The sequence below is a fragment of the Arachis stenosperma genome, chromosome 7 (genome assembly GCF_014773155.1).
Source record: "Arachis stenosperma cultivar V10309 chromosome 7, arast.V10309.gnm1.PFL2, whole genome shotgun sequence".
Taxonomy (NCBI): Eukaryota; Viridiplantae; Streptophyta; class Magnoliopsida; order Fabales; family Fabaceae; genus Arachis; species Arachis stenosperma.
Genome location: NC_080383.1, coordinates 90235830 through 90380008, shown reverse-complemented (window position 1 = coordinate 90380008; position 144179 = coordinate 90235830). Strand labels below are relative to the sequence as shown.

Below are 144179 nucleotides of genomic sequence, written 5' to 3'. Positions count from 1 at the left end.
GAGGTGGGATCACCAAATCTTCTCGCAAAAGACATCTCAAAAGAGTCTATCAGGTCGGGGATGAGACACCCGACCTCCCCACTATCTCATTCACGAAAGAAGATGGGCAAGGGATAATCCCCGGGCATGATGACCCCGTGGTGATAACTATGATCCTAGCCAACGCCCATCTCCACAGAACCCTAGTAGACCAAGGAAGCTCGGCGGACATCCTTTTCAAGCCCGCCTTCGACAAACTAGGGTTAGATGAAAAAGAACTGAGAGCTTACCCCGACACTCTATATGGGTTAGGGGATACGCCAATAAAGCCACTGGGATTTTTACCCCTTCACACCACCTTTGGAAAAGGGGAAAAATCAAGGACTCTGAGTATAGACTTTATAGTCATCGATGAAGGGTCAGCCTACAATGCCTTAATTGGCAGAACTACCCTTAATCGACTTGGAGCAGTAGTGTCAACTCCTCACCTCTGCATGAAATTCCCGACTCCAGGAGGAATAGCAACGGTGAGGGGAGACCAAAAATTGGCAAGGAAGTGCTACAACGAAAGCCTGAATCTGAGAGGAAAGGGCAAAGAAGTCCACACCATAGAGTTAGGTGGGACAAGGACAAGAGAAGAGCTACGACCCCAGCCGGGAGGAAAAACCGAGGAGATACAAGTCAGTAAAGAGGAAGGAAAAACGACTTACATAGGAGCCAACCTAGGGGAAACCCTGAAACAAAGGTTGGGTGAACTCCTAAAAGCTAATTCCGACCTCTTCGCCTGGAAGGCTTCCGACATGCCCGGGATTGATCCCGAGCTCATGTCTCATAGGCTCTCGGTTTACCCAGGGTCCCGACCTGTACAGCAAAGGAGACGCAAACTCGGCCCAGAGAGGGCCTCCATAGTAGAAGAGCAAGTACAGGCGCTCCTGGAAGCCGGCTTCATCAGAGAGGTCAAATACCCAACATGGCTAGCCAATGTAGTGCTAGTCAAAAAACAAAACGGTAAATGGAGGATGTGCGTCGACTATACCGACCTGAATAAGGCCTGTCCTAAGGACCCTTATCCCTTACCAAGTATTGATACCCTAGTAGACTCCAGCTCAGGGTACCAATACCTATCATTCATGGACGCCTACTCGGGATATAACCAAATCCCGATGCACGAGCCCGACCAAGAGAAACATCGTTCATCACACCAAAAGCCAACTATTGCTACGTGGTCATGCCATTCGGACTGAAGAATGCAGGAGCCACGTACCAAAGGCTGATGAACAAAGTGTTTTCCCCCCATTTAGGGAGCTTAATGGAGGTATACGTCGACGACATGTTAGTAAAAACCAAGCAAGAAGTCGACCCCTTAACCGACCTCTCACAAGTCTTCAACACTATAAGGTCGCATGGGATGAGACTAAATCCCGCAAAATGCGCCTTCGCAGTAGAAGCAGGGAAATTTCTAGGCTTCATGCTAACACAAAGAGGGATTGAGGCCAATCCCGACAAATGCAAAGCCATCCTAGAAATGAAGAGCCCGACTTGTTTAAGAGAGGTTCAACAGCTCAATGGCCGACTTGCAGCCCTCTCCAGATTTTTGGCAGGATCGGCACTAAAATCCCTTCCATTATTCTCCTTGTTAAGGAAGGGATGCCAGTTTGAATGGACTCCGGAATGTGAGGAGGCGTTCCAAGAGTTCAAAAAATTCTTAAGCCAACCTCCTATCTTAACCCGACCAATACCGGGAAAAGACCTCGTCCTATACCTATCCGTGGCAAACAGGGCTGTCTCCTCAGCCCTGGTCCGAGAAGACGAGGTCGGTCAACACCCGGTCTATTTTACCAGTAAGGTTCTACAAGGCCCTGAGCTAAGGTACCACAAACTAGAGAAGTTTGCCTACTCCTTAGTGATAGCCTCACGAAGACTACGACCTTACTTTCAGGCTCATACAATAAGAGTCCGTACGAACCAACCCATGAAGCAAATCCTCCAAAAGACGGATGTTACAGGGAGAATGGTTCAATGGGCAATAGAACTCTCCGAGTTCGATTTGAAATATGAAACTCGGACAGCAATCAAAGCCCAGTGCCTTGCCGACTTTATTGCAGAGTATGCAGGAGAACAAGAGGAGAAACCGACTACATGGGAACTCTATGTAGACGGATCCTCCAATAAAACAGGGAGCGGCGCAGGCATAATATTGGTAGACGGAAAAGGAACCCAGATAGAGGTCTCCTTAAAATTTGAATTTCCGGCTTCAAACAATCAGGCAGAATACGAAGCCTTGATTGCCGGATTAAAGTTAGCAGAAGAAGTTGGCGCTACAAAGGTGATGATCTACAGTGACTCACAAGTGGTGACTTCCCAAATAAGTGGAGAATATCAGGCGAAGGATCCCAACATGAAGAAATACTTGGAAAAAACCTTGGAACACCTAGGGCACTTTGCGGAAAGCGAGGTCAAGCATATAACTCGGGATCTAAATAGCAGAGCCGACGCCCTATCCAAGTTAGCAAGTACCAAACCTGGAGGGAACAACAGAAGCCTGATTCAAGAAACTCTCCAAGAACCCTCGGTAACAAAAACGGAAGATGAACAAGAGGTACTTGAGGTAGTCGGCCTAAACCTCGGATGGATGAATCCCTTAGTCGAATACCTAAAATTCGACATCCTCCCTAAAGAGGAGAAAGAGGCTAAAAAGATCCGAAGGGAAGCACAACATTATACGTTGGTGAAAAATGTCCTTTACAGAAGAGGGATATCAACACCATTACTGAAGTGCGTACCGACCTCAAGAACCACCGAGGTGTTAGAGGAAGTACATAGTGGAATCTGCGGAAATCATCTCGGAGCAAGATCGTTGGCCAGGAAAGTAATCCGAGCAGGATTCTATTGGCCGACCTTGCGGAAAGATGCTACAGACTTTGTGAAAAAATGCCAGCCATGCCAGATGCATGCGAATTTCCACGTGGCTCCACCAGAAGAGCTCATCAGTATAACTTCCCCCTGGCCTTTCGCAAAATGGGGAATGGACTTGTTAGGTCCTTTTCCCCAAGCACCAGGACAAGTCAAATACTTGATCGTGGGAATAGATTACTTCACAAAGTGGATAGAAGCAGAACCACTAGCCACCATCACAGCCCAAAGAAGTCGCAGGTTCCTCTACAAAAACATTATCACAAGGTATGGAATACCTTATTCCATCACCACTGATAATGGGACCCAGTTCACCGACGCCACCTTCAGAAGTTTGGTTGCCAGCATGAAAATCAAACATCAATTCACCTCGGTAGAACACCCACAAGCCAATGGGCAAGCCGAGGCAGCTAACAAGGTCATACTGGCAGGTTTGAAGAAAAGAATACAGGAAGCAAAGGGAGCTTGGGCCGAAGAGCTCCCCCAAGTGCTATGGGCTTATAGGACGACCCCCCAATCCGCCACAGGAGAAACACCCTTCCGATTAGTCTACGGCGTAGAAGCCATGATTCCTATAGAAATCAGTGAGCAAAGCCCAAGGGTAATTCTTCACGATGAGGTCGGAAATGTACAGGGGCACAAAGAGGAGCTCGACTTGCTCCCCGAAGTCCGAGAGAACGCCCAGATAAGAGAAGCAGCATTAAAGCAAAGAATGGCTACCAGATACAACAAAAAAGTCATTCGAAGAACATTTGCTGTAGACGACTTGGTCCTAATCAGAAACGACATTGGAGTCAACAAGTCGGGGGAAGGAAAGCTCGCCGCAAATTGGAAAGGGCCATACAAATCAAAGAAGTGTTAGGGAAAGGTTACTATAAAGTAACCGACCTGGATGGCACTGAGTTACCCAGGTCGTGGCATGCTTGTAATATGAAAAGGTACTACAGTTAAAAGCGAACTCTACTCCCTGATGTACTCTTTTCCCAGCTTCGTGATTTTTTCCCAAAGAAGGGTTTTTTCTGGAGAGGGGTTTTTAACGAGGCATCATAGTAGAGGCTAAGGGAAAATATACTGTCAAGACCCTTAGTAGCACAAAGGTACCTTCCCGATTAATAAAGATCTTTTTCATTACTATATTTCTCTTAAATATCCTTCTCTATATTTATAAGTCTTTCTACGAAACGCACCGACTTAAGCTCGACAAAGCGTGAAAATCCCATGAACCGACCTAACATGGTCGTCAGGATGAAACGACGAGGTACAAGTCGGTGTAAAGAGGTTATACGAGTTGATCGCATTAAACTCGGGAATTATCCGACTCTTAAGTCGAAAGGAGCCCGAGTAACGCAAACTCGACAGAACTCTGAGTAAAAGGAAACCGAGTTCCGAGTAGATGAAAAGCGCATCACAAAAATAACCTAAGTCATAAAAACTCACTAAAGCAAAAGTTGAGTATAAAGGATAACAAAAGAGATATGAGAACCTGAGAAAGTTTAAAGTTTGCATACAAGCCTTCGCACGGAAAAGGGGGACCAAAAAAACAATGCAAGCCAACAAAAGGTTTATCCGAAAAGATCAAACATACCAAAATATGAAAAAGCATGCGCACGCGCAAAGTAACTTAAACCCTTATCCAAAAAAGGGGCGCCTACTCCGATTAGAAAACCCTTATCCAAAAAAGGGCATTTATTTTGTTTAAAAACCCTTATCCAAAAAAGGGCAACGAACAGAATATTTTGTTTACGGCCTTAAAAGGCCAGAAGGAAATTGTTCGCAAACCACCAGCAAATAAATAGAAGTTTAAAAAAAGGGGGACCCACAGGCCGGGCCCCCATATAGCCACAAAATAAAAAGAAGTCATTTCTTGGACGGAGTAGAGGAATCACCAGGAGGAACACCACCAGGACCGGGAGGAGGAGCTAAAGAGGAAGTCGGAGTGAGGATTGAAGAACTCGGAGCATCTTGGGGACGAGGAGGAGACTCAATAATCCTCTGTCCCCGAGTCTTCAGGTCTGATTCGGAAACGACCTCGGGAACAGGAGGATCAACAATGGCGCCATCAATAACTACTTTGTCAGGATGTAGTGGAGAAAGGTCCAAGTCGGGAGCAATAACTCTGACTTGTTCCAAGAAAATTCTCCAAGACTCCTCGGCACCATCGGCGATAGAGTCCTCCAACTCGGCATAGGCGTTCCGAGAATTCAGCAAATCCTTCCTCACGGCCACAATATCTTGAAATAAGCTGTGGTAGCTGTCTTGCGCCGTCTTCCTCAGATTAGCCTCCAAGGTACATTGGGCCCGTAGCTTACCCTCCTCCTCCTTCAGGTGATCCCTCTCCTTCCTCAACCTATCCCTCTCCTCTTTCAGCTCCTTTTCATGTTTTTCAAAAACGAAGTCTCCCCTCCAACTCCTCAACCCTCGAGGTTGCACCCAAGGAGCTAAGGGGAGCTTTCTCAAAAATGTCCAAAAGCTTGCCGCAAACACCCGCCGTCCTAAAACTCTCCTCAGCCATGGTGGTAAGGTGGTTCCGAACAGAAACATCATCCATATGTATAAAAGGATAGATGTTCTTTCGGACGAATGCCATAGCATCCGCCTTAACCCCACCATCGAAGGAAGAAGAGCCAGACTCTGAAGTCTTGCGCTTCTTCTTCTCGGGTTCGGAGAGAATTTGGGCAGAGGGGGGTGGTCGGGGCAAGCTCGAGGAAGAGAGAACAATAGGTTGAGTAGGAGTGCCAGTGTTCTTAGGAGGAGGAGGTGGAGGGGGAGGAGAGAGACTACCCCGGACCTAGCCCGGGACTTCGCCTTAGCCTCCCGGACCCTTTGGTAGGCCTCCTGAGCATTCTTTTTTGCCATATCTACAAAAGAAAACAAATAACAACCGAGTTACAAGTTGGTAAAATGTAAGTCAACAACTCGTCGGCAAAATGTAAGTCGGCGGAAACAACTCGGAAATAAAGAATGCATGCACTACCTATTTGAGATTGAACGAAGGTCGGTGTACCCTGAAGAATTTTCCTGGTATCCAAGTATGGGGACTTCCCCCACGCTTCTCGGAAAAACCCTACAATGGCCGCCTCCACCTCGTCTAGGTCATCTAGACCAATCTTTTCGCAAGGGGTGGCTGGCAGCCAGTAAAGGGGAAAGCGAGGGGAGGAATGCTCATCCAGAAAAAAGGGGTGGTGACCCTCTACGGCTTGAACCTTCAAGAAGAAATTTTTGAAGTCGTGGAAAGATTCGTCAAAAAGGGTGAAAATCCTCCGACCTTGAATGGCTCGGAAGGATACCCATTGTTGTTTATTGTTTAGCCCACTAAAGGGCTTAGTCATATGGAAAAGATAAAAGAAGATTCTCAAGGAAGTCGGGAAGTCCAGAGCGTGGCTTATAAACTGATAAATCTTCAAAAAACCCCAGGAATTGGGGTGGAGTTGAGTAGGGGCAACCTTACAGTGGTGCAGAACGGATATCTCAAAATCCGAGAAAGGAAGAAAAACACCCAAACGGGTGATCATGCATTCATACATAAAGAAAAAGTGAGGGGTCGCCTCATCAACTCTCCCAAAGCAGACCCGGTCTTCAGGACCCGGGATTATCAATTCATATTTGGGCTCGTCCTCGTCCGAAGTACAGAGCCTATGGTGAGTACGAAGGTGGGTGATAAACTCAGCGTCAACCAACGGTTCCTCCCCAAGGACCGTATCGTCAACCCACTGAGAAAGAATGTCTACAGAGGCCATTTTTTTATAAAGAAGAAAGTGGCAGAAAACCTACAAAAAGGAAAAAGAAAAAGAAAATCAAAAATTACGGCCACTAAAGAAGAGAGATTCGAAACTAGAATCTACAGGTCAACCTATCTACTCGCGAAACATGCAAACATAAAGCATGGCATGAATAAAACAAAACTAACCTTTATCCGAAAATGGAGGTTGGAGAAGAACGGAAGTCTTCGAACACAAGGATACAGTACGAACAAGATAAGGAGAAAGTTTGAAAGATTGCAGAAACGGAAAATGGAAAGAGAGGGAAAGTATTTATAAAAAAGGCTAAGGGGCATAATGGTAAAAACGAGGCAGTCATTAATGAGACTGCACCGTTACCAAAGCCCTCAAATCCCTAAATAATCCCTCAACGGACACGACGCTTGAATTGACGTAACTGTCAGAAACCAAAAGTTGCGAAAATCACGTCGGTTTCCAAGATCCGTGTTCTTTCAAACAAGTCGACTACGAACCCGAGTTAAATACTTGAACCCAAACTTTAAAAGATTTTGGCTCAAGTAGGGGCACTGTTCATACCCTGGCCCAATGTTAAGGGCCCAGGACCAATCGAAAGGCCTGATCCACTAGGTTAAGCCTATCGAAGCACCCACCTCCATCCAAGAGGTCGGTGTTAACCCCGACTTGGTACGAAGAAGTCGGTTGCGAGATTAGCTGGCAGATAAATACTCATTCAAATGAGTAACCGCCCCTGAAATCTCTCCAACCACTTCATAAAGCCATATCTTAACCTCCCTAAGATAATGGGACGGTTATTATCCTAAAGATACGGCACTACTCCAACGGTGGTTATTGGCTCACCACTATAAGTACACTGACACGCCTCAGGTATTCCTAAGTTCCAATACATTCTAAACCTGCTGTACCCCATGCTGACTTAGGCATCGGAGTGTCTTTGCAGGTACCACCCCCCATCTCTTGGAACACACAACTCGGAGGCGGCTCCCAGACGTAAACCAAGTCGGAGACCACACTCCTCCAGCGTTTGGGCCTCAAACAAGTCCAACCACCGTCCGGTTCTAGGTAAGCCCCGGAACAATTACATTCTCGAATCAATTTCGCGTCAATCAAATACTATCTGCCATCCATGAAAAATTGTTCTCAAGCAGAAAAGTATCTCCCACACAATTACATTGATCGAACAACTCTTACCATTCAATTATTTTTGAATAAATGTCGACTAACTTCATCTGTTCAATCATTCACATTTTAATCTAACTTTTTCACTACCAATTTTTTTCAATTTTTCTTTCTTTTCAATTTAACAAAGTTGAGCTTGGGAGCTACCATAATCATAATTCCGATTTATACGTCGGAAGCTCAACCTGTTTAATTAAAAATTTTCACAGGTCAAGCTTGGGGGCTATGATCCGTCCGTTGGCTATAATTCGGCTCAGGTAAAACTAAAATTATAAATTGGAATCAATCTGGTTAAAACTAAATACACACGTGCAGGAGTACGTGGAGAATACGTATTTTGCTCTCTTAACAAACTTATCCTATACAATTAAATAACTACGTGCCAATCCAAATGGCACAGGAATCACTCCGCAAATCTCTCTAAACAAGCTCACTAAGTAATAGCTCCACAATATCAGAGTAATCGTACCACAACAATTCTATAAATACATCCACCTCTAATCTTAGGTACACAACACTATTCATTTTGAGTCATTTGATATTCATCTTATACTCTAACTTGAGCGTTGGAGTCTTTTTGCAAGTCTCAACCTCCTCCGGTGTTCCTTGACGACCGAAGTATAGCTCGGCATATGTGCCCTTAGACAGAAAACTCCATACACACGGAGGAAGGAGTTATATCTCGGCACTAGAAGGAGTTATACCTCGGCTCAGATTACCGGACAGGAACATAATATATATTTTAGAATATATATCTTGTAAAATATGTAAAAAAAATTAGAAAAATAAATATTAAAATTTAAAATATTGCGATTAATTTATAAAAATACAATGATATAATACTTATCGAATATTCTATTTTTTTGCACAATATAAAAAGTTTAATTAAATAAACAATGGAATATAGAATAATATTAAATTAAATAAATAAAAAATATCTTATATAATAAAAATGCAAATGATAAAAATTGAACTTGGATACTTTAAATAAAATATAAAATAATTAAACCAATTGAACTATCTATTTTTTTATGAAAACAACAGTACTAATTTTTTTATGAAAAAATTGAAAGGCTATGCTTATTACAATTTCGTTAGTCGGTTAAGCTGAAGGTTGTGCATTGAAGACTCATTGGCAGTGTGCAGTGTGTGACTGCGTGTTTTTTAAAATTGTGGGAGTACATAAATCGGATTTAAAATTGTGGGAGTACACAAATCGGACCCTCCGATTTGTGTTGAAAAAGTTGAAAAAAATTCAGAGTACACAAATCCCTCCGATTTGTGTTAAAAAAATTGAAAAAACTCAGAGTACACAACTCGGACCATGCGAGTTCTTTGGTCATGAAATTTTGCTTCACAAATCGTATGGTCCGATTTGCAGCTGATGGAATTTGAAATTTGAAACATGGAATTCGGACCCTCCGTCTTGTTTGTTCTGGGTAATTTTTTTTTACATCCGGAGGGATACAACTCGCAGGGTCCGAGTTCTGCTTCCTCTGATCCCACAACAAGGTGAAGCACCCCTCCTCCCCATACTCGAGTCTAACACTTCCTTTGGTTTCATATTCAAATTAAAAACTCTGACTGGGTGTATATATTTAAAGGTTTCGTCTTCCTCTATCATTCTCTCTCTCTCTCACATAGTCACATTTTCTCCTTTTCTTTAAAAAAGAGGCAAATTTTAAAATGGCGTGGTTGGGGTTAGTATTCTTCTTCTTCCTTTTCTATCATATTGTGTTTTTACATTTTTTCACATAGTCACATTTTCTCCTTTTTACATAATTTATTTTTGTTTGCAGCAAAATTACATTATTCTGCAAGATCGTGGCGGCCATTGCTGCTTTTGGTTACAGACCGGTTGAAATGTTCATTAATTACTATGTGTTTGCGGAAGAATCTTCTAACTGGGAAATAGTTTTTTTGTTTTTTCTATACCAATGGCCTCTTGCACTTTTAATTCTTCATATCGTTTACAAGCAAGAACCACATTATGGAGCCTTCGAGTTCATTGCAAACCTGGGTATGCATTCCTGCTTTGTAGTAATGCTCTACAAACCGTTTCAAATTGCCCTTGGGTTTGCAATTAACGCCAATCCTCCCACTCTTTGGGAGGGGGTGTTTGTGTTTGGCATTTGTCCGGTTGTAATTTCTTGGATGTGGTCAACTTATGGATCCCGTCGTCTACCCGGCTGGCAGGATGTGGTAGACATCTTCAACTTCTTCAATCAAAATTGGATTATTGCCGGTTCCATTTTCGGGCCGGTGCAAGAGGCTTTAGTGAATTACTTTTTGAATATTTTTGCTGGTGCTCATAAGAACGTGATGTGGATGCTCCTTCATATATTTTTTTTAGTTGTTGTTGCTAATTTCATAGAATGGTGCCGGCAATCACCACCTATGTCTCGTATTGCTGTTTTTGTTTTTGTGTTAATTGCCTTGCTTGTACAGGGAGCAGTATTTGCATCAAAGGGCTGAATTAATTTCAATTTCATTCTAGATGCAAATATTTTGTAATTCGGTTTATGATGAGTGGACTATTAAGTAATCAAACGTCTAATTGACTTTTCTTTAAAAAATTCATTTGTATGATTCAAATTTAAGATTGGCTAACAAATGAATGATTCTATTTTTAAATTACATGAGAATATTATTTATTTCCAACGTCCAAAGTTAATTGGCAAACTATCATAAGGAAATAAAAATATGGTATCTTTACATATCTTTATATTTGTTCTCCTCAATGATATAATTGCCAACAAAATAAGCATTTTTATCTCTGCTAAAGAAATAAGTGGCAACAAAATTACATTTTAATCACTGCTAATTGAACTTCACCACTGGTATGGTGATTATCTACAATGTTGCCTCCGACATAGTTCCATTACCACTGATGTTGAGATAGTTTTCTTTATCCACTCTCTGCTCTCATTTTAAGGTGCCAATGAGTAGGGGTGGCAAGCGGGGAACCCCGCCCCGCTCCGCATGAGACGGTCCTAGAATTCTAGCCCGCCCCGCCTAACTGCGAGCTGGCGGGCTAAGCCCGCCAAAGCTCCTCTTTTTTTTTTTTTTTTTTTTTACTATTAACTACTAAGTAATATATATAATTTCACAACCATATTAATAAATTTATAATTTCTAATGGCATAAAAAATTATATTTTTTATATTCACAAACATTAAAGTCTTTGTAATTATAAATATCTAATAAATATAATTATAAACCAAATTTTCATTCAAAATATAAGTATAAATATTCTCTCCAAAGCAAAATAAACATAATCCAAAACATAATTATAAATATTGTCTCCAAAATAACATAAACATAATTCAAAACACTCAATTTTTATCTTCATACTCTTGTAAGTTAGGTTGGGAGAAGTTAGGTTTTAGGAAAAAAATTACAAAAATACCCCCTCACTAAAAAAAACCTTAGCCCGGCGGGGAAGCCCGCCCCGCCCTGCCAAAGCCCGCCAAAATCCGCGGTTTAAGCGGTGCGGGTTAGGCGGGCTTTTGCTATTTGGCAGTCCCGATTTTCCAGTCCAGCCCGCTTTTTTTGACGGGTTACGCGGGCCGGCCCGACGAGTTTAGGCCTGTTTGCCACCTCTACCAATGAGTCCCCAGTGTTGTGAGCATCCTGGCCCTAGCCTCCTTCCTCTAAACCAAAATATTCTATAAACTAAAATATAAGTCCAATCATTTAACTACCAACCAAACAGAGTAAATTTTAGAGATATTAGTAACTTAATTAGAAATAGATGTGAATAATTTCTATTGTTAGTTACCACAATGTGTTAGTTTCTTGATACATATTATACTATATATAGTGTGTATCTCTAATGTAAATCTAAATCTCACCATTAATAAAATTCAATTCTAGCTTTCTATCAATTTTTCCTTCGTTTATCCATAGATCATAACAATAAATGAATATCATAATACTTTTCATATCTCTGCTAACAGCATAATTCTAAAGAATATATTCTGTAATTAAACATGTCCAAATATCAATTAACATATGTAGAATGGCGAGTGATTCTCGAAGGATATATTGATTTTGTTGAATTTTTTTAATATCTTATTCACCAAGGCCTTTGTGAGAATCCCAATTATATCTGTCCCAAGCAAACACAGTTAACAACAAAATTAACACATTGACCATTCTCACTAACCACCATTCTCCAATGTAACCATGATCTCATTATAGTTAAAAATTCATTCTCACAAAGGGGTAGAGCCTTTATCATAACTCTCACCAATCACCACAATCACAAAGATCAATAAATAGGACTAATATAATTATGTAGATTTTAAGCATCAACTATATTTTTAAAACAAACAAATAAAAAAACAAAAATAATGAACACCAAAAGAAAGGAAACATTGTTAATTAGATGGTATTTTAAACAAAATAATGAAACTATAGCAGCATTTTTTAGAATAAAAACAATTTGTATATAAACTCCACACATCCACAATAAGGAATGATTTAAAATTGAAGCTGTGATAATTGAAACATATCTATTTACAGACGAAAAAAAACAGCATATTTTCAAGTGAACTTCTCTTGTACTTATTATATTAAAGGTTCACAATTTAATTTAGTATTGAAAGAAAGATATTTAGTTCAGTTGAAAAAAAAGAAGCAGCAAAATGAAAATCATTAGTCACTCCCAAAATCTTCAAGGGCAGTAGCAAATGCCACGTCTCTTTCATATGCCTCTCATAATCCTTTTCTGAAAAGTTTAAAAAATATCAATATTTATTCAGAAAATAAATTTAAAAAATATCAATAAATTTTTAACACCATACTAATATTCTTAAGTTTCATATTAATTCAGATGTGATATCACCCCTTCTACATGCAACCATAGCAAGATAAATTATAAATAATGTGTAACGGCCTGGCCCAACCTACCCCGGGTTGGGCCGACCCGATGAGTACCCGACCCGAGCGGTCGGGCGCATGCGTCTTACCGCGTAACCCGGACACGCGTCCCTGCCAGCTCCTCGCTGCAGCTATGAGGAAGTTTCGAGGAAGGTGGGCCTGTCCTTGCGGGGCCCACCTCTGACACGATATAAATAGGGATGGACCTGCCCTTCCCCCAAGGTACGTCACCTTTACACCTGTCACATCTCCCACCTGCACACCAACTGACTTAAGCGTCTGAGTGTCTTTGCAGGTGGCACCCCCCCTTTTCCCATCTCCTCCTGTGACGAGAGCTCGGCTACTCGGCAAATTCTAGCCCAACACTTCCCAGGTCGACGCGTTGCCACACCCATCATTTGATCACCCGACTCGTCCGGCATCCGACTACCGAACATTGGCGCCGTCTGTGGGGAACGCGCTCGAATGGAGGTCGCACTGGGTCACGGAGACCAAGCTCGAGGAGCTGGAGCGGAGGGGACAGCCTCCGTCGCCTCGCTGAGGGGGCGGCGGAGATCCCCCCGACAACACACAGGACAGCACACGAGGACACGACCTTTCGGGGGAACGGGCGGCGACAGCGCCATAATAATGCAGGAGCTACGCCATAGGGTCCAGAACCTAGAACGACAGTTGGCCGATCGGGAGCGGGACGGACGAACCACCGATCCCAGCTACACCCCATCCCCCGAGAGACAAGAAGAAGACTCCCACCGAAGCCGCCCGCGGCGTACCCCTGCATCCCGAACGGAAGCGGAGAGCACGCGCGAAGAATCACCCATCCCGAGAAGGCGAAACGACACGATCATCTATTCCAGGGGAAGATCAACTCGCCGAGCTGCGCGTGATCGCGAAGACGAGGAAGGGAGAACACGACAACCCGTGATAATGGGCGCCACCCCATTCCACCGATCTATCCTCGAAGTCCGGTTGCCGAAACACTTCGACAAACCAACGGACATGAGGTACGACGGAACCCAAGACCCTCTAGAACACCTCACGGCCTTCGAGGCCAGGATGAATCTGGAGGGGGTAGGGGACGAGGTAAGATGTCGCGCCTTTCTGGTAACCTTAGCGGGACCCGCGATCAGGTGGTTCAACGGCCTTCCACAGGGGTCCATCTACAGCTTCTCGGACATCAGCCGCGCGTTCCTGGCCCAATTTACAACACGAATAGCGAAGGCAAAACACCCGATCAACCTTCTGGGGGTAACCCAGAGACAGGGAGAGCCGACAAGGAGGTACCTGGATCGATTCAACGACGAATGCCTTGAAATCGACGGCTTGACCGATTCGGTGGCCAATCTTTTCTTAACGAACGGCCTCCTCAACGAGAACTTCCGAAAACACCTTACCACGAAACCGGTTTGGACGATGCACGAGATCCAAACGGTAGCCAAAGAGTACATAAACGATGAGGAAGTTAGCAGAATTGTGGCTGCCAACAAATGGCAGTCCGGCTACAATCAACCACGGCAACACGGGAATGGGGACAGGCCAAAGGAGCGAACCAGGGAAGAGGCGCCAAACAAGACGCCGAGAACATTCCCCCGAGTAGGGAAATTCACCAACTACACCCCCCTCGCGCTCCCCATCGTGGAAGTGTACCAACAAATAGCAGAGAAAGGAATCCTGCCGAAGGCCCGACCACTCAAGGACCTCACCGGAGGGAACAAAAACCTCTATTGCGACTACCACAAAGGTTACGGCCACCTGACGCAGGACTGTTTTGACCTAAAGGACGCACTGGAACAAGCAATAAGGGAAGGCAAACTAGCAGCATTCTCCCACCTTATCAGGGAGCCAAGGAGACGTTATCGCGACGAAGACGAGGAAGGCAAAACCCGTTCGGCCAAGCGGCGGCCAGAGCCAGAAGGCGGAGATCACGGCCTCACTGTAATAAATGTAGTGACGGCCAAAAACGCTGCACCCAGATCCAGATCCGCACACAAGAAAGATACAAAGATACTGTCGATCTCCTCCTCGTCGATGCAAAACTCTAAGAAGCCTCCGCTCATCTCCTTCGGCCCGGAAGACCAATGGTTCGACGACGCTCCGGAAAACCCACCCATGGTCATCACGGCCCAGGTAGGAACGGGCCTCGTCAAACGCATCCTCGTTGATACAGGGGCGGACTCGAACATCATGTTCCGTAATGTATTCGACGCGCTAGGGCTCAAGGACGCTGATCTGACGACTCACCAACACGGGGTCATAGGGCTAGGGGATCATTTCATTAAGCCGGATGGAGTGATATCCTTGCCAATCTCATTGGGACAATCCCAGGGTCGAAGGTCGGTGATGGCCGAGTTCGTGATCCTCCGAGACTCGACTGCCTATAACATCATCTTGGGAAGGAAGACGATCAACGACTTCGAGGCCGTAATCAATACAAACCTGCTAGTTATGAAGTTTGTTACCGATGACGGATCTATAGGATCCGTAAGGGGAGACCTCGAGACGGCGGTCGCTTGCGACAATGCCAGCCTCTCCTTAAGAAAGAAGTCCAAAGAGGCGTCCGGCGTGTTCCTGGCCGACCTAGATGCCAGGGTAGACGACAAGCCCAGGCCGGAACCAGAAGGAGATCTAGAGAAGTTCAGGTTTGGTGACGAAGAGGATAGATTCACATTCGTCAACAAGAACCTCCCAAGCGAGCTAAAGGAGCCCTTGGTCGAAATGATAAGAGCCAACAGAGACTTGTTTGCCCGGACACCGGCCGACATGCCGGGCATAGACCCAAGAGTCATGTCGCATCATTTAGCCGTCAAGGCGGAAGCGCGTCCAGTAGCCCAACGTAGGAGGAAAATGTCGGCAGAAAGGGCAGAGGAGGTGGCCAAGCAGACGGCCAGCCTCCTCGAGGCAGGCTTTATACGAGAAGTGGACTACTCGACATGGCTCTCGAACGTAGTCCTGGTGAAAAAGCACAACGGCAAGTGGAGAATGTGCGTAGACTACTCTGACCTCAACAAAGCTTGCCCGAAGGATTGCTTCCCCCTCCCTAACATAGACGCGCTCGTCGATGCCGCGGCGGGATATCGGTATCTGAGCTTTATGGACGCCTACTCCGGTTACAACCAGATACCGATGCACCGTCCTGACGAAGACAAGACGGCGTTTATAACACCAGGGGGGACATACTGCTATAAGGTGATGCCATTCGGCCTAAAAAACGCGGGGGCAACGTACCAGAGGCTGATGAATAGGATATTCCATGACCTCATAGGGAAGACAGTCGAAGTCTACGTGGACGACATCCTTGCGAAGACGACACGACCTGACGATCTCTTAAACGATCTGGCAAGTGTCTTTGCGTCCCTCCGGCGACACGGCATGAGGCTGAACCCCCTCAAGTGTGCTTTCGCCATGGAAGCAGGGAAATTCCTTGGATTCATGATAACCCAGAGAGGGGTGGAAGCCAACCCGGAGAAGTGCCAAGCCATACTCCAAATGAAGAGCCCGGGCGATATAAAGGACGTCCAAAGGTTAGCGGGACGGCTGGCCTCGCTGTCACGGTTACTCGGAGCATCGGCAACAAAGGCCCTACCGTTCTTCAACCTCATGAAGAAAGGAATAGTGTTCGAATGGACACCCGCATGCGAGGAAGCCTTTCAGCACTTTAAGGAAATTCTGGCGGCACCCCCGGTCCTTGGGAAGCCAAAAGATGGGGAACCGTTGTACCTTTATCTCGCTATAACAGGAGAAGCTTTGGCCGCAGTCTTGGTGTTAGAAGAAGGGAGGAAGCAACAACCAGTCTACTTTGTCAGCAGGGCCCTACAAGGGGCAGAATTGAGGTATAACAAATTGGAAAAGCTAGCTCTGGCACTCCTGACCTCTTCGCGGAGGTTAAAGCAGTACTTCCAAAGTCACCAGATTGTCGTAAGAACGGACCAAGGGATCCGACAAGTGCTCCAAAAACCCGATTTGGCGGGAAGAATGATGACCTGGTCCATTGAACTCTCCCAATACGACATACGATACGAACCCCAGCAAGCCATCAAGGCGCAGGCGATGGCGGATTTTTTGGTAGAAGTAGCGGGGGATCCGGCCGAAGACACGAACACACGGTGGAAGCTCCATGTTGACGGAGCCTCCAACCAAGCGTTCGGGGGCGCCGGGATCATCCTGGAGAGCCCAGCCGGGGTCGTGTACGAACAGTCAATTAAGTTCGAGTTCCCCGTCTCGAATAACCAAGCAGAATATGAAGCCCTTATAGGATGATTGGCCTTGGCGACAGAAGTTGGGGCAACGAGGTTAGAGATATGCAGCGATTCGCAGATCGTCACTTCCCAAGTGAACGGGAGCTACCAAGCTAGGGATCCCCTGCTGCAGAAATACCTGGAAAAAGTCAAGGACTTGAGCCGGAAGTTCGAAGAAGTCACGATCCAGCACGTTCCGAGAGAAAGGAACACACGAGCAGATCTCTTGTCGAAGTTGGCCAGCACCAAACCAGGAGAGGGCAACCGATCTCTCATCCAAGGGAAGATGAAAGAGCCGGCGGTCACCCTACACTTCTCAAAGGGTAACCCCTCCTAGCTGGACCCCATCACCGACTTCCTAGAAAACGGCAAGCTCCCCGACAACGAAAAAGACGCCAGGAAGCTAAGAAGGGAAGCTGCCAGATATGCCATCATCCAGGGTCAGCTGTTCAGAAAAGGGTTCAACCACCCCCTGCTGAAGTGTTTGCACCCCGACCAGACGGATTACGTCCTCAAGGAGGTCCATGAGGGGTGTTGCGGCCACCACATAGGAGGCAAGGCCCTAGCGAGGAAGTTAATCCGAGCCGGATATTATTGGCCATCAATGATGACCGACTCCATGGAATTTGTCAGGAAGTGCGTCAAGTGTCAAGAAAACGCCAACTTCCATCGTGCGCCGGCCTCTGAACTCAGCTTGCTAACGTCCTCCCGACCGTTCTCCCAATGGGGAGTCGACCTCTTAGGACCCTTTCCCGTAGGCTCGGGGCAAGTCAAATACCTTATAGTCACTATTGACTACTACACGAAATGGATAGAAGCCGAACCGCTGGCCAGTATATCCTCGTCCAATTGTAGGAAATTCTTGTGGAGACAAGTCATAACGCGGTTTGGTATCCCAGAAGTCATCATCTCGGACAACGGGACACAGTTCACCGACAAGAAATTCACAGAATTCCTCGCCGGCCTGGGCATAAAGCAGAGATTCTCCTCGGTGGAACATCCACAGACAAACGGCCAGGTCGAGTCCACAAATAAAATCATCCTGTTAGGGCTCAAGAAACGGTTGGATGGCAAAAAGGGCGCTTGGGCCGACGAGCTCGCCTCAGTCCTATGGTCCTACCGAACAACAGAGCAGTCCTCCACTAAAGAAACGCCCTTTCGACTAACGTACGGGACAGATGCAGTGATACCAGTAGAGATCGGGGAACCGAGCCCACGACTACTTCTGAAGGGAATAGAGGAAACTGTCGAAAAGGACCTGGTAGAGGAGACCAGGGAAATGGCCCACCTGGCGGAGGCGGCACTAAAACAGAGAATGGCCTTACGTTACAACGCCAAAGCGCTCAGAAGAAAGTTCGAAGAGAACGACCTCGTCTTGAGACGTAACGACATCGGCCCATCCACCCCTGGGGAAGGCAAGCTGGCAGCAAACTGGGAAGGACCGTACCGAATCAAAGAGGTAATCGGAAGAGGAGCGTACAAACTAGAAAGACTCAGCGGCAAAGAGATCCCGAGGACATGGAATGCGGATAACTTGAGAAGGTTTTATTCCTAAGCCATTTCTGTAACAGTACTTCAATATCCTCGATTATAATGATTAAACTTGCTCGATTTTCATACGCCATTTTTGCCTATGTTATCACTAACTTTTTGAGAAGCGAATTTTTGCCTATAACTTCTCGAGCGACCACTATGAAAACAAGGGTACACGGCCCCGGGACTGATCACCCCAGGAGCCCCTCAGGTCAAAAATGCGGTAAACGACTTTAACAAAAAGAACGCCACAAACGGCAAACGCGAGTAAACGAAAGCGAAACGACAGCAAGTAAAACTAGAAATTAAACAAACGGATAAACAATCCCATAAGCCCATTAACGGGCACCAAAAGTCGCAGTACAAGGTTCGACAAAAGAAGAGTTTAATAGTACAAACATTATTTCTTCGGCATACCAACGACCTTCCCATCCTTGATGGTCTTGAAAACACCAATTGCCGACACATCGAAGTCCGGAGAAATAATTTTCACTTGAGCTTTGAGGGCATCTTCGGTCGTGAAAATCGCGTTCTTCCCCTGCTCCCTGACCTCCTTGTGTTTCCGCTTGAACAACTCGGCTTCCTCCCGAGCAGCCTTAGCGGTCGCCATCGCTTCGTCCCGCTCTTTCTCCAGAGCGGACACCCGACCTTGCACGGCACTCAATTGGTTTTTCAAAGTCATCTCCTGCTCCATCAAGCGGGACACAAAGGCATCGGCAGTCTTCAACTTCTCCTCCGCCGAAGTAGCCTTCTTCTGGGCGGCGTCGAGCTTACTCCCCGCTTCAACTAACCGATCCTGAAGTGTTTTAACTTGGGTTTTGTACTTGTTGTTGGCATCAACAGCAGATTCAAGCTTCCGACGAAGCAAGGCCATACCAGAAAGCTCAGATTCAGCCTTTCGGGCTATGGCCGCGCCGCGAAGGAGGGTACGGTACATCCACCGAGCCTGCCCCGAGAGGTCGGTGCCATGGAAGTGATCCTCCGTACCCGGGAGCAGCTAGGTATCTATGAACGTCCCAGCGTCAAAGTTCCTTTCCATGACAGTCAAAACCCTCTCGGGACTGGAATGCGACCTCTGTCTCTTGGGAGTAGGGATGATGGACAACTCTTCCTCCTCCTCCCGACGTGAGGAAGACGAGTGCCCGGGAATCGAAACCTCCGGAGGAATCGGAGTCGCGGAAGTCGGAGTAGCGGCCTTGGCAGACATTTCGACTTCGGGAGGATGCACTTCTGGAGGAGCTTCTGGAGGAGCCGTCGCCTGCCGTTCTCCAGTCTCCTCACCCGCGTCGTCCTGGAGGAAAGTTTGGAACAGGTTATCCATGCCGGTCACCTCGGCAGAAAGTCCCACTGCAGACAACGAGTTAAGAAATGAATTAGTAAAAGGAACAACAGAACATTTAAGCAGACGACGACACGACAAAAGAAACTCACGGATATAATCTCGAGCGGCCTCCCGATTACCCATAAGGAGGTGTGGATTCACATTGTTCCTCCCGAGAACCGCCCACAAGATGTCGGCCACCCGCCGGTCCACGGCCGACATCTTGTTATAAGAGACTTTGATAAAAGGATTAGACCCCGCCCCGAAGCTCCAATACGTCGGGATGAGGCGCTGCTTTTCCAGAGACAACCAAAAGGGATGACGGCCCTTGACCGGGCGGACCTTAAAATACTTATCCTTGAATCCGTGGTAGGAGTCCTCGAACAAACCGAAGATCCTCCGGCCTTGGGCGGACCGAAAGGACATGAAACCTTTCTTGTGTTTCCCCTCCTTCGAAGGGTTTGTTAGACTAAAGAAAAAGAGGAAGACGTCGACAGAGGTCGGCAACTCCAAGTACTCGCACACCATCTCGAAACAGCGAACGGAAGCCCAGCTGTTCGGATGTAATTGAGACGGAGCCACCGAAATTCGATTCAGGAGGTCCATCTGGAAGGAGGAAAAGGGAATGCGAACCCCTACCTGAGTGAACATGGCCTTGTAGAACCAGATCCAATCGGGAACCCGGGGGGCATTAAAGTTAATCTCATAAAGCCGTTCGTTGAGGGGCAGGACGTATACGTCATAGTTCGCCCCTCGTCGGTACCCCCACAGAGGTACTCGGCCTGGCGAAATTCCGTGAGCTCCTCCTCACCCATCTGATTGGGAGAGTTCTTGAGGTCGGAAACCACCCACGCATACGGGTCGTAACCCGCGCGGAGCTAGACGCTCGCTAACACGAGGCATACCTACAGTGGGGGCATCGTGCGGTTAGTCCGTGAGGTCGGAAGCCAGGAAAAACCTAAAGAAACCCCACGTGCCATGACCACAAGGGGGACTAAACAAAACCAAGGCCAGAACAATAGCGCAAAACCCCCATGACACACCACAGATGGTAAAAATAAAACGCAAAGAAAATGCATCCATGAACAACAAAAAACAAACACGAAAAAGATGCCCACAACAAGCATAAACAGACATGCAAGCTACCATTGAAGCAAAAAGGGATGGTTACCTGGGTGATCGAGGAAGTTCGGATAAAAGCGAAAGCGCAACGATGAAAACAACTTCGGATAGTGAAAATGCAGGAAGAAGGAATGGGCAGTGTGATCAGAAAGGCAAGTAGAGGGAAAACAAAACGTAAACTGTTTAAAACCGCCTTGTGGAAGCGCGAAAGGCTGGGGGCAGAACAGTCTTTGCACGCGTGGGTTTTTTCGACCCTTAATGAGCATTTAATGCCCCTCGCGAGAAACAAGGCGACAAAAGAACGCCCCGAATCGCGAACGGATACGAGCAGCACGTCCCCCACACGGACGAACGAATTCACGACGACGAAAGGAGAAATAACTCGCCTCCAACGACCTGAACGGTCGATTAGCGGCGCGTGGGGGCACTGTAACGGCCTGGCCCAACCTACCCCGGGTTGGGCCGACCCGATGAGTACCCGACCCGAGCGGTCGGGCGCATGCGTCTTACCGCGTAACCCGGACACGCGTCCCTGCCAGCTCCTCACTGCAGCTATGAGGAAGTTTCGAGAAAGGTGGGCCTGTCCTTGCGGGGCCCACCTCTGACACGATATAAATAGGGAAGGACCTGCCCTTCCCCCAAGGTACGTCACCTTTACACCTGTCACATCTCCCACCTGCACACCAACTGACTTGAGCGTCTGAGTGTCTTTGCAGGTGGCACCCCCCCTTTTCCCATCTCCTCCTGTGACGAGAGCTCGGCTACTCGGCAGATTCTAGCCCAACACTTCCCAGGTCGACGCGTTGCCACACCCATCATTTGATCACCCGACTCGTCCGGCATCCGACTACCGAACATAATGATACAATGCAATGTGAATTAGCGTGTTACTACACAATCAACTAATATATCATGCAAACATGCACCGGTAGCAATTATTGTTTATTAATTGATTTAAAATTAAAAAAAACAAGATACGAACGGTGACCAAATTATAAGTTAATTTTCATTTAACAAATTTAATCATTTGGAGTTTGGACATTAATTAATACTTTATTCATTCATTTTTTTATCACTTTGCACTAAGAATTTTAATTAGAATCACTAATAAAGAGATATAATTAGTATATTTTTTAATACTTTTATAAACTAAAAGCATAATGATACTTCAACAATAAATTATGAAAAGAAAAATGAGTTACAAATAACAAGGAACTAAGGGAATAATATAGAGCCACACAAACCCAAGAGATAGAAACCTATTGATATTCTAAAAACTTGCCGCAAAAACATTATTTTGTTGCGTAATAGAAATCTATCAATTTCTTTGACTTCTATGTTTCTTTTAGCAATGATAGGATGATTAAATGATTCATTTTTGTTTACTCATTTAGTATTTGATATTTATCATCTCATTATCTTGTTACCCACACTTCATTATATAGTGATTATTTGTAAGTAAATACATAAGAAATGATTTATGCAAACATTTCTTTTTTAATTTTTCTTCTTTTACCTGCAAATGACTTTGGATAGAATTAGGGGTGGAAACAGGCCAGGTTAGGCCAGGCTTTGCTCTTAACAGGCCTGGCCTGTCATATAGTTGATTGGTTTGAGCCTGCCCTGCAGCCTGTTATAGGCTCTTTATAAAGTACTAGGCCTGGTCTGTTATTCAGTTTGGCCTGGCCTGAAGCCTGTTAAAAGGCCTGATAATTTTTTTTTTACAAAAATAAAAATATTATTTAAAAAAATTATTTTTTAATAAAAATAGTTATATATAATATGTCATATATTTAATATTTATAAAAAAATTTAAACTTCTAATATATTTAAAATATACAAAAATATTTATAATAAAATATAATAAATTTAAAATATCTCATAATTTTATTAATAATAAATAATTATTTATATATTTAATTATATTTTAACAGGCCCAAGCAGGCTTGACAGGCCTATAAGGCTAATCAGTAAGTCTGGGCCTGGCCTATTAATGTATTAAGGCTTTTAAAAGAGTCTGGACCTATACCTATTTTATAACAGGCCAAACCAGGCCATGCCAAACACAGGCTAGGCTGTAGGTCCCTGGCAGGTCGTCTGACCTTTTTCCACCCCTAGATAGAATGAAGGAAAGACTATTAATTTGTAGACAAAAAATATACATAGAAAAAAAAGATCAATATCCCATGAAAAATAAAGTCATTCTAATTTCATTATACATGCATATTAAGGAAAAGTTATCAGAAGTACTTCTTCTATGATAGTGACAATATTAAGTCTGTACAATTTATTCAGTGAATATTATAAAACCTTTGATGCCAGAATAATTTCACTTGATTAGTATCATTTGGATTTTCAATAGCCACAGTTTTCAGTATTCTCGCATGAACAAAAGTTCTTTAAAATGATGAGACAGAATGTTCATTTTAGAATTCTGAAAAAAAAGATGTTTACATGCTGGTCACATGCACAGATTAATGTACATGAAAATACTCAGGAATTCGGCAATCATAGGTTAAAAGAACTCTTTCAAGCTTGTTCTCGTGTAAATGGAAATTACTAATGTTAGTTTTTGAAAATTTGGAAGGAAAAATACTTTTTAACCAATCAGTGTTAAAGAACTAATATTAGAAATTGTTCAGGTGAAATTAATAGTATTCTGTAAGGATTTTCACGTGAAAATCTCAACATATAAAGCTACTCATTCATTAAAAAATATGCAGCCACTGTATGTTTAATATGCAGCTCAAATCTCCATCACTTAATAATATTTCTTCTTTTTAATTAGTTAATTATTTGAATATTTATTCAATCCACAATTCAAAATTCGCAGCTAGAATACAATATAAGTAACACCATATCACAGGGTAACGATTATTATACTTAAAATTAAACAATAAATTACCATAATTCAATTACATTTTCAAATTTTAAAGGTAAAGAGCAATACTTGGGAGAATATATCTTGCAAGCTCCTATACACTAAATTGAAACCCATGATCAACAGAAATTATCTGCAAAGTTTATGTGATAAAAAAAAGTGGGTTAAACACAATAAAAAGGAGGATCATTAAAAGAATCTCTTCCTTATAAATTCACTCATTTGCAAAATTCACTCATAAATCCTAAAAGAATCTCTTCCTCGTACAAAAAACGATCACGCAGATAGAAAATACAGAACACAGAATAAAAAGAGCATCTTTTTTCATAAATTGAGAAGTTCTTTTATCTTTTGATTGAAAATCTTAAAAGTTCTTTTCCTTCATCAATAAGTAAGGCACAACTATAACCCATTGACGAACGAATTTTCTATTGGTAAAGAAATTCACAAAAATATATAATCGCATTGTAGGTATAGTTTCTAAACCAATAGAAAATCCTTTCGTACAAAAGTTTTGGTTGTCACAAGTAACAAACCTCTGATAAAATTGATAACCGAAATATTGAAACATCGCGTCGTCTTCTCAAGGAATTGCAGGGAGGTGTTCTTATTATTGGTTATGCAAAGGTATATTTTGGGATTTTCAAAAGGGTTGAACAAGTAATTTAATTGACAAGAAAAATAAATTAATAATTAAGGAAGAACTCTTGGCAAGGTATGAGACTGTAATTCCTATCCTAATTATCCTTATCAGGTGTGTTGAAATCGGGTTTTAATCCCACTTAGTTATTCCTTATTAAATAAAAGAAAGTCAAGTGGACTAATTAAATTGATCCTCAACTCCTAGTTAACTTTCAGAGCGATCCAATTCAATTAGCAATTACCAATTTCAACCACTACTTTATTTCGACAACTCAAGCGTTACCAATTACTCAACCAAAGCCAAGAAGAGAAAATATAAATTAAAACATCAATTGAGAATAATTAATAAAAGAAGTAATAAGTCTGAAATACCTCAAATTATATTAATTAAGAAAATTCTAACATAAAAAGTTCATAAGCCAATCTGGCAACATAAGTCAAACACGAATAAAAGCATTGAGGTAAATAAAAGCATAAAAAGAATCAAAATAAAGAAATATTGAATCTGATATGAAGAACAAATAAATCCTAAATCCTTTAAGAGGAATCCTAATCCTAAGACCTAAGAGAGGAGAGAACCTCTCTCTCTTAAAACTACATCTAATCCTAAAATTGTGAATTAATTCCTTAATTGTTCGCTCTCTATGAATGAATGGATCCAGCCACTTAATAGTCTCCAATCTGTGTTTTTTGGGCTTGGATCCAGAAATCGTTGGGGGCGACTTCTGTAAATTATGCAGATCGCGCACATCACACGTCTGCTTGGGTCACGCAGTCGCGTCATTTGGAGTTTTGCTCTTCCATGTGGCCGCGTCAGTCATGTGCCCGCGTTAGTTGTGTTTCGTGTAGCACGCGTTCGCGTCATGCACGCGTTCGCGCAGATGCCAGTTTGCGTAAGGCACGCGTTCGCGTCGCTGCCAGTTTCTTTAACAACTCCATTTTGTGCTTCTCTTGCTGAGGAGTTGGTGAAAATGACAGAACAGGTGAGTTAGATTCTTGTGTGTGCTACTTACTGCTCCTCTTGCATGTCAGTTGTCATTAACCATGACATGCATCTCCACCCTGCAGTGTGAAAAGTTGCGTGGGGAGGCTGCTGTGTTACCTGGTTTACGATCAGAGCTGGAGGCACTGAGGAGGAGGCACTCTGCTGCGTTGGAGTTGATGGGTGAACGTGATGAAGAGGTATTTTTCTCTCTGCAACTCCCTCTTTCTTCCAGAAAATCTAAGAAATCAAATATAGGAATAATATCAGACAAGCTTGGCTCTGAAAATGATGTTTAATCCGTAGTTATTTATATAGGCATCAGACTTTGTTATATCCTAACTGTCCTATTTCCTTTTCATTACTATTTTTTTTTTTTTGAAATAAAGAATACTATCTAAAAGAAGTTGAATGTGATTAGTTGGAGGAACTTCGTGCGGATATTGTTGACTTGAAAGAAATGTATAGAGAACAAGTCAACCTGCTTGTGAATCAGGTATTTGCTAAATCCAAGTTTTTTGATCAAATAGTATTTCCCCGTACGATTTCATGTTTATTTTCTTTACTAAGTCTTGAGTTTAACTTTGTGGAATAAAAATTTGGATTGAGAAATAATGACATGTAGGTTAAAATTCAACTTGGTAGCAAACATCAATGTTCCATGCACTAATAATAATAATAATAATAATAATAATAATAATAATAATAATAATCTTATTTAGGATGTAACAAGCTAAGCTAAATAATATATAGCATCCAACTCCAAAGTACACAATTAATTAACAGATTTATAATTATTAATTATTTTTCCTCCTCTTGATGACCCTGTTTCCAGCAACATCTTCAATGGTAGGTCCATAAGCCCAATTACAAACCAAATAGTAAACCATATTAACAGCACCCATAATGGCAAGAACCCAATAATACTTGTCATAGTGACCCTTATTAATATTATCAGAAACCCAACTCTGTTTTCCCTCTTTGGAAGTGATGTCATCCACAATGCTGAATATTAGAGAAGCTAACAAGTTTCCTATGGCACTTCCCAAGCTGAACAAGGCTGCAGCAATGCTTGACATGCTTCTTGGAAACTCAGTGTAATAGAATTCAGATTGGCCTATTGCATTGAGTGCTTCTGCAATTCCATTCAAAACATTGTGTGGGATAAGCCACATTGCAGACATGTAGTTTTCAACATTTCTTTTATAGTATACTTAACATTTTCGTTGGGTCTGATCAAATAGTGGTAATTAGTAAAATCAATTGAGCAAAGTCTTATTAATAATAAAAAAACTCAAACAATTGAATTTGTTTAACCCTTTTTAATTTGTTGATTATCATTAGGATAGAAATAATGATATTGCACTATACCTTAATTTATGTTTATAACATGAACTTTATGTTTATGAACTTTATGTTAACATGAATTCTATGTGATAAACAAAATCTTTTATATAATCTTGATTCGATCCGCAGCAAAAGAGTCAAATGAGAACAAGAACAAATCTCTTCACCAGACCGACTAGAAGTCCTATAATATTGGGTAGCCTTTTTATTTTAATCCCAAAACTTTTAGCAAGTCCATTGCCATAATATACACGGTTTGAACTTGTATTAAGTTTGATATTAAAAACAACCAATCCCTAACATATCAAGTAAGCAAAGCAGCCAACAATTTAATATCTCAGAAACAAAAATAAAATACTGTCAATCAAAAGCTTCATATTTATGGGGGAAATGATTCTCAAAATAGCACCCAAACAGTTCAACCTAAACTATGAAAGAAACAAAATTTGGAAACTTGCAATCAAAGAAAGTCCTAAAAACTTCAAGTGGTCTTATCAGCCTTAGCAGCAGTGGCGGCAGCTTGGCCCCTAAGACGACCGGTCCTCCTTGCAGCAATGAGACCGACCTTTTGGCCAGGTGGAGCATCACGCCTAACAGTACTGGCATGACCAATGTGTTGATGGTTACCTCCACCGTGGGGATGCTCAACTGGATTCATAGCAACACCACGAACCTTGGGCCAGCAGTTCCTCTTGACCCTGAATTTGTGGTAAGCATTACCAGCCTTAAGGAGTGGCTTCTCAGTTCTTCCACCACCCGCAACTTGTCCAATCATGGCCCTGCATCCACTTGGCACAATCTTCTTTGAACCAGATGGGAGCTTGATCCTGCAACAAAAATGAAAAACACATATAACCAATTCTAATTGACCGTGCTTTAACTCAGCCTCCAATTAACAAGTCGATTAATGCTACAACTCATACACCAAAATCCATTTCAACCTTTTCAAATAACCATGCTAAAAAAAACATGTGTAGGTAACACAACAAATAGATATGTTAGCATCACCAGGGTTTAACCTAGAATTTTAACATTTATACAAGCATTTCCAAAGTAAATACAACAATAACTGATTTTGAGATATAGCTAAAACCAAACTATCAAATGCACCAACGTGATGCTCGACGTTGCAAATGACAGCTCCTTCGGGGATGGATCTGAGTGGCAAAACATTTCCGACGACGAGTGTGGCCTTCTTCCCGCAGTAGATGAACTGGCCGGTGTAGATACCTTCAGCAGCGACGAACAGCTCCGTCTGCTTCTTGTACCTGAATGGGTGGCGGAAAGTCACCTTGGCGAGTGGAGCACCGCGGCCGGGGTCGTGGATGATGTCGGTGACCACACCCTTGAGGTAACCGTTGCGCTCGCCGAAGTCGAGGCTGCGGAACCTGGCAGCGCCCTTGCGGTGATGGGTGTGGGACTTGAAGACGGATCCAGCACCCTTACGCTGTGCGCGGATGACTCTACCCATGGCGGAGAATCTCTCTCTCTCTCTCACACTCTCTGTATCTGCCGCTAAGGAAGGTGGCAGTAAAGGTGGATTAGGGTTTCTTGTGCGGTTTTTACGTAGAGAAGCGACGCCGTTTTTCCCTTGACCTAATAGGCCTTTTTTTTTTGTACATTAATAGGCCTTTTTCCTTTATTATATGTATGTATAAAGCCCAAGATTGTTAAATGTTATTGAGCTAGACTCTCAAGCCCAAATATTTTGTGAGTAAGCCTAATCATATGCGTGTTTTGTGAGTAAGCCCAAAAATTTTGAATGTCAGCAATGCAATGATGCACTGCATAATTGGGCAGTATGCAAAAATTTATAAAAAAAATATTATTATCAAAATCTGAATGAGAATATTAATTTTTCATTGTTGTTAATTTTACTAGAAGAAAAAGAGTAATTTATATTTTAATTAATTTTATTAATTTTTTTTAAGCGGACTAATCTATCGGCCGTCAATTCGCCATAAAATTGGGGTGGACTAACATTTTAAGTCTACTTTACTTGACGAGACGGGTTAACCGGCTTTGCCATCCCTACTTCTAATAATAAATATGTTTAATTTAAATTATTATTTATTCTAATTTTTTTAAATTTATTAAAATACTTCTAATTAACAAATATGTTTAATTAAGATTATTATCGATTCTAATTTTTTTAAATTTATTAAAATATCTCTAATAATAAATATCTTTAATTGAAATTAACATTATCACAATTAAATTTACAAGATTATCCCTAATAACAAATATCACAATTAAAATTAACACAAAGTACTTATCTAAATTTTTAAAAATCTCATAATTCATAATTCATTTCATAATCTATAGTTAAACTTATATAAAACAAATTTCAACAATTTTAACCATATATATTAAAAAATTTTATTATTATCCAAATTAAAGTTACAAAAAATCTCAAAAATTAAAACTTATTAGCACTAATAAACATGCATGCACAACTCTTATACAAAAATACAAATACATTAATAAAATAAAATCAATATTATAATAGACAGTCTTATATATATAAAAAAAAATAAACACAATTATCAAGTATAATGTCTTTTCCTCCATTAATTTCATATTTTAATTTATGTACAAGTCGATTCTTTCATCTATTCCAAATATCACTCATTTTAGTATAGTGAATTATTCCACTATCTACTCCAAACATATTTTGATCTTCTATTTCATTAATAAATTTCATAACCTATCTATTTTTGTTTTTTTTATATATCAGATCACCAAAATAAATAATTCTTTCAATATTAACATCTCCTACTACTTACCTACTATAATTATTATTTCATTTTCTTTTCTTTTGCTCAATTGTAATATAATCAAAAGCATAGCAAATCATCAAAGTAGCTAATAATGAATAATTATGACATATAAGTTAGCAAACATCAATGTTCCATGCACTACTACTACTAATACTAATAATAATAATATCTTATTCAGGATATAACAAACTAAGTTAAATAATATATAGCATCCAACTCCAAAGCACACAATTAATTAACAGTTTTATAATAATTAATCATTTTTCCTCCTCTTGATGAACCCTGTTTCCAGCAACATCTTCAATGGTAGGTCCATAAGCCCAATTACAAACCAAATAGTAAACCATATTAACAGCACCCATAATGGCAAGAACCCAATAATACTTGTCATAATGACCCTTATTAATATTATCAGAAACCCAACTCTGTTTTCCCTTTCTGGAAGTGATGTCATCCACAATGCTGAATATTAGAGAAGCTAACAAGTTTCCTATGGCACTTCCAAAGCTGAACAAGGCTGCAGCAATGCTTGACATGCTTCTTGGAAACTCAGTGTAATAGAATTCAGATTGGCCTATTGCATTGAATGCTTCTGCAATTCCATTCAAGACATTGTGTGGGATAAGCCACATTGCAGACATGTCCAAAACTGCTTCAGGATTATCAATGTAACCTTCTCTAATTGCTTTCCTCCTTCTAATGTTCTCAACAACTGCTGAAACTACCAAGTCCAAGAAGCAGAAGAACAAGCCAATTCCCATTCTGTTCTTGGCACTTATCCTAACTGGTTTTCCTCTAAGTTTTGATGCCAAGGGAATGATGAGACGGTCATAAACAGCAGCAGTTATGAAAACTGAGATCATAATGAAGACAGAAAAAGAACCTGCTGGGATTTGGAAGCTTGAAGTTATGTGTCTGTTCATGGTTTTAGCTTGTAGCAAAAAGAATGAGCTTTGGCTACTGCTTATTGATAACATGAAACCGCTACTCCATAGGGGAATTACCTTTATTATGGCCTTCAATTCTTCCACTTGCTCTATTGTGCAAACACTCCATGAACTATTATTATTGTTATTAGTGATGATGCAAGCTTTATTCAGAAACCTGAAATACAAAGTTTCACTTCAAGGGTTGGCTATTATTCTTAATTAGGTATGGTTCTTGCATTCATAGTGTAAATTATTAATTGAAATTGGCGAGTCTTTGTTTTTTATAATTTCTTTCTATGTTATGTTAGGTAATTAATGATTTTTTTTAGCAACATGAACAACTACCAATCAAATAAAAATACATTACACATCTAAATTATCTACCTAAATCTTAATATTAGAATAACCATCCGTGCAGCTAGTAAAATAAACATCCGATATATCTATTGTTCACATTGTTTAATATTTTCATTGTCTATCTATATTTTTCCTTTCTTTATAGTATTATATCTATTTAGTATGTTGGTTGCTAATGATAAAATTAGTGACAGATTTAAGGATAAAACGTTTCTTAAAGTTTTTAAAATTTAATTTTTTATTTTGATCTCTAATTTAGTGATCAAATAGAATTTTGTTTTACTCAGTGATTTGGTAAAATTGGTTGCTATTCTAAAAGTTTTATGCAGGAAAGATTTTAGAGATTAATGACAATAAATAAACAGTAGCATTAATTATTAAAATTAATTTAGCAAAGTCATTTTAATTATATAAAAACATAAATAATTTTTTAGTGTTTATTTGGACATCATTATCTTGATAAAAAAATTCAATCAAAAAAATTTTTTTTAGTGCGTTTAACAAATTTTAGTAGTAAAAATAAAAATACTTAAAAATAAAAAATATTTTTTGAGACGCCGTAATTTAAATCTTTTATTAAAAAATCTTTTTTCATTAAAAAAGATATTTTTCATGTAATAAATAAACAAAAAAGTATTTTTATATTGTTATACCCAAACATAATTAATAAATAAAAAGATCTTTTAGAATGAGATATTTAAATATAAAATTATTTTTACTTTTTTATAAAAAATTTTTAAAAAAAAATTAAAAAAATCTTTTTTAGAAGGTCACCCAAAAAAGTCTTTTAACTCTTTTTGATTTCTTGATTATCATTAAGGATGGAAATGATTGCACTAAACCTTAGTTTGTGAGATGGAGCAACAAGGGTTGAGTCCTTGTTATGGTGATAGAGCATTGGATGGTGAGTAGTAGGTGGAAGTTGAAGCTTTCTATTCTTGAATGCAACAACAATGACCTGAGCAAAGCTAGTGAGCAAGCTTTTGTGAGGTTTATGCTTCACATAACGGTGAGAAAGAAGGAAGAAGAAGACGGTTGACAACAACATAAGTGCCGCAGGAACACCAAAACCCAGTTTCCATCCAAACCGGTCTTGAATGTAAACAATTGCAGTTAAGGAGAAAACAACAGAAACTGCTTGTGAAGCAATGTACCAACTTATGAAACTCTCCAACACCCTCTCCTCCTTTTTGTTGTTGTTGTTGTTGTTGAGTTGGTCTGCACCAAATGCTAAGGAGCAGAAGATTCCACCTCCTCCAATGGATATGAGTGCAAAGCAAGTGATTAGGAGTGCAATTTGGGGTGCTGTTGCTGATTCATGGCTCAAAGGTGAGGGTCTTGCCTCTGCTATCATGGCTGTTAACCATAATAGTGCCATCCCCTGTCACCAAATTATTATAAAAAAAATATTATTCGAATAGCTAAAGTAGTTACTAAAATAGGCTATCAATGTATTTGTATATATGTGGGGTTTAATTAATTTTTAATATGCATTTATATTCTAACATGTATTTTATAAGGGAGCCATTCAGATAAAGACGCTGAAAACATCTTTTTATAAAGATGTTTTTTAATAATTAAAATTTAACGCATATAATCGATTAAATCGTATTATTTTTGTTAAAATTAGGCTAGACAAATTGATTTGATCGAAAAAATGGTAAATCAAATCTTGAACTGATCTAAATTAATTTTTTTTATAGAAAATAACTACAATACCCTATTATAAAAAATGACTAAAATATTTTTATTATATATATATATATATATATATATATAAATTTTAAAAATTCTAAATTTTAGTCATTTATTTTTCTATTTAGAATTAGGATTTAGAATTTTTAATATATATATAGAGTATTTTAATTATTTTTTATAATAAGGGCATTGTATTCATTTTTTATAAAAAAATAATATTAATTTAGACCAGTTCAAGATTTAATTCACCATTTTTTTGGTTAAATCAATTTGTCTAGCCTAATTTTGACAATAATATGATTTAATCGATTATATATGTTAAATTTTAATTATTGAAAAACATCTTTAAAAATAGACATTTTATACATCTTTATCTAATTGGCTCCAATTTTATAATGATAGCTGACTTTGGTGACTGATTTTAATGTACATTTAGAATAGTCGAATTATTATATATTAAGTTTAACTTAGCTCGTATAAGTGTGTAACTTTTTTATAATTCATATTCATTGAAATTAACATAGAATCAGAATCAGATCATATAGGGTGAGAGGTTGACTATATCTTTTATTTATGATTTTAATGTAAGGTAAAGGAGATTATATTTGGAAAATATAGAAGTGCAGTATAGATTGTACCAGAAAAGTGATAATTGAACCAAAAGCAATGGCAAGAAAGCGACCCAAATAAGAATCAGCAAGGAAAGCACCAAAGAGAGGAGCAAAATTGGTAGCAGCAAACCAAAAAAACATAATCTTTGTTGCTTTAACCACTCTGAGTCTGTAGTCTCCAATCAAATACAATATCATGTTTGGGGTTAGCCCCACACTTGCCATCTTTGCCAGTGCTTCATTTCCTATAATCCCATAACAAAATTAAAGTAGACCATGCAATTTAATGCAATGCATGCTTCCTAATCCTATATACATATGGCTTATTAATTATTAATACATACCTATAATGAAAGGCATGGTAATGAGTCCACCCTTGCACCTTTGATTATTATTCATGTCTTGCTTTTCTTCTTGTTGTTGCTCATTCATTTCCTCTTCAACCAAAGCACCCTCCATTTCCTTCTCCATCTCTATCTTTGCTTAGTTAGTTGTTCCTCTTGCAAGTGCAACACACACTCACATATTATATATATAAAGAAAACTATATACAAAGCAGTGAAGTAGCTAGAAAATCATTCATGGTTTCATGCACATGTGAAGAAAAAGTAAACAAATTTTGCGTGCGGCAACTGATACTGCAGGAATTCATAAATGATATAGTAGTATATAGTGCAAGAGTGGACTTGTCCAATTTTTCAATAATTTCCGGTGGAAATTTAAACATCACAAAAGTAATTAACAAGAGGAAGCGTAGGGAGTCAATGAGTATCTGTATAATGTGTATAATGAGAGTTTAGGGATATTCGATCTAATAAAATATCAGATGTTTTTTATTTCTGGTATCCAGATGATTATTCTGGATAATATAGATGTATTGTATTTGAAAAATTAGTAATATTTTATTTTGGATGTTCATTTTTTAATGGATTCTCGTTAGAGAAACAATAGACTATTTGTACAATGTGTACAATTGGCTATTGAGTTACAAAATGAAAATCTCCCATACTATCTAGAATAACCATCCGAGTATTAAGAATAATAAACATCTTTCCAAAAACTTAAATTGATTTTGGGTTCACCAAGAATCAAACTCTTGACCTTTCAGATCTAACACTCTAATACCATGTCATGATATCACTTATCCCAAAAGTTTCAGCTAATGAAAAAAGATAATACTAATAATTATATCTCTAATATTTTATAAACCTCCATTATAACTATTGTATAAATATTCTATTAGCTCCTCCTACTTTTCTTTTTTTAATTCATATTAAACTAAATAAATAGTCCATTGTACATATTATACAAATATTCTATTTATTCTCTAGCGAAATTCAATTAACAAAAGTACTTAACATTAATTACTTTAAATAAATAAATAAAAGGTGGCACTAGCCACGGGTTTAGGTGCTATCTCGTGCAGTCATCATGCCTTAGTTTCTTCCTAGGTATTACAAAGTTTATTATTGGACTATATATATAATGTTTATAAGTTGAATTGTTCTCTAAAAACTTACTCCTAGTCGATATTAAACGCCATAAAATATAAAAGATTAAGAGGATGGGGTGTCCCATAATATTGGGATTTATTGGGCAATGGCCAATCATCGTATTCATGTCACTAACACAGTTGACAAGAGACATGTGGCAGATGTTTTTATATATATAATGGGGGCATGATTGTTTCGTGTGACAATTAATGCATTGTCTCTCTAATGACCAATTAATCACTTTATTTTTAGTTTAGAAAATATTCATCATATGATGACAAATAATTACACCACATATTGCTCTTTTTTAAAAAGAAAAAACAAACACCATGTGAATTGTACGGACGATTCTGTTTTAGTAGATATTTTTATGATGATATCTTTACACAAAAATAAAATTATAATTTATTGAATAAATTAATAATTTGATTAAATATGTTTGATTAACTATCTAAAAATTCATAATATTATCTTTATCATATCATATGAATATTTTTCTTCTGTTTTTATTGAAGTATAGGCAAAGTTAGACTTTATTGGGGAACCACTACAAATTATTGTGAATATAAGAATATTTAGATATTTTCTTTGTTATGTGTATATGATACCATATTAAAGTTTCTTTTCTATTATTAGTAAATTATATCAACATCATTTTTTCAATCAACTAATTTAAGTTGGTTAAGCCAATGAGTAATAGCTCAAATAACATAATCTTTCTATATTCAATTAAGAGGTTGCAGGTTTAAGTCTCCTATCTTTTGATAACAAAAAAAAAAAGACTTAAGTTGGTTAAATTAATATTATCTAATTCTTATTTTCTTTCATAAAATACTGTCCTTCCCATTAATTACCTTATTTTATGGCGCATTGCAGAACTGATGAGGTTGTAGGTAACTTTAAATTAAGATAGCATATATTAAATAATTTGTCAGTAGCTAGCTTTAAAAAAAATTAAAAATTATTAATTTTTTTTATTATTTAATTCTTTTAATTTAATAATTTAATAATATAATTTATAAAAAATATTAAACATTGATAGTTAATTGATAATAAAAAATAATAAATTTTTATAATTTTCTGATTCTTCTTTACAAAATTGAAAATAATAGTACGGAATACATCAATAATGTAAATTGAAAGTGTGTAATTTACGATATAATCAACAAATTTAATTTGGAATAACAAATACACTCATTAGCTATTATCTGATGTGCTGGAATTTTTTTAGTGAATAATAGATTATCCCCAGCCACCAAATGTGAGAAAGTGTTCCTTTCAAATAATTAATTACTTTATCAATTCGAAAGTAGTATCAGAGATAGCCAGAAAGAGAAAGCCTATAGTCTAGCTAGCTAGCAATAGCTATAATCATTACAGTATAACTACGTACATTACTTTTTAGGAAGGTTATCAAGTGTACCAGAAACACCGGTGTTCCAGTTGTTTTAACCGTTGATCTGAATTATAAAAATTATATATAATATATATTAATTAAAATCAACAGTTAAAACAATTGGAACACCGATGTTCTCAGATACACCTGATAATTTTTCAATATTTTTATTACTTAATTAGATGAGTCACGTCTTAATTAAATGGAGTTTAAACTTTTAAGTGCTAATCTCTTCGATTGGCTTTGTATAAAATACTACTATTTCATCTCTTTCAAGAGAGTTGGTACATTTTTTATTTCTCCCTTTGAGATGGATGATCAGAACAAATTGTGGTTTCCAACATTTTATAACAATTTTGCATTTCATACCATGAAAAAGGTTAAGCATCTTGCTTTATTTTTTTGGTACACAGAGCATTTTTAATCTAATAGGTTATGGATTAATTTTTTGTGGATCTAAGTTCTATTTAAAAATTTATTATTAACTAATAGATTATTGTATGTATAAAATAAAATTTAAATTTTGATATTTATTTGAACGGACAAATAAACTGACCGCGTAATTAACTCATATTGATTAGCATTTTGCTTTATATAAGTCCAATAATCTCACTTCTCCATAGTGGAGGGTATTATTTATTTTTGGGCTCAACCAACGTAACTTTTTTATGATATGCATGGACCCTAAGGCCCAAGGAAAAGGTCAACAATAACGCCTAAGTTAATGCCAGTTATTAGTTTGATTAAACTTGATTTATAGTTAACCAAAACAAATCATTGATTTATATACTGTCATTTACTATTTCTTTATTGTTGAGGTCAAACAACCAGTAACTAAACTTCTCAGAAATTCAATCAATATTATTGACACAATATTTGAGAAAAGCATGACTTAATCCTAAAACATGACTTATTAATCTATATAACTTGCACATCTCAGAAAATTGTTAGCACTAAAACAAGCAAAGGTAGGCATGCATGTTGTTGAATAAGTTAATTTTGTTTAATAATAAATTCGCTAATGATAGATTTAGGTGTATATTTTTTCATATAAAGTTGTTTAAATTCTCTTGGGGTGAAGTGATGAGGATTACAGTAGATTTAATCAATCTTTTTTCTTCAGTTCCACTAAATGGTGATGTTCCAAAGAAAGTTTGGAGAGGGAAAGATGTCTCTTATAGTCACTTGCGAGTGTTCGGCTGCAGGACTTTTGCTCACATTCCAAGAGATGAAAGGTCTAAACTTGATGGAAAGTCAAAGCAGTGTATCTTTATGGGTTTATGATCACGAAGACTTTAGTTACAGACAATAGGATCCGGTGAGCAAGAAAATAATTAGAAGCCGAGATGTGATTTTTCTTGAAGACCAAACTATTGAAGACCTTGAGAAGACAGATAAGCCAACAATAATTGTTAGACGTTCTGCTGATGATGAACATGGTCCTTCTACTAGACCTCCTATTGATGGGGAAGATGTACAAGTTGATAATGATGGTGATGATTTGCATGATGAACCTATACCTCAACTTGAGGTGTCGGATGTCGAAGTTCCACCTGAACCACCAGTTGAGCCTCTACTAGAGAGCATCATCCTTCTCAGAAATACTCTCCTCATGAATATGTGATGAACACTCAGACTGGGGAGTCAGAGAGCTATCAGAAAGCTATGTCTGATGAGCATAAGGAAGATTGGTTGAAGGCCATGCAAGAAGAAATGAAATTCTTGCATGAGAATCATGCGTTTGAATTGGTGAAGTTGTCGAAGAGAGCATTCAAGAATAAATGGGTGTTCAAATTGAAAGCGGATGAAAATATCTCACAGCCAAGGTACAAAGCTCGATTGGTTGTGAAAGGTTTTGAGCAAAAGAAATGTATTGATTTTGAAGAGATTTTCTCTCCAGTTGTGAAGATGTCTTCAATTCGAGTTGTGCTTGGATTGGCGGCTAGCTTGAATTTAGCGGTTGAGCAGTTTGATGTGAAGACTACATTCCTTCACGGTAACATAGATAAAGAAATTTATATGGAGAAACCAGAGAGTTTCGAGGTTAAAGGAAAGGAGTATTTTATATGCAAGTTGAAGAAGAGCTTATATGGGCTAAAGTAAGCGCCAAGACAGTAGTACATGAAGTTTAATTCCTTTATGGAAGGTCATGGGTATAATAAGACTTCTTCTGATTATTGTGTATATGTTAAGAAATTCTCTTGTGGTGATTTTATCATTTTCTTGATTTATGTTGATGACATGTTGATTGTTAGTCATGACACTAAAAAAATTGAAAGTCTTAAGAAAGACTTGAACAGATACTATGAAGGATTTGGGTCTTGCAAAGAAAATCCTTGGCATGAGTATCACTCGTGATAGGAAGAATGGAAAACTATGGTTGTCACAGCAAAAGTATATTGAGAAGGTTTTAGAGAGGTTTAGCATGAGTAACTCCAAACCTGTTAGTACTCCACTTGCTAGTCATTTCAAGCTAAGTTCGCAGCAATATCCTACAAGTGAGAAAGAGAAAGCAGAAATGAAGAAGATTTCATATGCGTCTGCAGTTGGCAGTTTGATGTATGTTATGATTTGCATTAGGCCGGATATTGCTCATGCCATTGGAGTTGTTAGTCGATTTCTTTCTAATCCTGGCAAGGAACATTGGCAAGCAGTGAAGTGAATTCTCAAATACCTTAATGGTACTTCCAGAGTTTGTTTATGCTTTGGGAGTGGCCAACCTGTGTTGGATGGTTATACAAATGCGAATATGACTGGGGATCTTGATTCAAGAAAGTTTACTTCTGGTTATATGATGACATTTACAGGGGGAGCTGTGTCGTGGTAATCTCGACTTCAGAAATGTGTTGCTTTGTCTACTACAGAGGCAGAATACATTGCTATTGTTGAAGCTTCTAAGAAATTTTTGTGGATGAAGAAATTTCTACAACAATTAGACATCAATCAAGAGAATTTTGTGTTATTTTGTGACAGTCAGAGTGTTATCCATCTCAGTAAGAATCCGACGTTTCATTCCAGATCAAAGCACATAGAGGTCAGGTATCATTGGATACGTCAAGCGCTTGAGATGAAGTCATATGCACTTGAGAAGATCCATACTGATGATAATGGATCAGATATGATTACTAAGAGTTTATCTGCAGTGAAGTTTGATTCTTGCAAAGAGAAGGCGAATTTAGTGGAGCAGTCTATCCCGACTTAAGTTGGTGAAGGAGAGATTTGTTGGTGAGTCCCCAACTAAGTGAGGCCCACATAATAAAAAAAAGAAATAAATAAAGAAAGAAAGTGGCTTTAAGCCACGGAGAGAGAAAGAGAGTTAAGCTTCTTTCGTTTTGAAAGAAAGAAAGACAAACGAAGCAGCGCCATTCGTTGAGGAGAAGAAGAAATTTGGGGGAAAAAAGCAAGCCATTTTTTATCCGATTGAACCGGTAAACTTACTCTATTTCTTATCAAATTTTAGTATGATATTCCTGGTGTAGAGATGAATTAGGATATAACTTGCTAGTTGTTTTACCTTCTCTTTTGCCTGATTTGAGATACCCACTTTGTGAAGAGTTTATGTTGATTCCATCAGTTTTGATGATGTATTTTGTTGATTGTTGAGATACCCTAGTGTCACTAGGAAGACTGTTTGTGTACCCATTATTCTGATAGTGGAAGATTTTACTAGACTAAGTCCCGTGGGTTTTTGTCCCTCTTTTGGGGGGTTTTTCCACCTTGAAATTATTGTGTGTGATTATTTAATTTCTGCCATTATATTTACTGCTTGGAATATCTTTGGTATTACCTATTTAATCGCATAGGTTGTGGGAAAGTTATTTTTAGTGCTTCCGTTGTTAGACAGGTTATTGTTTGAACCTGTGTTGGGAACAGGAACAAGGGAATTTGTTAGAACTCACCAAATCATGAAGCAGCTTCTGATTGCATGAAGAAAGCTGACGACGAGACTCGAAGCAAGAAGATGACGAGTCACAGGACCTGCTGCTTCTGACACCGGCGACGAAGAGTGCAACGAAGATGCACGACTGTGTGCAAGACAATGACAATACAGAGAGCAACGACGACGACCAGTCTCGAAGACGAGAAGAGAAACGACGACCTTGATTATAAGACCGAAGACGAGAGAGAGCTCGAGTGCGAGCCACAGTGAGAGATGAGAGAGATCGAGTTTGAGAAGATGAAGAACGATGAAAGAATAATTTTGATTTTTTTGGTTTTCTCGATATGTTTTTGTTTCGTTGTTTAAATTATTTGAAAATATAAAATTAAGGTTAGTTGAATTTTAAAATTTAATTTATTTAAAAGGATATTTTTATCTAATAGAATAAAATAAAGATGTTTAAGATTTTTTATAAAATTAAATAAAATTTTTTATTTAATTAAAAGGGTGTTTTAATAAAAATAGTGATATAATATATATTTTTTTAATTAAGAATCACAAACATGGTTGAATTTACACACGCTATCGATATAATTCTTGCATTGAGTGCATGTATGTTTGCTTTGTTTACAGGTTTTTCTTTTGGTTTGCTTGCTTTTTTAGTGAAGCATAACAAGATGACATATATATGCTGTGGCCTCTCTACAACTACTACTACAACCATGCATATATATGTCCAAAGAAAACGATATTTTATTTGCAGCAACGTAACTGATTGCATTGCTCGTGGTAGGGGTGTGGATGGTCCGACCCGATCCAAAAATTCAGCCTGGTTTCGAACACTTTAAGGGTTAATTTGGTGTGATTTCATCGAGTTTAGGATCGGGTAAGGGTCTTAAAAATAGACACTGTCATTATTTCGGGTCGGGTCCGGGCCATAGTTCGGATCACTCGAAATTGGTCCAGTATTTTGTATTATTAGTGATGGATGATGGTTATTATTATGTGGAATTTAAGTATTGTAAACCTTAATATTTTGTGTTATTAGTCATTATATATAAGACTATAAGTTAATGTTTTATATTTAAAATGCATAAGACTTTAGACTAATGTATAATATTGTGTTATTTGTATTGATTTAAATATTTGGTGTTATTAGACAATATTAGTATTGATTATGGTTATGCTTTAATTTTAGAGAAGAGTTGGTTCTTGTTATATTTTTCTAAGTGAATTTTATCATGTCAAATAATGGTTGGAGTCTTGGAAATTTGGATATTTTTACATGCTAACTTACAAAAAGGTATCAAGGTAATATAATGTTAACGGTCCGGTTTTCACCCGGTATAATTATGGCCCGAAAGGGTATAAGTTTTATCGGGTTTAGAATCGAGTTCGGATCTCAAAAATAGATTCGGTACATATTTCGAATCGGATCTATATCACATTAAACCCGATTTTATTCGACCCATGCACGCCCCTAGCTCGTGGAAGTTATAAGATTTCTCATGTAAATGGGCTTCTTTTTATATTTATCCGCTCTCTCGAATTGTGGGTTAAATTATTTAGGTTCATGGAGACATTTTTATAATATTTTAATTTTTTTTTCTTCTCTTTCATATCTTAGTATCCGTTTTTTACTGTATGATTTTTTACTATTGAGACGTGAGAAACCAATTTTCGAGTTATGCTGTATTAGCTATCAAATAAGTTTGTCTTTTAATGTATGGCTTTATTTGAATACTTAAATATTACACTCTTAATGCATCCAAAATTATTGTGGCATTGTCTTTTTCGACTTATGGCCCTTCACAAACCATCAAATTTTAAACCCAAATAAATTTATTGTAGCTATATACACCATGAATTGTAATAATTACTGTCATTTTAATTGATAACTAAATAATAATGTCAGTTCCATTTGTGTTTTAAATACATGCGTTTTAATTGGCAAATAAATGACAACCTCTTAGGAATTATTAAGTTACTGTGTCATAGCCGTATTCATTTTTTTTTTCCTTTGGATCATAGGATTATTTAGTTTTTAGAAACATATTTTGGATGAAAAATTATTAGTGTCTCATGTCAAAATGATTTTTTGTTATGGACCATCTTATGCCTTTCTTCCTATAGCTCCCCAAAACAAATTTTTTAAATAAATCTTTAATACAACATCTAAGACATAACACTCAACATTTTTTACAGCCAAAATACTTATGGAACACGTACGTGTGAAGTCATCAGCACTCTTACTAATTAACACATACAAATCATTATAACAATTAAACTAGTTATTAAATCAGATCGCACACCAACGATTGAACTACTTCCTGATCTACTGAAAATTAAAAACCAAAATATTGATTAACAACTAAAAAAATGTGAATATCATTTATTATTACCATCATTGTTTAATTTGCCATGCATGCATTAGATTGGAAAAAATACGTACATACATAAAAAATAAAACGAATTTTTTATTTTTATAAATTAAATAAATGTAATAATTACTAAAATAAATAATTTTATAAACAAGTTAAGGGAGGGATATTTATTTCGGTAAATATTTTTAAAATTATTTATTTTAATAATTATTATATTTATTTAATTTATAAAAATAAAAAATCCCATCAAAAACAAAAACAAAACAAAAAAAGAAAATTAAAATTGTTTCATCTAGAATGGTTTTACCATGATCGATCCAGCAGCAGAATGAAGAAGATATGAGATCAGATTGAACATCACAACTTCAAAATTTATACTGTTCGATATCTCAGAGACAAGAAATGTAATCCTTGAGCATCTTCCAGCGATTCATGATAGTCATTGTGATTGTTCTTTCCAATGGAAAGCCTAATTCCGTACATTTAAAACTTAAAAGAGAATTAGACAAAAAATTATTTCCACCCTAACCCTTGCACCATTCACCAATGTATTTTTCTCTGCAACAATCTCACCGCAAAAGGATTAAGAGAGAGGCAAAAATAAGTTATTTTTATTATTAAAGAGAATGAAAAATCTCTTTAAAAATATTTGTTTAGTTATTACACTTTATATACTATGTATTATTTATGTATTTTTATTAAAAAAATTATAACAAATAAACCTACATTTACTATTACTATTGATAAAAAAATAATTTACCTAACCCTTTGTGTTGTCGGAAGATGATCGTGGAGATTAGGGATCGAAATTTTGAGGGAAAGTTGAGGTCGATGAACTTACGAAGGAGAATAAACGTTTTGTGACAATAGCAGAGAGAATTGGAGAAGTATGGTGCCAGGTGCTTCTTGATGTATGATCTTGCTTCCAGCATCTAGTCTACAAGATTGAAGACAAACTTCTGAGAATTGATCTTCTTTTCGAGTTCCTGCGGTGCTCCCTTCAGGATAACATGCGGCTGCTTTTTGAGATGTAGATACAGCGATGGTTCTTGGATTTCTGCCGAGTTTAGCAATGTTTATTTAGTGTTTATTTTTAGAAACAAGACACAGAAACATGAACAACTAATATTTAAAAAATGTTTAGAGACAAAAACATGGACACTAAACATTATCTTCAGAATAGTTTTTTATATTATTTTATCTACTCTTATAACGATGGACACAGACTTTTTTATGAAATTTTATTTTATCCAAAGATATTTTTTAATTATTTTACTTTTAGCCTTTCTTATTTTTCTTAATTTGAACTCCTTTTTATTTTCTCTTTTTATCTGTACTTCTTATGTTATCTTATTACTTCAATATTATTTTTATGTTGTTGATTTATAGACCAATTCTTCTTCTAATCTCATGTACTCCTACGTACTCTCATTCTCTATTAAATTAGTTTATACTTGATGCGAAAAATTTGATATCATATACTTATTTTAGTCTTATCCATGTGTATCTAAACATAATACTAAATATTACATTAGTGTTTTGTACATCGTATTTAAACACAATATACAAAGAATAATTTTTAATGCCTCTGTTTTATTATCTTTATCTCAGTGTCTTATTCTATCATATCTTCAAAAACAAACGCAGTCTTTGTGACGGTGTCGAACAAGTATGATAGGATGTGATCTTTGATGCATGTGATCTTGCTTCCAGTATCCAGTCTATAAGATTGGAAACGAATTTCTGTGTGTATTTGAATTAGAGTTTGCAAACTAGAATTTATATAAAATTAATTTTACAAATTTGATTTTGACAAAAAGTGAGTTAGTGTTAATGTTTGATAATTTTATATTAAAATGGATTATAATAAAATAAATGTTGCTTAGATTACATTATTTAAAATTACATTTAGATAAAAATTACTAAAAAAACATAAATTTATATCATTTAAAATTATATTATTTTAACACTCTTTAATTATAATTTATTTGAAAAAAATTTAAATTTATGTATTAAAATTTAGTACTCTTTTGATTATAATTTGTTAATACTCCTCTTTAGTACTCTTCTTTATACTGTTTGGATTATATTTCCATGCTTCATGCAACGTACTGCTACCATTTGTGTATATATACTAAAAAAACAATGAAGCATAAAGTGTTTATTTGGGTACATTGATTTATATAAAAACAATAGAAGGTGCAAAAATAATTTCCTTGGTTAAACAACTTTTCAAACCTTCTCTTTTGCTACCCAAAAGAATCCTTCATTTTTTAACCATTCAAAGTGCTCTTAATGAGGTATGGATGGGAGTAGTTTTAATTTTTTATTTTCCCCTTAAAAAGAATAAACATAATTGAGCTCCTTTAAAAGTATGATTTTAAATCAAATAAACTCCACACACAATTAATTAACATTATTTCAGAGTGTGCCCATGACCATACAAATAATAAAAGGTAATTACCAGCCACCACTCCATTGGCTTTAAATTCCAAAGTGGGATTAATTAAGATTGATGATGCAAGATACAGCGTCAGGATGATGAAATCATAGGAGCGTGAAGAGATGAGGCATGGAAGTACTTGAGTATTTTAATTTAATCGTAAAAAGTGGTCCAAATTATACATTATTCTTATTGAGAGTGATGATCATGGGCCATATGAATACCCGTTATATCATCTTTTAAGCTTTAATTTTTAGATGAATATAAATAAATAGTAGATTATAGCTACACTATGCATTGTTCATATATATACATATAGCATGAATTTTGTATGCTTTAATTTCTATTCTTTCATATTTTCGTCTTCATCGGTTGCTCTTGTGTTCCACTACTCTAATATATATTTGAAGATTAGAATGAAAAAGAAAAATAAAACTATCATCATTGAATAACAAATTAAACAAATATATAATGAACTCAATATGCAATTATTGAATTCCTAACTAGATTAGAGAGATTACTCCATTGCTAGTTTTATATATTCCGATCCCGTAACAATAATAATAATCATGAACGACATATATGTAGCATCTTGAGCAATCAACCTTTTCTTTTCCGACTAAGTTTCCATTTTGGTCGCTGAGATTCACATGATTATCCATTTTTGTCTTCGAAATTTAAAATTATCTATACTGGTCCTCCAGATTCAAAGTCTCAGCATCAATGTGGTCTCTTGACTCTTTCCGGCGATGATTAGACAAACGGAATGTTGATATGGCATCTTTCCTGCCACGCTGGATGATGAGTAAACGCCGTTGTTTACCCTTGGCATCCACACAAGTCAGAAATATCGTCGCTTTATATATGAAGGGAGAAGAAATGATGGAGACCCAAAATAAAGTATTCTTTTTCTTCTCTACCTCCACTATTTTTCATTTCTGACTTGTTTAGACGCCAAGGGTAAATAATGTCGTTTACTAATAATCAAGTGTAGTGCTATATCAACATTCCATTTGTCTAATTATCGTCGAAAAGAGTCGAGGGACCATATTGGTGCCCAAACTTGAATTTGGAGGATTAATATAGGTAATTTTGAATTTCGGAAACCAAATTGAGTAATGGCGTGAATTTCAGAGAGCAAAATGGGTATTTAGTCTTTCTTTTCCACAAGGATTCCAAATTAAAAGAGATTAAAATCCGGTGGCAAATGGTGATGGCCAGTAATCGGCAGCATGATGATTATCTTGAGTTCCAACATGTTGGGTGCATGATATTGGAACCAAGCACAAGCCTCTACTCTTCAAGTCCTTTTCTTGATTCTTACTATCTTCTCCATCCTGTTTGACTATTATCTAATCAAACTCTTGCAAGTCATGAAATAGGTGAAAACTCAGGTGCAGTTGACTTCATGTGAAGTTGATAGTTAAGAGTCGTTAGATGAAAATTTAGTCAAATCAGTCAAATCATCTAACGACTCTCAGCTATCAATTTTACGTGAAGTCGACTGCACCTGAGTTTCCACCTATGAAATATATCCAAACATGATGGGTACTTACAATTACAGAGTGTGGATTATTGGTGTTGTCCAAATAAGGAGAGGTCAGTGCCTGAATTTGAGAGTGAAGGAATCCTATATATCCAATTGCTTCCAATAGAACGGAAGCTGTGTCAGTCTGCAAATTCATTATTAACACATATCGTCAGAAAATCACTCGTCTCAAAAGTAAGTTTAACTTGATAGAAAGAGATAACATGAATAGTTATATCTTTAATACATATATTGAGGTTGGATGGTTCTGGAATGGATGTATGTATGTGTTATGTGTACCTTTCCAAATGGAGAAACAAGTTGATGAAGGGATGTGATTCTATCACCAAGCTTCTCCTTTCTCACCTTGATGAGATGTTGTTGGCTTGAAACCCTACCTTTCTTGTTCTTGTTCTTGTTAGTGCTAATTCTACTACTATTACACTACACATACATGATACATTCCATTCATTATTCATTTGCATTTGGATGATGTATGTCAAAATGTAATAAATTAAATTACCAACCTTGTAGGATACTGCTGGTGGTGATGGTGGTAGCTTCTTGCTATAAGTGAAATCTAGCATGTTCATGTTCATGTTCATGTTGATGTGTGAATAGTCATCTTCCCCAGTGCTGCAAACAAGATACTGATGATGATGATGATGATGTTGAGGGATATTCCACCAGTTAGGGTTAGGGTTCCCACCCATCATTTGCTGCAATTCAATGAAATACTAGTTACTAGTTACTCATCATCTTGGATCACTTCAACAAACTCAATAATTATTACTTGCTTTCTCTTTCTTTCTTTCTTTTTTTATTGTTCCTGCTTTTGCTTTTTCATAAAGTAGCACGCAAAAGCTGCTGCCCACTCTATGTCTTTTAATTAAATAAATATTTTTCGAGAAAATACATGTTGCTAAAAAAACCCACATGCATGACCATGAATGTATAGTTATTTTTGTTTTATACTTTAATATATATCATTCAATGAATCTGATTCTACACTCACCAAAAGTGACAAGTCATCGTGCATGATGCACATTTAATTCTAAGTATCAAGTGTAGAAATATCTTATCCATTAATATTCATAGTGAAATATACATCTCAATAACCATTTAAGAATAAAAAGAAATTGTTGGGGCAACACTCCTAAACTATATATTCCAATTTTTTGTTCTCTTGTGTCTCATATCACATTATATACCATTGCATATCTTAATAACTAGAGATATCTAGATTATTTCTTGTTAACGTGCCACATTAATAATTTTGATATGCATTGCAAAGTATTCCATGTGGTATGATATTAGACGCACATGACCCAGTTAGTTAGATAGTAGAGAGTAGCGAACAAAAATCCAAAAGGGGGAAAACAAAATGGGTGAGATGCAACAAAAAGAAAATTACATTTCCAAACGCCAAAAAAAGAATAATAGTAGCACATGGTTGTGTATGTTTATAAGTACTTTTTGGTTCCGAGTGCATACTTTTGTCTATGTGGTCTTTATGCCTTTATTTAGACCTCACCAAATAACCTTCAAATTGATGTGTAATATAACTGAGACATACACCCAAAACCATGAATGGAAGTAAACGATTCTCTCTTTCTATAAATAATATGTTTAGTTTGAGTTCGTAAGAATCTTAATTAAACAGCAAGCAAAAGGATTAAATGTTACTAATTCAACACATAAGCCGCAAGCTATGACTTATATATATGACTATTGGTCTTCTAATCAAGAATATTCATCAGAAAGTTTGGTCTCTCACCGACAGCCTTGAAGCTAAGTGATATCTACCAATCCCTTTTTATTTGTTTAATGCATGATGCATGGAAACAACAAAAACATAAAGAAAAAGAAAGATTAAAAAGGGTTTGGACCGAATTTGGCAGGATGAATTTTAAAGCTATCAGCATGTAGATAACAATAATTCGAAGGCAAAAGCAATCTTTTTTTCAACTGTTGAGTCAAACAAGGCACTCAAATTAAGCTTGGCAGGTGGCTTATAGACATTTTACATGGAATGAAAATGACTACTTTGTCCCCTTTTTTTTTTCCTTACGGTTTTTTGTTTTCTTTTTATCAAGGAAGCACCATAGGCGCTTTACAATTTTTTTTTCTCTTTTTATTAACGGGGCTTGGACTCAAGGGTAAAAAAAGAAAAAACCAAAAAAAAATATGTATAGCTTCCCATTGATATTGCTAATTGCTATTGAGTGATGAGTGATCCTTGTGCAAGTGATGTGAAAGCATAAATAAACTCGGAAGACCACTGGTTTATTGCACTATATGTATGATGACATTGCTGGAAGGGCTCATACACCCCATTCAACCCATGACAATATGATACTAATAAGGAATATGATTCCTTTTGCAAATAAATGTGAATTAATAATGGAGAAAACAGAAGAAGAAAAAGAAAAAAGAATACAGCCACAATTTCAGGCAGTATTTTATATTGCTAATTCTGTATGGAGATATCGGAAGCCTTCTCCCTTTCTCATAATATCATCATTCCGTTGGGGCACCACCATGCCGCTGCATCGCACTAACTGGCTCACTGCACCTCGAACACCTATATGATGGAGCAGCAGCCCATCGCGTCCGAAGACAGTAGTAACAGTATCTGCCACAAAAATAATTATGCTTAGCACTTTTCCTATGATAATAAACTGCTGAATTTGAAGGGTGTCTATAATGATATGAAAAAGATAAAACTTTCCACAACCATAAGTTCGATTAAATTAATGTCCTTAACTAAGACATTTTAGAGATTCATTCACCTATGCTGACAAGGAATTGCAACAAAAGGAATGGTTGGAGTAGCCCGGCAAATGGGACATAGTGTGTCGTCCTCAGCTGAACTTGAAGATTTGTCCTTAGAAAATGGTCGAAAGAGATTTCTAACAGACGATGAGTTAAGTAGAGGAAGAAGCAGCAACAACATTTCCTGCCATCAGAGCATGGCATAAACACCAAAGCGTTGACAAATGAGGAACAAGACAGGCTCACAAATTGATTTCTAGCAAATCCAGAAGCATTTAAAAATAAAAAAGAAAAAACCCTGTGCATTATTAATTTATTATGCACGAAATATAGTATAAGTACTTTGTATAAGTTTCCATCTTGTAGTCCGTAAAGACTGACCCTTGAGCCGTATGTTAACTTACAATATCATGAAATCTACCCAATTGACAATTGATTTTTGTTGTGCTATAAAAAAACCAAAGGTATGCAGCAACAATTTTTGGAACCGGGAATAATTACATGATAAATTGTAAGTAAATTCATAGGATTTTCCATATCACAAAACAATAAATACTTTGTGACATTAATTTATTTCATAATAGACTTGTCCAAAATCTTCAACTCAGAGTTAACATCACACCTCAAAAACAGAACAAAGACTGGACATTTAACTTGTGAAAACTTTCTAATATTCTTAAGAAAGCAGAGTTATATCATGAAAAATTGGAAAGTAGAAATCGGCACCCCTTTGATTGATCTAGAATGGTCCAATCAGCTAGCAATCCACATCTTTCACATTAATTTGTCTCAGTTCTCAAATAGAAATCAAAAGGAAAAATTGCATTTATGATTTTTAACATGCAATATCCAACCAAAAATGGAGAATAAAATTGAAGGAGAGAAGAAAAGGTACCGAGAATTCATTCCAAACTAGTTGTCGGTTCATATACTCAAAGCTAACTGCGCGATTCATATTCGGGCTCCCATATACAAGCCTTGCTCGTAAGGCTCTTTCAATAAGATTTCTATACCTGCTTCACAATAACACACAATAAGATAAGATGCAGATTACTCGTCAACTCATCCTATGGGACGCAATTGTCCAGTTCTTGAAATAATTACCTTCCAGTACAAAGAAAAATCAACAAGTTTCCAAATGAAGCAGCTCTATAAATTCCTTCTACGCGTTGTAGCAAGATCCATATACGCTGTGCTAATGACCTCTGAAAAAAACAAAACATAAATTAGATTCATTCCATACACCTCCATCTGCAGGTTTACAGAACAAGATTGCAGTGAGGCCACAAAAAGACCACAAAACACAAAAAATCTATACCTGCTCAGTATCACCCCATCTTCGAAAAGCAGAGAAAGATTGTAGACGAGCCCAAATATACTGACCACCAACAGTGGCAATACAATACCAAAGTTTCTGAGCTACAGTAAGTCCTGGTCCCTCCAAACCAGTTCTAACTGTGAACAAAAGTATCATAAAATCAGCATTATAAGAAGTTTTCCAGGATGAACATCTTATCAGAGCAAATTGAGCATAATATCAGGGTAAATGCACACAAATGAAAGTACATGTTACCTTTTTGTCTGGATTCGGTTGCGCGCTCATTCCTGTACCTGAGATTCATGAGAGCAATCCCTGGAGTAGGCTTATCTACCCAAATTGAGAAGCGCCAAATAAGGAACTCAAGGAAAGCATCAAGCTCGGCCTCATACTGAAATAACATTCCTGGCTAATCCCAAGCAACGACAAAAACAACAAAGGAATGAAGAAAACTCTGAAATACGTTACAAGAAGCTCGAACATTTGCAGCAAAAAATGAAGTAAAAAGGAAAGGCAAAAGCTTACCTTCATTAAAGAGAAGACTTTAACAAGCTGCTCTTTCAACATGGCGGACATTTCCACATCCAATCTTGCAGCATCAACCTGGTTAACTCTCGATATCGTAATCGGAATCGTAGACTGCAGCAAAAATCAGCGCGATTACGAATTGAAGAAGAAAAGTTGAGATTGATAAGGGCGAAAGCAAACCCTAACGAATTGAAAGGGAGCTGAGAGCTAACCTGAGGAGAGTGGGAGAGAGAGGGCCAGAGAGGGAGAAAGGAATTGTATGTGTGAATCCAAGCATCTTGTGGCGGTGCTGATGATGATTCTGTTGGAGCAGTGGTTCCAGTGACGGCAGTGCCGCCACTCGAGGACGGTGGCTCTCTGTCCATTCACCGCACCGAATAGTAACAGATAGATATATGATTATGATTATGTATATCCAATCGAAGCTAACAGTGTTAACAAGAAGTTGAAGATTTGAGGAATATAGGATTACGATTCATTCTTCACCTCTCTCAACTCTACTTTCTACTTTCTAGCTGCTTCCGTTCCGTTGCTTCAACCAACACAGAACGGTTATCAAAACCGATTCCCCAACTTGCTACTTGCTTCAACCAAAGCAGCTCAAGAAAGGTCCTTTTGGTCTTTTTCTTCTGAGAAAAAGTATACAAAAAATAAAACGTCGACAGCAGGATTCGAACCTGCGCAGGCAAAGCCCAACAGATTTCGAGTCTGTCTCCTTAACCACTCGAACATATCGACCATTTGTTTTTCATGTTTCGTACATTGAATTTTAATGTAAATAAATTAGTGTTTGCTTCAAACCCTGTGTAGCCCAATTGTAGTGTGTAAGAAAAGCCCATAGTTTTCAGTTGCTGCCGAAGATTACTGGGCTTACCATGTCCAATACAAGCTAAAATCATAGAATAACACTTCATACAAGAAAAAACAAAAAAAGAAAAAAGCTTGAAAAATGTCTCTACTACTGTGCCACCTAATCAAGTAATTGAAAAATGTCCATGTGATATTCTGCAGATCTATTGGTTCATTCCTCCCATTAATTAGTTGCCACCATTACCCAAAACACTAAAGGTCATGTTATTTTTCCATTTACTGGGCTGCTGGGGTGTGCTGGAATTACACACATGTCAAAGTTTCCATTCTCAATTTACTATTTGCTATGATTAGATTAACATCATTACCTTTAAATTCAATGATTGTGTAAATGGCATAATTTTGCTACTATACAGTAAGATAAGAAATTAAGTAAAAAAGGATGATAATAAGATAATGTAGTGTCCATAAGGTGAGGCATGTACACATAATAATTGCAACTTTTGAAAGGCTTTTGGGCATGAAAAGATTCCAAACGTACACACATAAGTTCCACTCAGAAATAGGGTTGTCGCTGTAAATATATATATATAGCACTCTACTTAGGAGGCTGCTGGCAGGGAAATTAAGAGTGTAGTGCGTTTGGTTGGTGGAGAGAAAGAAAGAGAGTGACATGAATGAATGAATGAATGATTATAGAGTTGAACTTGTTTACAAGTTATCACTGGTGGTGTGATGGCTAAAAGCGCAGTATTCGGGTCTTCCATCCATTAACCATGACTAAAGTCTATACCGCATATTCTTTAATTTGTACCAAAACACATGGATTCTACTTTGAAAAAATAAATCAAGAAAAGTAGTTAAAGGGAACACAACACATACAAGATACAACATTAAGGTAGCGTTTGGTAGAGAGACAAAGATAGAAAGATTAAGAGACAGAGATTTAAATAAATCTTAGTATTCTGTTTTGTACAAAGTAAAAGACAAAAATTGAAACGAATGAAATTTTAATTTAATTTGTACAAAGAGTAAAATTGAAATTAATTAATTGAAATGAAGGTATTTTAGGTGTAAAATGTTATTAAAATTTTAGTCTCTATCTCTAAAAATTTTAGTCTCCTGTGTCTCCACTTTTTGAATGTGCTGAAATACTAAAATTTTGGAGTACTAATCTCTGAACTAACAAACATGATACCATGATATTGAGTCTCAGTCTCCCAATCTCTGTCTCAATACCTCAAAACAAATGCTATTAGACCTAATAGTACTGAACAATTATTTATATCATTTTATTTTTTGCTTAATAAGAATATATACATGAACATCTTATATGAAGTTTTATATATGATTCATTAAGATCCTAATTAATTTGTTAGTGATTTGAAGTATCATATATAGTAGGTTTCTTAAAACTTTTAAACACGCGCGCCTACCTCGTGAGATTTTGGAAATAATGCACCACTATACCACAAACTAATAGCATACATGATTATGGTTTATGAATCTTCTTCATCGATCATGTATAGTGCTCAAAGCTATAACTTTATGTAATATAAAAAAGCTGCTTATTATTTCACATTGTTATTCGATCGGTTAATTGAATATATATTATCAAAATGATGCTTTGTGATGACTAAGTCGTGAGATATCTAAATTTCTTGGGCATATATAAAAAGAAAAAGTATAATTAAACAATTTTTAATTAATTAATTTTAAATAATTATAATTAATAATTAATAATTTTATATTTTTTAAATAATTATTAATTAATAATAATTAATTAGTATAGAATACAGTTAAAAATATTTGTTAATTTATTATTGGCTAGACCTCTGTTAGTTACTTAGCAAAATTGATATAAAAACTAGAGGTGTTCATGAATCGAATTCGATCCGCATATTTGCGATGTTTATCCAAATTCAATTCGAAAATTACGGATATGGATTCGATCCGCAAGGCTATCGGATTGGATCCGATCAGATCAGCACAATAATCGGATCGGATTACGAATTTTGTGTAGAAATCCATATATTCGCGTATCTGCAAAAATAAAAAAATAAATAAGTAAATATTTATTTTATATTTTATTTCAACTAATAATTATTATATATGTTGTATTATTTTAATTTTTATTATTTAATACAGATCAAATCGAAATTTTGATCATATACGATTCGATCTTCACCCCTAATAAAAACTGTTGAGGGTCAATTATTTGGCATGGTTTAGTCTAAATCTCTTTGGTCGCTATCACCTTACAATTATATTCTATCTACTTGTTTTTTCTGCTTCATGAATTAGCCCACAAATTAAATAACCAGACAAGGAAATATCAAGAATAATATTAATGCATGCGGGTGCGAGGTGTGATCACCAAAACTATATATAGAGCTGCATGTTAATATAGATATTAAAATTAATGATGTGCATAAATTAGCTTTTTTGACGTGTTCAACATTACATTTCTCTTAAATGCTATTTTTATAGTATAAAATATAATTTTTTATCTTTTACTTATTTTTTTTTTATCAATTGTTTCTAATACAATAATTAAAAAAATAGAAGAAGTAGTGCATATGATGCTGTTTAAAAATTAAAGTTGGAGTGGGCACACAAGAATTTATGTTTTTATATCTACCATAAAATTCTTTTTTAATTTGTTGAATCTACTTATCCACGTATATATAAAGAGATCCATGGAAGTAAAAGTGAAGTAGCTGATAAATTTGAGAATGCATGGTGAGATAAGTAGATACGTGAACAAGCTAAAGTATGTATGTAGGAGAAACAAGAAAATTCATAGGCTTATATATTTTGCATGCTGTATTTAACAAGTCAACTAAGATTTTCTCGAATTATATTATTAATAATTTAATTAATATTTAATTTAATTTGGCTGAAGTTTTAAGGAATAAATAAAGATCTTTTTTGTTTTGTGAAGATCAAAAGAATTTTCTATTTTCATAATTTGAAAATATATGAAACTACTAGTTATAAGAGGGTGAAAATTCAGGTATAGTCGACTTCACGTGAAGTTGATAGCTGAGAGTCGTTAGATAGATAAAAATTTAGTCAAATCATTTAAATTATCTAACGATTCTCAAGTATTAATTTCACGTAAAGTCGACTACAACTGAATTTCTATCTTATAAGAGACCAAAATATTCACTGCCTTAACAATCAAAGAACATAGAGAATCCTCTTTTTGAGTGAAAGAGAGTTGCATTTGACATTGTTTATGCACATAACATTCTCACTGTAGCAATGGTGGACGGCAAAAGGGTCCCATTACCCTTCACACTTGGCTTGAAAAAAAAACACTTAAAATAATTAATTATATTAAGTATATATTAAAATTAATTATTAATATAAAATATATATTAAAAATTAAAATATAAATATATATTAAAAAATAAATTTAATTATATATATTTATAAATAAATATATTAATAATTAATTTTAACGAACGATTTTAATATATAAATAATATTTTTAAAACAGAAAATAAACTCTCTAATAAGGTAAGTGGATTAGAGAATCACATACTATATCACCAAAGGAGCAGAGGAAAAAAACATCACAATAGATAGATAATAGTGAATCTTTCACTGGAATAGCCCCACTATTTTTCTTTTCTTATTCTTGGTATACCATTGTGGATCTTATTTCTTATATATGTCAATTATAGTGCCACTTGGAATGCTCCTTACCATAGTCAATTAAAACGGCTATGTGGTTTCTTTTTCCTTCTTTATTCTTTTTTTTTCCATATAATTTTCATCTTTAGGTTAATTATTCTAATGATGATATTATATAATCTCAAAATATTGTCATTTAATTTTGTATTGGAAAAAAAAGTAAAAAGTGAAAGAAGAAAAGTGAAGAAAAGAATTGCCATGACTACTATGAATACTTTTTTCAAGGCTAATTAATTAACTTGCCGGCCACTACCACACTTTGTTCACCTTTCAAGAGTTTAGAGCACAGATTAAAGAGTAAATAGGAAAATTCATTTATGAAAAGATCATTAATATTGATCTTTAAAAAAATTTAAGATAATTATATTAATTTTTTTATAATATTCGTCTTTGTTGGAGTGTTAATTGACTTATAATATAATAAATTATAAAATTATATCGAATTAATCTTAAATTAAAAAAGATTTTAAGACATTAAAATTTTTTCAATTTAAAATTAATTTAATATAATTTTATAAATTTATCCTATTAAAACCTATAAAATTTTCAGGTGATGAATGTTATAGTAATTTTACCTATCATATTAATAAATTCTAACATTATCATCAGTAACGGAAGTCATGAAAAGTTTAACGCAATTAATTTAAAATTTTTGAAGGATGAATTTAGTAATAAATTTTTTAAAAATTAATTTAAAAAATGAATAATTTTTTAGAGATCAATTTGATCATTTACTCACAGATTAAACATAATTTTTAACAAAATAAAAAATTAATGTGCTTAAATAATGTAAGTAAAACATATATAAATATATTAACTTTAAAATGTATAAAAAAATAATATTAATGGATAGTTATTTTAAAACATAAGGACTATTATCTATCTATCATTATCCATGTCATTATTAGACATTAATTTTTCTTTCTTTACTCAGAAACTTGTAAACTTGCTGTAATTAGTTTTAGAAACTATGGGGATTATTAAAGATGAAATAGTTTCAATAATAAATTGCTCAATTATCACTCAAAACTCAAAAGTAGTAGAAATTAAAAGATGTATATCGAGGCAGTTTCAGAAAACATGATAATTAATGGTTGCCGAAAAAGCAAGGAGTACCGACACAATGAACATTATACATAGCAATAATTAATGCTACTTATTAACAATGAACATTGAAAAATAAAATAAAATGAAGTGATTGCGGCCGAAATTGAATTTTGACTTTGGATAGTTAATTAGTTTATTACCAATTCTAATTGTAGCAAAATTATCTCATCTAAAGTTATGGCATAAATAGAAAGTCTGATGTTTGCTTTGTTTGGCCAAATAATTTTAAATAGTTTTGATAAGTATCAATAATACTAAAAAAACAAAAAATTTGTTAAAATTTGTCTTATTTAATATTTATTAATTATTGTAATAATTAATAAATATTAAATAAGATAAATTATGACTATTTTTAATTAATTTTTTTTTGTTATCAAATATTTCGGTTTGAGTAGTGTGCATTGTGCACATACTAAGAAGAATGTTGGAAATTTATGAAAGTAGTTTCCGCTCTCAACTATGCTGGTAACGAGTCGTTTTGTTATTTAATTTGCTAATTAAAGTCATAAGATTATGAAAGGGCTATGGTAGTTCAATGAGCAGTCTTAACTGCTTTTATTATGATAGTGATGTTACATGTACTCTTGTTTGTATCAAACTATATATATGTTGTTGACTAATGAAAAAAATGGATAACAATATTTTCTTATTAAATTTTATCATGACTTTGAAGCTAGCTAGCTGAATTTACATGATTTAGGGCACACAGTTTTTGACGTTCAGTCATATATACATGCATATATAACAAATAATATAAGTATGTAGTAGTATAAAGCTGGATCTATTAGTATTAATTACTTGTGTTTTGCATCAAATAAAGCTAAGTATATGTTAGGCCAAATGTTATATGAAAAAGTACGAAGAGTCAATGAAATATTTATACAATATGTATAATGGAGGTTTATGAAATATTAAAGATATAATTATTAGTGTTACTTTTTCTCATCAGTTAAAGCTTTTGGGATGAGTGATATCATGACATGATATTAAAGTGCTAAATTCAAAAGGTCAAGAATTCGATTCTTAGTGAACTCCAAAATCAGTTTAATTTTTTGGGAAGATATTTATTATCCATAGTACTCGAATGGTTATTCTAGATAGTATAAAAGATTCATATATATAGTGATTGGTAAATGTTTGTAAATTTATTTTTATTATAATTATATTTATTATATATTTTTTTTACGGTATCATTCTGTTGAAAAGAGACTAATAATAAATTACTATATATATACATATAAGACAAAATTTAAATTTTTAATACTTATTTAAACAAATAATTAAACTAACAACTCGATCAATCTAAATCGATTATTTTTATCGTATAATCTGATAACCGAATAATGCATATTAATTATTCTGATGTAATTAATTGTAAGGTGATAATAATAAGAAGCTAGAAGTGGTAATAAGGTTTGGGAAAATTAAGTGTGAATTAGTAATTATATTAACGAGGGACGTAGTGATGAATGAATGAACTTAACATATAGCCTTTTTGATTAGTTATTAGGTCATGACATACATTATGATGATGCATGTATATATATAAATTAAAAGGGGAGGATTTAATTAGTTGAGGTATTTGATGAATAAAATTAAAGTGTGCCAGCGAAGTTCTAAGAACACTTTAGAGAAGGCGTGGGGAGCAATAAGGGACAGGATGGTCCATGCATGTTAAAGTCACTAAGTTGTTATTGTCATCATAATCTATCCTCAAAATCCATCATTCCACCTAAAAACAAAACCTCATTAAAGATTTCTCTGATTGCAACCCAGCAACCATGACCCACCCTTTCTTTTTTTATCATATCACCACCCTCATTACATATTTATATATATCATTTATCATCCTCCAAGTTAATAATAATATATAAAAGTTATTTTCTTCGCTAACATATTCATCTAACGTTTAACTAAGTATGAGGAAGGGAAGGGGGGGGGGGGGGGGGGGAGATCAGAGCTAGCAATATATAATTTTTACAAATTTTTGTTCATTGTTTTTAAAGAAATTAAATCACAACATATATATTTCAAATTGTCGTGCATGCTTATATATCACACATTTTTCCTACGTTAAACTTGAAGAAATTAAAGAAGGACGGCTAACAATATAAGTTAAATTGATTAAATGATTAATTTATTTATTCAATTAAATAAATAATGAGAATTCGAATATTAGTTTATATATGTAATAATTTATTCATCGAGAACAAATTTTTAAATAGAATTTAGATGTACTTAAATACTAATTCACCAGATTAAAAATAATTACTATCTATAAAGCACGGATACTTTGCTAAGTTACTGTATCTGCGTATCGGATACATTTCGGACATATGCTCACCAACCGTGTCTTAATAAAAAATAAAAAATTATTTTCTGGACACGTTTGGACACACTTAAATACCATCACATATCAACGTGTTCAGTCTTATTCTTAACATATATTAAAACAAAAAATATTTTAAATACTTGATATAATTAAAATAAAATATTAAAAATAATAAAAAAATTAATTTATATTTTAATATTAATAAAATATCAAAATATTATTACGATTTATTTAAAAAATATTTTATATTTATATGTATACGTATCCCCGTATCATATAAGATTTTAAAATTTGTGTGTCGGTGTTGAGTATCGTGTTGTGTCTCATATTATTGTCAATGCATCTTAGAGTACCATGAATCCATGATATACGTGTTATGACATATAATTTTGCTACCAACAGTATTTCTGCCAACTTCTGCCAACTTTTGTTTATGATTATGTTTAATGGAAGTGTCTTTGTAAATGTGTCTAATAAAAATATATTTTTTACGGCTGTATCTAATAAAAATGTCTTTATATATCTATTTTTTAAATGTGTCTTCTTATACATGTATTTAAAATATAATAATTAATTATTATTGACAATAAGTTGACAGATAATATATTGGTACCTATAGTTTTTGTATGACATGTTATACAACTAGTTAATAATTACTCCGTCTTATATGTATATGAAGGTAAAATGGTGGAACTAACTACCATATATATGCATGGATACATAGGTGGGGACAGAAGTGATTGCAATGCATTGTACCAAGGCCGTTATTGAATTAATGTAAGGAAAATAACATTAAAAAAGAGTTATGAAAAATAATTGATGGGTAAGGAAATAAATGGTGTGATAATAATGTAACAGTAAGATACAGCTGCCTGTGTCTGTGTTTCTCCGCCGTCGCGTACCTAAAATTGCACAAACAAGTTAGGTTTGGAATACAAAGATAGATAAGATATATGTATGAAGTATGAACCACACTAGCTACTATCTAATCTACTACACTATGTGCTGTGTTTTGTGTCTGCATGTATGTCAGTATCAGCATCAATTTTGGACAAGATCATTAATCCCATACTTCTTGCTTTTTCAACTACCAACGATTTTCCAATCATGCCTTAGCTTGCTTCCTTAATTATTTTCCCTTAAATATATGCAAATACCCACATACACTAACTTTTACACTATCTTAGCTTAGCTTCTTCTTTAAAGTTATATAAATTATTCCTCATAAAAGTTTTAATGATTAAATAAAAATATATAGAAGTGGTTTTTGAATTCAAAACGTTAATAATGTATCGCACTACTAGCTACCGGTATATTTTATTATCTTGTATTGAAATTAAAATTTACTTTTACTTTTCAAATATACGTGAATAATAATAATAATAATAATTGTCAATGCAAACTCAGCTCGTTCCTTGAGGTAGCTAGTAGGATTTCTCTAAAAGAAAGCCAACACAGTTATTAAAATTTGACCAGTATTTAACTAAAAAAAAAAAGTGAATAATTTTACGTCATTGAATATAATCTTACATCATTAAAAATACTAGTAATAATTAATTGATGATTACAAATTATAAAAAGTATTGGCTTCCTAACACTTCTCCTTTTATAATAACTAAAATTACGTACAATTTTAACAAATTTGTTAATTCATGCAAAATATCTTGTTAGCTATAAATCTTAACGGAAAATGAGAATGAAAAAGAAAAGAAAATCTCTATTGACGTAACTGTCTGATAAATAATTAAAACGAGGGAGTATGAGAGAATTGAAACTAAGACTATGAATAATATTAACCGTAACACTAAGAATACAACAAATAACTCGTTTAAATGGTAAACAAGATAAAATGATTGTTTGATCGCTATTAAATTGATAAAAAAATATATTTTTAATGAAATTTTTTTGTAGTGTATTTAAAATATTTCTAATAATAAAAATAAAAGAATTAAAAAAATAAAAAATATTTTTTATGAAAAGTTACAATTTACATTTTTTTGAAAAGATTTTTTTAAAAATATTTTTCACATAATAAATAAATAAATAATACTTTTATCTTATTTTACTCAAACATAATTGATATAAATAAAAAAAATTATATAAAATATTCAAACATTTAATCACTTTTATTTTTGTAAAAAAATTTTAAAAAAATATTATTAATTTTTTTTAAAATCACACCCAAACAAATCCAAAAAAGATAGAAAAGATGGGGATGATAGATATATAATTTATGAAAAATGAAATATGTGCAATGATGAGATATTTGTTTGCATAAATTAAATGAGTAATTAAATCTGAAATAACACAAGTCCGTGAGAGTGAGAGGAACACCGTTTTGTCCCCTAACGAAGAGAAAGAGTGTCCTACACACCGTTGGATGAGAGTGTTTTCTTTTCCAACTTTTGGAGGCTTCACAATTTTAATTATTATGATTCGATACGTTTTGATACGGGCGTGCCATTCAAATGGATTCACTGCACCGTCACTCCCAGTTATTATTCCTTGACTTTTCATTTTTGCATTTTGGCACTTTGTCTTCTTACTTTACTACTAAATACACTCATGTTAGGACATGTTAATCTTAAAGTGGAACACTGCTTAAAAGGTTGCCGGGGAACCTCTTATGCTGCTATTCCCTCGTACTAAGTTCCTCCATATATATTATTATATTAATATTAATGTAATGTAATGTATCTTAGTACCTTTAATGATACAACTGTTCACTACCTATACTAAAATTATAATACTTACCTATATATATAATTATATACACTACCCAATCATGATTCATATAACAAGCTAAGCTTGTTTCCAGCAAAAAACACTTGTGAATTCAGGCAATAATATACATACATGATACATCATATATCATATGTTTTTCATCTCAATAAAATTATTTTACTTAATGGTTAACCAATTTTAATTTGTGTGATTAATTAATATATAATTGTGCGTATTTTTTGATTTATTAAGTATTTATATAAATACTTCAAATTACATCGACAACAATGTATATAATTTTTTTTTTACTAAAGATAAGAGACTCGAACCCGCAACCTCTTAATTGAATATGGAGAGACTATGCCATTTGAGTTATTATTCATTGGCCAACAATGTATATAATTTAAAATAATAAAGATGGGAATGTGCATGATTGTTTTATATGATTGAACATGAATGGGAACACTTTAATTTGCTTTCCATAAAAATAATATATGTGATTTTATTTTTAAGATAATAATATTTTGAATACTAAAAAGTGGCAATTATTAAATGGTTTTTTTCTATTTAAATAAAAAAAAAAATTTACGTTTCTAGAAAATTCAACTTAGATTTCTCTGTTTTAATTTTGCAGACTATACCTACAAAGTTGTTCTATATGCTAATTAATAATACATAAAATCATAAATATTTTGCTATATATGTATACAAAATAAAAAAATTAATACGTATTTTTATTTAAATAAAAAAGCTTTTACTAAAGTTAGTTTTCTATAGTGCCTACTTTCAATTAGTGTAGAATCTATATCATAATTTTATATCATAATTTTAGACTGTGGTGTATATGATATATATATACTTTCATTAAGATGTAGACAAATATTGATTTTCATACATGCATATCAAAGTTAGTTTTCTTTTCTTTGTTAAAAAATTGAATTAGTGATTTAATTAATATCACCAAAATTATAATTAACAAAGGCAAGGCTCAAGAAGGTTCTTTTTTCCACATTAACAAAGGCACAGTTCTTCATTCATATGAATATAACACCATAATAATAACTTCTGTTCAAGCACACTTCAATTCTCTCTCTCTCTCTCTCTCTCTGGTGTATATTATTTAGTGACACAAAACATATACTAAGTTTTCACCCTTGTTGCATAGCTTTGATTCTTTGAGTGTTGCCATATTTTGATGTCTACACCTTTGGAACATGATTACATAGGCTTAGCAGAGAAGAAGAAGATACCTTCATCATCATCTTCTTCTTCTTCTGAAGATGGAAAGACCTTCAAGGAGACTGAGTTAAGGCTTGGCCTACCAGGTTCTGAGTCTCCAGAGAGAAAACCACTTTCTGGGGTCTCTCTCTCTCTATTTGGGAACCTCAATAACAACAACAATGTCATGAACCACCATGTCCATGTGGCTGGTGCTAAGAGAGGCTTTTCTGATGCCATTGATGCTAAATGGGCTTTCTCTGATGCTCATGGATCTGACTCTGACTTGGGAAAACCTTCTGCTTTGTTTTCACCAAGAGGATCAGGGAATGTTGTTGGAAAGCCTCCATTGGACCCCAAAACCATTAGCACCCAGCAAGGAAATTCCATTAACACCCCTGCTTCTGCTTCACAATCCATCAAAGAGTCCAAGCCTCTTCAGGAAAAGAACCCTCAACTTCCTGCTACTAATGAACATGCTAGTGCTCCTGCTTCTAAGTAAGTCAACTTGGTGCAGATTTCATGTTTTGGTTGCTTGATTAAACTGAAAGATGTATGATTCATGAAAACTAGTCTGATTGGCTGTTACAATGTTGTTCTCTTCTCAAACAATTTAAAATTATAATGCCAAATTAAAATGCTACTATGATATTATGTTTTATGCACTATGTTGAATGTATTTCTGATAATCTTAGTATGATTGAAAAAGAATTGTTCATAGTTAGTGTGATTGTTAGTTAAATTTGTGTGTTTCAGTGTGATATAGTTTGTGTATGTTCTTCTCTGCATGGAAATTCAAATCTGGAGGCTGTTGATATATCAAAATTTCCAATTTTTTCAACAGGGCACAGGTTGTGGGGTGGCCACCAATTCGATCGTTTCGAAAGAACACCATGGCCTCTAATTTGACAAAGAACAATGATGAAGCTGAAGGGAAACCGGGATTTGGTTGTTTGTATGTGAAGGTAAGCATGGATGGTGCTCCTTATCTAAGAAAGGTTGATCTCAAAACCTACAGCAACTATAAGGAACTTTCTTCAGCTCTTGAGAAGATGTTTAGCTGCTTCACCATTGGTATTTTCTTCAACTACTTTTTTTTTGTTCCTTTTCTTTATAAGCAATTTTTTTCTTTAGTTTGAGTTGCAACTTCTCTAATGGAAAATTAGGTCAGTGCAACTCTCCTGGGCTGCCTGGAAAAGATGGATTAAGTGAGAGCTCTTTGAGGGATCTTCTCCATGGCTCTGAATATGTTCTTACTTATGAAGACAAGGATGGAGATTGGATGCTTGTGGGAGATGTTCCTTGGGAGTATGTTATTTCTATTTTTGTTACAAATTTTATATAAATCTTTTAATCATATTACTGTAAACAAGTTTAATTATTCTACTATAGCATGTTTGATTATTCTGATAATCAACTATTTAGTTGGGGAAAAATTGTGAATTTGTATGTATAAATATGTGGCATTTTTGCTTCACATGTTATTCTTTTAAAGATCATATCCAATTTTAATAAACAAATTCTTTGTTGATGCAGGATGTTCACTGACTCATGCAGGAGACTGAGGATCATGAAAGGGTCTGAGGCAATTGGACTAGGTACATCTTACACTAAACATGTTGGATTATTAGATTAAGATTCAAGATTGCTTAAAGATTCTGTTGTGATTTGTATTGGTTGCAGCTCCAAGAGCAGTGGAAAAATCAAAGAGCCAAAACTAGTGCAGAAATTGTTGAACCATACTGAAGTATTTGTTTAAAAAAATTTATAGTTATAGTAAAATGTTTACAAAGGAGTTTGAATTTATGATGGTTCTGTTGCTGATAAGAAACACTGCTGCTACTATATGTAATTCAGTGTCTCAGTTTTTGTGCATTTATTATAGCCTGACAAGTTTTCTTCCACCACCAGTAGAATTCAACTGGAGACTTCCAGATCATATATAAACAAATATATATATTTTGTTTGTTCTCTATATTTTGTGTAACTTTGGATTCCTGTTGCTGTATAAAAAGAATTGCTTGTTGTGCTATTTCTTTTATGCTGGCATATTGTATTAGATACTCAATACACTCTTACATCTTTGCTTTGGAATGTTGTTAGCTTTGCAAAATTATCCCATTATTTTAGATTTCAAGAACACACTATGTTTATCCACATAGTTGTTTACTTCACTCTCATGATCAATACCAAACGAACCCAATCTTTAGGTGTTTTTTAAAAGCAAAGTAATCAATATTTCACAAAACGTTTAACAGAAAATAAGAAAAGCTCCTCCTAAGAAACTAGAAAGTGAAATTTCTTATTAAAGGTTTTTTTTTAACTTTTAAGGAAAAATATTAAGGTTATTATTAATGGGAGTACTTTTTTTTTTAAAATAAAACTGAAGTTTTTATTTAATGAATGCATTGAAAATTAAACTCTTTTTATATAAACTTTTTCGGTTGATAACCTTAACATGTGTCCATACATGTTAAAGTGTTAAACAACCCTAAATAAAATGGCTTGTGATTTTAATTTATTAATTAATTTAAAATTGTTACTGATTGAGTTCGTCACTTTAGAATCTAATTTAGTTTGGTTGTGATATTTTTTCCAAAGTAAATCTTCCCGAAGATTTGTTACATCTAGGTAAAAGTAACTTCTCAAAATTGGTTACCAATTTTTCAATTATTAAAGCAAAAATTAATTGTTTATGTCTTTTCCATCGTATTTAAGTAGATACTAACAGAAACAATGGACTAAATTTCCAAAGTGGTCCTTTAGATTCACAACTTTCACCATTTTGGTTTCTCAAATTTAAAATTATCTATACTGGTTTCGAGATTTAGTTGTGGGCATCATATTGGTCCCTGAATCATTTCTAGTATTGAATCAGTGAACTAAGTATTAAATTGGCTCAGGCTTGTCATGCTGGACATAACTAAATGGCGTCATTTTGTTTTGACACTTAAACAAAGCAAAAACAAGAAGATGAAAAATAGCTTAAACGATGTGCAAATCATTATATCTCCATTCATTCATTTTTTAAAACAATTTTATTTTTGCCTTATTTAAGAGCTAAAACCAAAAAATACTATTTAGCCATGTGTCTAACGTTGCAAGTCAAAACTAACTCAGCATTCCGTTCATTGACTCAACACTAAACCAAGATGGTGCCTGGAGCTAGATCTCGAAAACCAGTATAGTAAATTTTGAATCTAAGAAACTAAAATAGTGAGAATCTTAGGAACCACTGTAGAAATTTAGTCTCCATGCCAGTCGTTAATGTTATATCTCTGACTTGAGAAAATAAGAAATGAACGGCACATATGTACAAAAATTTGCATTAGCTACTAGCTAGACCATTTCAAATTAGCAAACAGAACTCGTGGTCTTGAGTTACATTAACAAGAACAAGTAAATAAACCAAATTAGGAAGAATTGAGCAGTGAGCAAAGGTGACTAGCTTGAATTTCAAATAAAGAGGAAAATAAGAATAAAAGAACACTACATTTTAAGCCAAATCAGGCTGAAGCAACAATTCGTACATAATACAGGTACAAAACTTTCATCTACTACATCCATACCCCCGTCTAAGCAAATCTAAATGACTATTTAGATATCTGTAGATAAACCATCTGAGTGTATCCATTAAATACAGAGTTGTCAAATTTGGACAAACCAAGCCTTTGGAACAAGCCATATCGCCCATCTTCAACGATAGGACTAGACACACGAGCAGGATCAAACCTTGTTTGATGGGTTAGGGAAGGCCCGGCAACAGGAGGGAGTTCCCAGTAAACATCGAGAATAGATTCAATATACCGGCTGTTCTGGAAATGTTGTTCGTATGATATTGGCTTGTTGCTGTGATTGAAGTTATCACGCATGTAGCCTCTAACTCCCCACCATGCTTCATCTGGCCCACACAGTTCTTCAATATCAACTGCTTTCTCCCAGAATTTCTTCCTTCTCGATCTGACCCTAGCTTCGTCACTGTCTTTAAAGCAGCTGTGTCCACCGCCTGACATAAACAAAGGAACAAGTTCAGTAAGTTTTCTAGTATTGAGATAACCACTTCTGATTTTGAATAGAGAATTCAATGATGAAATTTATGCAACTTTCCACAATTTTCTCTCCAGCTTCAAATCCCTCAATTCATATAGTAACCCATGCCATAACACAGTCCTCAAGTCAAATATTTTTTTTAGTTTGGCCAAAAGGTATTATGGATCTATAAATGAGATCAAATACCAACCACGCTTATGCCAGTATATGTATATTGTAATGTAATTAAATTCACTAGAATATACTGACAGGAAAAGAAATTTCATTAGAATATCATAATACACTAGGAAGGCGAGATATTACACACCACTTATATAAGCTTGATCACATATCTGCCTCAATGAATAATGGTCACCAGTTCCAGTGTCATAATTGTCCTCAAACACAAGATGTCGGAATCCAGCTTTCAAGGCTTGCTCAACTCTGCTCATTAACATTTATAAAATAACAATAATAATAAGCAACAGAAGTTTCATCAGAACAATCAACTATTGAACCAAGAATGTCAAAGATTTTGGAAGTAACCTTTTCAATTCATTCTGATGGTCATCGAAAAATATAAGCACGTGACTAAGGTCAGTAATCCCATGTTTCTTCATCACTTTGGGCCAGTCAACACTTCCAAAATCAACAAAGTCCTTTCCAGCATAATATGTGCAGTTTCCATCAACATAGGCAGGTCCCTTTTTCAGATACTTTTCTGGATGCCTAGGTGAAAGAGAAATAATTGGTCTGTCTGGCATAGCCTGCCGCAAAACCCAAGTTGAATGTCCCTTGAAAGCACCACTCTCAATCATCAGTTCTGGTTGCAACCATCGGGTCATAAACCAAAGCCCAAAGCTGTGGTCAAAACCCATCCCATACATGTTGTTTTTGATTGGCCGAGTTTCATATATAGGCACAAATTCTTCTAAAGCTCTAAGCAGATCTTTCGATGTCCATTCTACTGTTTTACCAAGTTTCGATCTGCCTTTACCAAGGATGAGACTATAAGCATCCAGCAAAAACAAAGTGTACGACTAAATGATTTCAAAGTGTATATTCAAACTTCAACAATGTTTTCCTTCTGACTTAAGGCAAAAAGAGGGACATAAAATGTCATAAAATCAACATCTAATTCTCAGCTCCAAAATCTCATGACGGTTGCTTTATTGAGCTCATTTATAGCATATCAAAATAATAATACTAATTAGAATTGCCGCTATCTTTGAACTGTGAGCTTGTTTAATATAAAGAATTTAATGAAGTGAATAATGCGAAATCCATAAACAACTAATTAAGGAATGTAGCTCAAATCAGGATCAGGATCCGGAAATAATTAAATGAATCACATTTTAACAGTTCAGTTTGATCTTCCAGAAACAATCTAGCTAGCATTTTTAATTGCGCACTCTCGATCCAAACCAAAACCGAATCAAGACAAAATTACAAACCCTAAGATAAAAAAGAAGTGAGATCAGATCAGACGATAGAAACTTACACCAGGGCACGCCGAGAGTTCCGAAATCGGAAGCGAGGCCGTCGAGGCCGAAGAATCCGGCGCGAGAGACGGGGTTGTAGGACGAGATGCAGACGAAGCCGCGCGAAGTGAAGAGCAACGAGGACGCAGCGAAGACCACGAGCAGCAGGAACACGGCGGCGCAAAGCCAGTAGGAGGTGGAGGAGGAGGAGGAGGCGGATGCGGTGGTTCCGAGGAGGCGGGAGATGTAATTGGAAGCCCTGTTGGTGGCGCGGAAGAGGATGTTGTTGTTCTTCTTGGTCTTGGATTCGTCAGCGTTGGCAGCGGAGGCGGAAGATTCGTCGTCGTCGGCGAAGAGAGTGCCGCGGCGGGAGGAGAGTGCCCTCTCCAACATGTTTGTACCGAAATGGTGATGGCGGTGTGTCGGAGTTGTGCTCTGTGGCGATGACGATGCTGATGACATTCTTTATTTCTTGTATTTATATTTATTTCTTTTTTTTTTCCTTCTAATTTCTATTATTATTATTATTATTATTATTATTATTATTATTATTATTATTATTATTCTCTTTGTTTTTGTTGTTCTTCACATGATTCCCATCACATCACATCACGTACCATTCTCTCTTTTAGTCTTTTCAGTTACTAACTAGATGAACTTCTTAATCTCCTAACTTATAAAGTTTTACTAGTAGTATATATTTGTATTTAATGTTTCTACCAAAATATCAAAATACTTCATCCTGGATACTAATAAATGTTTTATTTAAAGTAAATATAATAAATTAGTCACGAATTAAAAGAAAAAAAAAAGCAAAACAAAAAAGAAAGAAAGCATAATATCAAGTGGAATACAACTTAGAAAAGAATATAAGAATGCTGAATTCATGGCTAGGGAGGTCCTTGGAAATTGAATAGAAGAAAAAAATGGTTAATATGAGATCATGAGTACTTATTCCTTATTTGACAAGAAAGGGACTATAGCGGTTCTCATGAAGGCAAGCATATACTATTCCACACACTTTCCAATTTCCTCATATTTGCATATTCTTTAAACGCGTTTAATAATATAATAATAATATAACTTAAATGTGCATCGATTAAATTTGAAGGATGCCAATTACAGAATCACTACTCTGCAATGGTGTGTCTTGGAGCTGTGTTTGGGTGCAAGCGCTCCAACTCAATTGTAGGGTATCTTCTATCAGCCTTGGTTTCCATATCAATTCTTTGTGTTTTGCGTTTGCTATGTTATGGCCTTTACCGCTTTCTAAAGAGGAGAGAAACAAATACTCATCATCATGTTGCTGCACATCCAAACGATGCCTTACATATGCAGTCACAGAACACAAGGCTTGGCCAAATAGAATAGTGTAGTGTGTTGTATGTGTTTGCATTATGATTCAATTTATTTCACTTTCATTTTTATGTTTGTATTATGGTGAAAACTCAGGTCCAGTCGACTTCACGTGAAGTTGATAACTAAGAGCTGTTAGATGATTTGACTGATTTGACTAAATTTTCACGTGAAGTGGACTGCACATGACTTTTCACCGAATTATTGTTGGTCTGTTTTGATGTCAAGTGTTCAAACTTGAAAGCTCATTCAATAATAGATCATTCCTTCTCATTTACACTGTCTATTCCATTAAACTTGATCACTTTCTATTTAGTTTAACAAAGATACAATAAAACTACCATAACTCCAAGGAAACAAGTGGTTACAATAGATTAGTGCTGATTGAAGTCTCTGTTAGAGTTCAAAATACTTAGCAGCAGAATGTGAAGAGCAGTGATTATGATTAGTATCGAGATTCTTGGAATGAGTGACACGCCAAAGCTTCAAGACACCATCAAGGCTACCAGTGCAAACAGTGCAAGTATCTTCAATGTTATCATCAACCAACCTTCCTCCAATGAAAGCAGTTACACACCGAATTGGGCCTCTATGGCCAACAAGAACGGCTAAACAAGTGTGTTGGCCATCTTGCTCCCTAGCCCAAACCCTGCTTGTTGAATCAGCTGAACCACTAACCATGAACTTAGCCACACTAGCCAAGCACATAACTGCATGAGTGTGGCCTTGGATTGAACCACCATATTGCAATTGCCCTGCAAACCAACCCTTTAGCCAGTAGTGTATGTAGCCGTCCGTGCAGCCGCCGTACAAGATGGCGCCGTCCGGGGTAAGCGTCAAGGCTTTTACAGGAGAATGCTTGGCGTGCAAGGTAACTGTCAGGGAATGGGGCTGGTCGTGGCTGCAGAAGTTGCGCCGCCAAACTCGGACCGTGGCGTCGTCGGAGGCAGTGTAGAGAACTCCATCATCAGCTACAATGATGGCATTGATTGGCTCCGGGTGAGCTTTGATTGTCTCTATGCACTTCAAGTCAGAGATTCGCCATACTTTGACTGTTTTGTCTAGGGAAGCAGTGTATAGAATGTCCTCTGCTGTGTTAATCGCCATTGATGTGATTAGCCCCTTATGCTTCATCTGATAATTGCATTTAATTAGTGTTTAGTAGTTAAAATAAGGGTCGAAACTCAGGTGTAGTCGACTTTACGTGAAGTTGATAACTGAGAGTTGATAGATGATTTGACTAATTTGACTAAATTTTCATCTACCTATTAACTTCAAAGTCGACTGCACTTGAGTTTTCACCTAATATAAGACATAAATATAAAAGCTCTGATACTATGATATGAAATTATTTCATAGCTGATAGAAGGAGACACATGAATGATTATATATACTTACTGTCTTGTCTTTGCCGGCGATGTAGCTGCGGACATAGCCAACAGTCTTAGGTATGGAAGCCAAACGAACATGCTTCAAAACCTTATCCCAAGTTCTTCTCCATACTCTAATCTTGCCATCAGCATAAGCTGCATAAACCGTGTCGTTGGACACCTCAAGAGCCACCACCCTGCAAGCCTTGGTCCTCAGTTGGCCGTACTCGGTGAACTCAGGGAGCTTCCACAACCTGACAAGGTTGGATTCGGAGCCGGTGTAGACCAGGCCGTTGGAGGAGAGGGCGATGGAGAGGATCTGTCCATCGTTTCTGAGGACAGAGGAGGCGCAGTGGTATGTGGTTTGAGGGTCACAATGGTGAGAGAGCTTTGTAGGGGAAGAAGAAGGAGTATAGTTCTGATGATGACGATGATGGAGAGGAGAGGAAACCGGAGAGGTTTGGAGGCTGCGCGAAAGCGTAGGACATGAGAGGCGAGGAGGGGATTGAAGTAGCTTTGTGAGAGGGTTTTCTTTTGTGGAGAGGCTTCTCAAGAAGTTGCTGTTCTGAGTTGTGGATCTAAAGTCAAAAGATGGTGTGGGATCAGGTGAGTTGGAAGAGTCCATTGATTCATTGATCTTTCTTTGTGTTCCTTCAGTGATGTGTAGAGTAGTGATGGCAGCTATGAATATTATGGTTTTATGGTTTATGAATGAAGTAGGTGGAATGAAATAGGAGTGGTGGTGGTAGATTTCCTATAACTTGTGTTTATTGCAGAGTTTGATGGACGTTCTGAGTATTAAAGGAGAAAAGAACAAGCTAAGGAGTATTGTTATATTTATATCAGTTACTATTGCTTATGTACAAATAACATTCAATTTTTTTGGAGCTATCAAATTGATAATTGTTTAAGGGCAAGGTTAGATAATTGTAGACGAAATTGATCTCAACTGTTTCCTGAATTTGCCCAACAGGCATTAATTTATAAGTTCCATTGGAGGAATGACTTAAAGTATGAATCAGTAAATGGCTCACCAAATTGTTTGGAATTAAAGATGGTGGCAGGTGCATAAACTGATGCTAATAATAAATGGCAGTAGATTTTAGGAACCAATAACTTGGGACTTTTATTTTTCTTCTATTCATTGTTCCTGTTACTAAATGTAGGCACAATTGTAATATATTTTAGTCATTAATTTTAGGCATTCATACACATTTATTTGGTTTACTTGTCTCTGTCATTATTAATTAAATTTCATTTCAGTCCTATTAAATTTCATTTCAATAGGAGAATCGGAACACATACAGCATGATAACTTTTCACTCACATCACAATGTTTATATACACCTAATGAAGTAAAAAAAAAATTATAGCAATAATCATTTTAGATGCCCTGGATTTTTGTTCCAAGACAAGTAGGAGGGATCCCCAAGAGGCCTGCACATAAGTTTGGAATGGAAAATAAGTTTGAAATTCAGAAGTTAAGTAAATAAAAATGATAGCATTTTGTTTATATTACCTTGGCTTGATGACATAGAGTAGTATGAATACTATAGCGCAGAGCAAGGATACCCCACCAACAAAAAGGTATGCCATGCCTAAGAAGGGATTCTTTCCACCAATCCAAGTTGCAGTTGATAGAATGAGCCTCTTATTCCCGCCAAACTCATATGTGTTATAATTGTTCTCTATCACTATTTCTACACTATCATTCACTTCCAGGTTAGTCTCAATCTTCCCATACAGTTTTCTGAAAGATGGCAGTGCTGCCGTTCTCATCCAAACAATCAGATCCTCTTGTTGATTCAACTGGTACATATTAATTCATGCATAAAATCAAATAGTTTAAAAAGTTTAAGATGACTATTTTACACTGTCAGTGTATCAAAAGAAAAAGATCAAGTAGATATAACAGTACAGGTATGTTTTCATCGAGTTTCGCGCCTCCAACTAGACCTCCTAGTTGAAAATTCTTGGGATAAACCTTGGAGCCAAATTTGTGGGATCTATCACTCCCCCATGATATGTCTTTCTTGTTGACGGTCAAACTCTTGGTGTTGACCCAAAACTTGTAAGTGTCATTGAAGAGAGACCAAGCAATGAGGCCGCATGGAACAATTGGCATGCTACCATTGGTTTTGTCTTGTGGATAACAATTTGTTGTGTCTCCTTCAGATGCTGGATTCACTAGCTGCTTGTCATTTCTACTCTTCACATACCTTCGATGGTTCTGGTAGTAATTATCAAGCTGGTAATAGATGAAGATAGGCCCTTGCATTTTGCGTTCGACGGTCCATGATGTCGTGCATGTCTTGTTTGTCATGTCGTTTTTGATAAATGCCACCGCGTTTTGAGCATGGATCTCGTTAAGGCATTTGTCGTCGTATCTGATTGCAGCTTCTTCCACCTGCATGCATTCGTACACCAAAATCAATCACTAAAATTAGCCACTAATGTATCTGTGTATAAATATATGTGTAGTTATTTTATAGACGAGTGCAGTAGTTTTTGTGATTTGTAGCCATCAAGTAGTTATTAATGATGTTTTTAATGGCGTGAGATTTTATCTAATAGTGTGAGATTATTTACTTTTCTTTTGCACGTCAGAATTTAATAAAGTTGTTAGTCCCTAAACTTTTCTTATCTTATATTGATGGCTGATTTTGGTAAATACGTAGCATAGTCGGTGAATTAAAGAGAGAGATATGTATATATTACGCTTTCTGATGAAAACAATGAAGCAAGACCGACGGGGATGAAAACGATTCCTACGACAGTGAATGTGGAAATGACCTGGGAATTGAAAAAGAATAAAGATGATGAATGATTGCATTATTGTTGGTAGAATTATAATATAATATATATACCTACCCAACCAGGTGTTAGGATTGGTTTCCATGCAGGAAGTTCTTGCTGTGAGAACTTTGAATCTAGCAATTAAAAAGTAATTAATAAGAGAGAAATAAAAGAGTGTGGAAAGAAAGGAGAAGAAGGAAGAAAGAAACTGACATTTGGGTTTCTTAGAATACTTCTTGGGCGTGGGAGCAGAGTGTGGTTCCATCATTGTTGCTGCAGAATAATAAGTTTGTTAATGGAGGAGACTTGTGTTGTCTGCCTACGTAAAAGAAGTTATCAAGTTCGGAGAACCGCAGAATGATTCCAACCATCTTACCACCGCAACTGCCGCTCCTCCCTCCCTATATCTCCCTTAGCTCCACTTTATAAATAATAAGATAAATTCAATGATTTTTTTGGTGACGATAAATTCAATGATTGAGAATGAATTAACTTGTACTTATTTTTTGTAGGTAATCTTCTGTTTGGATTTTTTAAAAATATTTCACAAAAAATAACTGATATTTATATTATATTTATAGAATTATTTAAGATAATTAATGAAATATAGCTCAAATGCTATTTGTTCTCCTTTCCTCTGTAAATGTCTCTATTTTTAGCCTCTCTTGATGTACGAAAAAGAAAAAAAAATTATCCATTTATTATTTTGAATAATCCTACATTTGTTATAGTTTTATATATTTACTAATTCAAGAGATGGATTAATACAATAATAATGCTTAATGCTTTAGCCTCTCTTGATTGTGTTCATTATTTTTTTGATTCGATTTACTCATGTACAGTTAATAATGGCTGAATGTTTAATTCATTAAGTATGTAAATGATTATCCTAATGTTAAAGTTTAGGAGATAATTTCGGAGTGGAATATTTTTTTATTTTATTGGGTCAATTTTAGAACTTATTCACATTGTTTACAAAAATCATTATCTACTTAACAAAACTGAATTTAAAAACATACTAAGGTCAAACCTTTGTACCACATTCAAGTAACTATATTCAAGCAAAATTAGACCAACTCTAAACTAATTAGTTAGAACATCTCCAATGCTAGTTTTAATTTCAATTTCATTTTGAACATTTGTATGACTATTTGTCATAAATAATGATTTAAAATTAGAAATGAAACTTGTCCCTTTAATGCTTAGTTTCAATTCAAGTAGAATTTTATATTTTTTTAATTATTTTTAACATAATTATATGAATAGCAAAATTTTATTAGTTCTCTATTAAGGTAATACTGCATTTCATCAATCAACTCCAATAAAAATTTTAATTCTAAATCAATTTTTTTGAAAATATAAAAAATGATACTCTAAAAACACCCCATTGGAGATGCTCTTCCAAAAGCATTTCTTTCACTCAACGGAAATATACCATTTCCTTGTTAGAAGACACTAACTTCATGACATGCAAGCCCGCATTTGTTCCTATAGATGCCAACATCAAACTGAGTGCCAGAGAAGGAGATCCAATTCCAGATGTTTCAGCATATAGAAGATTGATAGGAAGATTATTACGAATAAAAGATTAAAAATTAATTTGATGACTAAAATTTGTTAAGAATTATAACATACAACTAAATATTTGTAAATAACAAATTTCTTTTCAGTCTTTCCAAATTAAAGTACAGAGGGAGAGTACTAAAACTGTACCTCCTTGGATTTGGATATAAAACTAAACAACGAACTCTTTTTATTTATACAATGTTGGACTTGAAATTTGAAAGCATGTATTCTAATTTCTATTCTATCTCTTTCGGAAATTGAAGAGTTTCACAGAAACTTGAGCACAGCAAAAGCAACAACCAGAGTTGCAGCAACTCCAACAAAATCATCTCTCTATAACCAAAGTATCTCCTCAGAAACTCTTCCACTGTCTCATTTGACTCAATTCTACTTGTTATGTCTCCAAATTGAGATGCAACCAATCCATATAAGGTCCAAGCCACTGGACATGCCCAATAGTACCATCTCCACCACACAGCACTGCTCTGCCATAAAAAAAGAACACCATTAGTATGTACATAATTTCCTAACATGGAATTATTCATTGCATTTTGTACTTGTCTAGGGACAACAAATCCCGAGAAGAGATTCCAAATTGCGTAGAATGCACTAGCCACAATTGAAGCAACATGTTGGTTATGGCCACAGCCATCATGCCATAGAAGGTGAAGTACATGAAGAAGATATACCAAAAGAATTTGCAATCAAATCCAATCATTGCATAAACTATGAGGCCATATGTTACAGCTTGTGCAAGAATATATGGTAGCTCTATTAGAACCTAGAGTGAAACAAAATGGATCAGGTTACATTAATTAGTACTCTTAACTCTGAAACTATAACTTCCCAAAAGATTAATCAAATTACCTGTGAAAATACATGGGAAGGCCGAATACATTCCGGCCGCCCTTTCTCTATAAAAGACGGTTCCTTCCATGGCAACCACTGGCTGAACAGAAGAATCATTCTGGACCCCAAGTTGAAGAGAACAGCATTGTACATTGAACCTATAGCATTAAACAGATCCTGTTTTCTTGTCCTACAAGTTAACTCAAAGGGGATCAGATTTCTTGTCCTACAAATTTCTTGACCTTAATTCAGAATATTTAATCAAGATAGTAACTCACGTTTTGGATCCAAGATCCCAGAACATGGTTCCAAACATCAAAGCTACAAATTTAGTGAACAAATATCTCAGCAGTATATGGAGGATTGCGCCAGTATGACCAATGTTGTTTCCACAAACAAGCCATACATTGGATGAAAAATGGTTGTGCATATTGAGTAGGAAAGCTAAGTTCCTTGGAACCAGGAGCAGGCTTGCTCAATTCTGCTACAAGATCTTTATTTCTCCTAAGGTGTAGGCAAACATTTTTTCAGCATAAGAACACAGCTTTTATAATAACTAAGAAATATCAAAGTTGTTTAGTAGAAAAATGAGTAAGATTACAAAGAAGATTACCTATAAAGTTCTGAATTTTTATATATATCAGAAAAGTCAACATTTAAATCCATTTCTCGTGCTGGAGTTGTGATTTCCAACATCCAAGTTGCAGGGTTACATCCATCTCTGATTTTATTGACCCCTTTAACAGACTAATTAAAAGTAGAAACTATAAGCAGTTATATAATTGTCTTTTTCTTTATGATCTTTGAGCTTTTTGAGACACATTATACCTCAAAGTAGTTGATGAGTTGGTAAGAATGACGGCCTAATGGGTCGACATAAATTTCTTGCCCTCCACGCTTTAATAGGAAAAGCTGCAAGAAAAATTGAAAAATGTAGCATCTTGTTTTAATGAAAAAAGCTCATATGTCTCTGGCTCTGGTTGCAATAAGGCTATAAATGCAGTTCACTTTAGAATATGAACAATTTGTCTAAGGCATTTCATGATTTGAACAGTTGTGGAGCTGTCTAGCCCAGTAGATATGCCATCCATGAACAAAGCTTTCGCCGGACCAATCAACATCTTCCCTGCAAATAATGCACATAAAAGTTGAAACAGAATTACACACAAAATTGATGGACTAAGAGTTTGATCACTACCTGTGGTAACACGCTTTCTTTGTCTTCCGGATATACCGCGCAACATTTCATCCCCTACTAGAGTATCAGCACATATTTCTAAATCCAAGATCTGTAAATCACAAATTAGATAAATAGTAGAAACCATAAAGACAGTATTTGCGTTTGTGATGATGCAATATTGTGAGAAATCAGAACTCAGAACTACTTGAAGTTGAAGATGTCACCTTTAGTATATATTCCTGGCCTTCAGATGCTGTTGCCTAGTATTATTAGAAAGCCAATAAGATCAAAAGGCTGTGTATCAATCAAAATTAACAGTCCTTTCTCCAATATGAACATCATTCTGGCTCATGTATGCTGCAGTTCTTTGAGGTACAAACTCATTCATTTCATGGCCATTATAGGTAACCCTGCCACTAACCTGCAACATATTTATCAGCAAAATTGCAGTGATTTGATTAGATTATATGATTGATGCATACATGAAAGAAGCACTTTAACCTTAAGTTCATCACAATCACAGTATTTAATTTACTTGGATGAAGCACTGTTTTCTTTTTGTTTTAGTGAAAGCAAGATTAGAAGATTAGTGAATACAAAATGCTTGTTTGTCAGCATGTTATAGACTTATAGCTATATGTTTGACAAGTGTTTATTTCCAATGAATGAGAAGTATTGTAGGAGAGTTCTTCGGTGGTGAAAGTATAATATGGATCTTGAAGGACCAGATAAAAAAATTGAATTTACTTTAAAAAAATAGACCGAATTGTAAATAACATTTTGTAGCAAAAGAAGAATAGAGAAAATTGATATTTATTCCAAACTTGTACACCACACATGTCAAATTCTCCATCTCCCTCCCTGCACAATTTTTAAAACTCCAGTCACCGAAACGAATTATATGTATTAAACTATTAATCACATCTTCCCATAATTATAATTATATTTTCTTTCTTTTTTTTTAAATAATTAAATTTTTTATATATTTTTTAATTTAATTTTAATATAATATCAGATTAAATATTTTATACATATATTTAATTATGTATTATAATTAAAATATTTTTTCATATTTTGTCTTTAAATTTAATTATTTTACTGTATTTTTTTTATCCAGAATCTCTATTTTTAAAATAAAAACTTATTTAAACATCTCATAGATATAAATTATTTGTTAATAAGTATTCTAATCATTTTAGATAAAAAATAAATTGTGACAAAAAATAAGATTTTTTTTATTTTTTAATTATATTTGAATGTGAGTTTTAAAAAAAGACTTAAAAAATGGAAAACAACTTAACTATTATAAAAAGTAAACAAAAATACTTTTATTAATCATAAAGTATTTACTTTTTTAATTTAAGGTAATTTTTAAATTACTTATTATTAAGGTAATTTTTTATTATATACAATAATTACGCATTAAATATTGATTTAATATAATTATAATAAAGATATGTTTTTAAATTAGTACAATTATATATTATTCATTAAATATTAACTAATAATATAATTATAATAAAGATATTTTTATAAAATAATTTGGAATAGAGAAAATTGTATTTATTTTGGAGGCAAAACAAAATCACGAGGGATCGACACGTCACCTTTATTAGTTGGGGGAAAACCCAATTTTAGTATATTAAGTAAAAGTAAATATGAAAGAAAGATTTTGTGAATGGATATTTTTTTGTTTAATGTTTTTTTAGTACAACTCTGATAAAAACGAGTAAAAATAAATTAAAATTAGACATTATCTTATATTTTTTATAAATGGTTTGAATATTTTTTTTACTAGTCAAGGAGAATTATTTATTCTTTCAAATATAAGTCGAAGAAAATATATATAGGAATTACATGACGAAATTGATCAAATTAATCATTATATAAAACTTTCTTGCTTTTTTTTTTAGTTGCTCATGATATTTCATAATCCGATAGGTTAAGAACTAATCTGTCATAAATCTGAGTTCTATTTAAAAATTTATCGCTAAACAATGGGTTGCTGCATACATAAAACGGAATTTAAACCCCTAACACTTAATTTTACTTTTTATACCTTAAAAAATACAATTATCTTTAACATTATAGTATTTATATCATCATACTAGGTTGGAATTCTAACAGAAAATTTGAAAAATGAAAAACAACTTGACCATTACTAAGGCATGCTATTTCTTATTATATATTACGCTTTTTTTTAAACTATATTACATAATCATATATTATATTTTTAATTAAAATATATCATTTAAAATATTTTATTATTATTTAATTTTTATTTTTATTTTATTTTATATTCACTTTTTTAAATTAATTATTTTTTAATTGTATAAAATTATTAAAATAAACATTAAATTTTATTGAACATCTATAAATTAAAAAAGTAAATACTTTATGATTAATAAAAATATTTTTGTTTACTTTTTATAGTAGTTAAATTGTTTTCCATTTTTTAAATTTCTTTTTTGAAACTCACATTTAAATATAATTAAAAAATTAAAGAAAAAGATCTTATTTTTTGTCACAATTTATTTTTTATAAAAAAATTATTAAAATACGTATTAACAAATAATTTATATTTATAAGACGTTTAATTAAGCTTTTATTTTAAAAATAGAGACTCTAAATAAAATAATAGAATAAAATAATCAAACTTAAAGACAAAATATAAAAAAATATTTTAATTATAATACATAATTAAATATATGTATAAAATATTTAATCTGATATTATATTAAAATTAAATTAAAAAATTTAATTATTTTAAAAAGAAAGAAAGAAAATTTAAGAGAAGTCGTGATTAATACATATAGTTCGTTTAAGTGACTGGAGTTTTAAAAATTGTGCAGGGAAGGAGAAGTGTGGAGGCTTGGAATAAGTGTTAATTTTTCTTATTCTTCTTTTACAACAAATGCAATTTACAAATTGGTCTCTCTTTTTTAAAGCAAATTCAATTTTTTTACCTAGTCCTTCAAGATCCATATTATATTTTCTCCACCATAGACAAAGCCAGTATTGTATTCAACAATTCTCTCCTTGGTTCTATATTCAGACAAGATGCTTTCGTTGAGCGGGAACTTCCTTTCAAAAAAAATTTTTGAATTTCAAATTTATTCTTTAAATATCTTTTTTGCCTCCATTTTGTTTGTTTCTCCATTCAATTCTCAGCCCATAGATCACAAGTCACAACCGAAGCAGAGAATCGGTCCGTCTCACTCACACTCGCTCGCTATATTTCGAACACCGATTTTTTGCATACATTTCAGTCAGTGCTGGGCGTGTCGCTCGGCAACACCGTGTCGGGTTCGGTGGTCCTGATCGTGACGACCTTAGTGGCACTGATCTCTTCTTCTGGAAGAAATCGTCGGATCCGAGCAGGAAGGTGAGACCGGTAGTACTCAAAGGATGTTACAGGTAAGCATAATGGAAGCTGCTTTTTTTTTTTTTTTGTACCGTTAACTGATGTGCTACAGCTCTGATTTGAGGGTTTCTCCTCTGAACAATACTTTGATCTGTTTGTATATGTATAATGCTTTGCTGTAAACATAGCCTTTCAGCTCTCTTCTTCTAACAAGTGACAACCAACAATGGCAGCGTCTTCTTCTAGCACCTTCTACACCAACCTCAAGTTTTGCACCAAATCCAACAACAGCAACTTGAACTGAAGGTACACTTTGTTATTTTCTCTTTGCTAAAGATATGAAACTATTGAATTTAATTACCTATTTTCTGAAATTTCTGAAGTTGAAATCTTTTTACCATTTTGAAGGGAACTCATGTTGACAAGCAATGAAATAGCAACCGTTGGTGCTATCTTCAATTTTAGGTAACCCCTTCTCTATGTTCTTTTTCCCCCTCTTTATCATTATCACCATTGAAAGTTGTTCAATTTTTTTATATTATAATTATTTTCATGCAAATTTGGAATATCTTAATTTAATATATTTTTTCTTATTGCATATTTGTGCAGTGAAAAAAAAACTTGATTATCTTGGAATGCAAAAAAATTCTGCATCTTTAGCTTTGTGTCCAGCAACTAAGAATTGTATATCAACGTCTGTGAATGTCACTGTCAATTTTTTTGGTGGATATATATTTACAAATATAAGACTATAAATAATTTTACTTGCCTCTGATGTGTTTTGCTAAAACTATAACCAGGATTCACATTATTATCTCAAATTGCTTGGGTTGTTGACATCCATGTTGCAATTGGGGATTTAGATATATATATTTTTCTTTTAGCAACGATAGTGATTACAAGTAGAAGACAGTTACTTAGAAGTTTGTCAGGCTTCTCTTATTGATAGGGTCTTAAGGTGGGATGTCAAGGTTCGGAGTTGGAGAGGAAGGGGAAGGAAATTGGGCAGCTCATCAAGGAGGCATTTTATTTTATTTTATTTGACTACCAATAAAATATAAGTGAAGATAGGTAGGTAATCAGAAGTTCTATAATTCCAATGGAATGATAGGTGGAATTCAAAATGAATTGAAATGTTCAATGAATGTTGGCATTGTTGTTTTGTCTAGCTGGAGTTGGATACTAACATTTTTTTTTGGTTTCTTATGGAGAGTAATTGGGCACTTTCTACTGACATAAAACTCTGTTTATCCTTTTGGCTTTAATGCTTATGTTGTCTAGATTTAATTTTTGGGTGGCCGAATTGTGCCACTGTCAAAGCTTTTTCCTTGCTTTTATGACAAACAAAATTTGAAATTTGAAATTAGTTGAGCGTAAAATTTCCCAAAAAAAAATTTTGAATCCATCATTTGAATTTTTCTTGCTCTCATTCCTTCATTTTGTTTCTCTCATTCCACCGGGTGCTTCTACGCGATGAAGGTGGTGGGCACGAATGCGGCGCGATGAAACTAAAGTATATATTCTAAGTATATGAGTCTGGGCCAGATTGTTGCTATGCTGTGTCGGATAGGGCATCCTCTTTGCTCGAAGAGGAAGCCAGGTCGTCCTCCGAAGGCTGCTCCTGCTGGTGGTCCGGCTGCTGTTGCTGTGGCGGCAGCTGAAGCTTCAAGTGGTGACTCCTGTTCATTGCTGTCTCTGATCCTGCCGCTGCTGTGACTGCATTGCGGCCTGCACTCATGGTTCTATCTGCCATTCATCATAACCAGGTCAGTCACGTAAGTTATGAAGTTTTTAATCTGTATTTGAGTTGGTTTTGTTCCCCCATTTTCCCCCTTTATTCTTTGTTATTCCAGAAGTTGTTGCATTGGCCTTTGTTTCTTCTTGGTTTTTTAAAATTTAAACATGATTTTCCATTTGTTTAAATTTCTGATTTTATGTTTTGATAATTTGTGTTTAGTTATTTTTGAATTAAGGTAAGGTCGTGTGTCGTTTATTTTGATTTGAGGAAAAGAATTTGATTTTGGAAATTTTCTATGGTGATTTATTGGGCTTCTTTGCTTTGATTTATGCCTTTGTTTGCTCTAATTTTATATATGGTTTGTTTCTTTCTTACATATGCTGTGAGCCTTCTATACAACTTCTCAATACAAATTTGAGGAACCATTTTGCTCTTTCTTTTAAAAAATTTAGAAACAATTTCATTCTTCATTTAAAATATTGAGAAAAGGATAATCCCATTTCCCTTCCCAGAATTGTTAACAGTAAAAGTCCCTTTTTTTCTTTTAGTTTTTTTTTACCAATTAATTCTTATGGTAATTACTTCTGACAATAGTATTACTGATATTCCGTTATAGATAATCACATGATTTATGATTTTGGTTAACAAGGAAATCAAGAAAAAAAAAAAGTTGCTTTTGACAATAATGTTTGCTCTTATTTTGTATTATGGTTTGTTTATTTCCTGTTGATTGTGGGTTGAAGGATTTTGACACTTCGGTTTTTGCTGATCAAACTCACCGATAGTCTGATTAATGTTATACGAAGGAAGAGAATAAAGCAATCTTTTCTCTTCCATGGTTCCTTTGAAAAATATCCTTTGATTTATTCTCATTTTTCTTTATTGATAGTTGTAAACATTCAAGCATTTGTTCTGTCTATATATATGGGAGTCTATGTCTTGCAAGTCAAGTTATTACAACTTTGTTTCAATGTTTCATATTTCATATTACTTGTTCTTACACTTAGATATTGATACATTGTGTTGTGTCACCTGTTTTATTCGCTATAAGGAAAACCACAAGAGTTAATGAACTTGAAAATTTTGATAATCAACGAAAATAAGAAAAGATTTGGTAGGTAAGATAATCCTGGTTTGGCTATTTTGGTTTTCTGATAGGTTGCTTTGTTTACTATTTGGCAAAATTCAGTCAGAGTTAATCCTACTACTTAATTAGAAATGACTTAATCCTACTACTTAATTATAACAGAATTCATATGCAAAACACTAAGGAATAAACCATGCAAAAAAGCAGAAAAAAAAAAAACTACAATTACTTCATAGGAGTAAATTCACTTCCAGAGAGAAGTGATGACCTTCTTAAGTTCATTCCAGGATTCATGCTTGTTCTTTCCAATGGAAAGTTTGAGCCCCTGGATATGGAAGAGAGTGAGACCAAAAATAACTTCAACTGTCACCCTTGCTTCATTCACTAATCTCTCTGGAACAATCTCAGTGCAGAGTATGAAACCAATAACTGAAATAGCGGTACAGAAATCCATCGCCAAGTCTTCATCGATTTTCACCTTCTTCTCCTCCTCTTCCTTCTTCTTCTTCTTCTTCTTCTTCCTCTTTTTCTTCTGCTGCTCCTGCTCCTGCTTCTTCTTTGATATGATGTTGGTAGTTGCTTCCATCACAAGAACCAATTTTTCAGTAACATCATTATCATTTTCCAATTTCTTGATCTTCACAAAGAATTTCTCCAACATCTCTTCCTCATTGTTTTCTGACAGAAGGAACATGTAACGAGCCACTAGTTTGGACAGTTCAATGCCAGAGAGAACGGCTCTGTCCCGGATGCATGCAAATCCAACAGTTGCATCCGGTCTCTTCACATAGTCATCCAGAAACATTTTCTTGTTAGAAGAACTAGAAGAAGGAGGTATTAGTTGTTGTTGTTGTTCTTTTTCTTCTTCTAAATCCTGCTTCATATTACCGAGAATTCCCTCGGCAGATTTCAGAATCCACTTGAAAATGGTTGAGCTTATGTCTCCTTCTCCTACGTGTTGTAGTTCCGGGTGGAATATCTTCGAGGATAGGGAGTCTGATCTTAACGGGAGGTTAAGGTCGATGACCTTACGGAGCAGGACCAGAGATTTATGACAGTTTGATAGGGAAGCAGAGAAGAATGGCGTGACGTGATCTCTGAGGAATGAATTTGCTTTGCCCTTCCATTGGTTAAACTCCTCAATGAGCTTCTGGGGAGTTTGTGACGATTCTTCAATTTCTTTGATTTCTAATAATGATTCTTCTAGTTTTTTTTTCCCTTTTTTTCTCCTTTTTGCTTCTTCTTGTTCTTCAGGATTCACCACGTAGTTCTCCAGCTTCAGGAGTTCATCATTCAAGCTGTTCAGCTTCATTTCCAGTTCCTCCATGATTTGATTTCCACGTTCAGCCATTAGTTGTTAGTAGTGGTTGTTGGTGGTGGTTATAGAAACTAACCTCCCTGCAAAAACCAGTCGAATATATCACAAAAAAAAAAATGCAGGTAATCCAAAAGAAAGAATCATTGAAGATGAAACTTGCAGAACAAGAAAAAGGAGGATACCATAGTGAACGAAGCACGAAGCAGAGAAGTAGAAAACTGAGAGAACAACTGAAAAGAGAAAAATGAGATGTGTGTGTGAATGAAGTGAGTCTTATTATACACCACAATTCAGCACACTCTACTACCTAAGAATAACCAACTTTAACAGATTAAACCATAGGTTCTGTACGACAGTCTGAAATAGAGGAACCAACAAACCCGTACCCTTGGATACTTTTGTCATGTAGTGAAGCCTGAAGGACAAAAATAACCCTTGGAATGAATATGAAAGGTCGCTCCGCTTTTGCGTCTTCTTAGAATGCTTCATTTTTATTTGAATTTCAGTCTTCAACTATCATATATACCTGCATCCATATATGTAATTATGTATACACTTGTTATCCTAATAAATATTTTTTCATTCAGAAAAAATGAGAAAATTTTGGAAGACGACAAAATGTATTAGCTCACTAACAATATTTGCAAAACTCCAGATTGAAGAAATAAACCGTTGCATGTTTACATGCATAGTCCAAACTTCATGTCCATATATATTTCATCCGCAAAATTTAGACCGTGTGTAATTTTTTTATTATATCTGAATGGTTGAAAGTATTGAATATCATATTCCAAAAAGAACACAGGCATATCAAATCTTTTTTCTTTTTGGTTGTGTTGCAGCAGTGCAGACTGCAGAGCAGAGGTATATTCATCAACCTTTATTTATATCAACATTTGTATCAGACAAAGTTTCTTTTTTCAGTTACAGGGAAAATTATTAATTCTTGATTTCTTTAAAAAAAATTAATTGAAAAAGGTTCTTGTTATCTTGATATTAAGTTTAATAAAAATACCAAAGAAACTCACTCCCTTTTCAAATATAGTTCTATTTCTTTTCTTCAATAGTTAATCACAAAATATCTCGGTAGTTTAATCTTTATTCTTTAATATATTAAATTTAATCTATCTTTTTTAAAGTTTGTTTTTCAGTTTAAGCCTTGATTTAAGTCTTAAATGTAGACACTCCTAGACACTGTTTTTCTGACTTTCTGCATTTGGAGGTACTGACGTTTGTTGTCGACTTGTCGTGCTTAATTTTTTTGGGTATACGACGTTAAATTTTTTTTTTTTTTTTAATGAAAAAAGAAGAGCTTTATTTGCAAGAAGCAGCAAAGTAATAGAATTTTCCTTGCAAAACTATTATGTGCTAGATTTTACATATACCTTTTAAGAGGCCAATGCATTATGTCCAATTGACATCATTTAAAATTATAGTTAAAAATACCAGAGAGTAAGAGTATATTGATTTATTTTTTTATTTTTGGAAAGGAACAACAGACTCTGCTTCTTATTTTGTGCCACCCTATTTTTGGTCAATTTATGGGCTATATAACCCATTTAGAATAACAAAACCCAATGCAATCTACCCAAAATGGAATTTTTTGCAAGTTAGGCCTTGATAATTCTGTTACCAAATGACCCAATACCTATGCCCAAAAACCAGCTATTTTACCCAAAAAAAAAAGAAGAAAGAATGAAGAGAGAGATTAGTTCTCACCAAAATCAAAATGAAATAACCCGTAGGATTAATGTAGTGTAGTTTCTCAAGTCCAAAAAAGTAATGTAGTGTAATTTCTCTTTTGGGCTTTACGCCCAGTTGATTAATCGAAAAAAAGACTATCAAAATGAAATAGAATTGGTAGACAGAATTTACCAAGGAAGAAAGAAATAAGAGAAATTATTAATGGATGATATTCATTATTGAACAAGATGAACGTGTGTTTCAGGGAAAAGAAACGCAAGTGTGTTAGAATAGCAAATTTTCTTCTCTTGGTTCTCACTTGAGTCATGACATTAAAAAATTCCTAATTTTCTGCATTTGCATGATCTGCATATGCCTAAACACACGTAGCTGAATTATTATTATTTGGTAGAAGATATTCTCTGTCTTAGCACCGTTTGCATCTCAGCTTTATCTAATATTAAATGGTTAATTAGTTTGTGAAATGTATTACTGCCAACTGAGCTTGCACTTGCATAGTTGCATGTAGTTTTATGTTATTAACAAAAACATTGTGGATTCAGAATTAACAGGAAAATCAAGTCTCTTCTTATATGGAAGATTGAAATGATTATTCATCAGAACACACTATATCTTTCATTTATAAAGTTAAACTGATAATACAGAACCAAAATCTTATTCATATGCTTGTACATTTATGAAAGCATCTCCAAATTTGCACAAGAAGGTGGGAAATAATAATTGCTCCTAAAAGCAAAGTGCTATGAACTACCATAGATACAAATATAACAAGTGTCTTGAAAGGGAAAAAAAAGAGAAGGGAAAAGAAAGAATAATAAAGAATTCTTCAAGTGTCTCTATCTCTTTTGGAAGTTAAAGGCCTTGATTGCAGAAGCAAAGATAAATCAAAAAAGCACAGCAATTCCAGCAACCACAACAGCAGCATATCCTATGAAGTCATGCTTGATCCCAAAATAACGTGTATGAACTGCTCAACATTCTTGCCGCCTTCACCATCCATAAGAGTTGTTATATCTCCAAACTGTGATCCAATCTATCCATAAAAGGTCCATGCAACTGGGCAACCCCAATAGTACCACCTCCACCATATAGGCATGCTCTGTCATAACATAACAAAAAACAAGTTCAGAAAAATGTTCACAAATATAACTTTTTAGTTTTGTTCACCAATTCAAAGTTGTTAATACTTACAGGTCTTGGGACGACAAATCCTGAAGAGAGGTTCCAAATTACATAGAATGCGGCAGCCACAATGGCAGCAACATGGTGGTTTGGTGTGACAGAAACAGCCACCATTCCATAGAAGGTGAAGTAGCACAATGTGAAGTACATGAAGAATAGATACGAGAAGAACTTCTCAACTGTTCAGTCAAATTGGATCATGGCATAAACTATGACGCCATAGGTCACGGCTTGCGCAAAGATGTAAGGTAACTCAACTAGTATCTGTGCAATTGCATTGGGTAAGGCAGAGTACATTCCAGCGGCTCTTTCTCTATAGAATACTGTTCTTTCAACTGCTACCACTGGCTGCACCGATGAAGCATTCTGTATTCCAAGGAACAGAACCGCACTATACATTGAACCAACTGCGTTGAACAAGTCTTGCCGTTTCTTGCTGTCAGCAATCACAAGGATTATTAGCTCAAGTGTTCAACAGGGTGGCAAAGAAAAGGAGTAAAATTAAAATGGGATGTGTGTTAGTATTGCTTACGTTTTGCCTCCAAGGTCCCTGACCATTGTTCCAAACATCAAGGCTATGAAAGTAGTGAAGAAGAACCTCACGGCAGTATATGGTGGATTGCGCCAATAAGACAAATGCTGTTTCCATAAGCAACCTTGGCATTGGACCAAGAATGACTGAGAGTATTGAGTTGGGAAATGAAGATCCTTTGAACCAGGAGCAGGCTGTCCCAGCTCTTGTATAAGTTGCTTGTTTCTCCTGAGAAAGCCATGTAAAATAGTCTAAGCATTTTGGAGTTCAAGAATATTATAAGCATAGATAGACCCTTGGCCATATGCATTATTAGCTTACCTATATAGATCAGAGTTTTTGTATAAATCTGTAAAATCAACACCCAAACTGAGTTCTTGTGTAGTTGTAACTTTCACTTGAAAAGAAAATTTTTAAATATTATTCCTTAATTGTTTCTCTTAGAGTGTGATTACATACAGAATATAAAGATTATTTACAACCTAATTAAGAAAAGAAAATAATAGGTAATAAAAGTTATTCAAAACAAATTTGCACCAAATTTGTTCTAATATAAACAAATTTGTACTAATTATAGAATAATTACAATACTCCCCCTCAAGCTGGTGAATGTATATCTATCATTCCCAACTTGCAAGTAAGGTCTTTTAAGTGCTCTGTGAGAAATTCCTTAGTGAACATATCTGCCAATTGGAGTTTTGAAGGGATGTACTTGGTGGCTATAAGACCATTGTCCAATTTCTCCTTAATGAAATGTCAATCTATTTCTACATGCTTTGCTCGGTCATGTTGAACTGGATTGTGTGCAATACTAATGGCAGACTTATTATCACAAAGCCGGTTCCATAGGAGCTTCATACTTTACTTTGAGGTCGTCGAGTATGGTCTTCATCCATAATAATTCGCAAATCCCTTGGACCATGGCTCTAAATTTCGTCTCTGCACTTGATCTTGCAACTACATTTTGCTTCTTGCTCCTCCATGCCACCAAGTTTCCACCCAAGAATATGCAATATCCTGAGGTAAATCTCCTATCAATAATTGATCCAGCGTAGTCAGTATCAGTATATACTTTCATGGATAAAATTCCTTCCTTTTTGAATAGCAATCCTTTTCCTGGAGAGGCTTTCAAGTACTAAATAATCCTGTTTACAGTTTACAAATGTCTCTCTCTTGGATCATGCATGAATTGACTAACCACACAAACTGCATAGGCTATGTCAGGCCTAGTGTGTGATAAGTAGATGAGTTTTCCCACAAGCCTCTGGTACTATCCCTTCTCCACTTTTGGGCTTTCCTCATCATTTCCAATTCTATGATTTTGCTCTATGGGCACTCCAGTGATCTTACAATCTAACTTACCAATCTCTTTGAGGAGATCTAGGATATATTTTCTTTGGGAAAGAAAGATGCCTTGTCTAGAGTAAGCAACCTCTATCCCAAGGAAGTACTTTAGCCTCTATCCCAAGGAAGTACTTTAGCTTGCCAAGATCCTTCATCTCAAACTGAGTGGCTAAATTTTCTTTCAAAGTCTGTTTTTCTAACTCATCATCACCTGCAATAATCATATCATCTACATAGACTAAGAGTAGAGTGAGTTTGCCTTCCTGTGAATGTTTTATAAACAGAGTATGATCACCTTGGCTTTGTCGAAACCTTAAAGATATCATAGCTTGAGTAAATCTTCCAAACCAGGCACAAGGTGATTGTTTAAGACCATACAAAGCCTTTTTTAGTCTGCACACCTTATTTCCTTCACTAGTGATACCATATCCTAGTGGGATCTCCATGTATACTTCTTCTTCCAGACTTCCATGCAAGAAGGAATTTTTAACATCAAATTGATGCATCTCCCAACCAAAGTGTGCTGTAAAGGAGAGGTCAATCCTGACGGTATTCATTTTTGCCACCGAAGCAAATGTCTCCTCGTAATCGATCCCATAGGTTTGGTATTTATACCTATCCAGTGTGCCATTAGATTGATATTTAACTGTGTATATCCACCTACAACCCACTGCTTTCTTGTCCGTTGGTCTCTCTACAATCTCCCAAGTCTCGTTCCTTTCTAATGCACCCATTTCTTCATTCATAGCTCGAACCTAATTCTCATCTTTTAAGGCTTCTTGTACAAATGTAGAGATTCTGACAGAATCAATAGCTGAAAGAAAATTCTGGTGCTGTACAGAAATAATTTTAGTGGACACAAATTTGGAAATAGGATATTTGGCACATGATCTTTTTTCTTTTCTCATGGCAATAAGTAAATCATCAAGGTTAGTTGCACAAGTGGTATTTAAGGTGTCAAGAGTCTCAAGAGTATGAGGTCTTACCTAGGGTTCAGACGAATGAAGTTGCTATGTGACCAGGACGGGTTCTTGCTGCCTTCGCTGATATTGTTTTTCAAAAAACCTGTCCTCATTATTCTTCTCATTATTCTTTTCTAGTAGTGATACTGATTCAGGGTCTTTGTTATCCTCCGGAGAAGTGAAATTCTGCAACAAGGGAAAATGTGACGACTCAAGGAACTCAGCTTCTGGAATACTCTCCCCTTGAAGCTGAGAACTAGGAAAAAAGGACTTGGACTCATGAAATGTGACATCCTTGGAGATATAGAATCTACGACTTTGAGGATGATAACATTTGTATCCCTTTTTGTTTGAAGCATAACCTATAAAGCAGGGGCGGAGCTAGATGAAATATTAGAGGGGGGCCAAAAATATTTACACAATAAAATAAGACTAAAATAAAATTTTAAGGGGGGGCTAAACTGAAATTTACATATAATTTACATGTAAAAAATTAAAATTAGGGGGGCCATTGCCCCCCTTTCTATGTATGTAGCCCCGCCCCTGCTATAAAGACACATTTGATTACCCGAGGATCCAACTTATCCCGATGAGAACTATGAATATGAACAAAAATAGGACAGCCAAAGATACGATTTTGAAGACTACTCATAATAAGGATAGAGGGGTAAATTTTGGTCAGAAATTGAACAGGACTAACACCGTCTAGGACCTTAGATGGTAATCTATTAATCAAATAAGTGGCCGTTAGGACAGCTTCCCCCCAGTAAGACTTAGGAACAGACATTTGGAAGAGTAATGCTCGAGTAACCTCAAGAAGATGACGATTTTTCCTTTCTGCTACCCCATTCTGTTGAGGGGTGTCTACACAGGTCAATTCATGAATAACTCCATTATCCTTAAGGAACTTGGAAAAATTTTGGTTCACATATTCTTTGTCATTATCAGAGCGTAATCGCTTAATCAAGCTTCCAAATTGTATTCGAACCATTTAGTAAAAATTTTCAAACAAGTGAAAAATTTTAGATTTATCTTTCATGAGAAAGATCCAGGTAACTCGAGTACAATCATCAATAAAAGAAACAAACCACTTTGCACCAAAAATATTACTAATAGCTGAAGGTCCCCACACATCAGAATGAACAAGATCAAAAGGTTTAAAACTTTTATTATTACTGGGAGAAAAAGTAGCCCGATGGTGTTTAGCTAATTGACAAACATCACATTGAAAAGACTTGACAGACACTTTTGTAAATGAAAAAGGAAATAAAGACTCTAGGGTACTAAACGAAGGATGACCAAGACGTTTATGCTGAAGCCATATCTGAGAGTTTGCCCAAGATGGTATGTTTGTCTGATGATTTAAATTAAGTGCTTTTTGTGTGGTACTCTTTTCATGCGGTAAGTAGTATAACCCGTCCTACTCTTTAGCAGTTCCAATCATCCTCCCCCGTGGCAAGATCCTGAAATACACAAAAAGTTGCAGCACAATTTAAGTCTTTGGTAACCTTATGAAAGACAAGAGGTTAGTAGATAATTTTGGAACATGAGCACATTTTTTAAATAGATAGAAGGTTGAAGGTGGATGTTACCATATCCAGTAATAGGAATATGGGACCGTTAGCAACAGTGATTTGTTTGTGACCAGATGAATTAGTGTAAGATGAAAAAGAAAGGGAATGAGGTGTCATATGATTTGTAGCACCAGAGTCTACAATCCAGGTACTCTCAGTGCTAAGAGCATTAAAGGATAAGAAGCTAGAATTCTTACTAGTCATGGTTAAAGCACAAGGGCTAGATGTCTTACTAAGTGAGTCCATAAGACCACGTAAACAGTCTAATTCTTCTTTGTTAAGGGCTGGGGCCTCCTTTGCAGCTTGTGAGATAGTTGGGTCTTCTACACTTTCAGAGTCAGACAATGTGTGGTTAGCACGTCTTTGTATGGTACCTTTGAATCCTCCAATACGTTCGAGGACCTTCTCCTTTCCATGAAGTCTAAAACATGTGTCCTTAGTATGACCCGTTTTCCTACAATAACTGTACCAGCGATCATCACCGTGAGCCTTTGAGGGAGGCTTTCCATAATAAAAGGGATGGACCTTTTAAAGGATCTTTGCCGGTGGCTAGAGCTGAACCATCAACAGAATTTCCTCCTTCCAATATAACTGACCTCCGAATTTCTTCCCCTCGTACAATATAAAAAACTTCTGAGAGAGAAGGAATTTTTTCTTTACCCAAAATTTGAACCCGAATTGGATCAAATTTAGAATGCAAGCCAGACAGAAATTTAAATATACGTATCCTTTCAATAAATTGTGTCAATGTAGTAGAATCAGGTGTGCACTGCATAGTCAAATTTTGATACTGATTTAACTCGGTCCACAAACAATTCAGCGTCCCATAGTAGTTTGTTACGGAGAGGCTCCCTTATTTAGTATTGAAGATCTTGTTTTCTATTTCATAACATGCTGCAGTATTTTTTTTCTTTGAGTATGCCTGACTTAGATTATTCCAAATCTCCTTAGTAGTGGGGAAGAATTTTTCGTCTTCATCCTATTTCGATTATGGGTGTCTGTTTAAAGTTTAATTCTTTTTTAAAAATAATTAATGTAACTATAATAAAATTTTATATAAATTAATTAAATATATCAAATCAAATATAATTTAAATATAAATTTAATATAATAATATAAATATAAAATTTTTAATATATAAATTAAAATAAAATAAACTAAAATTATTTACATAATATATATATATATATATATATATATATATAAAGACATTTAAATAAATTTTATTTTGTAAGAATTGTATGTGTAACACCCTACCATATTTAATCTTATGCTTAAGTCATAAGACTGAATTAGTAAGGTATTACGACCTCTAAGAATAGTAATATATATATATATATAATAATAGAAAAAAGATACTTAACTAGGAGCCTTGAAAAACGGGTAAAACAAAATCGCAAACCAAAAAGCGCAACGCTCAAAGGAAAGGATTACTTGCGTGCCAAGAAACCTTAGAGGAACATGATAAAACAATAAGTGAAAGGATAAAGAAAAGCCAAGGAACATCATAACTAGCCCCTGACTCAGCCTGCGAAGCTAAGGCTGGCCGGAGGATACATATATACATATAAATATACATAAGTGTCCCCAAAATATACCAAAAATACCAAAGTAAACTCCTATCTCTCCCTCAACCTCTAAGAGGAGCAGCGTACATAAGTTACTTGGAGAGTAAGCTACACATATATATACATATATACAAATAGAAACCAAAATACACCCAAGGACTACTTCGCTTTCCAAGATCCAGACGCCTAGCGAGGAGCCTCTCGACCTGCATATGAAAAACAACAATACAATATGGATCGGTTCTCAGCATGGTAAAAGTGCCACGCGTATAATAAATAAGGTCCTGAGAATGCCATAGGCAATCCTAGAACACCGTTATTCAGTTATCCAACTTAAGTACTAACCAGAAGCCATAAATAGAGGTAGGTGTTCTAATTCTACCTAACTTACTCAAGTTCTAACTTAACCCAATACCAGACCATTTCCTCCATTTCCAGGTAGATTTAGAATACCTGCCCCTGTTTATGGCTTCTGTTTAGTACTTAAGTTGGATAATTGAATAACGAAGTTCTAGGACTGCCTATGGCATTCTCAGGACCGTATTTCTTATGCGCGTGGCACTTTTACCATGCTGAGAACCTCCGGTTCTCATTCCATATTGTATTGTTGTTTTTCAGATGCAGGTCGAGAGGCTTCTCGCTAGGCGTCTGGATCCTGGGAAGCGAAGTAGTCCCTGGGTGTATTTTGGTTTTCTATTTGTATATATGTATTTAGCTTACTCTCCAAGTAACTTATGTATGCTGCTCCTCTTAGAGGTTGAGGGAGAGATAGGAGTTTACTTTGGTATTTTTGGTATATTTTGGGGACACTTATGTATATTTATATGTATATATGTATCCTCCGGCCAGCCTTAGCTTCGCAGGCTGAGTCAGGGGCTAGTTATGATGTTCCTTGGCTTTTCTTTATCCTTTCACTTATTGTTTTATCATGTTCCTCTAAGGTTTCTTGGCACGCAAGTAATCCTTTCCTTTGAGCGTTGCGCTTTTTGGTTTGCGATTTTGTTTTACCCGTTTTTCAAGGCTCCTAGTTAAGTATCTTTTCTCTATTATTATATATATATTACTATTCTTAGAGGTCGTAATACCTTACTAATTCAGTCTTATGACTTAAGCATAAGATTAAGTATGGTAGGGTGTTACAGTATGGATTCCTATGAGACAAATACTTTAATCTCTGTTCCGTCTCTATTTATTCGTAGGGATAGATTTCTGTCTAATAAAAATTTTACCAGTTTTTGTTGACTTATCCATCGTGAAATAATCTCATACATATTTGTAGATATAGGTTTTTTTGTCATCTTTAGACATAACGATTAATATGTCTAAATATTTTTGAAAGAAAAATTTGATTTAAACAAAATTTTAGAAATCAATTTAGAACATAAATGATCTTTCAAATTAACCATTTATTTTTACTATTCACTATTTACTTGCATATTTATTTTATTTTATTTTTAAAAGTGAAAGAAAAGAAAAAAATGTTAATTATTATATTATATTATATTATATTATATTATATTATAATTGAATTAAAACGAGGCGGCTAAGGAAGTTATTCATGTATAATGTATGGATGAAGATTGGAGAGTAGTAACTAAGGGTGCAAGTGAGGTCGGATAAAATTAGGTTTATCTTAATTTGGATTTGGTTTTAAATAATAATTGGGTCTATTTTTTGAAATTTTTATCCAGCCTTAAATATGATGAAATCACACCATTTTTGAGTTATACTAAAATTAGGTCTAGACCGTATGAAGTCTAAGTGTTAATAAATTTTATGTTAAAAAATTATGATATACTTATTTATAAAAAAAATATATATTTATTATCAAAAAATTGATATTCATATTTGAAGTTGAATTGGTCCATAAATTTTTAATTCTATACTTTTATTTATTTATTTTTTAATTCAACAAATATAATTAAACACAAAAGAATAAATTTATAATTAATATAACATAATATTAGAATTAATTTAAAACATATATATCTTAGTCTCTCTAAAAAATATACGGGATAGGTGAAACCAAATTCGTTTTAACCCGAACTTGACATAAAATAATGATTGGATTTATTTTTGATATTCTTATTCGATCTTATACCCTATAAAAATCACACAAAATTAATCCCAAAATATTTAGATACTAGCCGAATTTTTGGATTTATCCAAATCATATGCGTCCCTAGTAGTAACCAAAAATAGACGACCATTCAAACAAGAAAAGGTTAAGTGCTTGACTAGGATAGTCATTAATCAAGCACCCCATCATTAAGAAAATAGTCTCGCAATTTTTTTTTATTTAAAAAATACCAAATTATCAACATTTTTGTTCACTTCAGATTTTTGGTGAGTATATTCACTTTAGATTTGAATTAGTATTAACTAATTATTTGTTTTTTTTATTAAAAATATTGGTGTTAGCATTCAAATTATTTAATGCAAAGTTCGATGTAATGACGTAATAACCGGTTGAATCTGAATTGCAGTGGGTGTCCATATAAAAGGTCACAAGAATCCGAGATATGGAAGTCATATATTCAGATTATCGTTAATTAGTTATTATATAATAGATACTATCTTATCTTAGAAGTTGTTCTTACTGAGTTTGGCCGGTGTATAGCTCGTCCGTCGATGAATGTCTTTAAACTTTTCGTCGGGATGAGTTATACGTCGGCAAGGAGAGAACAAGGGAGTGGGTACCTGCAAAAGACACTCCGACGCTCAAGTCAGTAAGTGTTTAAGAGGTATATAATAATTCTATGAATATAGAATGTAAGACATGAAATGAAAGTTATCATGTGTTATGTTGTGTTTATAATAATTCTATGAATATAGAATGTAAGACATGAAATAAAACTTATCATGTGTTGGTGTTGTGTTTATAATAATTCTATGAATATAGAATGTAAGACATGAAATAAAACTTATCATGTGTTGTTTTTGAGATTAGATCTAGAAGGTTCTTTTTATAGGCATAAAATTGATTAATAGAATTGATGTTATGACCGTTTGGTCATTAAGATAGAAATGATGGTCATTAAGTCGGTAATGAAGGTGTCAATTACAAACAAAAAATGAATGATAGTTAACGGCTAACGCCGAGTTATAACTCATAATGCATAATAAAGGCTGAGTTATAAGGTGACGGATCACAGCCCCAAGCTTTGTCCGCCAATCATATGATCCAGGGTAAGCTTAGAAAATAAAATGAGTTATAACTCGGTTAAAAGATAAGTGAATAATGATATGGTGAGCCCCTAATCTTAGTCGGGTTATTATGTCGGCACTTATTCAAAAAATAATTGAGTGATAAGAGTCATTCAATCAAGATAGTTGTGTGGGAGATACTTTTTCGCTTAAGAACAATTTTAGCATTTGATTGTATGTGAACTGAAAAGTTCATAAATAGATATCCATTGATGGAATCGATTGTATGATCCGAGGATATAATGGTTAATTGTCTTGGGAATTTTTCCGGCCCACAACAACTTATTGATGAATTTCTCGCTCAAAACAATTAGTTATTGAATATTTACAATTTAATAGTGAAGGTTTGACATGAATAAGATAAATTGAGAAAAAGTAACATATATTGAATATGTACAGAGTCGCAACATATATTGAATAATATATATTGTAAAAGTAAAAGAGTTTAAAGTAGAAAAATATACCTTAAAAGTTGATAATTGTAGAGAAGAAGATGACATATATGAATGTCATACATGCCAAATGCGAATATCTGAATTTTGTTTTGTAGGACATGTTTTAATTTGATAATAAAGCAATAAGATAACAGTTATTGAATTATATATTTATTATAATGTTTCTAGCAGTTACAGTATGATGAGGGATATTCTTCATGCAATAATAGTAAATTGCATATTTAATTTTCTACATTAAACAAATAGTAACATAAAATTTAATAGCATATATAAAGTGAATAGTGTAACAATTATATACAATTGATATATAATTAAGTTTTAATGGAATCCAATTTTAAGATTTGAACTCATCATTACCGTCATTTAATTGTATAAATGAAATCATTAAGCAATAAGAATATAATACATAATGAAATAAAAATGCAATTGACATGGTTGTTATATGTCATTATTGTATATGACATATATTGAGGTTTGAATATAACTAATAAATCAATAAATATTAGTTACACAAAATATAAATGCAAAAGTACGTTGAATAAAATATATAATTTTACTTGTGTAAGTAGAGAACTTTGAAAAAGTTAGCAAAATTGATAAGTGAGTTTGTACTTAGATTGTTTGAAGATCGAGTTTTTGTTTTTTTTTTCTTTCGGATTGGTTGAAAGCCAAGTTTGTTCTCGGATTGATTATGACATGTGAAATATTATGATACGTTAGATTAAAATTTGATAAAAGGTATTAAATAAAATCTTAAACAAGATTGTTGAGATTGGTTCAAAAATTTGAATGTAAATCAAATTTTATGAACCAAAGGGGAGTAGGAATTATTTTACTCGTCCCCACAGACGGCGCCAATTGTTCTTGCTGAGTTTGGCCAGTGTATAGCTCGTCCGTTGATGAATGTCTTCAAGCTTTTCGTCGGGATGAGTTATACGTCGGCAAGAAGAGAACAAGGGGGTGAGTACCTGCAAAAAACACTCCGACGCTCAAGTCAGTAAGTGTTTAAGAGGTATATAATAATTCTATGAATATAGAATGTAAGACATGAAATGAAAGTTATCATGTATTATGTTGTGTTTATAATAATTCTATGAATATAGAATGTAAGACATGAAATAAAACTTATCATGTGTTATTTTTGAGATTAGATATAGAAGGTTCTTTTTATAGGCATAAAATTGATTAATAGAATTGATGTTATGACCGTTTGGTCATTAAGATAGAAATGATGATCATTAAGTCGGTAATAAAGATGTCAGTTGCAAGCAAAAAATGAATGATAGTTAACGCTGAGTTATAACTCATAATTCATAATAAAGGCTGAGTTATAAGGTGGCGGATCAGAAGTCATATAGCAGCAAGGACGCCATCCTTCGTTTAATGGAGCTTCAACTGACCCATCAACACGCATCTTTGGCTTCTAGGTGCCTACATTTACATCATTTCGTCTCTACGCTTTAATCTCCCAAAACACATATACTGTTAAGAAATTTGTGATTTACTATCTAACTATAGTTTCAATTATTAGAGTATAATTTGCAAAAGTTGGCAACTTGCCCAACTTGATTAAAACAAGCTCAAAACCTTTAATTATTTTTTGAGAGTTTAGTACAATAATAATCGTGATGAGATTAATTAATCAAAATAAGCAGTAATTATGGGAGAAAAAGGGGATCTAAATTGACGTCCCTTGTGTTGTTTATTAGCACATCACATATTTATGAATCGGGCCAATATTGGTTGGCATTCAATTCCAACTACATAAGGATAGAGTGTGTCGTTGAGTCTATGGAGTATTGAGTTATTGACCCAATGAAATATTACATAGCCGATAATTAATATTAATATATTTCATATGGTCTTTGGCTTCTAGATGAGACCAAAGCAAAGCAAAGCAAAGCAGCCCTCGGTACAGTATAACATGTAGCCTATCAATTTTGATGCTTTGGCTTATTTTATTAGGAATAAACTACTATTTCTATCCACAAAAGTTAAAAATATTAATAAATTTATTCATAAAAAAATATTATTTATATCCATAAAACATAAATTTCATACAACAAAATTATTCAAACACTAAAAAATCACAAAAATTCTAAATTATCTTTATCATCATTCGCACTATCTTTCCCTTCTCATTAATCATTCCATCATCTTCATCTGCTCATCACCTTATCACAACCACCACCACTAACCCCATCCTTTATCTTTCACCAATAATCAATTGATCACCGCTGTCGTCCTCCTTCCGCCGTGGCCACCCCTCTTTTTCTCTTTCCCTATCTCGCCTTCGCCGACTAGATGACCTTCGCACCAGCCCCTGCTTCGCCGCCACTAGCAACCCTAGAGTCGCCACCACGGCGGTCCCCTTTGCAAACCAAAACCGCGGCGAGCTCTCTTTCTTTTTATCTCTTTTGCCATCTGTTTTAAACCACCAAACTCTAATTCTCTTCTCCTTCTCCTTTTCTTCCCCTTTTTCTCTCCTCTTCAAGAACCAGAGACCTCCGAACCACCATCACAGCCCTGCCGTCATCGGGTCCGCACTTCCAACCGCCAGAACCGCCGCGAACTACCGTTGTCTCCACCATCTGCAACAAATCCAAGCCACCATCACCGTCCCAGTCGTTCTTTCTCTCGGTCCAGACCACCGCCAGCGAGCCACTCACCAGTCTCGCACTTTCTCCACCGAACCCTAATTCAGCCCCCTGTTCTCACTTTCTCTTCTACTCCAATGAGCTGCCGGCGACGTCACCATCATCATCAGCTTCTCAGTCGCCTCTCTCACCGAAATAGAGTTGAAACAGAACAAGCTCATCTCTGCCTCTCAGAGTTTAGCTTAGGTGAGAATTGCTCAATTCGTTCAATTTCTCACATAATTTATTTGAGTTTGACAATTGATTTGTTGTAAGGGTATTAGGTGATAGCACTCTGTTTTGAGTTAAATGAAAAGTTGAAAATGATGATGATAAAGGTAATTTGAAATTTTTATGTAATTTTTTAGTGTTTAGATAATTTTATTATATGAAATCCATATTTTATGGGTATAAATAATTTTTTTATAAGTAAATATATCAGCGTTCATAATTTTTTTGGGTAAAAATGGTAGTTTACTCTTACATATGATTATGATTGTTAATTAATTTATTATGAGAAAGTATGAGGAGCCAATATATGTAGTATACAATATGTACAATGAGAGTTAAATTGGAATTAATTTTAAATGACAGTTAAGTTAATTAATTTTAAAATTCATATTTTTCAAAAATAAAAAAATTCATTCTATAAAACAAATCTGTTCTCACTGATTAGTATCCAATCCCTTTTCCTCAAACCCTAATCCCTCACCCCCAAACCTCCAACGCCGTGCCGCCCTACCCTAATCCTAACAATCCGGCGTGCCTTTTCTTCGCGCCGTTACCACGCCGCGGTGGCACCGAGCAGACTTTCATAACCCCGTCCTCATTGCAGACCGCCACAACCACCGCCATTGACGCAGGAGCCCGCGCGAAGGATAGCAACATGCCGTCACGCTGTCGCACCATCGTTCAGCGACCACTCTCCCTTCCTCTATGACGGAATCAAACGCAGCCACTGCCGTTCACGAAATGCTTGTGCCCTCCCAGTCGCGATTCGAGGAACCGCCACCATTCCGTCTCCCTTTCACTCGCGATTCGCAGTTCACTGCCGCAGCCCCCTATCCTCGCAGTTCGCAGTTCGCTATCGCAGCCCTCCTCCCCTCGCAATTGCATCGTCGATCACTGCCGCATTTCAAAAGTTCGTCATTTTTTCCCTTTTTTTTTCAGAATTTTATGAAATTGTATGAAGCACTAAGTTGGATGTTTATTCTCTATTTTTTAAGCAGATTTCAAAAAGAAAAGGCCACTTAGTAACTAATAATGAATTGTTTCTTTAAAAGAGCCTAGATGTTTTCTATCCTGATTCAAAGCGCTGCTGTTGTTTTACAAAAAGTCATAACAGATATGTGAAGGGAATTGGATCCCTTTTAACAACTGTTCAGGTAGGATTTTCTAATTAGTAGACATTTTTTTTGATGTATTATTTAATATATTCTCATAACAATGCAGTTCATGTTATTACTATTTGTTGTGATGTTGATGGACTAAATCATAACAGTGTGAGTATTTATATTAATGTGGTTAATTTATTGTTGTTGTTGCTATTTGTTGTTTAATTATGTGGTATTGGCATACATTTACTGTTGAAACAGGTTTTTTAGATATTAAAAAAAGAAGAGTGCAACACGTTAAGGCTCACAGGATCAATAGAACAAAAAGGGTGTATCACCATTCTTAGTTCTTATTAATCTTTCTTCATTATTTCCCAAACTATGTCTCGTAGTTTCACCAATCCCTTGTTCTTATTCTTGGCAATGGATTATATGTTTATTTTTGGAAGTGTCATAGCCTTTGGTTTGGTGCTTGTGCTTGTTCTGTACGGTTCTGCATCAAACAAGAGAAAATCCAGTGTTCCAAGTGCAACAATACATGCACAAAGTATGGAGACATCAGTAAATGGTACATGAACTCCACCAGAAGTCTCAGAAGGATGTGATGACATCATCATTGTAGGTGCTGGTGTTGCTTGTGCAGCTCTTGCTTTCACTCTTGGAAAGGTAGTACAAATACTTCTTTTCTAGTTTCTTCTATTTAGAATTTTATTTTATTGTGGTTTCTTTGAGTTATAGTCTTTAAATAAGTCTTAACTCATAGATAAAATCTTATACTATGATCTAACTAAATTGACATAAATAAAATGCAGAAAATGTAAGTTATACGCGGCAAAGAATGTATATTCTAGAGAGAATAGTGTTTTGTATATTCCATTTTCTGTTTTTGTTTCTATGGCTTGGAGTTCCAATGCTTCTTTTTCATGAAGGAAAGTATAGATATATATTATAGAATTTAATTTTAATGTACTCTCAGTGTAAAGTAGTTTTAATATAGGCCGGATGTTCATTTTACTAAGTAGGTCGATCGTTATTTTCATTCTAATTTAGATGTTTATGTGATTTGGATTGAATTTAATATAATTTTACCTGATTAGAAGTATTTGTTAAAAAATAGTGAGCATGGTGCCTATTATAAACTGAAATTTTACTAAGACGCTTAATCTTGTTTAAGTTAGTAATTTTCTTGGTGGTTTATATTGCTGATATTTATGTCATAGTACCATATATCACTTAATTCCTTTGGTTGTTTTTTTTTTTTTGTTATGTTTGATTGCAGGTCGTAGAAGTGACGGGTGTGACTGAGCTAGAAACTGATGAGACGGAAATTAGTCATATTGTAGAATTGGATTTAGTGTTCCATTCACTGAATTCAAGTATGCTTGGAGTTGTTGTAGTTAGATATAAGTGATTAACTTATAACAGAGTTATGTGACATTTAGATTTGTAAAAGAATACTAAATTGTATTTTTCTTTAGCCATTTAAACTAAGTCGGATGTTCATTTTATTATAATTGTAGATGGTTCTTTCCATTCTAAAGTAGATGCTTATTTTGGGTATATTATTTGTCTTTTACTTGATTTCCTGCATTTTATTTGCATATGGCCTGCAAGTTTTTTTATTATGTGGGTTGAATTAGATTTAGTTTAATTTGATTGAATTCAAGCTGAGTTTTAGTTATACCATTTAAACATGATGCACGAGTGGTATTTTTAGTCAATTGCTTAGTTATTTTTTATCAACTAATGTGGATGTTCATTTTACTGTCTATGCGAATTATTCTTTTCTTTTTAAAGTGGATGTTTATTTTAGATATACCAGTTGTCTTTTACTTAATTTTCTGGTTTTTGCATCCGCATGCTCTGCGTGTTTCTTTTGTTTCATGGTTTAGAATTATAGATTAAAATAGAATTCTTGTAAACATTGATATTAAATTGAAAAATAAATAAAGTCTTAATTTGAAATTAAAAGAAATATTTTTTATTACATAACATTTACATGAGATATATAATTTATAGTTTAGAGAAATACTAGAAAGTCAACAGTTAGTCATCAATATTTAAAAGTGTGTTAACATAAGAAGAATCTTCAAAAAATGCTGCATCATGATAACAGTATTAAGCTCTTCAAGGCTAAGTTAAGGAAATTTGTCATGAGCTCTCTACTTGTAATTTTTGGCCAACATTTTGGCTGCTAGAGATTGTACTTGTGATCTTTTTTTCTCTTCCTTGCTCTTCAATTTTGTAACTAGTGCAATAGCCAATGTGCACTGAAAAACAGGAACACAGCTCAATTTTCAGGCATATCAATCACTAGTGTGTAACAAGAACTCATTAACCCCAAGCTTTAGAAGATAATCAACAAAATAATTATTTACGAAGTTTTTCAATTGTCAATTAATATAATGTTTAGTTTTATTTGCTACATATATATTGTGTCTTGCTGTCTAATAGAATTTGGCCCTTACTTCTTTACCATAACTTTTCATTGATATACAGGAAGTTCTTGAAATCCGTAAGATTCATCCATGTTTGCCATCTTTCAAGGCTGAATTCACTGCATCTGTTCCTCTGACTTGAATTAGAGATATTGCTCACCGAAATGACATTCCATATGACCTCAAGGTTGTTTTTCCACAGTACCTCAAGTATGTAATCCCATTTTAGTTTAATGTATGATAGATTGCCTATTTCATGCTCTTTTTTGGCAGTTACAAATTAAGCACACTATATAAAACAAGGTTCACCGAAATGGTGGTCCTGAAGATTTGGTTGCAACAAAAGCTATGCTTGCTAAAATCACAAAGAATCCAAAAGAATATAATTAAGCATTTGTGGAGCAATTCAAGATATTTCATCAAGAACTAAGGACTTCTTTAATGCTGGCAGGTTTATCTTGAATTCTCAGTATCACTTGTAAACATATTTAAATTAAACTTGTTTTTCTTATATTAATTCAAAATATCATATTATGAGACATGTTATATATCATGGTATTTTCTATTGAAGACCTTTAACCTTCTACTAGATCACTACATCATTTGAATGCATGATTAGACATTATAAACCAATAGATCGATCATGAAACTTCATGCATTCATTGACAAGACTGAGCATGCAACCCAGTGCATGCATCTGTGCAATTGTGTGGTTTGGTGAGTGTCATGCAACTTTTTCCCTTGTGTTAAGACTGTTCCTAGAACTACAAACTCTGGGTTGTGACCAACAAAGTCATACAACAGCAACCTTATTGTTGCATCATACCTTGCTGTCTCTTGTGATTTCCAGCAGCTATAAGAGAGAGAAAAAACATCATTTTTTGTTCTGTTTATGTAACTTAATTGTTGTTCACTTTAAGAGTGAACATAGTACCTTAATCTCAAAGAGATAGTCAAATCACTTTTACAGCCAACTAACTTATTCTAAAGAAAATGAACATCCGTCTTAGTTGATACTAAACATCTAACAAATTAACCAAAATTTCATCCGTGCACTATGTTTAAATAGCCTAACTCAAACTCAACTTCAATTCAAGAAAACATAAACTAAGTCTAATCCAATTTTTCTTCATTACTCCGAAATCACTTAACAAAAGAAACTAGTGGAGCATGTACATGCAGAATTCAGCAAATCAAGCAAAAGATCAATACTATAAGTAAAATAAACATCCACTTTTCAAATAAACAAAACATCTGCATACATAGTAAAATAAACATCCATTTTAATTGATAATAAACATCTAACAAATTAAGAACTTTTATTCAATTATTACATTCTTAATTAAAATCCAATACCACCACCAATAGCACAAACAGACAGCATATATGCATAAAAAGAAAAAGAACTATCATCAAAACCAACCATCCGATATCCTGCTAAAGTAACCATCCAATTAGGGTCAACTACAAATCGACAATGGTCAGCTCGGGTACGTCACATTGCATGCAAAGGATAACCAGGCGAGGGAAAAATAATCTGCTATTTGACCAGATTACCTAAATTTTGCGACCTTTCCCACGCTATCCTTAAATCAATTTCAACAATCTCAGCAAACATCTTATTCAACATGTTCCTACATACTACAATTGCATGTATTCGGTTTTCCACCATGTACAATCAAACATCTCAGCAGGCTAAACTGTGTCTAGAACACGAAGCAACAGAAAGATGAATCTTGAAAAAAGGAAATTATCCCACTAACTATAGATGATTAACGACGGTCGGAGATGGGGGGCTTTAACACTAACGAGGCCCTGGACTGTCGAATGGTCACGGCATCAACTCTCCGATGCAGGAGGCAGGATCGTGGCAGCAGGCTGACACAGAGATGACGCGCGGTAAGCAGGTCCAGGTGCTGCTGTTCGGGTCGGCGCCGATGACTGGTCCACGGCACGAGGGGACGCAAGGCTGGGATGTTCAGCCCAGAACAGTGCGCCGCAGTTGCTTCCAGCGACCGGGTACGGGTGCGGAAGCTGGGCACTGCAGAAGGGGGTGGGCGATGCAATTCTCGTCCGAGCTGTGGCAGGTTGCGGGTGCAGGCGGTGACGAGAGGGTTGGGGGCAAGTTGAGTAGCAACAGTGTGGGATTTTGGGGGGAGAGGGTTACTGACGGTCAAAATAGGTAAATGGGGATAATTTGAAATTGGGGGTTTCAATTAGGGTAAATGATGGTTTATTTTTATTTTAAAATGGGCCAAATTAAAATTCTATTGTACATATTGTATAGATATCTCATTGTCTCCCTAGCAAGACTCTATTTATTATAGTCTAAGGTTTGGACGTTGACAGCGTGTACGTAAAAAACAATAAACAAACGGATCTGCTAGGGAACCAACTAGGATTGGATTTCGAAGTCCGTCTTAACAAAAGTAAGTTGATATACATAGATGTTTCTTTTGCTAAGCATTATAATATTTTTTTTCCATACTAAATAGATGTTTTTTAATATATTTTTCGAATTTTTTGTATTACAGATATGGAAAGAAAAATTTTTTATAATTTTTAATTAGATTTACTTAATCAATTTTTAATTATTTAAATTTTAAATTTTAAAAATTTAAAATTAATTATTAATAATTATAATTAATTGAATTGTTTAATTCTTAGACGGTTACATACTTGATTACCTATACTTTTCCATAAACGAATTCAATAAATCTTAGTCTGCGTTCTCATACGGTCATACCATGACTCGCTGGCCCTACCATCCCTAATATTTTTCATAAATCTCCTTCTAGATTGTTGATTTTCTTTCTGTAATATACAAATATAAATTCATTTTATTATTCTTTCTTCATGTCTTTGATTTTATCACATCTTAACAAAGTAATATTCTAAATCGGTTTTTTAAGAAAATTTTAGTTTTTAATAAACTTAATTTTAATTTTTGTTTATTTTATTAAATAAATTAATTTTCACATCAAATTAACTTTTTATATGAAAAGACCTATTTGATAAATTAAAATTTATTTTTTTATTTTTATAAAATAACAACACAGAATTATTTGTTCCAAATTTTTAGGAATGAATGACTGATTTGTAATAAAACAAAAGATTAAAAATTAATTTGATGATTAAACTTTATTAAGAATTATAATTTACAACTAAATATATGTAAATAACATTTCTTTTCTATAAATATTTCAGTCTTCGGTTTCCAAATTAAAGTAGAGGGGGAGAGTACTAAGAGTTAAAACTGTACCTCCTTGAATATAAAACTAAACAACTCTTTTCTTTATACAATGTTTGACTTGAACTTGAAAGCATGTATTCTAATTTCTATTCTATCTCTTTTGGAAATTGAAGAGTTTCACAGAAACAGCAACGATAATAGCAAAGAACACAGCAAAAGCAACAACCAGAGTTGCAGCAACTCCTACAAAATCATTTGTATAACCAAAGTATCTCTTCAGAAACTCTTCCACTGTCTCATTTGACTCAATTCTAAATTTTAAATCACCCTCTCAAGTGTCCATTCGCATCCTCAAGAATAGCGCAACTCCTTTTCGCTTTGTAGCCGGACCTCGAAAAGGTGTAGGTGCTGTAGATGGTGGAGGTGTGTATGGTGGCGGGGCATATGGTGGCGGGGTATATGGTGGCGGGGTTGATTCTTGGCCAGTTGATTCGTGTCCGGGCCACCGAATTTCCCTTGTAAACACTGGCAGCACTAAACTTCTGGAACCCAACCACGTTCCGAATCGACCCAGCAGACCACGTACACACTGAATTACTGGCCACAGTGAACAGAAACCCCACCACGTTCGGAATCGACCCAGCAGGCCACGTACACACTGAATTACTAGCCACAGTGAACATGCGATCACTGCGGCCAGTATTACAGAGATGAAGAGCTGCGGTAAGTTTTTCACCAGAGGAATTCCAAGAGAAAAATAAAAGTCGTCGGACACATGCACATTGATGTACACTGTTGTGTTAGTCAGAGCTGGTACAAGACCATTAGAATCCTCCATCTGTAATATAAATAGGCCAACAATTTTCTGGTTAAGGGCACAATTATGCAACAGAATAAACATGAGCAGAACAATATAAATTAACAGAACCTATCCACTATCCACTATCCAAGACAATATAAACAAAACAGCAGCTCAATTGACAGAAGTTATCCACTATCCAACAATATAAATTCACAGAACAAAATAAAAACAACACCAACAATATAAAAACAGCCTCTCAATTCACCATTATGATATAAAATTAACACAAACTAATCCAAACTTATCCAACAAGCTAAATTGGGTGGCAATCAATTTATGTGACAGAGTTCTGCCCAGATTAAAATGCTCTGTTATGTAAATTGGGTAATCGTATAATGAAATTGTCCAAAGTTAAAAGAAAACTTAATCAACACTAAAATGAAAATGGACACCAAACAGGCCTCAGATTCCACAATTTACTCTCATTCAATCATTTGATACAATAAAATTTACAAGCAAAGATAACGTGTAATTCAATTATTGGCAAGCACACTTAACAAAGAAGTAAAACCATGGAATTTCTTGCGCTATAGGAATCAGAGTCATTAAACAGTTGGCGTCAAATAAACGCTCCAAATCCAAAGATCATAAGGAGCAAGGATCATGGGAATCAATGGAGGGTCTATATTTACAAATAAGGTTCTTGGAGATAGCAGCAAGGTTTACTTTGATAACTTTTCAAAATTATTAGGAACTATATCTACAAATAATAATAGCAGAGTCATCATTCAAATGCAATAAAATTAGATCATATGTATATAGAAGATCATATACTATAAGTCTATAACTACAGCAAAGTAAATAAATTAGATGATCATTTAAAAAATAATACCAATCTAGAACACTTAGTAACAAAGCATTATAGCAACATAAATATCTCCAGAGTTACTTGTTTCAGGAACTATATATGTTGCCAGTTTATCATTTCTGACTAATTTCACAAAGCTAAGCAATTAAGCAAACTATAAGATTGATGCAATTTGGTTTGGATTTTTTTGGTTTAAAACTGGTTTTTCTTAAATGGTTTGGTTTGGAGTGGTTTTAAAATCCATAATCTGGATTTTTTGCTAAGCCCTAGGTGGAATGGGGTGCTCGAAGAGGGAGGGGGTAGCTTTTAGGGTTTCATTTTTTTCTTCAGAAAGCCAAAAACGAAAATATTTACTCAGAAATCAGAAAAAAACAACAACAATCTAGCCCTGTTAACAACAACGAACAACGAAGAAAATTTACTCAGAAAATCAACAATCAACATAATTAAATCCAGGAAGACAGGAATCAAATTCCAAAAATGAAACTGAAGAAGCAGTGGAGAGGTGGAGGCTTACCAACGGTGACAGTGACCGAGCTAGGGGAGAGAGAGAGCTTGAAGCCATGATCAGAGAAAGACGACGAGGACGGGAACAGAGAACGAAGGAAAGAGAACGGAGACGAAGCAGTAAAACGCCCACGAGAAGCGAACGAGCGTGAGCGATGGGGATGAGAGAAGTCCACGACTGAGTTGAGGGCCGAGCAGACCTTCGAGAGGCGAAGGCGGCAACCGCTGGCTGTCACCGTCGGTGGCGGGGCTTGGCACGCGTTTTGAAGCTTGAAGGTCGCTACATCTCTGATAGGGTTTAGGGTAGGGTTTAGTTCGTTTGTGAGAGAGGAGAGGGTTCGAAAAGAGGGTTCTCTCTGATTTATGTATACACAGAGTAGCGAATGGGGTGCCCAAAAAACCGGACCAATTCTGACGGTTCACAGTTATCTGTTGGTTCGACTAATTTTTCTGTTGATTTTTTTGCACAGCAGTTTTATACACCACCAAACTAGTTAAAAGACCAACGCAGGTGGCACAGATTGATGAGGATCTGTATTTTTTAACCATTTTTTTAACCATTTCTTTTGAATTTGATGGATATCCAGTTGTAAATTAAAAAAAAATTATATAAATAAAGAATAATATGTATTTTAAGAATATATAATAAATTTATTATTAGTAAAAAATTTTAAATATTTTTATTCCATAAATATAAAATAAATAAATTAAAAATTTAAATTTTTTATTAAATTTTTTATTTTATAGTTTTAATATGTATATCTTTAAGACACATGATAAATAAACTCATAAATAAATACAATTCTCATATTTAGTATTTGATAAGTAAAGACATTTTCTGTCACTATTAGTGCTACACAGGACACAGCGAAGTTATTACCAAATTAGTTTCATGAACCATTTATATTTCGTTTTTTGTTGAATTGTTGAATATTTGAAAATAAATAAAATTATTAGACACTCTTTATAGTATTACAACTACATATTACACCATGTTTTTATGTAAGTTTACTTTTTTAAATAGATTTTTAGGTGTCGATTGTATCTTCTATTTATTAGAATTTTTATTTTAATTCGTTCAAATTTTATATAATTTTTATTTTTTTTCATGTATTTAATATTATTTTATTTGATTGATTTTACACGCAAAATGATAATATTTTTGTCCATAAAAACCATTTTTCTATCTCTTTTAATCTTTTTTTATTGAGATAGTAAAAAAAAATGGGCCTTTAATAATAGAATTTGTATGATCAAGACAATCTTTTTTTAAAACAGCTAACCACGTTACCAAATAAATAATGTTCTAAGTTTTTCATTTTAAGTATAAGACTTCAAATTTTTCCTTTGTTGTAAGATTATTAGCATAGTATCTAAAAATAAATAAATAAAGTTTGTTTAGTGGTTGAATATTTAAAAATAAATAAGATTATTAGATACTCTCTATAAATATTACTACTGTACGTTGTACCATATCTTTATGTAAGTTCAATTTTCTTTTATTAGAAGGATTACGATTTGTTTAGTTTAGACAACAATTTTTATTTTTTACTTAATCTAATTATCCAATAATTTTTTATTATTTTTAATTAAAATTTGAAAACTATATATCGCTTGAACGATAGTAATATATTTCATGTGTATATTGGTACCGACGACGACGATTATTATTATTATTATTATTATTAATAAAATGCTTGAACACATATCATAAAGTTCTATAGAATGGTAATAGACTCTAAAGTTTTAACCCAAAGAGAGCGTTGAGGCAAGGGGGTCCTATGTCCCCGTACCTCTTTGTCTTATGCATGGAGAATTTACCTTGTTTCATTTTTCATTGAGTTTTTCAAGGTACGTGGATTCCAGTGTCAGTTTCTTGGAATGGCCCGAAGATTGCTCATTTAATATTTGTGGATGATATTCTACAAAGCTACTAAATCTCAGGTGCTGGAGGTTATGAAGACTTTGGATTTGTTTTCAAGAGCTTCTGGCAGGAAAGTGAATTTTAATAAATCCAAAGCGCAATGTTCAAAAAATGTTACTACTTAATCTTTATGTGCTTTCTAGTGTTTTTAGTATCTGTTCATGCCCTGGGTCGAGATGATCGAACCGGGATGTTCAATAGCAAAGCGACCGACCTCTTTAGGTCCAGCGAACAGACTTCTTTACGAAGAAGTCGGCCAAAGCGACAGGAAAAGCTCAAAGAAGGGCCCAGCTCAAGGAATACGACCCAGATCCAATGGCAGCCCAAGCCAATAGAGACAAGGGCGGTTCCATGAAAGATAAGCTGACCACAACAAAAGATAAAGATAAAGATAAGATAACTAACTTATCTTATCAACAGAAGGTCACATCTCGCTACTATAAATACACTGGAGTACCCAGGTATAACTCGTACTCTGATTCTACTAAAAACCTGTTTAATACCCATGCTAACTTAAGCATCGGAGTCTCTTGCAGGTACCCCCACCCTCCGGTGACCAAGGATCAGTAGTGCAGCTAAGTCCAACAAGTCGGACGCACCAACTCTGGCCGCCATCCGTCAGCCGGGCACATCAGGTCCGACGCATACAGAAGATCTTGACCGAGATCGACCTACAGTTTCAGGTAACCCTCGGAACATTGGCGCCGTTGCCGGGAAACCTGGAAGTTACCCCATCACCATGGCGGATAACCAAGACAACGACCACGGTTCAGGATTAGAAGAAAGAACGCCGCACAAGAACGCGGATGTCACACTAAAGGATACACCGAAATCCAATGGGGACAAAAATCCATCAAATCCAAGTGTAATAGAAGCACTTCAAGATCGTTTAAAGCAACTTGAGAAAGAAGCCCAACATCGGCGCGAAAAAGAAGAGGATCTACATCGGGAGATAAGGCGACGCCGGGAACTAGAGGATAAGCTTCTAAAACTTGAAGCCGATCTCCAAACCAAAGCTACTCGAACAACTCCGGAGGATAGCTTTCGCAAAGATCAGGATCCATTCATCAGAGAGATCATGAAGACCAACATTCCAAAAGACTTCAAACTTCTGGACATGACTCTGTATGACGGCACTTCAGACCCCAACTATCATCTCAACAATTTTAGAAGCAGAATGTACCTTACTGACGCCTCGGACGCAGTTCGTTGTAAAGCCTTTCCAACAACTCTTACCAAGACCGCCATTAGATGGTTCGACAGCCTACCTCCAAAGTCCATCTCGAGCTTCGACGATTTGGCCAAAAAGTTCCTGGCCAGGTTTTCCATACAAAAGGATAAGGCTAAACACGCCCCCAGCTTACTAGGAATCAAGCAAGGAGATCGGGAGAGCTTTCGTAGCTACATGGAGAGATTGAACAAAACATGCATGGATATACAAAGTCTACCTACAGAAGCTGCCATTATGGGCCTCGTAAATGGCCTACGAGAAGGACCTTTTAGCCAATCTATATCAAAGAAGTGCCCTACATCCCTGGACGAAGTACAGGAACGAGCGCAGAAATACATCAACGTGGAGGAGAACTCTCGGCTTAGGGAAGCCTCAAGGTCCGGTTCTGCCTACCGAGATAAGGATAAAGAATCCAAGAAGAAGGATGATCGCTCCGGGGAGAAAATCAAGAAATATCATAATTACACTCCTCTTAGGGTATCCCTGGTAAATGTTTACAAAGAAGTCTGCCATACGGAAAAAATACCCCCTGCTCGACCACTCAAAGGCAAAAGAGGAGGAGGAAATCGAAGCGAATACTGCGAGTATCATCGAGTCCGAGGCCACTCTACCAACGAATGCTTTGACTTAAAGAATGTCATAGAAAAATTGGCACGAGAAGGAAAACTAGATCGGTTTCTAGCTAACCGGGATGAAGAACCAAGAAAAAGAAGAAGGGATGAAGATGCCGGACGATCTGAGCGATCACCTCGCACACCAGAAAGGCACGTCCACATGATACATGGCCGATTCACGGGAGGAGGACTCTCCAAATCATCCCACAAACGACACCTCAAAGAAGTATGCCATGTCAAAGGAAAAAAGGAGGCGCCAGATATTCCAGCAATTACATTTACCAAAGAAGACGCAGTCGGAATCATCCCAGGACACGACGACCCCATGGTTATCACCATCATACTGGCAAACGCCAATCTCCACCGTACACTAATTGACCAAGGAAGCTCCGCCGATATCTTGTTCAAAACTGCCTTTGATAAGCTCGGCTTAGAAGAAAAAGAGCTAAGAGCATACCCAAACAGCCTGTTCGGACTTGGGGATACCCCAGTACAACCACTAGGATACGTATCACTACATACAACCTTCGGAAAAGGAAACCAATCCAGAACACTAAAGATAGATTACATCATGGTTGACGTAAGCTCGGCCTACAATGCCTTAATAGGTCGGACAACGTTGAATCAACTCGGCGCGATAGTCTCAACCCCACATCTATGTATGAAATTCCCGACTACAGAAGGAATAGCTACAATAAAAGCAAATCAAAAGATGGCGCGTCGCTGTTATAACGAAAGTCTAAACCTCAGAGGCGAAGGAGAAGAGTTCCACATAATCAAACTTGGTGGAGTTCAGAGGCAAGAAGAACTCCGCCCCCAACCCGAAGGTGAAATAGAGAAAGTTCAGGTCGGAGACACCTCGGATAAGACAACTAATATTGGCACTATCCTGAAAGGAGACGTAAAGGAATCACTCATACAATTCCTACGAGATAATGTCGATCTCTTCGCCTGAAAAGCCGCCGACATGCCAGGCATAGATCCCGAACTGATGAGCCACAAGTTAGCAGTCTATCCGGGATCCCGGCCGGTGCAACAAAGACGAAGAAAACTGGGGCCAGAAAGGTCTCAGGCTGTAGAAGAACAGGTGCAAGAACTGCTAGAAGCAGGATTCATAAGAGAAGTTAAATACCCACTATGGCTAGCAAACGTCGTCTCGGTGAGAAAACCAAATGGGAAGTGGTGAATGTGCACCGACTACACCGACCTCAACAAAGCCTGCCCAAAAGATCCTTATCTACTCCCAATTATCGACGCTCTAGTAGATGCCTCATCTGGATACAAGTATCTCTCATTTATGGATGCATACTCGGGGTACAACCAGATCCCCATGTATCCACCAGATCAAGAAAAAACCTCGTTTTTAATGCCCAAAGCGAACTATTGCTACATCGTAATGCCTTTCGGCCTTAAGAATGCGGGAGCTACTTATCAAAGGCTAATGAATAAAGTCTTCTCAGACCACATCGAAAAAGTCATGGAGGTCTACGTGGATGACATGTTGATAAAGACACAAAGTGAAAAGACATTGCTGACCGACTTAGCTCAAGTGTTCGACACCATACGAAAGCACGGCATGCGACTCAACCCGGCTAAATGTACCTTCGCAGTAGAAGCCGGCAAGTTCTTAGGCTTTATGCTCACACAAAGAGGAATCGAGGCAAATCTAGATAAATGTCAGGCCATACTCAACATGAAGAGCCCAACCTGCGTCAAAGAAGTACAACAACTCAACGGGAGATTGGCGGCCTTGTCCCGATTCCTAGCAGGATCAGCAATAAGATTCCTCCCTTTCTACGCCACTTTAAGGAAGGGCAAGAACTTCGAGTGGACAACAGAATGCGAGCAGGCCTTCCGAGACTTTAAAAAATTCTTGGGACGGCCACCTATCCTATCTCGACCATGAGAAGGAGAACTACTCATATTGTACCTCGCAGTGGGAAGTCGGGCAATAGCCTCAACGCTAATTAGAGAAGATGAAGGTGGGCAACAACCCGTCTACTTCATTAGTAAGGCACTACAGGGGTCAGAGTTGAACTACCAGAAAATAGAGAAGTTTGCCCTACAACCTCATATTAACATCCCGACGACTCCAGCCGTACTTCCAAGATCATACCATTAACGTCCTAACCAACCAGCCCATAAAGGGGATATTGCAGAAAACAGATCTAGCGGGAAGAATCCTACAATGGGCAATCGAGTTGTCCGAATTTGACCTACAATATGAAGCATGGACAGCCATTAAATCACAATACCTAGCCGACTTCATTGCTGAATTCACAGACACCTCGGAGATTCCCATAGAGTGGAATATATACGTGGACGGTTCCTCGAATAAAACCGGAAGCGGTGCAAGTGTGATAATCGAAAGCAACCATGGGACCCAACTTGAGCTTTCCCTCAAATTCGAATTCCCGACCTCAAACAACCAGGCAGAATACGAAGCGTTATTAGCTGGTTTGAAGCTGGCTAGGGAGGTTGGAGCTCAGAAACTCAACATCTACAGCGATTCACAGGTCGTCACCTCACAAATAACAGGGAGCTACCAAGCCAAAGATCCTACCATGAAAAAATATTTGGATAAAACCAAGGAACAGCTTGGATAGCTCGGGGAGTATAGGATCTGTCATATACCCCGCGAGCAAAATGCCAGAGCCGACGCACTCTCAAAATTGGCCAGCACCAAACCAGGGGGCAACAATAGAAGCCTCATCCAGGAAATACTACAGAACCCGTCAATATCAAAGGAAGAAAAAGTTCTAGCCATAACATATCAATACCACTGCTAAAATGCGTACCGAACTCCAATACAAGGGAAGTCTTGGAGGAGATACACAGCGGCATCTGTGGCAACCATCTCGAAGCACGAGCCTTCAGCGAAAAGGTACTCCGAGCAGAATTCTATTGGCCAACTCTACAAAAGGAAGTCACAGAATTTGTGAAGACATGCTCACCATGCCAGAAGCATGCCAACTTTCACATTGCTCCGCCAGAAGAGCTCATCAATGTAACTTCACAATGGCCATTTGCGAAGTAGGGACTCGATCTTCTCGGACCCTTTCCCCAGGGATCGGGACAAGTCAAATTCCTCATGGTAGGGGTAGACTATTTCACAAAATGGATCGAGGCAGAACCCCTAGCCAACGCCACCGCTCAAAGAAGCTGGAAATTCCTATATAGGAATATTGTCACAAGGTTCGGAGTCCCATATTCCATTACTACAGATAATGGCACCCAATTCACAGATGCAGGCTTCAGAAAGCTAGTGGCCAACTTGAATATAAAACACCAGTTCACCTCTGTCGAACATCCCCAAGCCAATGGGCAAGCCGAAGCGGCTAACAAAGTCATATTGGCCGGGCTAAAACGAAGACTGCAAGAAGCAAAGGGAGCTTGGGCCGAGGAACTTCCACAAGTCCTATGGGCCTATCGAACAACCCCACATTCAACTACAAACGAATCACCATTCCAATTAGCATACGGAGTGGAGGCAATGATTCCAATAGAAGTTGAGGAAGGGTCTCCCCGAGTAGTCCACTACAATGAACAGATCAACTCTCAACTTCAAAGAGAAGAGCTCGACCTACTTCCAGAAATCCAAGAAAGAGCTCGGATCAAAGAAGAAGCACTAAAGCGGCGAATGACTTCCAGGTATAATCAGAAGGTAATACCAAGAAGTTTCGCTGAGAATGATCTCATCTTAATCCGAAATGACATTGGAACAACTCGAACCGGAGAAGTGAAGTTGGCAGCTAACTGGAAAGGACCCTACCGAGTCATAGAGGTACTTGGCAAGGGCTACTACAGACTGTCCAAACTCGAGGGACGAGAACTCCCCAGATCATGGCACGCCTGTAACCTAAGAAGGTACTATAACTAGAAAGGGTAAAAGATCTCAGCATGGGACGCACTCTTTTTCCTGAAAAGGTTTTTTAATGAGGCATCCAGATTGAGATTTAATCCGACTTAAGGGTAAGAAAAACTCCCGCATGTACATATTTGCTGTTTCTTTGGAATAAAATACATTTTAGATATTCTACAAATTTCCAAGACGCATTAATCTGAAGCATTCATCGTCCGATTATAAAGAAACAGATCGACAGAAAGTGAAGAACAGATTCACTGTACGATCTCGATAGGAATGATCGTCCGACAAAGGTGAAAACGCAATTCACCCAAAGGACGATCAAACCAGGACAGAAACCACTATCTACAAATTGGCAAAGATGAACACAGAATAATGCAAGAAGTTATCGAAAGTGATCCCAAAAAAGAACCTGATGAGGTCTTATGGATTGCTATATAATAACTTAAAAAGACTGGCCGACACTACAAGTCGGACCAAATTAACCCAAGTTATCAGCGAATCCCTGGAAAGAGGTCTGGCCAACCCTATTAAAGAAGAATCGCTATAACTTAGAAGAGATCGACCTAACGAAGTCGGTCTCCTACAAAGACAAGTTATAAAAGTAATCCCTAAAAGAGACCTGACAAAGGTCCAAGAAAGAGGATTACAAAAATAACTTAGAAGAGATCGACCTAACGAAGTTGGTCCCCTACAAAAACAAGTTATATAACTAATTCCTGAAAGAGACCTGACAAAGGTCCAAGAAAGAGGATTACAAAAATAACTTAGAAGAGATCGACCTAACGAAGTCGGTCCCCTACAAAAACAAGTTATAAAAGTAATCCCTGAAAGAGACCTGACAAAGGTCCAAGAAAGAGGATTACAAAAATAACTTAGAAGAGATTGACCTAACAAAGTCGGTCCCCCTACAAAAACAAGTTATAAAAGTAATCCCTGAAAGAGACCTGACAAAGGTCCAAGAAAGAGGATTACAAAAATAACTTAGAAGAGATCGACCCAATGAAGTCGGCCTCCTGCAAAAGACAAGTTATAAGTAATCCCTGAAAGAGACCTGACAAAGGTCCAAGAAAGAGGATTACAAAAATAACTTAGAAGGGGACTAACGCAAAGAAATCGGTCACGAAGCGCTAAAAAATTATAAGCAAAAGCGAGAAAGCCGAGAAGCAAGTTGGACCCATTCAAACCACAACCTCAAAGGATCCAAGCTACAAACGATAAAACAACCCAAGGAAGCCGAGTGGTAAGGCCCCAACATTTCTCACAAAATTAGAAGAGATATCGAGATATAGTGCAAAAAGCATTATAAAGTTATATGGCTCCAGAGGTCATCAAAATCTACCTCAGAAGCCAAGAAAGCTACTTTTTTTTTTCAAAATAAGGTTGCTAGGCAAAGTAACCTGGAAGTGTCAGCAATCAACAAAATACTAAATAAAAGAGTTTTAAAAGCCCACAAATCGGGCTATTTACACAAAATATTCAAAGAGAAATCAATCAAACACCAGAAGGCTTCTCAGTATCGGCACAAGGAGAAGGAGGACGAGTTTGAATAGGCACAGCATCTACAGTTCCATCATCCCAGTTCAAAATCTGGCAATCTGGATCAACGGGAGGAACCAAAGAGGTCGACACTTTAACAGAAGGCACTGGGGGAGGTTCAACATCATCATCATCCTGATCATCAGGGACAATCTTGCCGTCCCTCACCACATTATCCAGGCTGAAGAGAGTCAGGTCGGCCTCAGGAGCAATAATCTGAACCTGCTCCTTCAGGTTCTCATAGGCAGCAGTCACACTGCCAACAAGGTGCCCCTGGAGCTCGGAGTAATCAGCCCGGGCGTTCTCCAACTCCTCCTTCAGATGCATTCCCTCCCGATAAGACGAGACATAGCCATCCTTATGCTTCAGTGCCGTGTCCTCAGCCAGCCTTACAGAAGCAGCTAGAGATTGGGAACTTGCCTTCTCATTTTCCAGATCTTTTTTCAGCTTGGCCACCTTCACCTCTAGCTCCTCCTTCAAGCCTTTCATCTGATCAAACTCCCGTTTGGCCTCCTCCATAAAAGCTTTAGTGGCATGGAGAGGAAGACTTTGAGCAGTTCGATATAGGGCCGCTCCCATGTGTGGCATCTTGATACTACTCTAAGTTATATAGTCAAAGTGATGAAGAAGCGACACAACATCCATAGGAAAGAACGCCATAAGGGCCGATTTGTTGATCTACAAATTCGACTGCATCAAAATCGGGAGCATCCAGGTTCAAAGGCTCAACTGTTTTTTGCTTTTTACTAGGAGGGGCACCAGAAGCTGCAGCAGAGGATTGTGGAGGATCGACCAGACGAACCCGAGGAATAAGAATTGCTTTCCTCGGCGCGGGAGAACTCGGTACAGGAGGCTTCACTGGAATCTGAAAAGATCACTCTCCGGCCACCTTGGCCGAGATGTTCAGAGCAGCAGTGGCCTTCTTCGCCTTCTTAAAGGCCTTCATGGAGTCATTGTTCTTCGACATCTCTGCAAACACAACAACAGCAAAGAGTTACAATCACAACAAAGAAGGGCCCAACTCAAGGAATACGACCCAGATCCAATAGGCAACCCAAGCCGACAGAGACAAGGGCGGTTCCATGGAAGATAAGCTGACCTCAACAAAAGATAAGATAAGATAAGATAACTAACTTATCTTATCCATAGAAGGTCACATCTCACTATTATAAATACACTGGAGCACCCAGGTATAACTCATACTCTGATTCTACAAAAAACCTGTTTAATACCCATGCTAACTTAAGCATCGGAGTCTCTTGCAGGTACCCCCCACCCTTCGGTGACAGAGGGTCAGCAGCACCATCAGTCTAAACAAGTCGGAGGCACCAGCTCCGGCCGTCATTCGCCAATTGGACACATCGGTTCCGACCAGCACAGAAGATCTCGACCAAGATCGACCTACAGTTTCAGGTAACCCTCGGAACAGAAGGCTTGTTCGCACTCCGTTGTCCTTTTCAAACCTCTCTTCCTTCCTTAATATACCTCTTTGAGGTGTCTTTTGCGAGATGATTTAGAGATCCCTCCTCCTGCGAATCCTCCATTTATCATATGAACATGTCTCTCAGGGGTGTGAGATGGACGTTCAACTCGTCTGACCTCTTCGGTGTGAGGTAGACGTTCAACTCGTCCGACTTCTTCGGTGTGAGGTGGACGTTCAACTCGTCCGACCTCTTCGGTGTGAGGTGGACGTTTAACTCATCCGACCTCTTTGTTGTGAGGTGGACCTTCAACTCGTCCGACCTCTTCGGTGTGAGGTGGACGTTCAACTTGCCCGACCTCTTTGTTTGTGAGGTGGATGTTTAACACGCTCGACCTCTTTGGTGTGAGGTGGACCTTCAACTCGTCTGACCTCTTTGGTGTGAGATGGACTTTCAACTCGTCCGACCTCTTCGGTGTGAGGTAGACGTTCAACTTGTCCGACCTCTTCGGTATGAGGTGGACGTTCAACTAGTCCGACCTCTTCGGTGTGAGGTGGACATTCAACTTGCCCGACCTCTTTGGTGTGAGGTGGATGTTTAACACGCCCGACCTCTTTCTCCTTTTTGCTTTTGATTGGGCAAGGTAGTGAGATCTTCTCAGTGTTACATATTTCTCGGTAAACATCCACAAGAGACACCCGAAGAGGGGTGTAATTGCGGTATTTTCTAGGCTTCCCGGGTTAATCTTCTTTTTTCTTGGACTCTTTATCCTTGTCCTGTGGTGGGTTAGGAGAATTCAGTTTTTGAGCTCTCTCCTAGTCGAGAGTTCTCCTCCATGTTGATGTATTTCTCTGCCCGTTCCTGTACCTCTGGTGCACGAAATTGCAATCACACTTTTGCAATCCCGCACAACTAACCAGCAAGTGCACTGGGTCGTCCAAGTAATACCTTGCGCCACTTCCAGTTTTGTTTGAGGAGTCGTCTATATAGAGATTCCATTTTGTAGTGATTTTCGGGGTGTCTGTAAATTCTGCAATGAAGTCGGCCAAATATTGTGATTTAATGGCTGTCCGAGCTTCATATTGAAGGTCGAATTCAGACAACTCAACTGCCCATTGTAAGATTCTTCCTGCTAAATCTGTTTTCTGCAGAATGCCTTTTATTGGCTGGTTGGTCTGAACCCTGATAATGTGGGCTTGAAAATACGGGCAAAGTCGCCGAGATGTTAATACGAGAGCATAGGCAAATTTTTCTATTTTTTGGTAGTTCAGTTCGGATCCTTGTAGTGCCTTACTGATGAAGTATACAGGTTGTTGCCTACTGTCATCTTCTCGGACTAGTGCTGAGGCTATTGCCTGACTTCCTACTGCGAGGTACAGTATAAGTGGTTCTCCTTCCCGTGGCCGAGTTAGAATAGGTGGTTGTCCCAGGAACCTTTTGAAATCTTGGAAGGCCTGCTCGTACTCCGTTGTCCATTCGAACTTCTTTCCTTTCCTTAGAGTGGCATAGAAGGGGAGGGATCTTATTGCTGATTCAGCTAGAAATCTGGACAAGGCTGCCGATCTTCCATTGAGTTATTGTACCTCTTTGATGCAAGACGGGCTCTTCATGTCGAGTATAGCCCGATATTTATCCGAATTTGCCTCGATTCCTCTTTGTGTGAGCATAAAACTCAAGAATTTGCCGGCTTCTACTGCGAAGGTGCATTTTGCAGGGTTGAGTCGCATGCCATGCCTTCTTATAGTGTTAAATACTTGGGTGAGGTTGGACAGTAAAGTCTCTTCACTTTGTGTCTTTATTAACATGTCGTCCATGTAGCTTCCATGATTTTCCCGATGTGGTCTGCAAAGACCTTATTCATTAATCTTTGATAAGTAGCTTCTGCGTTTTTGAGTCCGAAAGGCATGACGACGTAGCAATAGTTTGCTTTTGGGGTTAGAAATAAAGTTTTTTCTTGATCAGGTGGGTACATCGGGATTTGATTGTATCCTGAGTAGGCGTCCATAAACGAGAGGAATTTGTATCCAGAGGAGGCATCCACCAGAGCGTCGATACTTGGGAGTGGATATGGATCCTTTGGGCAGGCTTTGTTGAGATCAGTGTAGTCGGTGCACATCCGCCACTTCCCATTTGATTTTTTCACCAAGACGACGTTAGCTAGCCATAGTGGGTACTTGACTTCTCTTATGAGTCCTGCCTCTAGTAGAGCTTGTACCTGCTCTTCCACAGCTTGGGATCGTTTGGTTCGAGCTTTCTATGCCTCTGCTGTACTGGCCGAGATCCTGGGTAAACTGCCAGCTTGTGGCACATTAACTTAGGGTCTATGCCCGGCATGTCTACGGCCTTCCATGCAAAGAGGTTGACATTATCTCGTAAGAATTGTACGAGTGATTCTTTTATGTCTCCTGTTAAGATCGTGCCAATGTTGGTTGTTTTGTCTGGGACATCTCCGATCTGGACTTTTTCTATTTCACCTTCAGGTTGCGGGCGGAGCTCTTTCCGCCCTTGAACTCCACCAAGTTCGATGGTGTGGAATTCTTCTACTCTGCCTCTGAGGTTTAGACTTTCGTTATAACAGCGGCACGCCATCTTCTGATCTGCTTTTATTGTAGCTATTCCTTCTGTGGTTGGGAATTTCTTGCACAGGTGTGGATTCGAGACTACTGCGCCGAGCTGATTTAAACGTTGTCCGGCCTATTAAGGCATTGTAGGCTAAACTCACGCCAACCACGATGTAGTTTATTTTGAGCGTTCTTGACTGGTTTCCTTTTCCAAAGGTTGTGTGTAGTGAGATGTACCCGAGTGGTTGGATTGGGGTGTCTCCCAATCCGAACAGGCTGGTCGGATATGCTTTGAGTTCTTTTTCTTCTAGACCGAGTTTGTCAAAGGCAGTTTTGAACAAGATGTCGGCGGAGCTTCCCTGGACGACCAGTGTGCGGTGGAGATTTGCGTTGGCCAATATGATGGTGATGACCATGGGATCGTCGTGTCCTAAGATGATGCCAGCTGCGTCCTCCTTAGTAAAAGTAATTGTGGGGATGTCGGGTGTTTCCTCCTTTCTCTTGACATGATATACTTCTTTAAGATATCTTTTGCGGGATGATTTGGAGATTCCTCCTCCCGCAAATCCTCCATGTATCATGTGGACATGTCTCTCTGGTGTACGAGGTGATCGCTCAGTTCGTCGGACATCTTCGTCCCTTCTTCTCTTTCTTTGCTCATCGACTCGGCTGGCTAGGTACCGATCTAATTTCCCTTCTCTTACTAGTTTTTCTATGACATTTTTTAAGTCGGAGCATTCGTTGGTGAAATGTCCATGGATTCGATGGTATTCGCAATATTCAGTCTGATTTCCCCCTCCCTTTTTGCTTTTGAGTGGTCGAGCTGGGGGTATTTTTTCAGTATGGCATACTTCTCTGTAGAGATCCATAAGGGACACCCGAAGAGGGGTGTAATTGTGGTATTTTTTAATCTTTTCCCCATGTTAATCTTCTTTCTTTTGGACTCTTTATCCTTATCTCGGGAGGAGTAGGAGAATCCAGATTTTTCCATTGCTTGCTAAGAATAGATTTCAAATCTTAATATGCTAGCATTGGAAACATGAGAGAGAACTTGACTTTGATTTGATGGGAATCATTATGATCAATGCTATACGCTACTCAAAGAAATGGAAGTAAAAGCAATCTATCAATATGTCTCATTTTCATTTAATTGCTTTTACTTTAACTTCACATTATCTCTCATCTCTTTCTCTTCTTCCTTCGGTCCTTGTCCAGGAAGCTATGGACGCTATGCTCATCAACCAAGAAAAGGAAGAAGCTGCATGCATCAAGACCATCAAGCTAATGATGGCAAGAAAACACACCAAAATAAAAGTGAGCTCTGGCTGAGATCTTCACCAAATGTGGTTAGATTTGGTGAGGTAATCTCGAGTTCTTCAAGCTCAAAAAAAGGAAGATGAAGATTTGGCCAGCAGAGGAGATTCTTGAAGCATGGCTTGTCTTTGATTCTGCTCAACCACCACAGGAAGTAGCTAGAGTGGCGAAGTGATGGTTGAGGCAGAGATTGAAGCAGATGAAGTCATTATCATCATGAGGCATCAAGGGCCAGAAATCCATCTTGGAGAGCAAGCCAAGGATGGAGAGCCCGGATTGATGAAGGGTGATGATCAAGAAAGGACTAGAGGTAATTGCATGTTGGGTTTTGCATGGTTATCTCTTCTCTCTCTGTGTGGCCAAACCGGTTTGTTGAAGGAGGAAGAAGTTGGTTCGGTTTTGGCTTCAATAAGTGGAGGCTCCCCTCTTCTATAATAAGGGTGGACAACCACTGTTTGAAGCAAGGAGAAAATTTGAGAGTGCAAAGCACAGAGTTCTCAGAGCTACCTGAGCTAACAGTTTTCTCTTCTCCTTCAATGTATTCTGTTTAGTATTTTCTGTTTAATTTTGTCATGTCTTGAGTCTCATGGAAAAAAGGCAAACAGTGAGGTTTGTATGAAAAATCCATAGAGCGGAAAAAGGCAGAGAGTGCAAAATTAAAAGAAAAAGCCATAGATGTCTTAGAGTTCCTTTGTTCATCTATGTTGTGTTTCATGATTCTGTGGGAATCCCCTTGTAAGTTGGGTTAGCACTTCACAAGTTGTAATCAGATTGATTATAGTGAAATTCCATCATGTTTGTGATGGAGACTGGATGTAGGCTGCACTGCACTTAGCAGCTGAACCAGGATATATCTGGGTATAATCTTCAACTCTTCTCTTCTATATTTCTGTTTCTACTGTACAGGAGCAAAAACTAAAATTATCTCGTGCCAAGTGACGAGACAAAAGAAAAAGTCTCGTGGCAAAGGACGAGACAAAAGAAAAAGTCTCGTGTCCAGTGACGAGCTAAAACAGAAAAGTCTCCTCTGAAGTCAGCAAGTGTTAGCAAGCAAAAAGAGGGGCTAAGATTCAACCCCCCCTTCTCTTAGCCACTGAAACCATCAATCCTCAAGCACAACGACAAAGGCACGCTCGACATCATCAAGCATCTCCCAGGTATAATGGGACACTCTCACATCCCTCTGCCACTCCAAAGGAAAAGAAGGCTCGTCATTTTCATCGAGAAAAAAGGGGCGGGCCCCCTCGACAGCTCAAACTTTAAAGAAGTAATTCTTGAAGTCCTTAAAGGACTCATCATACATAGCAAAAACTTTATGGCCCTGGGCGGACCTGAAAGAAATCCAAGAAGCTTTCTTTTTTGAAGAACTGCCAGGCTTGGCGGAAACAAACAAGTAAAGGAAAAGAGTCTGAGAAGGTGTTACATCTAACTCTCTACAAAGAAGCTGAAAAATTTTAATAAAACCCCAGGAATATGGATGAAGCTGGGATGGGGCAATGTTACAAGACCACAACAGGTCGGTCTCAAAAGCAGCAAAGGGAAAGGTAACGTTTAATTGACTGAAAAAGTATTCATAGGCGTAGAAGAAGGGACGCTCCTCTTCGACGAAAGTCGGAAAACAAACTCTCTCATCGGCCTCAGGAGCAACAAGCTCATAATCCCCCTCACGGACACTGTTACCACAAATCCTATGGCGCTTCCTCAGCTCTGTGCAAAATTCGGCATCCACAAACAGAAACAAACAACAAGACAAGGGAGTCCAGTCAATCGGACATCCCCTTAGGAAATCTGAAAGACATCTCTATAATGTTATTGCGAGAAGACATGAGCCAACTAATCCTACAAGTAAGAAAAGAAGATGGGGTTACTAAAAACATCTCAGACAGGGGAGAAAACAACTCAATACGATACAGGCGAAACAAACAAAAAAGAAAAACCCCAAGACTCAAACCAAAAGTCTTGGGGCATCCTTTGGAGGCAATAATAAAGCAAAGTTTCTAGGAAAATCTACAGCTCCCACCCCAGCATTTCTCAAACAAGAAAAAGACTTCAAACAAGCAAGCATTTTCAGAAGCATAAGTCATCACAGTTTACCAAGCAAAAAGCATTCCCAAACGTCAAAACACACCAAGTAGAAATCGTTAAAGGTACGAACTTTCTCAAAATCAGAATAAAAAGCAATCAAGCAAAGCAAGGAACAGATGCAGATTTTCTATCGGAAGCAATAACAAAACCCTAGAAAGCCTCGACGGAAATGCCAAAAGAGCGCACAAAAGAAAGCCAAGAAAAACACATTTACAGCGACAAACAAACGCAAGATCACGAAAAGGTTCAAACTTTCAAACATGCAAAATCAAAGCTTCACCAAAAAAACTAAAAATGAAGCCGCGAAAGAAGCAAGAAAGTTAGTACCAACCTGAAAAAAGCAGCAGGCTTCAAGGAAGTTGAAGAGGGAAGGCGAAATCTGGAATCGCTCTCTCAAAGTAAAAGAAAAGACACAAAGCAACGTCGCGGGGCTGAAACGTGAAACTGCAAAACTCCAGGCAGAGGCTTCAGAAAAATCAAACAACGCCGCAACACAAAGAAAAGTTGAAAGCGAGAGAATGAAGGAAGAAATGCGAAGAAGTTACGAAAAGGGCGAAGGAGAGAAACCGTTTCTGGGTTTTCAAAATCAAAATAAAAAGCCAAAGGGAAACGGGGCAATTAATGTTAAAATTAATGAAGGCATTAAACCCTCGCACGTTTCCAAAGCGCCGATATAAAAGCGCGCGCTTTTAGGGGAAAAACGTTCTACATTCAAAAGCTTCTACAAAGGAATCGACAAAATGCTTTAGTTCGGCTTCACTAAAAGAAGGACCGAAGTCAAAGAACGCGGCCTCAAAAAGAAGACCGAGCTCAAGTAGGGGCACTGTTCATACCCTGGGTCGAGATGACCAAGCCGGAATGTTCAGTAACAAAGCGACCGACCTCTTTAGGTCAAGCGGACCGACTTCTTTACGAAGAAGTCGGCCAAAGCGACAGGAAAAGCCCAAAAAAGGCCCAACTCAAGGAATACGACCCAGATCCAAAGGCGGCCCAAGCCGATAGAGACAAGGGCGGTTCCATGGAAGATAAGCTGACCTCAATAAGAGATAAGATAAGATAAGATAACTAACTTATCTTATCCACAGAAGGTCACATCTCACCATTATAAATACACTGGAGCACCCAGGTATAACTCATACTCTGATTCTACATAAAACCTGTTTAATACCCATGCTAACTTAAGCATCGGAGTCTCTTGCAGGTACCCCCCACCCTTCGGTGACAGAGGATCAGTAGCACCATCAGTCCAACAAGTCGGACGCACCAGCTCCAGGCCGCCATCCACCAGCCGGACACGTCGGCTCCGACCAGTACAGAAGATCTCATACGAGATCGACCTACAGTTTCAGGTAACCCTATAACAAAAGTATATTTTTTATTTATTATGTAACATCTATATATTCATACACATAATTTTTATAATTAATATATTTTTATAATTAATATTATTCAATTTTAAATTATATTTTATTATGTATTTTATATTGGTTTAATTACTCTGGAGGTCCCTATAGTTTCACCGAATTTTCAATTAGGTCCCTATACTTTTTTTCTTTTCAATTGGGTCCCTATACGTGAATTTTTTTTTCAATTAAGTCCCTATTAACGTTTAACGTTAAAAAAATGTTAGTGAGTTGTGAAATGACTTATTTACCCCTTTCTTCTCCTTATAAACAGATCTGTGTCTGAGTTATTTGAGGTTTCTCTTCTTCTCCGTTTTTCATTTTCAATTTTTATCTTCTCCAAATTTATGGCTCAAAGTCAAGGAACCTCATTCATTCTCTCTTCGGGAAGCTGTGTTTCCAGGAGCTCCAACCCAAAGGAAAGAAGACATCTGTGTTTCTGTGGAGAGGCAGTAACAATCTGCCGTTCCTCAGCCGTTTCTGACCATGGTAGGAGGTATGTTACTTGTGGAAAGATACCAAAATGCAACTTTTGAGTGAATTGATGATTTTGAGTGGATTGAGGTTGATGACGGTGCAAAGAATGGGTGGCCAAAGAAAAATAAATGGCGGGTTCACTGTTTTTGTGGTGACACTCTAAGTCTTCAAATTTCAGGAACAACAAAAAATCTTAATAGAAGATTTATTTCTTTCCCTAACAGAAGATACAAATTTTTTGAGTGGGTTGATGAAGTTGGTGCAAGAAGTAACGTGTCTGCTGCTGCTGTTGGAGTTGTTGGAACACAAAATTCTGCTAAGTTGGAGGGTGAAATGTGGAAATTGGATGCACAAGAAAGAAAGATAGAGAGACTAAACGTGGAAATGGAGAGATTAATTGTTGAAGTCAGAGAAATAGATGCTTGTGTGGGTAGATTATGTGATGAGTTCAATATTTTCCAAGAATAAGTTGGGAGATTAGATGACAATATGAAAATTCAATGTAAAATGCAATATATGCTATTTATGTTTTTGCTAGTCTAGATGACATATGAAAATTCAATGTAAAATGCAATATATGCTATTTATGTTTTTGCTAGTCTTAATAATTGAAATGTGGTTTGCAAGATTTTAGAGTTATCTGTGCTATGAAATTTTATGTAAAAGGATCTATGACTTCAATCCAATTAAAGCTAATTATGTTTAGTTTGAATGAATTTTGTATTTTGATGTATTTTGTGTGTGTATAACAATAAAATGATAGTTGGAAAGAAACTTTATCAATGTGAATATTTAAAGTTTCACAATTGACAACAACTTGCAGAAAAAAATGGCCAGATAATATGCCACATATATTTTCATTAAATAAGTGTTCCTGTACCTCTTACTTAGACAAAATATCACAGCATAAGTGGTCATATATGCCACATACCTAGTCCAAAATAAAGGTCCAAGAAGTGCAACAATTAAAAGTGGTCCAACCTAATTCCAAAATATCAAAATAGTGGTCCTATCCACATAATAAACAGTGGCCACAGAGACACAATTGAAAACAAAATATACTATATAATAGCAACTCCAACAACCCTAACTATAAATTTAATCATACTTCAGTCATCACTTAGGTAGCGTTTGTTTTGAGGTACTGAGACAGAGACTGAGAGACTGAGACTCAGTATCGTGTTTGTTAGTTCAGAGACTGGTACTAAAATTCTGTCTCTGTCTCTAAATTTCAGTATTTCAGTACCTCCAAAAGTAGGGACACATGGGACTGAAATTTTAGAGATGGAGACTGAAACTTTAATACATTTTATACCTAAAATACTTTCATTTCAATTAATTAATTCCAATTTTACCCTTTGTGCAAATTAAATTAGAGTTTCATTCTTGTTTTAATTCCTGTCTCCCATTTTGCACCAAACGGAATACTAAGATTTATTTCAATCCCTGTCTCTTAGTCTCTGTCTCTCAGTCTCAGTCTTTCCGTCTCTGTCTCTCCACCAAACGCTACCTTAGGTCTATATGTAGAGTAAGTGTCCCTTTTTGCTTCCTCACTCCTAACTTTAACCGCCCATTTCTCCTCACACCAAACACCTTTGTCTTGAATAAAGGTTGAGAAGATACTTTAGGTGGTTGTTGAGAATTTGCACTTGCCACAACTAGAGGAGGCTGGGAGGCTGGCCCTTCAAGAGGTAAGGCTTGTTGTGAGGTGGCTGTGGTTGGAGCCTGAGAATTTATTTATAACACAACATAATCAATTTATAATCCTGTTATAATCTATTTATAAGGCAGCATAATCTATTTGCAATCAACATTGATAAAACAGCAATTTATAACACAGCATAATTTATAATCTATTTTCACACATCATATATTATACTATGACAACCTAATCCACTAAACACATCAAACACCCTATAATTTTGATTAGAAAATAGTAAAACAACAGTTTGTATATTTAACTTTGTAAAATATCTGACATAATTAAATTGGGACAATACCTTCTATTATGTCTATATTATCTGCGGTTGCTATATGTAAACTATTATTGCTTTTTCTATCTTGCTTAAAGAAAAGAACAGAAAAGAAAAGTAAACAAAAAATAAGTCCAAGAAGCTTGTTATTAGCACCAATCAATTTAAAAGCAATGATACAAGATGAATCATCCAATGAAAAGAAAACAAACAAGAAATAAAACCCCAAAGAAAAGAGATATAGATATTAGATACCAATACTCCCAAATTAGAGCTTAGGCAGCATATTAGCATTACTGTTAATGAGTGGGTGTGGGGTTTTCAAAGACCAGACCAATATGATCAATATTTTCAATTGACTTAACATGAGCACATAATTCACTTTGACCAAACAATAATATGAACACACAATTTATTTTAATGCACGCGCACACACACTTCACTTCAAATTCAATACTTCATCATGATCATCAGCTATATCCAACTATGAATGATCATGACTTTGGAGAGCATGATATATATGGTCAAACCGATAATGTTTATATGTTAAAAAAAAAATCGTCGAATTATGTATTTTTTAGAGTAATTTGCAAACTTGAGAGTAACACTCCAAATCAATTAACACTGTTAAGAGAAACAAAACTAAATTATTGCAAACCATTAAATCAAAACAATCCCTATACATAAATATTGATACCCTAAACCCTAAATAAACCATTAAATCAAAACAATCTAGAAATCAATTCAACAAATACATAATCAACCAATGCCATAATTTTAAAGAAATAAAATTAGCATAAATATCAAATTTTAAAACTGAAAAAAAAAGAGGCTTTTTTTTGTTACCTGTTTGCAGACAGTTCGAGTGCAGGGAGAAGGAGTAGAGGCACAATGCGAAGACGGGAGGCCAAGCGCTACGAGGCTCGGCACGTGCAGCGCGATGACGCCAGGCAAGGGACTTCACCGCGAGGGACGGCGACGCCTTGGACGGACAAGCACAGAGGGAAGGAGGCAACGGACAGCACACCACCACGCGTTTGTTGCAGTTGATGCCAGACACGGACGCCGCCGACGGACCGACGCAGAAGACGCAGGAGACACAGGAGGAGACGAGAGCAACTTAGGGTTTTTTTTTTTCTTTGGGATGAAATGTGAGGGGTGCTTTTGGTATTTGAAAAAAATTCATATTAGTTCACCTGGCCACTCCAGCTAAATGAGAGGAATATTCTTTTTTTACCAAGAATATTCTGTTATGTTAAACGTAATACTGACGGCAGGGATTTAATTGAAAAAAAATTAAAATACAGGGACCCAATTAAAAAGAAAAAAAGTATAAGGATCTAATTAAAAATTCGGTGAAACTATAGGTACCCGCAGAATAATTAAACCTTTTATATTATTTCACATATACACTAATAAATTATGATTCAAAATATTTTAATATTTTTTTAAGACATTATACATTTAAATTAACGTATAATTTTTTAAATCACCGTTTTTGATAATTTAAAAATTTGTTTCATGTTTTTCAAAGTGATATGATTTATTCTGATTCACATATATTTTTAAATTTTCCTATAATTAAATTTGAAAAAAAATATCAAATATCTAAATTAATTTATTCGACAAATTTATTTATAACATTTATAAGTTTATATACATAATATCTATAGTTAGGTAAAGTACACATAACATCCAAATTTCATATTAATAACCTCTATAATTTAATTTCATACTTATAACATTCATAATTTCATACATATAATATTCATAATTAATAAATTTTTACAATTAATATTATCAAATTTTAAACTATGTGTCTTGTTATATATTTCAAATTATCTTATATGTACACCAAAAAGTCATAATTTTAATATTTTTTATTTACTATTCATATTATGATTATTTATTGATTTTAATATGATGAGTTAATAATTATTTTTAAAATTTTCTTTCTTGACTTTTTGTTTATATTTTATTTATTATTTTTTATTTTATAATAATCTATATGTAACATATAAGTTGTATAACAGAAGTTGTTAAATTCTCTAATTTAACATCTATATTTTTATACGTATAATATTTATAATTTTATATATATAATATCCATAATGAATAAATTAGTGCTAATTTATTACTATTTATTATTTTATTTTATAAATCATGAACCAATAATTTTGGATGTTTTTAATTTTCAATAAATAGAAATCGATCAAATTTAAGATGTTTTTTATTTTTTATAAAATGTGTTGAGATGATTTGAGATTTTTTTAAAATTAAAAATATAAGAATTTAAAATTTTTATTTGGGAGAAAAAGTATTATAAAATTATAAATACATGTAATAATATGAGGAAAAAAATTTTAGAATTTGATTCACATTAAATTTAAAATTAAATTTTAGTATAATTAAATAAGGAAAGATAAAAGTCACCAAAAGAAAAAGAAAAGATAATTAATTATAGAAAGAAATTAATTGTGTGAATTAAATTAGGAAAATAATTCACACTCTCTTATAAATACAAATATTATTAATCATATATTTTTATTTATTGTCCATAAATTAGGAACATAAAAACAGAGGTAAAATTACCATTATTTTCATGTGAATTTTAATTTTTTTTCTTTTTGATTTTCAGTTTTTTTTTTTAAATATCAAAGTTTACTTTTCGAATAAACAGATAAATTTGAAGAAAAAAATTTGGTCAAAATAAAAGAGGAAGACGTATCAAATTCATTATTTAAGGATAATATAACAAAAAAAATTAAAAAAAAACTTAAAATGTAATTATTTATTTAATCTATCTAAACCAATCATTTATATAAAATAAATTGGATTTTTTTATTAAACCAAATAATAACAAGCATATGTAACTAAAAACAACTTTATGTGTGAGGTTACATCGTAATGATCGTATTTAATATTTTTTAAAAAAATATATATTTATTTTATTTATTTATAAAACAAAACGGAGCAGTATAAGTACTCGTTATATAGATAATAAAATATTTTAGATGAAAAACATAAAGGTGGCTACTTCAATGAAGATTTTATGATTGTCATCATGTAAAGATATTTTATTTTGACTATTGGATGATAGATTATAGGGCTTAATTTTTATTCGAAATAAAAGTGTTACCTTACAAATAAGTTACACTTTTTAAACAAGGATTATTATCAGAAGATATTTTTGACATTTTCATGAGGATAATTGCCAACATAAATAGATAGATGGTAACAAACTTATATTCTAAAGCAAAACGTATTCATCCAATCTCGTTCGTTCGTGAACTCTGCTGAAGCAGTGGAAGTAGACCAGCTATGAAGATGTGAAAGATTACCGAAGAGGAACTAAGTACTGCACCAGCAATGACATAAAAGGGATCCAAATTTGATTCACTACCAACTATTGTGGTAGAAGCAGCTGCCAATCGCACACCGGTAACCATTATAAATATGGTCATCAACAAGGCTCCAACAGGAAGATGGAATGCGGCATAATTTACCAACTTCTGATCGACGGGAGAAATCTCAACAACAGGAACCACAGAAAAACTGGAAAGCAACGCGGCACTGAAAAAGAAGTTAAAGATTGCATAGACGGCTAGTGAGGTAGTGACAGAGACTGAGACTGTTGGTGGTTCAAGTGCGACGACAGCAATTAGAGTGGCAACGGAAATTGAAACGATAAATAAGCAAGTAGATCTGTCAGTGACAGAAACCATGAGTTTGGGAATTTGTAAGAGTTGTATCGTGTCGCTCGTGGCTGGAAAGATGATGATAGCGAGAAGAATGTAAAAGACACAGATAAACCATAGAATGGGAGATGGTGGTGATACTGCATATGCTGTCTTGTGGAGCCATAACCACCAACAAGTCACCATGCTAATAATACCAATCAAGAGGAACAAATGAACGGAGTGCATAACAGGACGCCAAGCCCATGCCATGATAAATACCTAGATAACTAAAACAGAATCACTATATATGTATATATATGGTCGAAAGAGATTGTTAGTTTGATCATGTTTTAAAATTAAATATTAAATTTTAATTTTTTTTGTTTCGTTCTTTTTAAATTAAAATTTAAAATTTTGATAAAAATAAGATAATTTTAAAAGTAAATCTAGTTCTATTTTCTACTTAATATACTAAAATTGGATTTTTCCTCCACTAATAAAAGTGAGGTGTCAATTCTTCGTAAATTCATTTTCTTGCCAAAATAAATGTACTATTTTCTCTTCTAACTTTATTTTAAAAAATATATTTATTATAATTATATTATAATTAGCATTTAAGTAATAATACATAATTATACTAATTTAGAAAAATATCTTTATTTTTAGAAAACACTATTCTCTCTTCTAAATTTATTTAAAAAAATATTTTTATTATAATTATATTACAATTAGCATTTAATGAATAATACACGATTATACTAATTTAGGAAAATATCTTTATTATAATTATATAAAATAATCTATTTAATAAATTAAAATTAGATTTTCTCCCAACTAATAAAAGTAAGGTGTTAATTTTTCATGATTTTTTAAAAAATAAAAGCACTATTCTCTCTTCTAAATTTATTTTAAAAAATATCTTTATTAGAATTATATTACAATTAGAATTTAATGAATAATGCATAATTATACTAATTTAAAAAATATCTTAATTATAATTATATAAAAAATTAAACATAAATTTATAATTCTAATTGCCATAAATATGATACTAACGTTGATAATGATAAATTGATATTATAATAATTAATTTCTATAATTATTTTTATATTACTAAATACTATATATAGTATTTCTTTTGTGGTTCGTGAGTCTAAATCTAAAAATTAAAGTATTTTTTTCTAATTTTTTATTCTTCTTTAATTGAACAATTGTTTTCAAAGAGTTTCCTAAGAATTTTATAAAATAATGAGTAATTTTACCTTGAAAAGAAATGGTAACTCAATTGGTTGAGGTTTTAAATCTAACTAATAGTGTTTCACGCCCATTCTTACCTTTTACTCAAGTTTTTTACTTTTTTTTTTTGTCAGAGTTGGGGCTAGGAAAATCCAACCCAAACACAAAATAGTACAAGATTTTCCTTTCTAATAATTACTATCTATCATTTTATTCTTTCCCTCAAATTAATAGTTCTATCTCGCAATTACTTCAAACAGTATTATTATATTCAATAAATATTAGTATTATTATATTCGTATAAGCTGATAAAGAATTTTCAAGTTACAATCTTAAAAATTTTAATTTTTTAAATTAAATTCTAAACAATTATATATTTTTATATCATCTTTGAAAATTTATATATTTTATAATTTTTATTTTTATAATTATTTATTTATTATCATACTAGTACAAACTTAAAAATAATTATATTTATAAATTTTTTTAATATAAGTACTATTATATAATTAATCTTTACATTAAAATTTTTGGCTTCCTCCAAATTTTTCTTAAAGTTCCATGACTGTACATATGACTTATTCTCCATATGCATGTGTCTTTTAGTAACAGTATTTTTATTTGAATTGAGAAGGTGAAAATGAGATAAAGCTAAGGGAGCGGGATGCGGTAGACCGCAGCGATACAGATCACAAGGGCCGGGAGAGGTTGTCGTGGTCTTGCAGAAGAGAAATTTGTGCAGCAGCTCATGTCCGGAGAAGGACTCTTGTTGCTTCACGTTACAAACACTTCCAGCAGTTTTTTTTTTTTTTATCGAATATATGGAGACTTATCTCTTAGTTGAGTATGGAGATACAATATCATTTAAATTATTGTTTTTTGGCCACTCCCAGCAGTTACAATCCTAATTCTTAAATTTTTAATTAATTGATATCAATACCTTCCTAATTTTAATTTAAAAGTAATAAATAATTATTATTGTCAATAATTGACAGATTCATTCTTGGTTTTTTATACTTTTTCTTTTAAATATTATTCTTTCACGGTTTTTTTTAATTGCAATATTTATTGTATATAAAAATTAAAAACATTAATTGCATATATTAAATAGCATATTATAAATATATACGTTTATCAACTTGCATTCTTATTAAATAAATACACATAATTTATATTTATGGTATTTAATTTATATTTATGGTATTTATGTAACATCTATATATTTATACACATAATTTTTATAATTAATATTATTCGATTCTAAACTATATTTTATATTATCATATATACACTAATAAATCATGATTCAAAATGTTTTAATATTTTTTTTGAAGACATTATACATTTAAATTAATATGTAATTTTTTAAATCACCGTCTTTGATAATTTAAAAATTTGTTTCATGTTTTTCAAAGTGATATGATTTATTCTGATTCACATATATTTTCAAATTTTACTATAATTAAATTTAAAAAAAATATCAAATATCTAAATTAATTTATTTGACAAATTTATTTATAATATCTATAAATTTATATACATAACAGTCATAGTTAGGTAAAGTATATATAACATCTAAATTTCATATTAATAATCTCTATAATTTCATACTCATAACATTCATAATTTCATACATATAATATTCATAATTAATAAATTTATACAATTAATATTACTAAATTTTAAACTATATGTCTTGTTATATATTTTAAATTATCTTATATGTACACCAAAGAGTCATAATTTTAATATTTTTTATTTACTATTCATATTATGGTTATTTATTAATTTTAATACGACGAGTTAATAATTATTTTTAAAATTTTATTTCTTAATTTGTGTTTATATTTTATTTATTATTTTTTTATTTTATAATAATCTATATGTAACATATGAGTTGTATAAAAATTTTCTAATTTAATACATATTTTTATACGTATAATATTTATAATTTTATATATATAATATCCATAATCAATAAATTAGTGTTAATTTATTATTATTTATTATTTTATTTTTTAAGTCATGAACCAACAATTTTGGATATTTTTAATTTTCAATAAATAGAAATCGATCAAATTTAAGATGTTTTTATTTTTTATAAAATATATTGAGGTGATTTGAGATTCTTTTAAAATTAAAAATATAAGAATTTGAAATTTTTATCTAAGAAAAAAATATTATAAAATTATAAATGCATGTAGTAATAATGAGGGAGAAATTTTTAAAATTTGATTCACATCAAATTTAGAATTAATTTTTAGTATAATTAAATAAGAAAAAATAATTAATTATAAAAAATTAATTGTGTCAATTAAATTAGGAGTGTGATTTATACTCTCTTATAAATACAAATATTATTAATCATATATCTTTATTTATTATCTATAATATTTTGGCTATGTAATATTATTCATTATATTAATAATTTTCTTATTTTTTGTTTGTTGTCATTAATAATAAAAAAATATACTCGTCCATTAATACAAAATTTACTAGTGTATTAGCCCTTGCACAGACAAAAAGAAAAAATTTACTTAAAGTAATGAAAAGCATAAATCTGTATCAGAAAGATATACTTAAAATATTAGAAAAATAAAAAATAAAAATTAATAATTTTTTACAATGTTAAGATAATACAACATAACCACCAATATATTTTTTTATAACAAAATTGATTAAAAATATTATTTATATACTAAAATTAATTATTAATATATTTGTGTATAAATATATGTATAATTTAATTTATTTTTAATATATATTTATATTTTAATATATATTTTATACTAATAATTAATTTTAATGGCTAATTTTAATATACACATAATATAGTCAAAAAATTATAAATTATCTCCTAGCCTTCCTGAAAAGTGAAGGACTAATGCAATACATTTTTCTTTTTAGCTGAAGCTTCAAATAAATAAATAGCTTATATTAATTTCTATTTGAGTCTTGATTCTTATTCGAAGATCCATTGAGCCTATATTAGAGATTTCAATTTAGACATAGAAGATATGAGTATATTAAGGAGTATGTGCAGTGGTATGTCGTGTCTTTATCTTTTTTTATTTATTTATTTTTCTTTTAAAGAGCAACTGTAATGGAGTACTTAGACAATATTAACATTAAAATTTGGTGTTAACGATTTAGTAAAAAGATGTTTGCTTATAAATTTATATGTATTGAGATATTTAAAGGGGAAGTACTAGATAAACAATAACTATCTTAAATAATATGAACAACTACTAATCAAATAATAATAATGCTAGAAAATTAAGATAATTTTAGCTAAAAATCAGTCAAATACCTCTAAATAGTACTTATGCTAAACATTAAGATTAAAATGTTTTTTTTTATAAATTGAACGGTTTCTAAATCTATTTTCTTTATAAATTGGAGAGAAAGAGAACGTGAAGATTCAGAAGTGGGTTCCATGCGAATTTCACCGTGATTCTAGCCAAGAATACCTTAATGTATCCCTTCACACTTGAAGTTGGCATTAAAAGTTTAAAACCAATTAATAACAAATATTTTAATATATAAATAAATAAAATTAATTAAAATTATTATAAATAATTAAGTTGTTTAATTTTTAGCTGATTTTTGATTTTGTATACTTTTTTATCAAATAAAAATATATTACACTCTAATTTAATGTTACTAATTAAATTTATTTTTTTAATCCTATTAATTCACATTGTTCACATATTATTAAAAAATATTATTGGTTAACTATACTTTTTCATATTTAAAATATAGACAATAACAATAAACCATGTAAAATGATAGCACACAAATATAATTATGATATATCGTGGAGTGATGTTTAGCATGAGCATAGTTAAAATTTAAAATTATGGCATAATCTCTTTCATATGTGTTGCATGTTTCTTTTAGTTGGTGCTCTTTTAATTGTATGAGTTGGATCCTTTTATTTGGATGGGTTTTTTCCATAACTATTCTACTCTTGATGGTAATTAATATCAAAATAAGTAGTTTTATTAGTCTTTAAATGGAGCTCCGATCTCCAATAGATTAATTCTTGACTTATCCGTAGGCAACTAAAAAAAAGGTAATTTCATTAGTTTGTTTTTTTCTTCTCTTTATTCTCGGATCGAGCTTATTTTGAACCATCTAAATAAAATATCAATTTAAATTTAATAATCTGAATGAACTATTTTATATTGTTATTAAATTATATATTATTATATTGTAATGCCTATTATAATTAAACATTTACACATCAAATAAAAAAAGGAAAAAGATGATAATTTTTAAATAATTACATATATAAAGATTTGATTATATACTTTCATTTTATTGAAAATAAATTAGGAACATAAAATCAGAGGTAGAATTATCATTATTTTCATGTGAATTTTATTTTTTTTCTTTTTGATTTTCAGTTTTTTTGTTTTATGGTGTTTTTTTTAATATCAAAGTTTACTTTTCAAATAAACAGATAAATTTGAAGAAAAAATTTGGTCAAAATAAAAGATAAAGACGTATCAAATTCATCATTTAAGGATAATATAACAAAAAAATTAAAAAAACTTAAAAAGTAATTATTTATTTAATCTATCCAAACCAATCATTTATATAAAATAAATTGGATTTTTTTATTAAATGAAACAATAACAAGCGTATGTAACTAAAAACAGCTTTATATGAGGTTTTTTTGGTGACTGAACATAATACAAAGAAAAAAGATCTAAGAAAAAGAGTAGTACAAGTAAGTACTCTTTATATAAATAATATAATATTTTAGATGTAAAACATCAATAGATAAATAGAAACAAACCTATATTCTAAAGCAAAACGTACTCATCCAATCTCGTTCGTTCGTGAACTCTGCAGTGGAAGTAGACCAGCTATGAAGATGTGAGAGATTACTGAAGAAGAACTAAGTACTGCACCAACAATGACATAAAAGAGATCCAAATTTGATTCACTACCAACTATTGTGGTAGAAGCAGCTGCCAATCGCACACCGGTAACCGTTATAAATATGGTCATCAACAAGGCTCCAACAGGAAGATCGAATGCGGCATGATCTACCAACTTCTGATCGACGGGAGGAATTTCAACAACAGGAACCACAGAAAAACTGGAAAGTAACACGGCACTGAAAAAGAAGTTAAAGATTGCATAGACGGCTAGTGAGGTAGTGACAGGGACTGAGACTGTTGGTGATTCAAGTGCGACAACAGCAATTAGAGTGGCAATGGAAATTGAAACGATAAATAAGCAAATAGATCTGTCGATCACAGAATTCACGAGTTTGGGAATTCGTAAGAGTTGTATCGTGTCGTTCATGGCTGGGAAGATGATGATAGCGAGGAGAATGTAAAAGACACAGATAAGCCATAGAATGGGAGATGGTGGTGATACCGCATATGCTGTCTTGTGGAGCCATAGCCACCAACAGGTCACCATGCTAATAATACCAATCAAGAGGAACAAATGAACGGAGTGCATAGGACGCCAACCCCATGCCATGATAAATACCTAGATAACTAAAACAGAATCATTGTATATGTATATATATGGTCGATGTTAGGAACAAGACATTAAACCGAAGAAAGAATTTGTATATTATTGAGTGTATTTAAGTTGTCTATTTAAGTTGTTTAGAATGATCCAATATAAAAAGGTATTTATAGGTACTAATAAAATCGTAATAATAAAGACGTAATCTCTTATAATAAATATTCAGATATATTAAATAATACTGATTGATCTTAATTAATCTTAATTATATTCTAACACTACCATTATATGTATGTATTTTATTTTAGGGGTCGTAACGGCTCGCCAACTCTGTTTTACACTTTAAATGTAAAGTTTTGTGTGGTAGAGTGTTACACTAATACTTTTTTTTTCTTTTAATTTAGTTCTTGCACCAAAATTTTTCTTAATTGAATTTTTATACTTTTTTTTTTATTTGGGTTATTGCACTAATTTTTTTAGTTAGGTTTATGTACAATTAAGCCAATTATTAATCAAAGAAACTTAATTAAAAAAAATTAGTGCAAAAATCTAATTAAAAAATATATAAAAATTTAATTAAAAATTTTATAAAACTATAAGAATCAACAAAATAATTAAACCTATAATAAATATAATATATCGACCCAACCAGGTGTTAGGATTGGTTTCCATGGAGGAAGTAGTTCTTGCTGTGAGAACTTTGAATCTAGCAATTAAGGAATAATTAATAGGATAGAAATAAAAGAGTGAAAAAAAAAATGAGAAGATGGAAGAAAGGAGGTGACATTTGGGTTTTTGTACGCAACCATCAAAATTTATTATTTTCGGTAATCATTTGATTAGCATTTACACTCATATTTATATGTATTTATGTATAAAAAACATATAATTTTTATCTATATTTATCAAAATTTATACACATAAATCAGTATAATTGCATTTATATTTTTTTTAAAATTTGCATACATAATTTTGAATTAGTATTGACAATAATAATTTATATCTATATTTATATATATTTATACATAAAAATATATAATTTATACTTATATTTACTAGAATTTACACAAATAAATCAATATAATTTCCATTCACATTTTCTAAATTTTACATACATAAATGATAATTTAGTATTTATAATAGTTAAATAATAACCAAAATTATTAAAAACTGATATTCCTTAGAATTTCTCTTAATTAATTATTAGTTGGTTTAAGTAAATTCAATGATTTAGAATTAACCTATAACTTATTTTTATTTGGATTTTTTAAAAATATTTCAAAAAGAATAATTGATATTTATATTATACTTATTGAATTATTTAAGACAATTAGTGAATTATAGCTCAAATGTTATTTGTTCTTCTTTCTTCTGTAGAGATCTATTTTTAGTCTTTCTCGATGTACGAAAAAAAAAACTATCCATTTATCATTTTAAATCATCCTATATTTATTATAATTTTACATATTTACTAATTAAAAAATGAATTAATACAACAATAATGCTTAATGTTTTTAGCAGCCTGCGAAAGTGATCAGAAAACTTCATTAATATATAGTGAAAATTTAGGTATAGTCGACTTGATGTGAAGTTGATAGTTGATGAGAGTCATTAGATGAAAATTTAGTCAAATCATCTAACCGCTCTCAATAACTTTACGTGAAGTCGACTGCATTTGAGTTTTCACCTTAATATATATATATATTAATGTAAAATTAACTTTTAACTAATAATTCAGTGAAGTTACAAGTGCATAAAAAACGAAAATCTAGGAATACAGGCCAATTTATGCTTATGAAGGAAACTTGATGTTCCAAGGAGAAATGAATGACTATATATATTGCTTTTGTATAGCATGATTCTATGATCTATGTCTATAAAATTCTAAAATACATGCAGCGAAAAAAAAAATTGAATAGAATAGGAGTCATTTTGTTAATATGCGGCGGTCACAGCGTCTACTACATTGTGTGACTCATCAACTATCATTTCGTTTCTGAAAAGCAATTTCAAATATGGAAGAACCTTTGGAAGAACGGGCAAATCTGCCACATTCACACTCATCATGTCAAATGCAACACACGTTTTAGTTGAACATACATTGTAATCTATTATATATCTCTAATTTTAAGGCCAAAATGTGTCATGTATGACTCTCTCATTATAATTGAAATCAAATTTTTTCTTTTAAAATTAAAAAATTCTCCCCTCTTCTCTATTCCTTTCTCTATCTCTCTCATTCCTTCACTCACTCTATCTCTCTTATATATCATTATCATTATTAATGACTAATTACGAATTTGACAATCAAAATATACAATATAACATTTTCTAATTGTATTTAAATTAAATTAAAATACTAAAATTGAAATATAGCTATATTTTATATTATATTTATATATTACTAACTAATTTAATAACTAAAATGTGTCATACGACACTCTCTTATTAAAATTTAGAGAAAATATTTTCCTCTAAAATTATCATTATAATTAAAATAAAAAATTTTCTTAACTTCAAAAATTAACAAACTCCCTCTTTCATTCTTTTCTTTATCTTTCTTTCTCTTTTCTCTCATAAAAGTAAAATTAACAACATAATATAATTTAAATAAAAAAATATTATTATATACATAAATTTTATTTAAATTTAAATTTTTAGTGCTTATCCTTTTAATATATGTTTTTACTTTTTTTTTAAATATTTATTACATATAATTTTAAAAAAATACTAATGTTGTGATTAAAAGTTAGAATCAAGATTTAATTATTTTTAAAAAAATGAGTTAATTTTATAACTATAAATATAAATTTTTTTATATTAATATCTAATTATATTTTTATATATATAGAAAAAAATATTATTTTTAAATAACAAGTATAAAAATTAATTATTTCTATTTGTGCAACAAACTTAATACTTAATCAAATATAAAAATATACACATTAAATTCTTTTAAATTTTAGATAACGAATGTTAAAATTAAGTAAAAAAATTAAACTCTTTCATTTGAAAATAATAACTAAAAAATTTATTATTTAATTTTGTTTAAGATTCTGGTCTTTTTAGTCGATAGGGACTTTTGTCCCTTAATACAATTTTATAAAAGTAATTTAATACTAAAAATTTTTCGTGTCATAATTTATAATACCAGGACTTATGTAATTTTAAAAGACTTATATTCCCATAATAGTATTACGGATAAAAATACTAGTAAGTGAAAATAATGATCAATCAATTTTGGTTCATTTCAACTACTCTGTCTATCTTTTCTGAGTCCTTAATGTCTCTTCTAACGTAATTTGCCGAAGACCTTTTCTTCAACCAAGTTGTTTCTTTTCTGCTTAGGGTTTTTTATGCCTTTTTTATTAGGATTTAGTAATCAATATTTAATTTAGGATATTTATACTTCTAAATTTGACTAATTATTATTCATTTGTGAATGAAGGTGAATAGTAGAGTTAGAAATCAAAGAATTTTAAATATGGTAATTACAAATGTATTGCTTTCTATTAAACTATTTTTCTATCTTAACTCATGATAACAATAAAGAAGTATCGTGGCCTATAAATTTAGTCTAACATAATACATAAATTCAGTTACAATTTTAGTATTTATTTGGGCGTCACTAAATCGATAAAAAAAAATTTTTTCAATGAAAATTTATCTTTTTTTTATTATTTTTAGTGTATTTGGTAAATTTCTAATAGTAAAAGTAAAAATACTAGAAAAATAAAAATATCTTTTTTGAGAAGTTATAATTTACATCTTTTTTTTAAAAGATATATTTTCCTTAAAAAAAAATGTTTTTCACGTAATAAATGAACAAAAAATACTTTTATCTTATTTTATCCAAACATAATTGATATATAAAAAGATTTTTTTACATGAGATATCCAAACATAAAATCACTTTTACTTTTGTAAAAAATCTTTTTTCGAGAATGACCCAAACAAACCTTTAGTCTTTATCATTTTATCTTATTTTATCTTTATCTTATATTTATTTGTTCTTATCTTATCTTTATCTGCTTTTATCTTTTACAGACCAATGATATATATATATATATATATATATATATATATATATATATATAATTTTACCTTCATAATTTACAATTCAATACAATTCAATCAATCAAAATTTCTTCATCTT

The 144179-nt window shown here is 34.8% G+C and overlaps 9 protein-coding genes, 1 long non-coding RNA gene, 1 other non-coding gene and 1 pseudogene across 14 annotated transcripts; 2 read left to right on the top strand and 10 right to left on the bottom strand.

Moving 5' to 3' along the window:
• Nucleotides 1-27110: 27110 nt before the first annotated feature.
• Nucleotides 27111-28306, bottom strand: LOC130940178 (60S ribosomal protein L8-1-like). Its single transcript, XM_057868244.1, has 2 exons — nt 27849-28306; nt 27111-27641 (listed from the first exon to the last, which is right to left on the bottom strand). Exons 1-2 carry the CDS (start codon nt 28224-28226, stop codon nt 27237-27239), a joined length of 783 nt encoding a protein of 260 aa, XP_057724227.1. The 5' UTR covers nt 28227-28306; the 3' UTR covers nt 27111-27236.
• A 1486-nt stretch (nt 28307-29792) lies between these two features.
• LOC130940117 (protein NRT1/ PTR FAMILY 1.2-like) lies at nt 29793-33539 on the bottom strand. Its single transcript, XM_057868167.1, has 4 exons — nt 33475-33539; nt 33158-33375; nt 31664-32202; nt 29793-30639 (listed from the first exon to the last, which is right to left on the bottom strand). Exons 1-4 carry the CDS (start codon nt 33527-33529, stop codon nt 29793-29795), a joined length of 1659 nt encoding a protein of 552 aa, XP_057724150.1. The 5' UTR covers nt 33530-33539.
• Nucleotides 33540-45143: 11604 nt separating this feature from the next.
• On the bottom strand, nt 45144-47030 carry LOC130941862 (transcription factor bHLH68-like). Of its 3 annotated transcripts, none has more exons than XM_057870486.1 (4): nt 46782-47030; nt 46555-46698; nt 46283-46399; nt 45144-46078 (listed from the first exon to the last, which is right to left on the bottom strand). In XM_057870486.1, the coding sequence occupies exons 1-4, from the start codon at nt 46968-46970 to the stop codon at nt 45917-45919; spliced, it is 612 nt and encodes a 203-aa protein (XP_057726469.1). In that variant the 5' UTR covers nt 46971-47030; the 3' UTR covers nt 45144-45916. The 3 variants fall into 3 exon arrangements, with proteins under 3 accessions (XP_057726469.1, XP_057726472.1, XP_057726471.1); XM_057870489.1 differs by having other exon boundaries at nt 45144-46071; XM_057870488.1 differs by having other exon boundaries at nt 45144-46063.
• Nucleotides 47031-48151: 1121 nt separating this feature from the next.
• On the bottom strand, nt 48152-51453 carry LOC130940549 (peroxisome biogenesis protein 2). Its single transcript, XM_057868717.1, has 8 exons — nt 51088-51453; nt 50873-50986; nt 50603-50756; nt 50348-50484; nt 50134-50234; nt 49925-50042; nt 49047-49213; nt 48152-48889 (listed from the first exon to the last, which is right to left on the bottom strand). Exons 1-8 carry the CDS (start codon nt 51238-51240, stop codon nt 48775-48777), a joined length of 1059 nt encoding a protein of 352 aa, XP_057724700.1. The 5' UTR covers nt 51241-51453; the 3' UTR covers nt 48152-48774.
• A 78-nt stretch (nt 51454-51531) lies between these two features.
• Nucleotides 51532-51613, bottom strand: TRNAS-CGA (transfer RNA serine (anticodon CGA)). The gene has a single exon. It is a non-coding gene; the product is annotated as a tRNA-Ser (tRNA).
• Nucleotides 51614-62593: 10980 nt separating this feature from the next.
• LOC130941384 (auxin-responsive protein IAA27-like) lies at nt 62594-64857 on the top strand. The gene is made up of 5 exons (XM_057869865.1): nt 62594-63266; nt 63613-63842; nt 63935-64076; nt 64305-64366; nt 64452-64857. Exons 1-5 carry the CDS (start codon nt 62746-62748, stop codon nt 64487-64489), a joined length of 993 nt encoding a protein of 330 aa, XP_057725848.1. The 5' UTR covers nt 62594-62745; the 3' UTR covers nt 64490-64857.
• Nucleotides 64858-66243: 1386 nt separating this feature from the next.
• LOC130940694 (uncharacterized) lies at nt 66244-68743 on the bottom strand. Its single transcript, XM_057868908.1, has 4 exons — nt 68299-68743; nt 67344-67788; nt 67126-67241; nt 66244-66774 (listed from the first exon to the last, which is right to left on the bottom strand). Exons 1-4 carry the CDS (start codon nt 68738-68740, stop codon nt 66362-66364), a joined length of 1416 nt encoding a protein of 471 aa, XP_057724891.1. The 5' UTR covers nt 68741-68743; the 3' UTR covers nt 66244-66361.
• A 1287-nt stretch (nt 68744-70030) lies between these two features.
• Nucleotides 70031-71629, bottom strand: LOC130940116 (protein JINGUBANG-like). Its single transcript, XM_057868166.1, has 2 exons — nt 71033-71629; nt 70031-70768 (listed from the first exon to the last, which is right to left on the bottom strand). Exons 1-2 carry the CDS (start codon nt 71627-71629, stop codon nt 70031-70033), a joined length of 1335 nt encoding a protein of 444 aa, XP_057724149.1.
• Nucleotides 71630-72326: 697 nt separating this feature from the next.
• LOC130940115 (ALA-interacting subunit 3-like) lies at nt 72327-74068 on the bottom strand. Its single transcript, XM_057868165.1, has 6 exons — nt 74014-74068; nt 73876-73934; nt 73723-73797; nt 72923-73411; nt 72524-72813; nt 72327-72441 (listed from the first exon to the last, which is right to left on the bottom strand). The coding sequence occupies exons 1-6, from the start codon at nt 74066-74068 to the stop codon at nt 72384-72386; spliced, it is 1026 nt and encodes a 341-aa protein (XP_057724148.1). The 3' UTR covers nt 72327-72383.
• A 1539-nt stretch (nt 74069-75607) lies between these two features.
• Nucleotides 75608-77825, bottom strand: LOC130940114 (ABC transporter G family member 40-like; annotated as a pseudogene).
• A 2775-nt stretch (nt 77826-80600) lies between these two features.
• Nucleotides 80601-84874, top strand: LOC130942072 (uncharacterized). Of its 2 annotated transcripts, none has more exons than XR_009070806.1 (6): nt 80601-80812; nt 80993-81065; nt 81168-81224; nt 82239-82525; nt 84270-84418; nt 84549-84874. It is a non-coding gene; the product is annotated as an uncharacterized LOC130942072 (long non-coding RNA). The 2 variants fall into 2 exon arrangements; XR_009070807.1 differs by having other exon boundaries at nt 80948-81065.
• A 22137-nt stretch (nt 84875-107011) lies between these two features.
• LOC130942071 (uncharacterized) lies at nt 107012-109550 on the bottom strand. The gene is made up of 2 exons (XM_057870754.1): nt 109219-109550; nt 107012-107869 (listed from the first exon to the last, which is right to left on the bottom strand). Exons 1-2 carry the CDS (start codon nt 109264-109266, stop codon nt 107363-107365), a joined length of 555 nt encoding a protein of 184 aa, XP_057726737.1. The 5' UTR covers nt 109267-109550; the 3' UTR covers nt 107012-107362.
• Between the last annotated feature and the right edge of the window lie 34629 nt (nt 109551-144179).

Excerpts from the sequence above, each read along its gene's own strand:
- LOC130940178 (XM_057868244.1), bottom strand. The coding sequence starts at position 28,226 with ATGGGTAGAGTCATCCGCGCACAGCGTAAGGGTGCTGGATCCGTCTTC. Across the intron at positions 27,642-27,848 it reads TTGGTGCATTTGATAGTTTG|GCTGAGTTAAAGCACGGTCA; the intron begins GTTTTAGCTATA and ends TGTTAATTGGAG.
- LOC130940117 (XM_057868167.1), bottom strand. The coding sequence starts at position 33,529 with ATGAATAATAATCAAAGGTGCAAGGGTGGACTCATTACCATGCCTTTC. Across the intron at positions 33,376-33,474 it reads TACCATGCCTTTCATTATAG|GAAATGAAGCACTGGCAAAG; the intron begins GTATGTATTAAT and ends ATGGGATTATAG. Across the intron at positions 30,640-31,663 it reads GCTCCATCTCACAAACTAAG|GTTTCTGAATAAAGCTTGCA; the intron begins GTTTAGTGCAAT and ends TTTGTATTTCAG.
- LOC130941862 (XM_057870486.1), bottom strand. The coding sequence starts at position 46,970 with ATGATGGGTGGGAACCCTAACCCTAACTGGTGGAATATCCCTCAACAT. Across the intron at positions 46,699-46,781 it reads CACCAGCAGTATCCTACAAG|TGTAATAGTAGTAGAATTAG; the intron begins GTTGGTAATTTA and ends ATGTATGTGTAG. Across the intron at positions 46,079-46,282 it reads ATAATCCACACTCTGTAATT|ATAATAGTCAAACAGGATGG; the intron begins GTAAGTACCCAT and ends GAGTTTGATTAG.
- LOC130940549 (XM_057868717.1), bottom strand. The coding sequence starts at position 51,240 with ATGGACAGAGAGCCACCGTCCTCGAGTGGCGGCACTGCCGTCACTGGA. Across the intron at positions 50,235-50,347 it reads GATGGGGTGATACTGAGCAG|AGGTCATTAGCACAGCGTAT; the intron begins GTATAGATTTTT and ends TGTTTTTTTCAG. Across the intron at positions 50,043-50,133 it reads ATTTTTCTTTGTACTGGAAG|GTATAGAAATCTTATTGAAA; the intron begins GTAATTATTTCA and ends ATTGTGAAGCAG.
- LOC130941384 (XM_057869865.1), top strand. The coding sequence starts at position 62,746 with ATGTCTACACCTTTGGAACATGATTACATAGGCTTAGCAGAGAAGAAG. Across the intron at positions 63,843-63,934 it reads GTTTAGCTGCTTCACCATTG|GTCAGTGCAACTCTCCTGGG; the intron begins GTATTTTCTTCA and ends ATGGAAAATTAG. Across the intron at positions 64,367-64,451 it reads GTCTGAGGCAATTGGACTAG|CTCCAAGAGCAGTGGAAAAA; the intron begins GTACATCTTACA and ends TATTGGTTGCAG.
- LOC130940694 (XM_057868908.1), bottom strand. The coding sequence starts at position 68,740 with ATGTCATCAGCATCGTCATCGCCACAGAGCACAACTCCGACACACCGC. Across the intron at positions 67,242-67,343 it reads CATCAGAATGAATTGAAAAG|AGTTGAGCAAGCCTTGAAAG; the intron begins GTTACTTCCAAA and ends GTTAATGAGCAG. Across the intron at positions 66,775-67,125 it reads TGATCAAGCTTATATAAGTG|GCGGTGGACACAGCTGCTTT; the intron begins GTGTGTAATATC and ends TGTTTATGTCAG.
- LOC130940116 (XM_057868166.1), bottom strand. The coding sequence starts at position 71,629 with ATGGACTCTTCCAACTCACCTGATCCCACACCATCTTTTGACTTTAGA. Across the intron at positions 70,769-71,032 it reads TCGCCGGCAAAGACAAGACA|ATGAAGCATAAGGGGCTAAT; the intron begins GTAAGTATATAT and ends TGCAATTATCAG.
- LOC130940115 (XM_057868165.1), bottom strand. The coding sequence starts at position 74,068 with ATGATGGAACCACACTCTGCTCCCACGCCCAAGAAGTATTCTAAGAAA. Across the intron at positions 73,935-74,013 it reads GTATTCTAAGAAACCCAAAT|ATTCAAAGTTCTCACAGCAA; the intron begins GTCAGTTTCTTT and ends TTTAATTGCTAG. Across the intron at positions 72,814-72,922 it reads AACTCGATGAAAACATACCT|TTGAATCAACAAGAGGATCT; the intron begins GTACTGTTATAT and ends AATATGTACCAG.
- LOC130942071 (XM_057870754.1), bottom strand. The coding sequence starts at position 109,266 with ATGGCTTCAAGCTCTCTCTCTCCCCTAGCTCGGTCACTGTCACCGTTG. Across the intron at positions 107,870-109,218 it reads CTCGGTCACTGTCACCGTTG|ATGGAGGATTCTAATGGTCT; the intron begins GTAAGCCTCCAC and ends TTTATATTACAG.